This window comes from Neopsephotus bourkii, unplaced genomic scaffold (assembly GCF_033783945.1).
Source record: "Neopsephotus bourkii isolate Nb327-2 ecotype Australia unplaced genomic scaffold, CSIRO-AGI_Nbou_v1 NB_1624, whole genome shotgun sequence".
NCBI lineage: Eukaryota > Metazoa > Chordata > Aves > Psittaciformes > Psittacidae > Neopsephotus > Neopsephotus bourkii.
In genome coordinates this window covers 9,035,495-9,179,673 of record NW_026902099.1, presented here as the reverse complement: position 1 = coordinate 9,179,673, position 144,179 = coordinate 9,035,495, and the positions used below count along the sequence as shown (strand labels likewise).

The 144,179-nt window shown below is 40.8% G+C and overlaps 2 protein-coding genes across 2 annotated transcripts; one reads left to right on the top strand and one right to left on the bottom strand.

Annotated features, from left to right (window-relative positions):
- Positions 1–62,420: 62,420 nt before the first annotated feature.
- Positions 62,421–68,841, top strand: LSM8 (LSM8 homolog, U6 small nuclear RNA associated). Its single transcript, XM_061373026.1, has 4 exons — positions 62,421–62,490; positions 63,569–63,609; positions 65,099–65,226; positions 68,597–68,841. The coding sequence occupies exons 1-4, from the start codon at positions 62,460–62,462 to the stop codon at positions 68,685–68,687; spliced, it is 291 nt and encodes a 96-aa protein (XP_061229010.1). The 5' UTR covers positions 62,421–62,459; the 3' UTR covers positions 68,688–68,841.
- An 11,873-nt stretch (positions 68,842–80,714) lies between these two features.
- LOC133222874 (ankyrin repeat domain-containing protein 26-like) lies at positions 80,715–140,527 on the bottom strand. Its single transcript, XM_061373025.1, has 40 exons — positions 140,246–140,527; positions 137,574–137,688; positions 137,157–137,330; positions 136,938–137,044; positions 136,325–136,462; positions 135,412–135,533; positions 131,787–131,837; positions 128,764–128,797; positions 128,608–128,680; positions 127,993–128,050; positions 127,263–127,562; positions 126,583–127,091; positions 125,770–125,854; positions 124,555–124,610; positions 123,267–123,375; positions 121,507–121,535; positions 121,338–121,404; positions 121,202–121,246; positions 120,116–120,201; positions 118,727–119,704; positions 117,665–117,903; positions 116,843–116,992; positions 115,866–115,899; positions 115,497–115,635; positions 108,904–109,111; positions 106,815–106,998; positions 106,186–106,332; positions 103,678–104,631; positions 101,705–101,857; positions 100,631–100,806; positions 100,339–100,432; positions 97,317–97,391; positions 96,021–96,155; positions 94,886–94,998; positions 94,359–94,500; positions 93,201–93,482; positions 92,418–92,653; positions 91,484–91,730; positions 83,273–83,318; positions 80,715–80,998 (listed from the first exon to the last, which is right to left on the bottom strand). Exons 1-40 carry the CDS (start codon positions 140,440–140,442, stop codon positions 80,868–80,870), a joined length of 7,218 nt encoding a protein of 2,405 aa, XP_061229009.1. The 5' UTR covers positions 140,443–140,527; the 3' UTR covers positions 80,715–80,867.
- Positions 140,528–144,179: the final 3,652 nt, after the last annotated feature.

Here is a 144,179-nt window from a genome sequence, read left to right as displayed (position 1 = left end):
CTAATAATCCTGGACAGATTTGAGATGGCCTGTGCAAAACTTGTTTGGATATGTTAATAGTATGCTGCTTTAGTCTACTTGTTAATTAACATATAGGATATGTTTCTTGTGTGTGTTTTCTCTTTGTAATATTAATTTGTGATACTACAGGTGGGGAAACAGTAAACCCATTAATCACCAAAAATGTGCAGTAACCCCATTCGTCTTTTTCTAAATTTTAATTTAAGTATTCAGTTCTTGATTTGCTTCCAACAACAGGAAAATGAGAAATAACCTAGTTAAAAATAATTGTTTTGTTCTTCCCAAAAAGTCTTCAGAATACACAACACAAGAATTACTGGAAGACATTGAAAGTACCGTGTACTGTTGATCAGTCAGTAGTTTGACTAAGACTTTTAGTGCAAAAGTAGCTACATCCTGAGCTTTTGTTATACATGTGTCATCCAGGACACCATGCTGTCTGTTTGCCATTTGGGGCCTCCTATATGTAAAGCAACAATTATGAAGGCTGTATAAGTTTGAACACAATATGTTGTCTGACAAAAGTCTCAATATGTTTTCAGTTTTATCATCCAGGTGCTGATTGGGGTTTACTGAATATGCTCTGCCTGAAACCTACAGTTTATGGTGCACCTTTCATGACTTGTATGTAACATAGTCGTAAACTTACAAATATTTTTCACTAGTTCTCTATTCTTCAGACTGCACTATCACTTTTTAACCCTGTAACTACCATCATAATGGAGATTGATAATGGTGTTTTGACATGAATGAGATTTTAACAGTCCCTGCCATACAAAATTCAAATTAATCAGACTTCTTGTGAATCAGACTCTCTCCTGTTCCAGATTACTTAATCTATATCAGGAAAGGCACAGCTGTTGAGTGGCAACTAACTCTGTGGCAAGCTGCCTCTGCACCCTCTCAGGGAATATGTATGTGCAAACAGCCTCTGGGGTGTGAATAACTGCATTCACTGTCAGTGCTCCCATCTCTGGTTTTTTATATTGTCTCTATTTTTTTATATTTTTTTCATGATATATCCAAAGTACTGAATCCTTCTTACTAGCTTAGTTGCCAGCTTTTGACTTTTTCATCTTTGGACTTTCAGGAGTGCTTAAAAGTCAGTTTTCTGAGTTGTTTTGTCTTTGAGCATTTTTCTTATTTTCCAGAGACATCATTTACAGTGTGTGCTGGCCACTCCTGTTCCTAGTTTCAGGTCCTCAGATACAAGGTTACTGACACTTATGCAGCATTTGGTTTGTTTGCAGGAGTATAGCTTGTAGGCAAGTACTACTGTTTGGAGAGATTTTCACAAGAGACATTGAGCCAGAAAAGGCTTTCTTTACTCTTGTGTTTAGGCTTCTAAGAAGAATGATGCCACAGCTAGAGTTCCTATTCTCCACCCCAAGATCTTGGTGTTATATACATTGCAGAAGAAGAACTTGCCAACAAATTTGCATCTTATTTAGCTTGTTGTTACCCAGTGTTGTTGCTTTGAAGGAGAATGAATATGTGGCAAGGGAAAGTGCATGGACACAGTGATTTCTTCCAGCCTAGGAGCAGAGGAAGAAAATCCAGATGTCAGACATGCAGGTAGCGTGGCCGATGGTATCACGGCCTTAAAGGCAGTAAAAGTTGGGCAGAGGGACTTGCAGCTGTGTAAGAGCAAGTTTGGGGAGATCTTGAACAGCTATAAGGTCAGAGGTATGGCTGGCTTGCAGGAGATGAAAAAGCCTGACTGGAGAAGAAGTGTAGGTGCAGCAGACGTAGCACAAAAGCAGCTAAGGTGTTTACTGGAAATTGGTATTCACAGCAGCAAGATCACGAAGTGATGGCACAAGTACAAGCAAGAGTATCTGAGGAGCTGCGTTGGAAGAGAGCAGAAGGCAAAAGAAATGGAAGTGCAAGGAAGAATGTGAGACAGAAATAGCAAGCAATTCTCAGGCTTTACACAGAACAGAGCTACTCATTTGATGGATTCATATTTAAAGAGTCATGGAAAAACCACTTTTATTGCCATTCATTCTGTCTGCTTTTGTATCCCTTTAAATAACCACTGAAACTAGAAACATGGGTTAATTTTTGGAACTACCTTACTTTATTTCAAAATTTTCACTAAAAAGTAGCTTTAATAACTTGAAGTACCATAATCCAAGGCAGAACAAAGCTGAACATTGTTTTGTTTGGTTGCCTTTCTCTCCTACCACGCATCTGACATTCAGGATCACAATGTTCTCTGCAAGTCTGCATGCTTACTGTGCCAAGTTCTCCAAGTAAGCTGTGAGGGTTACTGTTCATGGTAGTCAGCCCTTCCTTCACATTCGGCAGTTTTAAGATATAATTTATAGCTGATCGTGGACAACAGATGTATATCAGAAAAAAAACGTCAGTGTTGAGAAGTGGGCAAACACTATACTGAGAATGTGAAATAAGCACATAAGCTGCAAAAAGGAAGGAGTAGTAACTCCTCCTCCTTGAAATGTCCTTAACTGGGCAGCTCAGCTGTGTTTGCAGCAGGTCCAACTCTTCAAGAAATTAGTCCCAATCAAGGCAAGCAATGAGAACAATCAGGTAGATAGAAAATTTGACTTGTGAGGGAACAAAAGGGAAGAAAATTAAGTTCAGTTGGTGAAGTACATAATAACAATTGCAAAGATGGAGATGTAAACTGCCCCTTATCTGTACTAGAAATGACAAAGGTGCAATCAATGACTTAAGTTACACTTTGGGGCAAAAAAGATCTGGGGCAAAAAAGATCTGAGGGACTGTACAGCCTGAAAAATACTATCTAGTAAATACTGTCTGCCAGTCTCTGTCATGTTGAAAGGTTGAAGAATAGTTCAGAAAAGAGATATGTCCTAAATAAATTTATTTAATCTTTTTATGCTGTACAGATATGCAAAAGAAATCTACTAATATATGTTCAGGGCCCAAGCTTCAGGAGTAATAAATAAAGCATGTCATGCTGTACAAATGATGCACTGGCACAACACCCTATGAAAAGAAAACCCTACATCTACTATTGAGTATATGAAGATGATTTGTTCTCTTCACACACACTATTAATGAAAAACAGAGAGAAAGAAGTAAAGGAGGTCAATCACAATCTCGGTAAGAGGCAACTCTTCCTCTTACAGTGATTGCAATCTGGGATTTTTCTGAGCTATACAAGCTGGAATGTCACTTGCCAGCACTGTTTGATGTGTGAGAAATCTGGATTATATTAGTAGATGATTTTGTAGATGATTAAGTCAAATAATTGTCTGCTTGTTCCTGGACAATTTCCATTCTTTGTATATTCATCTCTTTTCTTTTGCCCAGTAGATAATTTTCTTTACTTCTTCCACAAGATTTTTTAAAAATCTCTTCCTAAAGTAGCTATTCCTTCTGTAGGTCTGTGTCACAGCTTTCAAGTTTCCTGCAAATGTGTTGCTACTTTCCAATCTCTAGATCCAAAGCAAAACAAAAAAGCTGAAAAGCCCAAACCCCTTAAAGAAGTAATATATCATATAGGTTTTTCCTGGTCGCTTGGTAATAGAAATGTAGGCACGTGACTCCCTCCTCCATCTCACCACCACCACTTGCAGATATTTTGTTTTGGCCTTTCTTCTTTTGTTCTTACCTCTCTGTGGGAGTGTTAGCTATGAAAGGGTTTTCAGCTTGGTTCCCCCTCCCCCACCCCCCCAAATGTATAGATCAGTGTTTTCATTAAAAGACTGTTATATATAGAGAGATGTGACAAATGGCAGCTAGGAATCTGGTGATTAGAAGCAAAAGAGCAGTGGGAGATTAATGTCACATAAGTTTATGCCTCTAATTGTTCATCTGCAGTATCCACATGTCAGCCTGGAGATGAAGATGCCACAAGAAGACCACTCAGTACTCCTGAGACCTGAGTTACTACCTGGAGCTGTATACACATTGGTCACTAGCCTCAAAAGGAGAGCAGGGGAGAAAAGAATGACACTTCTTACCCAGGCACCTTGGCTAGGCGTCAGGAATCAGATGGGCTCTCCTGCTCAGAAAGGGCAACCACCAAAAGCACCTAGTGTAGGCCCTTCTGCACAGAGAAGTAGGGTTATCAAGCAGATAGTGCCTGTGTCTGTAGGGATCTTCACTGCAGGGTCAAGAGATCATTCAAGTTCTGAGCTCCTGAGTTAGACCAGTGTCAACAAGATTATTTCCACATCTCACTCATTGTGCCCTCTCCAAGAAGGACAATTCTTGGTAGTACTTGGACTGGTCTACTCTTCTTTCTACAGCCATAAAGTTTTTGCCCCATACCACTTTCCCAATGAACTTGCCTGTCCTGGGTACAAAAGGAGTTGTGGGAAGGCAGGAAGGGGATTATCAGCACCTGTGTAACTTAGCCCACAGTGTCACTGCAAGGTGGGTGAATCACAAGTCCAAAGAGCAACCCTTGGCCTCACATTTATACATACATTTGTGCCACCTTATGAAAACACCTCATAGATGGGTGAATGGAAGGGTAGGAGTAAGAGCTGAGAAAGCAAAGGGCCCCAGCAGCACTTGAGACAGGAGGGTCAGCTCAAAGTGCTTTGCCCTCACCTATCCCTCTCTCTCACAGCCATTAAGTTTTATCAATACAAAAGGTGATTCAAAAAGCAGATTAAACATGCCTGCCTTAAGGACAGGAAAAAATGGCCCCAATTTAATCTTACCATCACAAGCCTGTCAGGGCATAAGGTCAGCAGTGAAGACATACCTAAGGGTTCACAGACATACACATTACTGAGCAGGTTAGATCTTGACACTTTCCTTGTTTAATCCATCATGTATGAATGGTTGTCTTTCACTTTTTTCTTTGTTTCAGAAATGCGTGCAGGCTGATTGCAACATCCTCAGATATGCTCATTATTCAAAATTATTTTCAAATCAGTTTGCAGAATGTTTCCCAAGTGCAGAACCTGTGATTATTTTGTAATGAAGTGCTGGTTATCTGGGCTTTCTTGGTTGAGTAACTCATTCATTGCAAGGTTTTCCTCAGGATTAGAGAACACAGTGGAAGACAAATCGCAAGCTCTCACTGCCATCATCAAATATACCACTGGAAATGTATTGCCAGCTGAAACATCCCTTTAGACTGAGTATGCAACTTAGTATCCTGTCTTCGTTTAGGTGTGAATCTATCATGAACTCAGAACTTGGTTTGGAATTCAAATAATCGTTTGTAGGCATGTTTTACACTCTTAACTCAGCTCTGGTGGTGTACCCTCATTCAGTTAGGTGACAATGTGTGTGGCAAAGTGGCATCTCTGTAGCCTTAATTTACTCATCACGAGGTGCATTGGTTTCTTGATTTCTGGAGAAAGCTCCAGCTGGCATGATGTAAAGTAACATTCTAAAATAAAAAAGTGACATTTGCTGCCTTTCAGTACTTCACTGGGATACTGGAAAGAGCATTTAGGGATTGTATGAAACTTTCTGTGTCAAATTAAGTAGATTGCAGGAATGTATGAGGCTTATGGGATATTTAGGTGAAGGAATAAAAGGGACAAAAGGGAGGCACCAAGGTGGATTGGGGAGGGACAAGCAAGTGAAAACAGAGGTAAAAGGGGACAAAAGGGGTTGGTTATGTGTAAACAGGTTGCTAGTTAATGCACTTGTCTGACTGAGCCTAGTGCTTCATCACCACAGTCTAATCAATATTCTGGTAAATCCTATTTATAATGATCTTCTGTTCTCAGTAGGAATGTGTGAATGTTAGTGAACTTCAAGATGGACTTGTAGGCAAGTAGGATAAAGGTGGGTGTACCAGCAACAAGAGCAGAACTGTGAACCTTCATGCGTAGTATGTCTGGGTGCCAGCACCTGGGGAGACCAGGGAGACCTGCTACCAGGATGACCCATGCTGTGTTTTAATATATATATATCTATATCCATAAAATATATGCATATAAACACAAAATAATATTTTCCATCAGCTGGAGAAAAGGAACAGATTCAGGCAGCCTGTACTCTTTGAGAGTGCTGTGTTTTCATGTGAGGGCTGGTAAGGCACTGTTTCTATGTGTATGGCTGACCATGTGTGGGTGTGAGCATGCTCTCAGCCTCTCCAGTGGCCTGACTTCACTATGAGAATGCCTTGTGACTTCAGAGTTTAAAGAAGAGAAAGAGTATATTAAGTATATAGAGAGATCTGAATACATATAATGCATACATAAGCTTGAGAGATCACAGTAAAAGTAGGACCACAAAGCAGACACATCTGGTTGCATGCTGCTTTATATCAGCGTCTTTTCTCCTGGCCACCCCGCTTCCCGTGGCATTTCATAACAGTTTAGAAAGCTTCCTTGCTGGAAGGAAAGCCCTCTGAACCTCAGGCAGGGTTTAGCTGAGCTCCTGGGAACACACACAAGCAAATTCTGAGCAGAGGATAGCAAGAAGCAGCTCTTCAAAAATTCTCTTCATCCTGCTGCAGAGCTACGAAAGCCATCTCAATTGCCCACCCTGTCCTACCCTTATATCTGAGCAATATTCCTCTTTGTGTCAAGTGAGACTCTGGACCCTTCTGCCACAATTTTATTTTTATTTTTTTTTCCAAGGGAAGGTTTGCTTTTTAAAAGGGAGTTTATGCCTGATTTCATAGATGGAGATGTGGCTCTGACATGACTGTCCACTATTTGTATTCACAAAGTATTAGCTCACAAGAAAAGTATCACTATTTCATTGCAACCTTCCCATGCCTGGCAGCACTGTGCAGTGATTTTTTATTACAGTAAAGTCTTCTGCAGCAAGGATGAGGTTTTTCCGCACCCTGTTCACCCTCTCCACGCTATTTTTGCATAGGAAAGTTTCTAAAAAGATGTAATAGGCTGTAAAGGCTGTTACTGTTTCTCAGAGAAGCAGCTTTTAAGATGCATTTTTGAAACACTGTCCTTCATTTCATTAATAGTGGAAACTGTCCAGGAGTAAATAAAAATCTGAGCAAAAAGTATGACAAAAAAATTGCTTTTTTCCTCAGAAGCAAATTGCAAGCCTTCTGGCCCCACCCTTGCTTCTCCACCTGCCACCAGGTGCTGCTGCATACTACCTGGTCCTTTCATAACTCTCAAAGCCAACAAGAAAAACCACATTTCATTTCCAAAATGGATTTCAGCTCAAATACAGCTCTGAAGATTAGTCTCCATCATTTGTACATGAGCCTTCGCAGCACCAGCCTGTGTAACCCTTCCCAGTATTTGTTTCACACATATGAAAGCACACAGATGGCCAATTATGCCAGTGACTGCACTGAATTATTATGTATAATTAGAGATGAGAGCAAGTGTCTAAGCTGAGAAAAAGTCAGGTCTGATTCTATCAGACTTGTGGATTTCTGGGCCTGGGGTGGGCAACTGGTTCATCCCTTATCTTTATATTTAATGCTTCATCACAGGCATTTCATGAGCCATTCATATCATGAATGTAAGCAGGGGATAAGGAGGTGAGGTGAGGTGTGGTGCAGGGAAGAAGGTGACACTGCTGCCAGGAGCACAGGAGACAAGCTGGGGACAGCAGAGAGGGTGATGAGTGCCGTCCAAGAGGCAACAAGGGGGAGTTCAGCATCAGGACAGGGTTTTTCAGAGCATGAGGAGGGGGAAGTACAGGACACCAATTTTTCTGTTTGTAAATCTTGACAGCAAGGTATGGATTGCTCAGCTTCCTGCTAAATATTTCAGATTGAAAGAGAGAGAAAAGAAAACCAAAACAAAACCAAAACCAAAGCCAAAACCAAACCATGAGAAAAGAGAGGTAGTGTTATTATTCATACAAATAAGAAGGCTGAGGAGTAAGCCCACTTCTCCTCCTACCTCATCTTGAGAGAAATTAGTGGCATTCGTTGCTACCCTGCTATGCTCTACAAGAAACACAAGATTATGCTTTTCACCTCAGAGTCTAGTAGAAAGACTTGGCTGTGAGAAATCAAAGCTTTTAGACAACACAAAAGTCTGAATTAATACTTCAAGAATCCCATGTGGACTGGTATTTTGTTCTCTTCTTTCAAGTTTATTCAAGTACAAAAGTAATTAATTCTTCAATCACAGTTGAACCTTGACTATTTTATACTAAAATTTGTGTGACTCACTGGAAGTTGCTAACTTTTTCAGGTTCATGATCGTAAAAGCAATGAACAGCAGAATTTAATGATTCTCAAAACATGCTTATTTTCATTTGATAACTCCTGTTTAATGTCATTTCAGATACTATGGAGTTGCTAATCAGTCACTGAAATACAATTCTAGTATATTTTATAATCAATGACATCTCAATAGAAAAGCTTCCTAGCTCCTTAAAAGATATCCAGTGTGATCTTCTGTTGAAACATGGGAGATATTGCTGATTATATGAACAATCTAGAAAGTGGGTGGAAGGTGCTTTACAATTACTTTTTAGTATAATGGGCTACTGTTTACTTCTATACATGCTTTGCGGTAGTGGCACCTATATTTAAGGTGGCAAAATGTTAAATATTTGACAAAGCTCCTTGAAGATTTTTTGCTGGGTATATTTATTGGATTTGTATAGCAAACATTTAAATACATTGCTCTATGCATTATTTTTTACAATAATCAGTTTCCTCTCTACCTGATCAAATAAAGCATTTTTCAGCCAACAAATTCCTCAAAACACTTCCTGTTTTTGAGGTCTGATCTTTGAAGAGCTATTACAGATATTTTAATGCTATATTTATGAAAAACACTTACTAGGAAAAATAAATTATAAGGAATCACAATTTTAAGGTTGTCAAGTTCAAAAAAACCATAATGATAAGAAATGCAGACCTCAGAAAAAATCAGTACGGTGTAGTTTGCCATATTTTCTAGTCAATCTTGCTAATATGTAGCTACATATACGTAATTCTTCCTGCCACAACAAATCTAAAAAGAGCAATATCTCAAATATTTGCCACCTTAGCATCTCCTTATGTGATGCATCATGTAATAAGGCCCCCATGTTAAATAATATATCCAAACCCAACAAACCAACTAACCAAACAAACAAAGCCAAAACCACAAAAACCAGAAAACCGTTAACTTTGCAGTCTCAGCATTAGTTTTACATGGGTCTGAAGCAGTCCTCCTGAATTGCTACTCTTGCTGGATATTCCCAGTGAGCTCCACTAACACAGTTTCTTTTTGCATATTAACAATAATCAATTACAGCTCCATTACTTTAATGGCTCACTGTTTTCTCATTCTCTCCCTCCCTTTCTGAAGTTATGATCATGTATTGTGGTACCTGTAATCATAACAATAGCTGAAATAATTATCTGTTCCACACATCATTAGATCAGCTAAAGAGGAGTGTGACCAAAACAGCTTTACACCACCCCTCAAATACTGCCTGGCTTACCCTTCTCCTTCCTTGCAGAGCCATGGAGCCACTAGTCCAAGCTTTCACTGTGATCCAGAGATGTGATTTTAATACTCTGTGGCTTGGTTTTCCATCCAGCCTTATTTTCCAAGAGAGCTTAATGCTTCTGATTAACAGGTCATGGCACCCTAGTGTGCATCAAGGTATGACCCAAAAAGGGGAATAAAATAACCAGAGCTAGCCAGATGACTGTCTTTTATTTCAACTTGCTTTATTTTTGGAAGAAAAGCAAGGCTGTGCTTGCTGGGACACAAAGGCCAACAATCACAACATTTTTGTGGGAGGGAAAAAGCCTGAAAAATATTCCTCTTTGGAAGGATGGAGACATATTTCCAGCTTGTTTCCTGGGCTGCCCAGCTCCTCTGGCTGCCTGCTACGTAGGCGGGCTCCCACAGAGCTGAAAGCCTGCTCCACAGAAAGAGACAGCTGGAGAACATGAGGGAGATACCATGAAGTCTGCTGACTACCAGAGAGACTGGCTGGGGGACTGCTGCTCTCTCCTTCCCTGGGCTGATATGAAGACACTGGGCAGCAGATACCCAGCTAACTAGCAATTTAATCTATTGGTGTCCAAGAGGCTGCTGCCATAAGGAAAACCACCATTTGAGATGAAATTTTCAGAGGCAGCCAGAAGATACCAGCTACCCCTTGCAACCACCAGCTGGAGGACTTGGAACTTGGGGAACTTGGAACTGGGGAGTTTGGAAGCCTGCCTCCAGCTCACCAAAAAACAAACAGAGGGAGGCAGCTTTCAGGACAGTCAAAGGGAAGGTTGAACTGGCAGAAGAGCTGGGTTGAGAAGCCCTTTTCCAACAACCTGGCATTTCTCAGTGGAAATATATTTCATAAGAAAGCTCCTGATCACTCCTTATAACACAGACACAAAAGCTGAGTGATAGATTTAGCATGTGTATATTTAAAGAAAAAGTGAGCTTTGATTGGTTGGCATCACCATGACAGACCCTACCAGAGTTGGGAAGGACCTTAAGATTATCTAGTTCCAACCCCCCTGCAATGTATGTGCACTAGACCATGTCGCCCAAGGATCTGTCCAACCTGGTATTGAACATTGCCAGGGGTGGAGCATTTGCCACTTCTTTGGGTGACCTGTTGCAGTGCCTCACCACCCTCACAGTAAGGTCTTCTTCCTTATATCTAACCTGAACTTCCCCTGCTTCAGTTTGAACCCATTAACCCTTGTCCTATCGCTACAATTGCTGATAAAGAGTCCCTCTTCAGCATCCTTGTAGGTCCCCTTCAGATACTGGAAGGCTGCTATGAGGTCTCCACGCAGCCTTCTATTCTCCAGGCTGAACAGCACCAACTTTCTCAGCCTATCTTCATACCGGAGGTGCTCCAGTCCCCTGATCATCCTCGTGGCCCTTCTCTGGATTTGTTCCAACAGATCCATGTCCTTTTTATGTTGAGGACACCAGAACTGCACACAATACTCCAGATGAGGTCTCACGAGAGCAGAGTAGAGGGGCAGGATCACCTGCTTGGACCTGCTGGCCACACTCCTTTTGATGCAGCCCAGGATACAGTTGGCTTTCTGGGCTGCAAGCGCACACTGCTGCCTCATGTTAAGTTTCTCATTGACCAACACCCTCAAGTCCTTCTCTGCAGGGCTGCTCTGAATCACTTCTCTGCCCAACCTGCAGCTGTGTCTCAGATTGCTCCAACCCAGGTGTAGGATCTTCACTTGGAATGGTTAAACTTCATGCAATTGGCATCAGCCCACCTCACAAGCATGTCAAAGTCCCTCTGGATGGCATTCCTTCCCTCCAGTGTAGCAACCAAACCACACAGCTTGGTGTCATTGGCAAACTTGCTGAGGGTGCATCATTCCCACTGTTCACGTCACCAACAAAGATGTAGAACAAGATTGGTCCCAACACCAAACCCTGAGGGACACCACTCATTACTGGTCTCCAGCTGGACATTGAGTCATTGACTGCAACTCTTTCTGTGCAGTCATCCAGCCCGTTCTTTATTCACTGAGTGGTCCATCCATCAAATTGATGTCTCTCCAATTTAGAGACAAGGATGTTGTGTGGGACAGTGTCAAATGCTTTGCACAAGTCTAGGAAAACCATGTCAGCTACTTTGGCCCTATCCATCAGTTCTATAGCCCCATCCTAAAAAGCTACCACATTGTTCAAGCATGATTTCCCCTTGCTAAAGCCATGCTGGCTGTCACCAACCACCTTGTTGCTTTTCCTGTTCCTTAGCATGCTTTTCCATAATCCTGCATGGCACAGAGGTGATACTGACTGGTCTGTAGTTTCCTGGGTCTTCCCTTTTCCCCTTCATCAGGAGCATCACCTGACTGCCATGATTTTTCAGATATGGTGGACAGTGGCTTAGCAAATTGGTCTGTCAGCTCCTTCAGGACCTGCAGATGGATTTCATCAGGTTCCATGGACTTGTGCACTATCAGGTTCCTAAGATGATCTTGAACCTGATCCTCTCCTACAGTGGGCAATCTACCACTGAAAGCAAATGTAGGCAGTGGGGTGTGTACCAAGTCTGGAGCAGGGATCCATAACTGCCTGTGCTCTCTTGCGAGTGGAAGTGCCATGGTTTGTTGAGTCACAACGGTGAGTTGACCGTTTCTGTCCGTTAGGAACCTAATTTATTATCGAAGAGTTATCACACAGCTGCTATCAGCCTCTGAAAGTTTCAATTAAAAAGGTGTTTGCTGAATAAAAGGTAGATAACTCTGTAGCTAGTCATCTAGTTACTCCTTCAAGCTAGATTAATTGCTTCTGGACATTTCAAGATTTAAGGTGCATTTTTTTCCTGATACCATTAACTGCCCAACTGTGGCCCAAGACAAAAATTAAGACTGAAACTTCAGAATCATTAGATTTGCTGCCTGAAAAAAAATGGTCATTTATAAGCAAGCTAGCAATGAGGATACATTTAGCAGCACCTGACATACTTCTATCCTTTATACTAGGCAACAAGAGCTCTAATCTTCCTTATTTCTTGTTTTATCTCTTTTATGTCTATTTTTATACTTTTGTTTCTTTTTTCTTCCTCTCAAAGGGCTAAGATAAGCATACTCCACAGATTTATTTTTAGTTTAGGCCTCTGATTACATTCCTGCAGGACAAAGGAATTGTAGATCTGCTCACAAATATTATGGTACTTCTTTTAATTTTCTTTATGCAATTTTGGATTGGGCTTTTAGTATCTACCTGCAGGGAATTCATGCTGATCCATAAAAGCCTATTACAGCAGTGAGTGGTGAAGTACTAAAAATACCTTAGTCTGAAACAGCTTGTTTCAGGTCTTTATCAGGAGCTAAGAAAAGTGTGCTGCGTAACATGCTTGATGATCTTAAGGTCTTTTCCAACCCTAACTATTCTATGATTCTACGATTCTATGTTGCAGAAGAAGGATGACTTCCAGAGGACAAACAGAATACCTCTGGAAGTGATAGAAGATTAAAAAAAAAAAAAAAAGAGAGAGTGCAACAAGCAAAGCACTGGATGCTCCCTTCCATAAAAGAGGAAACTCTTCACAAAGTAACCCTATTTAGTTAAGAGAAGCCACCCTGAAAAAGGTAGCTTCAATTCAATGAACTTGCTCACAAACTTGAACTCTACCAGCCAATCTCTTACTCTTTTCCTTAACTCAACATTAGATCTCCTCTTCATCCCTCTGTGTCTTATCATTTCACCTCTCAGTAATTTCTCAGGCATTATTTCTAATGATATAGTGTCTATGATTCTACGATTTCTCATCTATTTTCCTCTCTCACCTTCTGATCCTCTCTCCTACTGATGTGCTGATACATCAGTAATTAACTAAGCTTTGGTCTTCAACCTTGATTCGTTTATCCTTCTCTCCCATGGTAAGACCTTCCCTTATAACTTTAACACCTGTTTCCCTTACTTCTGCTCCTGTTCTGCAGACTAGACTATTCCTCTACATGGACTTCACTTGACTTATTTTATTTTAGCCATCTTCTATCTATTCCTGTTTCTCTAATTTAGCTAACAGTTGAGCAATCAGCAATCCAACATATTTTTACTTTGTAGGCCTACTCACAAGGAGTCCTGTTGCCTAAACCACAGTTGAGGTTTTTTCACTCTTCCTTGTCACTTCATTTGCAAACCCAGGGAGCTCTTTCTCTCATAATACAGAATTGTTGTATGTTTACTTTTGTCCATCATTTACTAATTCTTCATATCTGTGTATGAGCATTGTTGTGACATACTGTCACAGCATCACCATTAGAAATAAATTATGCTTTTAGGCTTTTCAGGAATTATAATAAGTTATAGTCAGGTCAATTGCAGATACAACTCAAGATCACAGTTCTCAATTTGTGAGATGAAATTCAGAGAGCTATTGTTGTTAAAATGAACAAAAATATTTAGAAATTTTTGAAGAGAAAACAATCATGCCTGTCTATAATTTTCAACAGGTCTTGGGTTGGGAACAAGATTAAATGTGATTCTTTCTAGCTTTTCTTACAGCTTTTCCTTCCAGATGTCAAGTAGTGGACCACCAGCCATGAAGAGCCATAATTCTAATACAGCAACATTTTTACCTGTCATTGCATGGTGTGACGTGATTTATAACTGAGGTTTTGGCTAAGCAGAAATTATTCTCTTAATTTTTTCCTATAGTCTGATATTTCTACACTTCAGAGACAATGCATTATGCATCTATTTTTCACCAAATAATGCAGCTTGCAAGAAAACTTAGCAACAGCAAAAAGGATATCTCATGCACTGACAGTAATAATTTTCAGAAAGACTGAGTTTTAAACAGTCTAAATCAGTGAGTGCTGAGGGGCTGTTGCTCTAGCACATGCCAGGCCTTCCACTGAGAAAAGAGCAGGTTCTATAATCAACATTCTATAAATTATTATTGTTGGTGGTGGTGATGGTTTTGTTAGTAGTAGTAGTAGTGCTGTTGGCTTTGTTATTGTTGTTACTAATGTTCATAATCATCATCATTATCTTTATTTGTCTGATTATTTCTGGTCAGGAAAGTACCTGGGAGATTTGGCAGCCCCAAGTCTTCCTGCTCCTGATGCATTTCCTTGGGGCTCAAGGCATGAGCCACTGCAGGTAGTGACTTCTGGTAGCTCCCTATTGGTCCTGCATAACACCCAGGTGCACCTGAGTAAGCAGGAGTTCCAGGGAAGAGGAATCCTTGAGCATCCTTGAACATCCACGACAGCATGCTGTTAAAGATAGACCCATATGCTTAAGGCATTATGCAACTTGACATTTGAATATTACTGAAGGCCCCTGTAGAGGGTGACTGACCCCAGAGTGAAATAAAGATTAATAATATGAGCTGCAGAGTTTTTAAATGCTCCAGCTTGCATGAACTGAAAGCTATTAAAAATCCTAAGAAAGGAAATGCCAGAGCCCTGTACAAGGTTTACACAAAGTTCAGACTATACGAGTTAAACATTGTGCAACACCACCAGCATGTCTTTTCTGAATGAAAATAGAGTAAATAGAGTTAGTTAAGTTATTAAGTGGAGTCTTCCTTCTCCCTGTGGTTATGTGGAAACATCTTGTTTACTTTTTAAATAGAGAAATAAACAACAGACCCTCCCATCCCCTGATTGCAACTGTCCTTCCTGCTTCCAAGAAGCAGCCCCTGAATAAAGACATACTACATCCAGCAGGTCTATAGGAGGCATCTTTAATAGAATAAACCTGTTATGTGGTGTTAGCATAGGGCAATAGTGGAAGCTCTGATAACAGTAAGTAAATTTTACATTATCCACAAAAAAGCAATAACCCTGTTTATAAGGCAATAACCCTGGAACCATTTATTTTTAATGCTGTTTCGAACTGAAGTAAGTGGAAAATCAAATTTGAGGAGTTTGAGTGAGCACCAGAACTGAAAAAATAAGCCAGGAAAGGAACTGACTGGCTCTCTGACATTGGCTCAGAAACCCAAAATATTATGCAGTCCTTAAGAAAAATACCTGAAGAAGTAAGGAAATCACATAATACTTTGTTAGGGAGTTTGATAAATATTTTATCTTCTCCTTAAATACTTCTCCTAAATTCTATGTCTGATGCCTTTGAAGACAGTTACAGCAGAGTGCTGCTAAACCAAATGACAATGATTATGTTATTATCTGATGTCAACATTAAATAATAGCCATTGTCACAAGACCACAATGAACATTCTAAAAATTACCATTTTGTCCACAGCAATCTGCCCCTTGCATTTAACATGGAAATATCTACAGCTACCCATGTGATGAATTTCACATGTAAGAGTTTTCATTACAAATAGAACAAAATAAAAGGTTCTGGTGGACACATATGTTGTGTGGGGTTTAATCTGATCTCTGTGACACACCTCTTCCAGCACATGTCCTTACAACTGATGCTCAAATGAATCACTGGACACTTAGTTCTGTTTAACAGTGACATTAGGGTCGTTGTCATTTGCTCTCAGAAATTCCTACAAACCTGTCATGGCTCATCTCAAACTCTGCCCATTGATCAGCAATCATTTATCTGAGAAGGGGTTCACTCACAAGAGTGGTGAGTGAACAGCTACAGTACAAAATGAGACAGCATTATCTGTAAAGGTCAAAGACTATGACCTTGAGTGAAAGTTGCTGGGCTATTATGTAAATAAAAATGAGTCCCCAGTCAGAAAGGTCAAATCTCAAGACGCAGGGTTCAAACGAGTACAGGAATTTCCAAGATATTTATTGGGTTGTGAAAACTGAGCCTACATGCTCAGGATTCAATGAATTCCTTTTGCTCACTGAGCTCTGTTTACTTTAAGGATTACTATCAAAAATTACTTTGTTAGAACCTGCCAAGTTGTACTATTCCACAGTCACTATGGCAAAGCCTGTCTGCAGATACACATACAGAATGCCCTTCAGGACTCAGGAACTCTGAATTTGAGTGTGTCCCTGTCCTGGCTTCAGCAGTAGCAGTCATTTTGCTCCTTCTTAGTAGCTGGTGCAGTGCTGTGGTTTTGACTTTTGGCCTGGGAACAGTGCTGATAACACTGATGTTTTCAGTTGCTGCTCAGTAACGTTTACTGTGACCAAGGACTGTCTGAGTCTCTTCCAGGGAAGAGGGGAAGCCAGGAGGAAGCAGAGACAGGACACCTGACCCAAACTGACCAAAGAGGTATTCCATACCACAGCACGTCATGCTCAGTATATAAATGGGGGAGTTACCCCGAAGGCCCAGATGACTTTTTGGGTAGGGCTGGGTATCGGTCAGTGGGTGGGGAGTAGTTGTATTCTCTTGTTATTTCCCTTATCATTATTATTATTGGTGGCAGCAGCAGTGGTTTGTGTTATACCTTAGTTACCGGACTGTTCTTATCTCAACCTGTGGGGGTTACATTCTTTTGATTCTCCTCCTCATCCCTCTGGGAGTGGGGGAAGGAAAAAGGCAGGAGGGAGGGAGAGTGAGTGAGTAGCTGTGTGGTTCTGAGTTACCAGCTGGGCTTAAGCCACGACAGTCCCCTTTGCCTGATTCCCAAGGAGAAGAATTCGTCAGAACTCTGAGCCATACCTGGCCAAGAAACTGAAATCTTGAAGAAATATTACTGCCAGTTCAGGGTTTCAGTAAATCCACCTCATTCAGAAACCATCTAATCATATCCTTTGTACAAGTCAGTAAGCTACCTTGAGGATTACAGCTTACTTTTGTAAAAATTTCCAGAGGCTACCATTAGGTCTAAGCTGGCAAGTAACCAGACACTTTGTCCTAGATCTTTTGTTCACCATCTCATACTATATCCATTGCTCCATTCTTGCAAACCTTAAGTGCTTGCAATGAAGACCTTCGGTGAATGCCCTTGGCAGGAACTGATGTATTTTAACTGAACTGGTCAATGTTCAGTATCACTAGTGTTTGGGCACTTTTCAAGTATGGCTAGCTCAGAAGACCACAAATGAACTTTTGTGAACACTTATCAACCACATGAAATATTTTCAGGATAAGATAACCAACAAGAATGCATACTAACCTTTTTGAGATTCTTCTGATTATTTTGCTTGTTTTAAGCATGTTTTGTGGAGCTCCATCTAACCAGAGATCAATGACTTACTTATCTAAAAATGCAGTGGAAGATGAACAAGAGAACAAGGACTGTTGACCTGGCATTGTTGGCAAACTGCACTACATTTCCTGTAATGGTTTCAGCCTACCTAAAGTACTGATGCCTGTGAACAACAGCTCTAATATGACCATTACAGACTACACTTTCAATAGCTGCTCTTGGCAAGAAAAAGAAGGAAACTATTCAGACAAAACAGAAAAATGCAAGAACATCCTGAACTCCAAACTATTTTGTTTGCCTTACTGACATGTACTCATGGATTGGTCAATGAGATGCTCTTATCTCTGAGATCATCTTCTGCTGACTTAACATATTCTCAATAGAAATTTTGGATTACCATGTTATTCATCAGTCAGCTGATGGGACAATCCAAAATGCTGAGGACAAACCTAGTGATATATTGAGGCCAGCTCCCTCTCTGAGCTCTGAAGCCAGCTTTTCCTGCAGCACTTCAACGGAAAGCACTTGTTTATGCTTTTCCTCTTATAAGCTGAACTAAGTGATCATTTGGGAAACTGAATCTTGAAGGCTATAATCAATCACCTTCAAGTCATAGGCAATTAAAATTGTAGATCCTTAACTTTTGAGTAAGCTAAAGAGGAGATACAGTGTAAGGCACACTGCATCAAAGTAATGTAAACTACTAATCTGGGAGGAAAGGAGATGAGAAAACCCATGGTGGTACTTACCACCTTACCTCTATAGACTATCTCAGCAAAAAGGAGGGAAATACTGCAGAAGCTCTGGGCTAAAATGCAAGGAGCTTAAAAAGCAAGACTAGAATGAATATCGTGTCAAGGAATCAGTTTTGTCCTTGATTATATAAGGCAGCCTGGAAACACCTTGTTGGGCTGAAGGCACTTTGGATGATGTGGTCTAGACCTTGTGACTCTATCACAGAAAAAGAGGTTTCTTTCAACTTGAGGAATGATCTTGCACCAAATCATCTGCTTGCTTTCTCTGATCTCTTTATTAAGAGGTAGAATTTTCAGTTAGTAAAAAGAAGACTGAAAACTTTGGCTATATTTGTCTCACCTTATAGCAGAATTTTCACAAAGATTCCTGTACTGTCCACAAGGCATAGACACAATGTGTCTGGCAAAAGAGATGACAATCTGTCTCACACTGCATTAAGGACAAATTAAAAACAAGACAAAATAAATAGCCAAACATTTAGGAGTCTAAAGCACTCTTCAAGAAGAAGACATGAAGGTCCAAGACAATGATTCAAGAAGATAAAATCTTTCTGCTCACCCCAGTGCCTGAGAATCTGTCTGTGTCTAAGCCTTACCCAGAAAACTTAACTGCAGTGCTACATGCTATCCTGTCAAAATTGGCTGGAGATACTACTTTCTTGCTTGACCTGAACATCTGTTATAAACCCATCTTCCTCCTAAGCTTCCTTGGGACTCACAAAATAGACGTCTCTTTGGAGACCCATCTGGAAGCCTGATCTGCACATATTGCATACACACTGCATTTAGTAAAACGGCAGCAGTAACTGCCATTAATGGCAGTGGCAACAGTAGCTGATCACTGTTCACGCAATACCTTAGCTATTAGGGCAGTTGCCAAGTAAAAAAAGCCTGAAGATCACATTTTCCCAGACTGCTTTTAACCACTCAGGTACTACTGAAGAGATAGAAGACAGCCCAGTTTCTCTTTTTGAAGGACTGAGCCACTCAGTCTATCTGCAAGAGTGGGCATCTGAAAGGACAGCCTGATGTAGGCACAAGCAGGCATCCCCTAACCTTGTGCCTGGCTACTGTAATTCTTGTTCAGAGGTGTCTGGCAATGCTCAGCCAGGCTTCGGAGTGTCTGAGCTCCCCCAGGAGCAGAGAGCCTTCACTTTGGGTACTCCAGTGATGTATAACATAGCCTTCAGCTCCAGTCTGGGAGCTGCCTCCAGAACCTCCTTGTAGTGGGACTGCTCCATTGCATCTTGCCAGTCACTGGGGAAAGGCACTCTGGGGCAGAAGTGGCTCAGGGGAGAATGCTGCTGCAGAATTGTCCTTTGTAGTACCACAGCAGCCAGGCATGGCCATTCTCAGCACACCTTATCTGAAAAGCTGGGGAACCACAAATGCTTGTAGTAATCATAAGAAGGAAAAAACAGGAGATTCTGGGGAAAATATGCTGTAGTCTGACAGCTTTCACCAGGAGGTATGAAATGAGCCTTGGGGATTCTTGAGTTAGCTGAACTATGCGGCCAGAAACAACATGCCTGCAAAAGCCCAGGTGGAATTAGCGTGTCAGAAACCATGGCATTTTCAATATTTCTAATTAGAAAAAGCATACTTGGATACTTGGAGGAAATAATACAGAAATTGCCAAATATTTAAGGCCGAGTCATGTTTCCATAAAAGTCTGTGGGAGATTTGCCACAGGCTTTTAAAAGACAAGGATTAGACTCTAAATAGTTCATTTATGAGGAGCAAGTTATATTTTAATGCACCAGTATTTTTCCAAACTGTTTTAGGAAAATTATTAATAACTGAAGAAATCTGGAAGAAAAAAAAAAAACAACCCCAAACTGGAATCTTGGAAAATGCTTAACTACCATAGCAACGCTTGCCTTACTTTTGAATATCGTAACTCCAGAGAGGCACAGAGAGCTGACATGACCTGCTTCTTTTAAAATTTCCTGATTGCTAAAATCAAAGGATTGTACTGTATAATCCTCTTTAAACACAATAACAAAACCAGCTTCTCTTGGTATTAGTCACAGTGTGCCAAATGGTTTTCTACACCTTTCCATACACAAATGGAGATCACCTTTACTTAAGGTTTTTAAAGATCCTTTTGTTATGAAACAAAATGTGAAATTGAGTTAAATAATGGATGATGTTACAAGATCCGTAGGGAACCTTTCCTTCTATGACTCAGTCTCACTGAGGGAGGCAAATGGTCCTCTCAATATTAAAACCCTACAAACTTGCACTGAATGACATTGATGTTTATCCATAGTATATTAATACTAGGAGCTTTCCTAGTATTTTTACACTCCTAAAAGCATAACAGAAAATAAATTCATCATAGTGTTATTAACAGTGAACTTGTGTTGGTTACACATTCAAAAGTGGATGACCTACCTCTGAAAACTGTACCGTCTCAATTTAGCAAAATACCTGATAATTTTCAGTGCACAAAAATACTACCGATATGCTAAAAGACATTATTCAACATTTCAAAGCAAAAGGACTACCTCTGACCTTGGCAGGCTTTGGATCAGACTTTAAAATTGCTAAGCTACAGGATTTGTGGTCAGTGGGGACCAGATGGAGAGAGGAATAGAACTGGGCAGCCCATCATCGCTCCTGAGAAAGTGTCCTGTTCCCCCATCCCTCCCTCCAGCCATAGAAAATGGATGCAGCAGCAGCTACCTTTGTGTTATTAACAAAATCTGTTACAAATGTTCTTATCCCAACAAATTTAGAAGACAATTTAAAATGGTCAGTTCCTTTACAGAGGACAAGATCCTCATATTCACAGTCTCAACACTGATCTCTTACAACTTCCCACGGGCTCTGATTTGATCATTGAAATGTTGTCAACTTGGAGCAGTTTTGGCATCATGAATCTTTGAGAAGACAGGCCATAAGAAAACCTTACCTGTTTGCCAACATGAGTTCTGCCAAAGTTGAGGACATCTATGCTGCAGGTGACAACTGAAGGTGAAGGTGGGGGACAGCCAAAATATGCACTCAAATATAGGTGCAGCCAGGACATGTGAGGGACACATTTGCACAACATAGCCTTCAAACTCATTGTTCCCCATTATTTTTGACTGCTGAGGAGCAGAGACCCTATTATAAAATAATTTCTTGATATACATGAAGTACCATAGGGAACAATGATAAAACTTTGTGGAGGAAGCAAGATGTTTTACTTTATTTCTGGCTATTTATAGCTCACTTGAGCATTTTAACAATTGCAAACCATTCTGTAGACTAGCTATTTAAATACCCTGCTGAATGCAAACCCAGCAGGAACTTGAGGGGTTTATTAATTTTCTAGCTAGAGAGATTTAAACTTGTGATTCACTGGAGAATGTGCCAAAACAAGTCAGCCACTGAATTTTTAAACTTTTGCTTTTTAAAAATGATCTTTTAATTAGACTGTTACCCCAATTGCCCCTCTCCTCTTCACATGCAAGTCATTCATTTTGCATGCAAAAAAAATCCCCAAACTCCTTACTTAACATTTCAGCATAAGAAATTGCAATGCCTCATACTGGAACTTTGTTGCATTTAAAATCTAAGGTCTCCTGAGCACTGGGTTAAAAGGAATAGCTTTTTGAAGAGATGACTCCATAGCACCAGCTTCACCACATGACAGGAAAACTTTCATTCAACCATTACTGTCACCAAGGAAATCAAAGTTAATTCTAGTTACCACCTTCTCAGATACAGACTTCTGGTAAAAAATGTATAGCCTATTTTTGAAACCTCTGTAAATAGCTCTAATGACTTTTGCTGCTGCCTAGATCAATTTCCTGACTAGCACACTCCAGATAGCCTGAATTAAAATATGTTTGATATTATGTGTCATTAGTAAGTGAACACTCTTACCTTTTAGATACTAGACATCTTTACATCATTTGCATTTGAAAGGGATGAGTAATTTTCAGCTTTGAGATAATTTAACCCACATGATTTCTGCATAATTTTGCATTCCACTCTAAAATTCTCTCTGTCCTGCCATACCTTTTATATCCTTTTATGCTTAGGTTTCACACTATTTCTTGCCCTGCCAATTTGTCCATATGAGTACTGCTTGGAAACCAGCAGAAGGAAGATAAAAGTTCAGTCCTGCTCTGCTTTTCTTCAAATCACTTCACCAGTGTCTGCTGGTGATTATCCATGGAAAATAATCTAAGAAAACAATGCGTTTACTACATAAAAGACAAAGTAAAAATAAGATTTATTTTCTTCCTGGTAGTATTTCTGCTAACTTAGCATTAGACATATTTCCTTTAATAAAATACTCATCCCCCATCTTCTGTGGAGCTCCATGCTAGTCTGTTTCCATATGGAGCAAGCAATAAAAATAAAAACCTGTCCTAGACCTTGTTCTGCTTATTCTAGCTTTTGTAGCAGATTCATTATCTGCTTCTTCTTCACCAACAGAAATCAAGACTGAAAGCAAAAAAATGAAGCATGTCACCTCTTCTGTGTGGGTAAACAAAAGCTGCTCTTGAAGGAGGCTCACAGGTCATCTTGCGCAACTTGGACTAGTGTTGGTGCAAGGATGCTCTCTGTGTTACGTACAGGATCCAAAGGATACATTTTGCTACTGAAAGTGCTGACTCGTCTCTTTTTAGTCTGTACATAATGTCCTATGGAAAAATAATGCAATTAAAACGATCTGATGGTGAACACCACATCCTTTTTCATGTTTTATAGTCCTATCTTTGTAATTATTTCCCTCTTAGTGACCTTTTTGATGTTTGCATAAGTGACATATTTGACTGGGGGTATTGTTTTCTTTCTTTTTTTTTTCCCTAGATTTCCCAACTGTAATTCTTACTTCCAGATTTCTCTAACTTTCACTTTAATAGCACAAATTATCAAGCTTTGAGTAGGAATTCTCAAGGAACACTTCTCAACCAAGTATTGGTTATGGTGTAGCTTACTGACTATGTTTTAGCCAATCTGTAATAACATTAAGTATCGCGTGTCTCTGATGCTTGCTATTGCTTTATTATTATAGGTTGAACTATATTTCTTTGCTTTATTATTATAGGTTGAACTATATTTCTTGTTTTATTTGAATGAGGTGTGTTGATTCAGATATGAAGAACAAACTGCCTCTTCTGAAGAGATTTGACTCCCATTGTTTGCTGGGCTCCGTTGGTAGCTGATATTGCAGAAGCTGAAGCCTAACTTTCCTTCTTTAAAGTTGTATTGTGAAAGGTGCCAACAAAGTAGTCCTCAAATAAGGGGCATCCCATTTATCTATATGTCAAGAGAAGCAACACAAAATCACTTATGAATATTATACAAACATCCACAAAAAATACTACTCCTGATCATATTTGCTGTGAGCTTCTTTTCTATAAAAAGACAAGGAAGTGGCAAATGAGCTACTGTTTTTATGCATTGTATCATGACTTCTCTCTGCATAACCTAGCATAGTCATCAGAAGTCATCATTTTTGGAACAGTATCTGTGCATTTTCATTTAGCTGCTGTACCAGCAGCATCTTCTTATTCTGTATTGCTGGGTTACTTGCACTAGAAACAAGGGCATGAGGCTTCTCTTGACCTTTGTACTTCTTTTGACAGCAGTTATTGCTGCAAGCATCAGTGTTTTCAAGGAGTATCATTGAAGTAGAACAAAGCAGAACAAAGTAGAGACAGCAGAACCAAGTCTCAAAAGCTATCTTCAGCACCTCCACAGAAACTATTTCCTGTCACTTCTATTCTGGTAGACTGAAGACCAGCCTGTGATATGCAGAATCACCACAGGATACCCCTTTTATCAAATAGTTTCTGAAAGGGTGTTTTTCTCCTACATTAATTTTCCCTATTCAAAGTTTGACTTAGTCAAGTCGCCAGTTAAACTATATTGTCTCACAAAGAAAGATCTAAAATCAGGTCTAGGCATACTTAACAATCTCAACAGCTCCAATAGACTGATTCTCTTACAAATCTTTTACCAACTGCACTACTTTATTTAAATTTGCATACTTTATACCACCTCTTAAAAGTTGTGAAGATGAAGAAAAATGTAAAATAAAATCAAAACAAATTTGTGTATTTGATAACAAATTCAGATAAATATTGTTGTGCATGGCCTAAAAGAGGGGGGAAAAAAGAGCATAATAGAAACAAAAATGAACATAACCAGAATCACAGAAAAACACATGAGACCTTAATTGAAAGGCTTACCTCGTGTGACCTCTAGTAACAAGCAGACCTTCTGTCTTTCCAAGCAGTTTTTCTTCACTATACTGTCTCAGGCCTGAAGTCTGTTTTACCATTGCTGCTTCTTTGGTCAGAGTAATTACAGAGCATTCGAATCAATCTTCTTTAATAAATTTAAAAAAAAAAAAAAAGAATTAAAAAAAGGGCTATTTTGTTTTGCTAGACACAGAATAACAAATGCGGAGTTTTTCCTGACTCAGAAGGTCTCATGCTCTGGGTCATGTTTATGGTTTATGGGTACTTTCCAGACACGGACTTCAACTCACGTGCACATGTATGCATGTGTCTGCACACACAGAGCCTGCTCCCGGACAAGTTGCCCTGGTACCGTTAAGTTTAGGCCCAGGTTACCGTGAGGCCACTACAGCAGAAGCTAACAGTCACAGTTCTTATCTGTTCCTACTGTCTAACACCATTTACTTGCTCTTTTTGTTGAACTTGAAGTAAGCTTTGGAGCGAGTCTTGACATCATTTTTGTGTTAAAATCTCCTGTGAGTTAACCTGCAACACCTCACAGTAAGAAAAAACCAATAAAATAAAATAAAAAATCCAATTCCTTCATTATACAACTGCTTCACTTCCTAAGGTTTAGGCTACATAAATTAGCTTCAGGTCATGCTCACCTCTCACACCCCTGAACTGCTATAAAACAAACTGGATTAGCTGATCAGTTGATAAACTGACTTTTGGTTGTGTGACCACAGCTCCTTTCACACATTCTGACCAGAAACCCCAGCACACAGAAGGAACGAGATGGGTTGCTCCGGGACTACTGCTGTTTTTAAGGAGTATTTTGAGTTTATAAAAAAAGTGTTACAATGCAGTCTTTATTTTGATGATCAAATACTATTCATTCCACAGGAATTCTGACACATCCAGTACATGTGGTCAGTGCTGTCCTATGCCAAATGAAGGCTGTGCACCAGAGGAACATATTGGCCCTCAAAAACCTGCCTCTTTCATTTTAAATATGAGTGCTGCTGTGGACAGCTGGGATTGCGTTCCTACATCTCTCTTCAAGTCCTGCATGATGTGGAGAAGGCCACTCAAACCACAGTTTTCAAAACATGGCCACACGTTATGCATTCCTCATTTTCTGGGTATCTAATGTAAAACAGCTGTGGATGAATTCGTAGGCATGGTGAATACTCACATCTGCAGCTGGAGCTTGCTCCCACTGCAGAAAACTTTACAAAAAGGTTAAATGCTCTGAAACATGAATTCCAAGCTGGCTATCTAAAAGCAGCAGACATTTCTGACAAATCATTTCTACAGGAATGCAGTGAAGACAGGCCTACTATTTGCTGGGTAAAAGACTGTCTGGATAGCAAGTCCAAAGAGTGGCCTCAAGCTGCGCCAAGGGAGGTTTAAATTGGATATTAGGAAAAAATTCTTAACTGGAAGGGTTAATAAGCATTGTAACAGGCTTCCCAGGGAAGTGGTTGAGTCACCATCCCTGGAGGTTTTTAAAAGATGTGTAGATGTGGCACTTACGGATATGGCTTAGTGGTTGACTTGGCAGTGCTAGGTTAATGGTTGGTCTTTTCCAACCTAAATGATTCTATGACTCTGAAGACAAGTTCACTAGCATTTGTGAATCAGAGCAAATCTGCAGAGATTTTGATAGTAAAACAGATAACTTTTTGGTCACCTATCATAGCATATGATCCGCAACTCTGAATTGGAGTCTGAAGACATCAAAATGTTTTGTATAAAGCAAGTGCAAAAAATTAACCCCTTCTCCTGCCACTTACATATTTAGTTTTATATACACAAGCAAACAAACAAGGATTGTTGAGGAAAGCAAGAGGAATAAGCAAACATTCCAGGCTAAACTTACTTGTAGGTATTTGTAAATGAAAACAGTTGTGGCAACACTGCAAGGACCACTTTCCCATTTCTGGGTCTGGGTATTTACCTGTATCCTTCTCAGGCAAGGCTGGGAGCTCAGCTCTGAGTAACCTGGTTTCCACTGAAATGAAGCCCAGCTGAGCATCATAGAGGCAATCACACTGCTTTTTCATAAATGACCAATACTATTTAAGGGATCAACAGTTACCTGCAGACACCAAGGAACAAGCTTGTATCATAAAACCTACCTATCCCAGCAAGACTGTGGGAAGCTTGGATTAAAATCCTTTTGCTGCTTGAGGGAATCTGACTGACATCTCCCACCTTGAGGTGAACATACTGATCATAAAAGGTTAGCTAGTTTAAGGCACAAGGGTGAGGCATCCCATTACTTCCTTCAAACTGTTCCACTTTACATGGAATGAATATTCATTTGGCTCCTGAGAGAAAGTGCAAAAATGTGTCTATAACAGGGTTGTTTAGGTGCTCAGCAGGGAAAGTGGGTGAGAGGAACATATTCTTTTGGAATATGAGAGCACATCTGGCTAAGCGCCAGCACAGTGAGGGTGTTGATGATCTGTGTTTGGGACTGAGGTGCTGACACTGGTGATAAGACAGAATTTGAATGCTTAATCTGACTGTGGCAGCAGCCCTCAGATGCAGTACTGAAGAGGCTACCTGGAAATTAATAGTTTTCTATTTAATGCTCAATAATGTGAGGAAAACAGTGTGAAATCACTCACAGAATGATGAGAATGACTCTCCTACAGCTGCAAGAATAAAATTTCTCCCTCTAAACTACCCATATATATCAATCTAGGAACAAAAATGATCCTGGCAGAGAATTAAGTAAAATGACTGCAAAAATCTGATAAAAGATTGTCTTAAATCCAGCAAAAAGCCTTCTTCTAGATGTACTAAAATGCAGATTAAATAACTGTTCACATGAACTTTTCTATGAGAGAACTTTCCCTTTAGACTGTTGCTTTAATGACTGTGTAATTATTAGAATCAATTGGTTTTGAAGGAACACCAGCACTTTTAACACAGGTTTTATCAGACAGCAATAGCGTCTTTCATTTTATCGTAACTTTTTATTTTCACTCTCTGATGCACTACTATTGGATCAAACTCTTCAGTTGTGTAGTGGATGATCATTTCAGTCTGTTTATACTGACTTCTACTGGCTTTCCTCAGGAATTAATCTGTCCCACAAATTTTATTGTGAAATTATTTAGAGAGATGTTAACAAAGTTAGACTGTACAGGTAAACAAAAAAATTCTGTGTATTGCCCTCAAATGATCTTGCTATGGAGAAGTGTATTTGGGCACAGCTTCTTTAAAGGACAAAATCTATAGAATTTAACAGCAGGGAACAACACTGTTTAAAGGTGTAGCAACAAAAAAATTTATGGGATCTCTATGCATTATTTAGATTTGTTATCTAGATAATGAATAGACAATATGCATTACCTAAATAATGCATTTAGACAATATTTATTATCTAGACCATTTGAAATTACATTAAAAAAAATAAGGAAAACATTATATGATTATATGATTTTCATTCTAGTGGGGAACCACACAACATCCACAAGAATAAGTGGTCAGTTCACACTGACTGAGACCAGTGACAACTCCAGAAGGATCTGCCCGCTCTAAGTGTGGCCCACTCAATTGGAAAGAGAGCAAGGTTTTTAACTAGGGAACGTCAGGGATGCCTGTGCCTTTTCAGTTTAGTCAAAGCTCTTTCAGCTCTTCTGGCTGCCAAAACCCAGCAGGTTTGCTTCTGTTTGTATGTATGTAGCTGGTTTGGCACTTCAGCTTCATTTTATGTGGCACAGCAGCAGCAGACACTGCTTTCAAGTGAGTGTTGCTCTATATTTTTTACTAATAAAGACTGGACACACCATATTAATAACCTCTTCTTTACACTGCAGACTGGTAAATTAGAGTAGGGTTTCTGTCTCTCTAAGAAACATTGCTGGATTCACTGTTTTGATACCTTTAATGTACCTATGGAATTTTTATGCCATTCGTCATGAAGTGCACCTTCCAGCTGATGGTTACATGCTGATTTGTGCTGGCTGCTGATGACCTAAGTGCTGTGTAGGAAGAATTTAACTTTTATTTTTTCAGGACACTTGAGAAAAAATATCTGGGGCTCGGAATGCCTTCATATTCCAAAAGAAAAATTTTCAGTACCCAGCGAGAAAACATCTCTAGTAAGAAATATTTAAGAAAACACAGAGAGAAAAGATTACATCAGAGGACAGAGGTCATCCCAAGCTCTTGGTTTGCTGGCAGTAATCTAGTCTAACTCAGGAGCCCTCTAGGATTGCCTTCAGCACAGCATTAGTAGATTTTATAAACCGCAATTACACACTAGGAAATACCCCTTTTGTTCCTGCTTACAGATCTTTACCCCACCTGGAGACTATTAAACGTGAATCTTTCCCTCTCCCATGTGTTCTGTATGGGAACCAGAATTTTTCTACACGATGAAAAAGAATGTACTTAATTCACTTTGAGACTCATTGTCTTAAAACCACAGACACACAGATCTGGGAAGGACAACAGGAGGCTGCCCTGTCCTGCCCCTGCACTGTCCCAGTACTGGTTTTAAATGCATCCAATAAGACATTCAGATGTATTCTTGAGAGCTACTCCAGTACTTCAACAGCCAAAGTACTCCAAAAGATTGCACTAATAGTGCAATTTTGAGTAGGCAGCTTTTATTTGAAATAATATCTTTTCCTTCCTCATTCGTCTTAAAAAAACCCTGATCATTATTCTTTTAATAATGATCTCCTTTACATACTAGAAGAGTTATCTTATCCCCTTTTAATTTTCACTTTCCTAGCCTAAAGGAATGGAGCTCCTTTTTTTAATGGATTGTTTTCTAAACCCTTTAGCATTCATTTGCACCCTCCTCTGGATTTTCTCCATGTCATCTTTTTAAATGTGTTGTCTAAAAGTGGACACAGTAGTCTGAGATCCAGCTGACTCCCAAGTAAAAGAGAACAACTACTTCCCAAGGGGGGAGTACAACATACCTATGAATACATCTTTGACCAAGACTTTGTTTTTGTAACAATATCGTGTTATTACTCATAGCCAGTTTGTGATTCACTACAACCCCCAGATCCTTCTGTGCAGTTACTCCTGTTACATTTTTCTATCTATCTATCTGATCTGTCTGTTGAATTTCATTTGCTTTTAATTTCAGATGATGTCTGATTTTTCAAACTCATTTAATTTCCAGTTCTGATCCTGTCACCAAAGTAGAAGCAACTTCTCCTTTTACATTGTCTGTAGATTTCGTAAACGTATTAATTGAATGTCATTGTTCAATCATTAACAAAGATACTTAGAAGATATGGGACTCTGCGTGAGATGCCTCTCCAGCTTAATATGAATCACTGAAAGTTATTCTTGGCAGTCACTCAATAACAATGACATGCAGAGGAGGGGGTTCAGCACTTTGCTTGGATTTGGGTAAACCGCCACAGTGGCTATGGTAGTGTGTCCTGGATTCAGCAGTAGCAGTCTTTTTTTCTCCTCCTTAGTCACTGGTGCAGTTCTGTGTTTTTGACTTTCAGCGCTGATAACACCAATGGTTTTAGTTGCTGCTCGGTAATGTTTACTCTGACCAAGGACTTTGTGAGTCTCATGCTCTGCCAGGGATGAGGGGAAGCTGGGAGGAAGCAGAGACAGGACACCTGACCCAAACTGACCAAAGAGGTATTCCATACCACAGCACATCATGCCCACTATATAAACTAGGGGGCAGTTACCAGGAAGGGTTAGATCACTGCTTGGGTCAGGCTCGGTATCGGTTGGCAGGTGGTGAGCGGTTGTATTCTCTTCCGTTGTTATTTCCCTTATCATTATTATTGGTGGTGGTAGCAGTAGTGGTTCTGTGTTATACCTTAATTAGTGGACTGTTCTTATCTCAGCCCCTGGGAGTTACATTCTTTTGATTCTCTTCCCCATCCCTCCAGGATTGGGGGGAGGAAATGGGGGGAGTGAGAGAGCAGCTGTGTGGTTCTGAGTTATGGCTCATACCACAACATATTGCCTAGGTCTTATCCAGGGAAATGAAATTGCTCTTAGCATTATAATCTATGACCCCTTTTCCCAACAACCACCTTTCCAGAAAAGTAACGCAATGAAAAGGAGCAAAGAAGATGGAGCCAGGCTTTTCTCACTGGTATCCAGTGATGGGCTAAGCAGCACTGGATATATGAAATTACATTTAAACACAAGAGAAAACTGTTTTTTATTTTGTTTTTTTTTTTTCTTATGAGGGTGGCCAAACACAACAACAAGGCTCCCAGAAAGGTTGTGGAGTTTCCATCTTGGCAACTGAATGGACACAGTCCTGAGCAACCTGCTGCAGCTTACCCTGCTTGAGCAGGGGGCTTGGACTAGAGACCTCCTGAGGTCTCCTCCAGCCACAATTATTCTGTGGTCCTATGAATGTATGAAAGGATGATGTTTATTTTATACATCCTTTCTTGAACTCAGACAGTGTTTTGCAAGCAGTTTTAACCTTTTAGAACAATAATGTAAAATAGCCTGAAGTCTTCTACTTTCAAAACTGGAAGGTCAGTCTGAGGATTAGATTAAACATTTTGCCAGTCTCTGCGATACTGTGAATGACACATAACAAACAAACAGCACTTGAAACTCTGTAACTGACTCCTCTAGAGACTGAGTGCACATTTTCTTTAACCCTAGGTCAAAGTCTTTCTCCCAGAGTTTGAGCACCGGTATTAAACAGTTTCCCTGTTACAGATCCCTCTTCCCATGAAAAGCAGCATGTTATTTTTAAGGAAGCTGAAGCTCAATGCCATCACTATTAGTAAAAGTCTCCATTCAAATTCATGACTCATTTGACCCAGGGTAGGCCTCTGCAGTCAAATGGGAGTATTGGCAAGCACCACTTGTGACCTGGATTCTGTCCCCTGTGTTCCCAGAACCTCACAGTCACTTCATTAGTGCCCACGTGGATGAGTAACATGAACAGCATGAGTCACAGTCAGTGACTGGATATGCCTCAACAGTCTTTCCACTGTGCTTTAGGTTTTTTGATTAGTCAAGAAGCCCATGTCCCAGCAGGGAGGTCAGACTAGCAGATGGGTAACTCTGGCCCATTACAAGATATTCTCTAATCACTGGAGCAGCATGGTGGAGCAGCAAGCAACAGGATTCTACCTTGCTGAAGAGTTGGACCAAAATGTATTTGCGTTGAAGCTAGGAATTTTCAACATTTATCCCTCCTACAAGAGGTTTACCCTTCTTCCCTGCTGAAGTGAGGGGGGAATCTCTGGCTTCTAACTTCACTAGGCACAGGACCTGACTCTTAAATGAACTCACAGCTTTTACAGACTACTGGCTTGGAACCTGATGGACTGGCCAAAACACTTTCAGCTAGTATTGTAACCTGATTTTGATACTTGGCAGAAATTCTAAAAGTATTCATGCTCCCTTTTGCTCCCTTATTTAGCAGATTGGTTTTCACCATTTTTCTGCTTTCACATCAGAGTTTCTGGTTGTGAAATTATGTAAAACCCACTTAATTATAATGCAGAGTTTAAAATTATCTGTTCAGACAGGTACAAAGACATGTTCCTGAACAGCAGTGCAATACCATGGTGTGGAAAAAACAGCATTTAACACAACTACCTCTATACATTTCTGTTAGTTATACAGTTGAAGTACATACTACATCAGCTATAATTCTGTAATAGTGTCTCTTCTTTTTCTCTTGTGTTATGACCATGAATTGTTATGAAAGCATTGCTTTCTCAATTCTTGGCAAACCTGCCTAACAATTTCTTTAAAAGGGTAAATGGGGCTTTTCTGTTAAATCTGCTCTTAGAATTTAAGCATCCGTAAATGTGTCTCTTCTATTGACAGACCTTCACATTTCCTTGTCCCAAATGAGTGATTCTCCCCAGAATCATTTTATATAGAGACATCACCGCTCCTCTCCTACATGTGGCATACAGATGGGAAGGCTTCATGTCAAGTCTTGTCAGAGAGCAGGTACAAGGTGGCCAACTGTTAATCGAGTATCAATTGTTTCTGCAGAAATGTAAGAACTTGGCACATGTTACCATTGGAAACTGAGGTGCCAAAGGGCTTGTAGGCACCTAAAGGCAGGTTTTGCAAAACCCTTGATGGTAAGTGATTTAGGCACCCTGAATGGCAGGTAGGTAACAAGTGAACCTGAAATCCTGTCCTAGGTGTTTTATCTTAAGTCAATCTTAAGCTAAATGGGAATAGTGAAGCACTGGCCTGACCTCTGAGGGGTGTTAGTAACCACACAGTATTCAAACCTACCACTGTTTTTTGCTTACAAGAATTCATTTTGATCTTATGACCTTACGCCTTGATAACCCCTAAATTTCCTTATCAAAGGTTGTTGAAATGTTTGCTTTAGCAAAAATTGGCAGCCTAGAGCTATTTTACTAGCAGCATGACTCTCCAGTGAGGCTAATTCACATGACTTCTATCTGACTTGAGGGCATATAGACTCACATTTCTAATTAATATCATCCACATGGCTAGTTTACTAGGAGCTGGAAATTTCAAACCTACAAGACAAACACAAAAGCATATATGGTCTTCCTCTTTTTCCTGACAAAGCTCATAGTAACTGTGCAGAGAGAAGGGGGTGTATGAACTAGCGAGAGGAAAACAGAATAAAACAATAATTCCTGGAAATATTTTCCTGGTAAGATGCTTCTGTCTTAATGCAATAAGCTCTACAGATAGCTCCCTCCCACTTCCAAAAAGAGCAAGCAATGTCACACATTCACAATAGCGAGTCATGATTTCTGTGAGGTACGTCAGTTTGAATGCTCATACACTATTGGTTTCTTAGTTAGAAGTTATATTGGGCCAAAGCATTTGCACATTTCTAAGACAAATCTACTGCTATACCACCGAAGGCACATCCCTGTTACCACACAGTGTTCAGCTATTTCAGGAATGAAGAGCTTTAAGAGCTCCCCAAGGTTAAATACAGCACCCTGTATGCAAGCCCAGTTGCTATGGTGACATTTCTTTACAGTTGCATCACTCACTTGTTTAATATAGGCCTATGGCCTTCTGTTTTCTAATTGTTGATGAACTACCAAACTGCTTTATATTAACTGTACAAAGGTGATGTGAACCATATTTCAAAACAGCAAACTAAATGTGGTATGATTAAACCTGAGAAAAATACATCACTACAAACAAAACTCTGTTAAAACAGATTTTATGTTAAAGAAGTACACTTTAATTGGAAGCAAAAATGTTGCAACCTAGTAGCACAAAATATGTTCCAGGAGGTAAACCTGGAAGTTGGGATTACAGTTACAAAAGCAAGGCATTAAATGTCATGAAATTAAAAAAAACCAAAAAAAAAAACAAAAAAAAACCACCCCACCCCACCCCCCAAAAAAGAAAAAAAGAAAAACAGAAAAACAACCACACACAAAAATCCAAATGACCTAGCATGAAAAAATCTGGGCATTTCTAGGGTTCTGCTCTTAGTCCTTCGTCTTGTCTTGGTTTCCAGTCACTGGGAGTTGAATCTCATTACCTAGTACTTAGAAAAAAATATCATGCTCCATCAGATATGCAAATTAATTATCCTTTTTATTTATTTGCACATTGTTTGCTTATATCTTTATTTACAATTTGGAAAGTATGACGCCGTTCTGGAAAGCTGTCCTGTCTATGGCTGTGATTATGATCTTGTGAGACGGCAATTGACTTCAGACATTAAATAAATACACGGTTTTGTGACAGGAATCTTAACAGACATCACAACTCTTTCCACAGATGTGGCTTTGGGTTTTTTTTTCACGTATTGCTAGCAATAATAAAAATATATGTGAAAAGTTAATGTTTTCTAAAACGGTTAAACCTTTTGTTTCAGGGAGAGCACTGATATTTATGTTGTGCTGGGAAGGCAGAATGTTTTTAGGCAGCTGGTGTAAGGTGCATCATTAAGAGGCAAAGTATAACCAGAGTAGATATTTCTCTACAATCTTTAATCCACACAAAAAAAAAAAAAAGAATAAAAAAAAAAAAAGCTTGATTGCATTTTTTACAAGCTGCAGAATATGCTGGAAATGAGGCTTCTCTGCTTCCTCTTCTCAGCATTTGGGCTTTTGCCTTAAGGTTCTGTGTCACTCAGCAACTTTTGCTACCCAGAGACTTCTGGTCAAGCACAGACCACAGGAGAAAATCTGATATACTTCACTCCCTGTCATTTGATAAAAAATATTTGGGGGCTACACTATTTTTTCTTTTATCTGATGTTCAGCATGTGACAGCTCTCTCAGCGTCAGCATGCAAAACCTTTTCATGTGTAACCTCATGTTTCACCTGATGAGGTGCATCCAGGCATGTTTCATGTATAGCATTAAGAATAATGTACCAATGTTTTTGAACACATTATAATTACATTTCTTCTGAGGAAATCAGAATTTATGTCTAGAACAGTAAGTGCTAATTCACGAAAGGTACTTTATACAAACCACCCATGACTATTCTGCAAAGCTAACTGAGGTGAAAAGGGGCCTTAAATGTGGATAAGGTCAAGAAATTCTTATCCTCAGGATGCTGTTCATTAGCTTGGCTTGGAATATTAAGCTGAACTTTTTTCTTAATTTCAAAGTTTCTATAGCTAATGCTTATAAAAGAATAACTTAATACCGTTAACTCTGTTGTACTGCTGAAAAAGTCTCTAATACGTTTGGAAAGTATTCTGTATTTTTATTTTTTTATTAGTGAAGTGGGACTGAGATATCTGATTCACAGTACATCAAGAGATATATTTTTAGAAAAGAAAATCGTTAAAATACTGCAGATTTCAGCTTTCACAAGAACATTGAGTTTCATCCTTTAATGTATGTTGCTTTGGAGACCTGGGGAGTTTGCAGTTCAAAGACTAACAAAATATTTTCTGTGAAATATGTGGCTATATGGATTCTAAACAGAAATTAAGAAGTATTATTTGGGGAAGGAAAAGTAACTATGACTCTTGAAACTTTATGCTGTCTTCAGCTCTCATGCTTACCTGTCACATGCTGCAATCTAATAGCTCAGACTTCTAAAAGCTTGATTCATAATCTTGGTTATCTCGCAGTAGTAAATTGAAAGAAGTTCTTAAGAAAGTCAAAGCTAATTATCAAAGAGTTGTTGTAGGCAGTGAATAGGCTATTTGCTGGGGAGGGAACAGCATTTGTATGCAAATATAGTTGTATCACTGTATCATTCAAGGACAAGGTTTCGGAATTAGCCATCCCAAACTGATAATCAAACCCTCTAGTCCCAAGAGAGAGCTAGTAATGAGATGCAACTCTAACCACGTGTTTGTACACATTTCTAGTGAATATAAGGCACCCTGTATAGGAAGGCTTCAGGATGAATTCTTCAAATTGCCAGGGTGAAGAAAGCATTTTACCTCTCACTATAATAAAAATCTGCTAGCAGTTTAGACAAGCCATGATAAACAAGCCATGTTTACCACCAAGAGAGGAGATGTCTGTAAAAATTCATTAACATATCCATGCAAGGAAAAGCATTCTTGAATAAATCTGGGATTAGTAATCACAAAGAAGGTACAAATCACAAAAGAATCCCCAGTTCCAGTCCCTTCCTGCTTCCTTCCAGGGAATCTCAAGGATCAAACAGAAATGCATCCACTCTTCCTCAGTCCATCATTAAAATCCCATCTCCCACAAATACAACCTGTTTGCAGATTTGTGCGCAAACTCTGCATCCCTGATTATTTGGAGTAGGTACCTCTTAGTACCTATGGCTTGTCAGCTAAATGAGTTTCAGATGTAAGCTTAGAATCAGTTGATGTTGGGGAGTTTTTTAACTTTTGTCAGTAAGTTGTTATCAAATATTTACATTTGACATTTTTTTTAATGAATGCTTTTGTTTGCTTTAAATTTAATTTCTCTTGTATTACAAATTTAGAATACCTGGGTAGAACTAAAATGCACCAATCCTACAAGGGTGTACTACTCACTAATATCAGTGTCCTGGTCAATACTCAGAGGAATGCAAATACTTTGCTCCAGAATATTAAAAAGATATCAAGGCATTCCTCTGCTAAGGTGTTTTGGGAGCTGGAAATGGAAAAGTGTATTCTCAAGACCAGCATTATTCATATATCTTTTCTCTGGTACAGATGTTTCCTGGGGATGGAACTGGAGCCTTATGGGTTTAGAATCATAGAATCATTTAGGTTGGAAAAGACCTTTAAGATCATCAAGTCCAACTGTTAACCAAATAGTGCCAAGTCCACCGCTAAGCCATGTTCCTAAGTGCCACATCTACACATCTTTTAAATAGCTCCAGGGATGGTGACTCAATCACTTCCCTGGGCAGCCTGTTACAATGCTTGACAACCCTTCCAGTGAAGAAAGTTTTCCTAATATACAATCTAAACCTTTCCTTCAGCTTGAGGCAGTTTCTTCTCATCCTGTCACTTGTCACTTGGGAGAAGAGACTGACACCTACCTTGCTACAACCTCCTTTCAGGTGGTTCAGAAGAATGCCAAAAAGTACTGCACTTCAGGGCATTACTCCCACCAGGGAGACCGGTGGGATGAGCTGCAAGTCTGTTGCAGGGATACCCAAACTTTGGCAATTAGATGGGGAGCGGCATTAGAGATTTGCAGCACCTAACCCAAGGCTCCTATTTTGACCTAACCTCTGCCTATTGACTATACAAAAAGCAGGGAGAAAATTTCTCATTTTAGCAGACTTGGTTACCAGCTCAACTGGTACCAATCAAGACTTAGAGAAAAACAAATGTGGTGATTTGAGTGTCATTCTAATAGAGGATTTTAGCATTTAGAAGCCCTGCAGTATGAAGTCACAAAGTCTACCTCTCTCCTTTTTAAGGGTGGACCTTTTACATGTGCCTGGAGTAGATGGCAAAGGAACCATACTGGGCAACTTGAGCAGACACTGCCAGCATTGTACCCATCCAACAGATAATATAGGATGACATTCTCCAGAGTTGTCAGCTTGGTAACATTTCAACCCCTGGCAAAAATCCCAATAAAACAGCATTATTTAGGTTAATGCCAAAGAGCTTGTGCTTTGGTGAATAGGTAGTACTAAAATCAGACTCCCTGCTGCCTTCCAATGTAAAAACAACTCAGTACTTCTGAGTATCCTACAGGAGACAAAGCACCCTACCATTTTTTTACAGTTAATGAGGCAAATACTGGATGCTAGATAAAGGTGTGATTCTAACAGTGTATTTAAAGGATAAGCCATGGGATGGATGTGTATCTGTTCTACATTTTCTGTTTCACAACAACAATTTTTAAAAATTACATGGACTTAATTGATATCCATGTAAATTTATTCTTATTCTCACAAATTAGACAGATATATCTTAAAACAGACAAACAAAAATGCCATTTAAAATCTACAATTAAATAATCACAAATATATTGCATTCAGAATTTCTAGTGGGGACTGGATTACCATGGAATCTGAAAGATCTTTCCAAGTTTTCTACCCTCTTACTTGCAAGAGCTTAAGTAACAGTGGACCCTTCCAAGCTGGTTATGTTAGGAAAACTCACAGGAGCTGTTACTGACTCTGAGGTAAAAAGAAGCACTTCTGAAGAATTCTGTCAGGACAGCTGCATGTTGAAGTCATTCTTATGTACAGCAATAGTCCTTGCTCAAAATACTTCTTTCTCTAGCTAAACCAGACACAGAAGAAGAGTAAGAGTATTTACACAGGGATTTGCTAAGGTCACTGAGAAAGGCTGGTAAAGACCTTGGAACAAGACTTCATTAGTTGCTACACACTTCCTCTCCGATTATAAGTTTCTGCTGATACATGCTGACTCTATATTGAATTATGAGTTAATTAGCTTTCAGAAGGCTGACTCAGAAGGCTCAGAAGCTGTAACCCAGCAATTTGAAACAGGGTTTTTAGACATAGTATATTAATCATAATAGACAGAAAGAGAAAGAAAGAAAAAGAAAGAACACCCAGATTCTTTTAACTCCTTTTTTTTTTTTTTTTTGAAAGAACAGTCACTTACAAATCAAGACATGTAACTAGTTTCCAAAGCAACAGTAACTAAGAGAAACCAGTCATGGTTTTTATTCAGTTTGACAACAGAGTTAACAAATAGAAGCACGAAAGACTTTATCCAAACCCATAGCAGGATTGTCATGATTGATAATTAACTATTTTATATTATGAAGGGAATTGCAAGAACATAAGCATAAGAAACTGTAAAGAACATAATGCAAAACACTTCTCAATTGAAGCAAGCAAAAAGATAATGTACACTTTATACCAGATTTAAATGGTGAATTTGATGATCAACTCTTTTTTTAATATTGACAATAACATCTTGTTAATGAAGTGTAAATAGCTCCTTATTAACTAACAGAGAGATTAGCCAAAAGGAAGATTAAGAGCTGGAAGTAGATCTCCCAGGCACTGCCTGGGAGGAAAAGCTTTCAGTGTGGGATTCAAGGGACAGACATTTTGCATAAAGATTAAATTCTGATGGAACCTGACCTGTATCTTCAGTACATATGCAAATGTCTAAGAATCCATACTTGTCTTTACAGTTAAGAGAAGAGCACTATATTCAATCATCAAGCTTTTAAGACCTTGATGAAAATATTCCTAACGAATCAATCTTTTTGCAGAAAATGAGGGGTTTGGTTAATTTTCCCAGGTCTGCTTTCATGCTCCATTTGATTTCTCTACAAAATATGACAAACTGAAAGACAAACATTTCCTCTGAATCTCAAAATTTTAGGTTTGGAAATACAAGCACATGTCCTGTGAGTTTCATTATCTCCCTGTCTCCATCATCTTCTTGGGTAGCTCTCCTAAACACCTGTCCCCTGGCACACTGTTGTCAGGAACTCCAGTGTTACTCCTCTTTAGCAACAGGTAGATCATCAGAAACAGAATGAATGGAGTAACTGAAACAAAAGAAAAAATAATTAACTATTATTTGCAAAATAATAATTATTTAAAAAAGAAAAGTAAAAAACTTTCACAGAATATGTATGTGCATGGGTCTATATACAGCTACTGGTCTGCAACCTTTTTAAAAAAATGCAACTACCTATACTTTACCCAACGAGTTATAAAGATCATCGTTAGTTACTACTATCCTTTATAGACACCTAATGTACTGGGAACATAGCTATTAAATTATACATGACTAGCAGTAGTGATGGGAACTTTTATACATAACACTTCAAAATCACAGAAACTAAAGAAATACTTTTCCCCAAATCATTCAGAAAATTTAATCTGCTGCAGAGTCAAACCATGTAACTGTGTCATAACCTGCCCGTTACAGATCCAGTTCCTTTGAAAAATCTAACCTCTGCAACTATCCATCAAACGAATGACTCAGTCCTGCAGAAGTCTACCAAGACTGATGGGCTCATCTGTGGTTTGTGCTAGGTTATAAGAGCTGTCCGATCTTGAATGCCAGTATTACCCCATGGGCATTGCAATTGCCACATGTGGGATTTCATCGGTGACTGAGGGTCTCTCAGGATTTCACAAGCAGGAGTCTCTTGAGTGAGATTCAACCTTCCCCATCTTGGGTAACAAGCATGATGCTCACCCCCACTTCCCTGATGAGTGCCTCTGATGGCTCCACTGTTACCCACAGACAGATTAGCTCAGGGACCAACACCAAAAGACAAACAGGACAAGTAACATCTCCACAACCTACCTTGTCCTAAAAGGAAGTGTCTGACTTTTCATCTCCATTTAAATAGCCCATCATTATGTTTTCCCAAGTCCTGGGAATGTCACTTTGATAAGAATGGGGCATCATGCAACCTCCCTGGGAAATGATGTCTCTATGTTTGTGCAATGCAAGAGCCAGCCCGAAGGCTCAGTCCTGGAGCTCTTCTGAGATCCAAGTCATACAGAGGAGGGACAATTCTCTCAGGTGGGTTTGCAGCAACCAGGATCTGCTCACAAGGACCTATCAGGCACAAAAGTCTATGGCTTTTGAGCTTTACCCACCAGGCTGGGGATTTAAAGGGTGTTGGCATAGGGACAGGCCTATCCTGCCATGCAAGAAGAGCTCAAGGCTTTAGGATATTCCACCAGAATGAAGCCTCCAAAACTTTTGTTGGAAATTAAGATTTCCTCTCCACTAATATCTTCAATAATCTGTGTAAGATCGATCTGATCTGGGAGAGTACACCAGGACCTAGACTCAGAAAGTACATGCTTGAACTTGATCTGAGGTGCAAGCTGAGCTGAGATTTTCCTTCAAGCCCAAGAATTGGCTCCTCATTTTCCTGGTTCCCAGGATAACCCTAATGAACAATCATGTAAAGACATGGCAAATACAGACTCTCAATGCGCTGGACTGACTGTTCAGATTGATTTCAACAGCCTTTTCAACTGGGCCTTTCCTCTACACTCTGTTGACACAGTCTTATTTTTTCAGGGCTTAATGCCCTTGCAGAAGGAAATCTCTTCAATGTATCAACATGCTGCATGTGTGATGAAGTGTATTTAGGGACTTATAAAGCAAAGAATACTGTCTAAATGTAACAGAAAGTGTTATCATAGCTATATGCACTTGTGGGACAAAATTAAACAGTTCCAGGCTGAGGCCACAGTAACTTGGTGATTGGAATGTTATCCACAGTACCCTTTAAACAATGAGCCAAATGCTAAAGACTTTATTTCAAACACTGACTGTTATTTTCTTTGAAGCCTTAAGCAAGTAATGTTTAGAATAAAAAATCAGATGGTAATTTAGGATTTCCCCCACTGTTTGTATACAATTTTCTTTTTAAAATATAAGGAGAAAAGGAAACAAAGGTTTCAAGATGAGAACAAAATGAAATACAAGAACTTCTGTGGGAGACAGAAATAGCAGCAGGATTAAAAGCAGAAAATACATGCATCCCACAGTTCCTTTCTTGCCTCTGAGGCCTCTCATTCAAGTACGGACCAGGACCACTGTGGCTTTGTTAATGGCATCTGACAAGTGCAAAGCCTCTGGCTGTTGGACTGCATTAAGTATTTTTTAAAGTGGTTTTGAAGCTCTAGGGAACAATAAAACAGTATTAGGAATCAAATTCAGCTCTTCCACATTTGGTCAGCACTCCATCTACGCTATTAATGTAGAGGTAAATTTGTGTGCATATGTAGGTATGGACATATGTACATGCATACCTATGCACATATGTTGAAATATTTTTTTAAATATCACAGATTTTGGCAGATCTGTTGTTTACATGGGGAGCTCCAAACAGTTTCAGAAGGACATGTGATGTGATAATTGTATCTTCTTGTTTTATAAAACTGATTAACAAAATATATATTTTTTGTTAATTACATTGAACAGTTATTCATAGTTTGCTAGCTTACATTAACTAGCTTATTTTTCATATTTAAGGAATCTGGGAGAATTTTTAAGTGTTTGTGGAGGAGAATGGATTTTTAAGGCTCATTCCAGCACCACTGCAGCTGGTAATTTTTTATCAGCCTCAACATCTGCAGGTCCGCAGTCCCAAAATTCAAATGGCTTGCAGCTGTCATTTTGCCATCTAGTGGTATTTCTTTAAAGTTACCACTGAATAAAAATCCGATGAACTAGAGAATTTTAAGTTTATGAAAAATTTAAATTAACTTGTGTTGCAGCTACAGAAGCAAGTATGTATAAAAAATGCTTAACTATTCTAATTTTGCCCAGCACAGCAGGCAAAATATAAGAATATAATAATATTCTGACATTTTATTGCCTGTACAGGGACCACCATATCAGACTTGCTGGATCACTAAATATCACCCAGTTCTGCAAGGATTCTTAGCAAAGGTTAAAAAAACATCAGGACTGCAGGAATTGCTACCTGTGATTTTCTCCAGGTGTCTCCCTGACTTGTTTATAGGAAGCAGAGTGACAATGCTAAGATTCAAAACGTTCAGTACAGTAAAGAAGTCTGAGGTCTTCTTGTGCTCATAGGGGAAGGAAGGCCAAATACTCTCAAAACACTTCTAGTTATGCTGTGCAAAAGCTGATTCATAGCAGAGTAAAGGGATGCGGCATGGGTCTCATCTATTGCTTATGACACTTCTACAGTATGTTCCATGCTTCTTATCTTGCAAAATATTTTGGTACCTACTTGCATTTTCTGTGGGTAAATATAAGAGGCTGGGTCAAGTCAAGACAAAGACAAGGTGTTCTAGGGAAGTCTGAAATCTAAGGGTAAAAACCCTATAGTAACCTAGGACTTAAATCTCCTTCTTAAGACTCATCACCTGTTTCTACCTGATTTTACACTGGACTAGCACATTCAGGCAGAGGCCTGGGGAGCCGATCTAGCTGAAACCCAACCCAGTACAAGAGGAGGTGATTTCTTTTCAGCTAGATGAGCTCTCCTATCCAGTTGCCCATGTAAATCCTTAAGATGGAATCAGGAGATGGAAGAACTTCCCAGGAATCCTGGACTTTGATCAGCTTCATCTGCAAAGGTGCTGACTGAGGAATCTAGCAGAGATTTGGGGCAGAAACTGTATGACAGGGAACAGACACTGCTTCCCTGGCAAAATAAAAGATATCAGATCTGGGGCTACGTTTGTCCCAAAGCTTTCCACTTCTAAATTTCACAATCAGGTCTGCAATATCCGTACTCAGGAAAATTCATAGGGACAACTCATCAGTATTATGATCTGGGAGGAAGCTACATTGTCTCTCATCTTAAGGATCACAGCTCCTGGAAAAGCCTGTCTGCAAACATGTCTAAAGTAATAAAAAGATGTACTTTTTTAATAAGACTTTCATTTGTATTGTTGCAAAAAAGGTTCATTCTGGAAATGTTACCAGATAATGAAAAATATGTTTCTAAATATTCCTTTGGGCCTAATCCTGTCCTTAAAGGTGCTTAATCACTCTTGACTCTGGCAAGCACCCTTTGCTTTTAGGTACAAGTGTAAAGCTTGGCACCAGTAAAGACATATATCACTTCACTAGAAATTTTGCTGTGCCGTGCTTTCTTTGATCATTCAAAATAAACCAAAAATCTTTTCCTAGAGATGACTGTAAGCCACAAAATCTTGATCGCTGCAATCAGATGGAGCTCAAAGCTCCATGTGAATTCTACAGCTCTAAAGGTGAAAGCCTATACAAAAAGGGAAGTAAAGGTCTTACTTAAAGTGTCTGAATTCTAGGGCAGAAAGGGCAGCAGACTTTCTTGCTTACCACCTAGCCTTGGCTTTGTTTAAAGCTGAGAAGCCACCGCCAGTAAGTCTCTTAAGTCTCCTGGCCTGAAAGGAGGAGGAGACAGATTTAATCTTTAGCAAACTGAAGCCTTTAGGGACCTTTGTTTCAGTTTTATTGGCTGTTTCTATAGTGGGAGAAGAAGCCACTACATAGCACAGGAATACAGGACACGCGATTACAGTGTGCCAGATCAGTGGAGAACAGGTGGGAAGTGCTCATCTACATATAACAGTTCATTGAATGCAGTAAAATGCCCACAAAATTTGCATAGTGAAAACAGGGCATTTCATTTTTCCCTCTCTGAGAGAGAGACAAAGATCACTGAGTATCCTAACAGTTATCACCTTATGATGATTGTGTTCGCTACAGAAGTACCCAGTAACATTTCAGCAGGGCTAGGCTTCTGCCTTGTGCTCATCAGCTGCCCTCAGGCTTTTAGTTCAAGAGATTAAAAAAATACATTCCTAGATTAGAAAAAAAACTTCCTTCAAGATTTTATGCAGCAAATCCTCACTGCTACACTGCCTCTACGCAAGTTAAACATCTGTAGACGTGTAAGTGCAAGAGAAAATATCAGAACAGAGACCTTCAGCATGACTATGAATGAAATCTTTTAATTCAATTGTCAACATTCAGGATTTCATTGTCAGTACCATACAATAAAGCTTTGCCATGTAGTTTTGGTGATCCTAGTTTATCTGTCATTTAACACTTAAACTATGTCAGGAAACTGACAGCCATTCATATTTCCACCAAGTTACTTCTTCCAAGAGAGTCCTTAAGTGATTTGCCTTTTCTTGCACATACTTGGAGTGTATAATTATTTCAAAGCAGAAAGAACACCTTGCCTTTGCACATCTCCTTCTGACAGTAGTCATCTTGGATTTCAGTAGAAATTACTCAGATTGAAAGGGATGTGTTATTGTAATTGACTCCTATTTATATGCCCCCAAATATCATTCGCTGTGGGTGGCGGGGGAACCTCCACCAACATGCTAATTTGTTCCGTTACTACATGTTCTTTGAGATTATCAATAGCCTAAAAAAATGAATCTGCCATATGTCTATACTCAGCCATTCTCCATTTGGTTGAATTTACAATTCTTATCTTATAGAGCTCTGGATTTTACTCTCTTAAATCATGCTGAATGGAAAGACTTAGTACCCAGGCAAATCCAGTGATCTAAAGCCAAGCAGGACAATTATGATCATCCATCTGAAATTCTGCACCACATACAATTCTATCTAGTCAAACCAAATCAATTTATAGTTGAAACAGGCTATCTATTTTAAGATAAGATATCCACTGTTTTAGTCAGCTGTAGAGGGCCTGAAAGTATGGGGCAGAGCATCAAACATTTTTCTAAAGAAAACTGAATCAAGCAGCAGACATAGCTATGCAATCTCACCCATAGAAAATTACACTTTTGGGGATGCCAAGATAAATCAGAGATTTTGCAGCTGTGCACTGTGTTTGTAGTATATCCTCAGATACAGTGAAATGTTGCTGGAGAATTTCAGTAACATTTCACTATATCTGATAATACATATACATTTCAACTCTCTCCTACAGTCACACAGAGACATATTTTCTGTAAGGGAAATGATAAGTACAAGGAAAGTGTGGCATGTCAACTAGCGAGGCATGTCAACTGAGGGCAGTCAGATCAGCTGCTTGCAGGAACATTTCTGGTCCATTCACTAATTTGTTGGAGAACAGAATCCCTATAGTCAGGGTAAATACCTTTTCTGGTTTGACATATTACATCAAAGCACAAATATAAATGTGACTTTGTTATCAAGAACTACAGGATACATCACATAAACTCTATTTCCTACAAGATAAGAAAAGCTATAGCCAAGTAAGATTTGATCAGATCCTAAACACCACCATGGTGGGAAGCCCAGGTTCTGGTACTGTTTCTCAGTTTCTGGTGCTGTTCTTTGACACCTACTTTTCCACTGTTTTTTTCCTCTCTTTTCTTGTATCGCATCCATCACTCCATGTTACGTGGAATTAGTTTCTTCTATCAAATCAGGACTTCATCACAGTCTGCCAAAGACAACTGTTGTTGCTTTGCAATCCCTGTTGCTCACTATGGTGTTCAGAACTGCCTTACTCCAGACTATATATCACTAGACTATTTTCAATGCAAGTAATATTCTTTGTTACAGCATCAGCGTCTCTTTGGTTCCTCAAACCAAGCTGGCAAACTTCCTTCATCTTCACCATTATTTGAACAACAATGCCTGCCCTTTATCCTATAAAGTGCTTTTGTAACTCACAATGTGCTGTGAAATCTTTCATGAATCTCCACCTACAGTATCAGACACGTGGATCCCAGGCTACACCTTGGTATGGGCCATGGTCTGTGAGAACAGTGTCTGATATTTAATGGTGCAAAGCTTACCTTCAATATTCTCCTTGCTCACTGTACAAGAGTGAGGCAACTAGACCATATAAAGCAGCTTACACCAGCACCCTCAGAAGAGCTTCCTCCTGGCTGCTGGGGGGAGCTGGGACTAGGGAAAGAGAAGGGTGATTCACCTGGGGGATACCAATGTACATACCAAGCATGCAAGCAGGGCTCTGAAGGGGAGCAATGGCATGTGGAGGACAGAGAACTTGTGGGAGGAGGATTGCAGGTGCAAAGAGCTCATCAGGCAGTGACAGGCATATGCAAATGAAAGCCAGATACAGGCTTTTAGAAGGAAAAAGTTAGACCTTCCACATGTGGACTGAGTGAAGTGGAAGCAATTTCCGAGTGGGAGAGGGAGGGGAAACATTTTGGCAGAAAAGCTGAAGGTAGAGATTGAAGGCTTGGTGCAGGCCAAGGCATATGCCTATCTAAACTATCACAGCAGGATAGGAGGGAGCAAATCTAAGGAAACTTGGGAACTGCTAATTTAGTGAAATGACCACAGAGTATGACTGAGCTCTAATCTTGGCTTAAATATTGATTCAATGTTTTGTCTTGGGAACAGAAACAGTCAGACGGGATTAATTATGTCTATCTACCTATTTCAAAGGGTTGCTGCAAGGATTAATTAGTCATTGTTTGTAGATCTCTTTGAAGACGAAAATGTAGAACTCTATAATTAAATGAAATCATTAGACATAGGTTATGTGACTTTGATGTTTTCAAAAAATGCATAAATTAATACCATAACATCTAATTTAATTTTATTCTTAGGCATATTTGTAATCCTGGATAAGGAATTAACAGTGCCTGTAAAACATTCCTACACGGTGGTTTTGAATTAATGAATTAAATCCATTTTATAAATAAAGCTATATTAAAATTATACAAATTACAGCAATAAAACTTAGGTTTATACAATCTAGCACTGGAGCTGTGCCTGCTGGGGTGTTAGGCTAGCCAACATGGACATATTTCACTGTGTCCTCCAGTACAGGTTTGGGCCAGAATACCTGGGAAGGGTGATGGATCTTATATATCTCCTGCTTACATGAAATGAAAGATTGCAATATTCTGATTAGCACACAGCTTCAGAAAGCATGCAGAAAGCAAAGACATACTAAATCAAAAGACACTACACAATTTTATGTCATCATTTCATGCCAAATGGGCTAATACTTATGACAGAATCACGTCTCCAATGTTCAGCGGTTTTCTGGTTCTGTGCACCTACTCAAGTGAGTGTAACAGAGGTTCCTGTGTGCTTTTCCACCATGATATAGCACTTTATACCTATGGCAGGTACAGTTTCTGGTGATAATGAAGAATTTGGCATCATAAATGACTCTGAAACTACCCTTGAAAACTGTGGAAAGCTTATAGACTAAAGTTGTTATCAAAGGCTTTTTTCCTCTTTTTTAAATTGAACTCTATTAAATGTTTCTGAAAGGACACAACAGCTCCACCACCACACAGTTTGCTACTTTGTAGGTGTTGCTTAGCATTCATATAATTGCAACACCACAAATGAAGTTTTGTTTTGAATTGGTTGCTTTCCAAAGAGCTTTTGTGCACTGATTTATTGAACTTGGTGGGGAGGGAAGAGTGAGAGGGAGTGTTACATTCCTCCAGCGTCCAATCACCCCCTCTAATTTTTCACAGCTCCTAATATCCATACCACCCCATGGTAGGACTCATCTGCTGGTAGGAAATGGTGCCTAGGGCATTATATTTCTCACTTGAAGCTTCTGAATAGAAACAGAAGTTAGCAGAATGGCTGACAGAAATAAAATATGACTATGTTTGTATTTACCTATCTTTAGATCAGATTCAAAAAGCTTACCATGTTTTATTGTGTCAAACCAGTGCCTTGACCATGGAGCTCAGAATGCAGTCCTTATCAAATTCCATCATATCCTGTGGAAGCAAACCTAAAGAAGACTTCAGCCAAGGAATTCCATTAGAATCTGTTTGGATTAATTCTTAACCCCTACAGCCCTTTTGTTCTGTCCTTCCAACTTCCACCTCAACTCCTGCTCCCCATCAAGAGACTTACCAACCCTTAACTTATTCACGATACAATATCAATACTCATTCCCCCCAAATTTTCACTGCTTTCACCTCCTCAAACAGCCAGTATGCCTGGTCAAGCCAGATGCAAGTGTATCTCTCCTTCCTGCAAGCAGCACCCACTAATGAGAACCACTCCCCAGACTTCACTAAACGTTAAAAAAATCATTAGCCCACAATAAGGCAAAATATTCTCACTTGGTATGGGACTGTTCAAATCTTGTTATGAAGCCTTACCATATACTGAAACCTGTATTACATGCAAGCATATATATCTGCCCAGATGTTTGCCACACTTTACACAAATACATACATGCATTACTGCTTCTTGCTCAAGATTGGACTTGGCAGTAATTAATCATGTGGAAGTGGTGAGGTTTGGTGTGAAAGAACCCTCAAGCAATCTTTGAAGGACGCTGTCACATACTTACTGTTTGCATGACATATCAGCAGGTAGCACATATTTCATACAATCCTTTATGAAGTGGGTTTTCTTCAGGAGCATGAGGAAAAAAAAAAACAAGTCAGTACTTCCTTTCCTCATTCCGACTGCTTAACTAGGATTCACACATCGGTCTGCCTAACTCAATGCATTACGGACACTCTCAGTCCAGAAATTCCTGGGTAAAAAACTACAGCAAGTGTTCACAAGTCCATGGGACCTGATGAAATCAATTCACAGGTCCTGAAGGAGCTGTCAGACCAAGTTGCTAAGCTACTATCCGTTATATTTGAAAAATCATAGCAGTCAGGTGAAGTTCCCAACGACTGGGAAAAGGGAAATATAACCCCCATTTTCAAGAAGGGGAAAATGGATGACCCAGGGAATTACAGACCAGTCAGTCTAACCACTGTGCCTGGCAAAATCTTGGAGCAGATTCTCCTGGAAGGCATGCTAAGGCACATGGAAAACAACAAGGTGCTTGGTGACAGCCAGCATGGCTTCACTGAGGGGAAATCCTGCCTGACCAATTTGGTGGCCTTCTATGATGGGGCTACAGGGGTAGAGCAGTTGATGTCATCTACCTGAACTTGTGCAAAGTGTTCGACACTGTCCCACACAACATCCTTGTCTCTAAATTGGAGAGACATCAATTTGATAGGTGGACCACTCGGTGGATAAAGAATTGGCTGGATGGCCACACACAAAGAGTTGTGGTCAATGGCTCACATTTCTGGTGATCAGCAATGAATGGTGTCCCTCAGGGATCAGTGTTGGGACCAATCTTGTTCAACATCTTTTGTTGGTGACATGGACAGTGGGATTGAGTGAGCCCTCACCAAATTCGTCGATGACACCAAGCTGTGTGGTTCAGTTGACAAGCAGAAAGGAAGGAATGCCATCCAGAGGGACCTCAACACGGTTGTGAGGTGGGCTGATGCCAACCTTACGAAGTTTAACCAAGCCAAGTGCAAGGTCCTACACCTGCACTGGGGCAATCCCAGGCACAGCTACAGGTTGGGCAGAGAAGAGATTCAGAGCAGCCCTGCAGAGAAGGACTTGGGGGTGTCGGTCAATGAGAAACTTAACATGAGCCAGCAGTGTGCACTTGCAGCCCAGAAAGCCAACCATATCCTGGGCTGCATCAAAAGGAGCGTGACCAGCAGGTCCAAGCAGGTGATCCTGTCTCTCTGCTGTGCTCTCGTGAGGCCTCACCTGGAGTATTGTGTGCATTTCTGATGTCCTCAACATAAGAAGGACATGGAGCTATTGGAGCAAGTCAGAAGGGAGGCCACGAGGATGATCAGGGGACTGGAGCACCTCCTGTATGAAGATAGGCTGAGAAAGTTGGGGCTGTTCAGCCTGGAGAAGAGAAGGCTGCGTGGAGACCACATAGCAGCCTTCCAGTACCTGAAGGGTGCCTACAAGGATGCTGAGGAGGGACTTTTCATTAGGCAATGCAGTGACAGGACAAGGGCTAACGGGTTCAAACTTAAACAGGGGAGGTTTAGATTGGATATAAGGAAGAAGCTCTTTACTGTAATGGTGGTGAGGCACTGAAATGGATTGCCCAAGTAAGTTGTGAATAGTCCGTCCCTGGCACTGTTCAAGGTCAGGTTAGAAAAAGCCTTGGGTGACATGGTTTAGTGTGAGGTGTCCCTGCTCATAACAGGGGGGTTGGACCTTAAGGTCCTTTCCAACCGTAATTATTCTATGATTCTATGATTCTAACTGGGTGCAGAATAGAGATCTATTTTATAGAACAGATACAGAAAAGGGGTGCTAAGCATCCCAGGCACAAAGGGACTGGTTTTCTACTACTCTGTTCCTGCACAGTGAGAACAAAGAGCTGTAAAAAGCACGAAGATCAAAACTCTCTATCTACTTGCATCTCGCTCTCTATACCATCACTACAAATTCAGAGCACAGAAACATGTCTCTAAGTAGGTCTACTAAAAAGGAGAGATAAATTGAAACACTCAGTTTTTACAGGATCAGGATGAGGCCTACCCTGCTGAGATGTAAATTGACAAGAAGAATGTGAAGAATTGGCTTTAACTGCCTCCAGTACCTGAGCTTAGACATTCAGTTCCTGCAGTAGCTGCCCCTGCCTTCTCAGTTGCCTAATGCAGAAAGAGAGAGAAACACAGACACACAGATCTATCTCTCAGTCAACCCTAAACCCTACAGTCTCTCTGCCACACGGCTGGGACCCTCCCTCCCCCCCAACAGCTAGTTCCTACAGTTGTCTCACCCTCAAGGACACATGATGTGTCCTTGATGTCACTGTGATCCCTGGTCACTTCAACTACTTTGCTAGCCCAGGTTGATATTCAGGAGTCATCACACACTGACTTACTTGCATACCAGCACTCCAGTTGCTAACATCATAGCAGGGGTTCCTGTGATCCCATGGTCCCACTCCAGTTGCTGCCATCTCAGACCTCCCTGTACACAGAAGAGAATCTTGCACCCAGGAAAATAAAAATGGATTTAAATGAGAAGACAGGACAGACTGTGATGATCAGATGCAGGGCAAGGCCAGACAAGCCTACTGATCAGCAGACTGTTAAGATGTGACTGCCCCCCTCTAGGCCCCTATTCCTCTGTTTTCCCAAGATTTTTTATCCCCAAACCACCTCTATCTCTCCCTTTCCCTGCTTGTGGTGTCTCCCTTAAGCATCCTATGGTAAGTTTTGCACAACTCCAAAATGCTTTTCCCCTGCAATGCATAATGTGTCCTGTACTTTTAACGCAATGACTCAGCCTGTGAGGTGCTACAGAGGAACATTCCCACCTTGCAGACGACATAATCTCTCTGTATAACATTGCAGACCTCGATCCTGACAAAGCTCAGCAGGAAATGGAAGCCTCTGCCCCTTACTGATTCCTCTGCCAGTATAGCGTCATCCTGACACCCAAGATGTTTGTATGCATGTTCTCAGCTGCTCTAAAGCTGTTAGATCTTGCTTGCATCTGACACTGTGATAGCTTACTTTGCATTCCTTGGTAACCATGTGGAGAGAAAAAAGGTGAATATCTGCATGAGAAAAAAATACCCAATATGAAACAATATGCTAGGCTTGTAAATCACCCATCCTCTAAATCCATTGCACTATTATTCAAAATCTGTTTGCAAGCGCATTAGCTGGCATAATCCTGTTGCCAGCTTCCTCCATGCTCTTTTTATTTCTGTGTTCAAATATGGCCTTTGGAATCCTTGCACTGCATAGGGGCCCCTTGTTGGACAACGTCTAAACCTAGAGCAGCAACAGTACCCTTCTTAACTGAAGCTTTCTTCAGCTGGAACATTACTGATTAATCACCAATTTAGCACAACAATGCTTTAACCTAAAAACCAGACCTGCTTCAGAAAACTCAGCATTATACTTGGTGTTGTGTATTCCAGTATGTGCACATGCAGTGTCATGAGGTACAGTTTCTTAGGCTGAGCATTTTACTGGAAAGACTGTATTCCTGAGATGTGAGGAATGCATGTTTCAGGGGGTTTTCTCACCTTGCGACAATTTTCAGCTAGATATGTATATCCTGGACACAGTGCCTCCTGTAAAAATAACAATAAGTACAAGAGCAGTGCAGCAGAGAGAAAAAACAAAACAAAGCAGAACAAAACCCAAAATAACAAAATCTCCCTGAATTCCCTAAGTGTCTAAACAAATTTGTCAGCAGTGACTGGAGATAAGTTACCAGCTCTGTTTCACCTGGAAACTGAAGATAATTGTGTCCCCCTCACAAAACACATTTTTATAGTACAATCATCTCACGCTTGTATTTCAAGGTTTTCAGAGTCTTCAAATGCATTTTAAAAATCACTGCCAGGCAACTCCTTGAAAGGAATTTTCTTAACCCAGGGCAATGTGCTGCTATATCACACCAAATTCATTTTGGATTAGCAATATGATAAAGTTTTATAAAAAGATTTCCATTATTTACAGTAGTTGCTATTCAAGTGACACTGCTCATTTCACCTAAGTAATCACAGCTTTTAGGCTGTGATTTGGAAGCAGTATTACACAACATCTAAAAAAGAAATAGATGAAACTATATGTAAGAGCTTTCCAATTTAATACCATACTTGCATTTCTAATACCATAATGTTCCCTAGGTACAGACTAGAAATCAGATTCAAATCACCATGGGTTTGTACATGAACATAATGAACACTGGGTATATTCTTTGAAAAATAATCACAACACCCTCTTGCCAAAAAATAGCAACACTTTCAAAAATTATTTCCTCTATAACACAGCCCCTTTTCCATGTGCAGAACAGATCACCTCCTGTTTAAATACCACAATCGTGACTACAAAATACCAGAGTCAGTCAATACTAAAAACACTTATGTGCTGTGTATGTTCATAATAAAGAACAAAAATATGAAAGCTCTTGCAAAACCAGATTTTGCACATTAGCTTCAGGGCACCACAATGACAGTCTTATCTTGATACTATGCTTCAATTTGCAGCAACCTGTTCTGCCTAGGAGACATACCTGCCTCAGCACTAATCTGACACTACAGAAGGCAGACCATTTTTTGAAAGATATATAAACACCCTAATATGTCATGTCAGTGTCATCAGGAATGGCAACAAATATTATTTCCACCCTAATGATCTTCTTCCACATGCATTTAATTCTCTGTTCTTTTTTTTTTTTTTTTACTGAAAGGTAGATAAGTAGATGAGGCAGATGATAATAGTGCTTTACCTCATGTGTGCTGTACCGCAGTCCATATCCCACTCTGGAACTTCTCTGCCTGAGGCTGAAAGAGAATGAAGGTGATTAACAAAGTACTGGAGTCTCCAGAAAGGGGAAGAGAAGGGGCAAGATGGGGAATGCTCATACATGCTCTGTATCAAATTACATGCTGAGGGGGAAGCAGCCAAAAAGTTCTTGTAAAATAAACTATGATAATTTGCCTGTGATATAGTTCAGAAACACAAATTTGGTTTCTATTGGTGGCACACAACAGCCTTAGGCAAAATCACTTCTTTTTGAACAGAATTGATTATGTACAGAATACTTTTAGTTCCTACAATAAGTGAAGCATGCGAGTCTCCAGAACATAAGCAGCAACAGCGTATCTAGCACAAGTTGAGTAAAATATATTTAAAAAAAATATTTGGAAATTTGGATGCCTTTGGGATGGTTTCAGTGTTCAGGGACATGCACACTTTTGCCAATCACTATAAAAGGAGGGAGTGCTTATGAATGCTTTTTCACTCATTCCTCTTGCTGTTCAATTAGATGTGGCTAACATGTTAAGTGGTTTTCAGTAAGAACACAGGGGGGCAGCAGGAATGGCTTTCAACAGCCATTAATCAATAACGCAACAGCACAGTGGTTGATAATGAAAAGGCAGCACTTACTACTGGTTAGCACTGTGCTCTCTGAGACACTGCTCTTATGTGAGATATCAAGGACTGTTGGTGACCCTTCTACAACACAGCCAGGTAAGCGCGCACTCCAACAGAATGACATTTCTCAAGGCCTTCTATAATTTTCCTCCCAGCTACTAGAGCATGATAGAGATGCAAAACTAACTTGCACTTTCAGTCATTAAACGTACCCATCCGAATAGCCCACAAATTTCAGGGCATTAGGAATTTCAGGAATCTGTGCCACTAGGCACTCTAGAGTGGCTATTAGGCCTCAGACACGCGATCACATTGATGTGAGGAAAACAAAATTCTGTCCAAGCTTAACAAGGAAAAAAAAACCCAACCTGAGCACAGTGCAACTTCTTGCTGTGAAGCAGATTTGACTCAAACAAAAAGCTTTACCCAAGGGGATACGTCTCCAAACAAGAAACACATCTCGTCATGACCCAAAGCCCTGGGGTTTTTTTGTTTACAAAGGCGTTCCCCAACTTAGACCAACAGTGCAAACAGTAAGTCAACAGCAAGGCTTTCTTCTGCTGCCAGTCATTCTTACCTCTATTAATCTTTGTAATCATGATCTCTCCTTCCCCTCCAGATACCCATGTGCTGACTGCAGCTCAAATTCCAGGGTGCAGCATATACAGTTATCTTCTTCACACCAAAGGCCTCACCCTGAGCTCATCATTGGTGCCAGCTGTCTGCATGAGAGGATCATGAGCTACCACTGCTGGAACAAGCAAGCTCACTAAAGCTGTTTCTTCTTCCCATAAGTTAACCATCCTTGGTATCTGAACACTAACAGCTAAAGAGACTCATCGCTAAAAGGAAACTCAAGTGCCAGCATGAACATAATGCTAACTATCCATAAAACTAACATAAAACTAACCACAGTATATGAAACAAGTACCCGAAAGTACCAAGTTGAAGAGCTAGCACATACTCTGGTGGTGAACAAAGATGCCAGCTGCAATTACCAAGGAGATTCTGGGGGTTGTTAAGAGAAAATATCCAGTTGGAGCAGTAGCTTGCAAAATCCGAGGCTAGAAATAATGACAAAACAGGCAGCCCTCTTCAAAGCTGTGAAGAAAGGATAGCATCTGCCATCCTCAAATGCCACCTTTCTTCTTTGCTCTTGGTGCAATTCTGTTTGCTTGTACTTCAAGTTTTGCTTTTCACAGTATAGTTCACTGTTAAAAAAAACTTACCTTCTCCTTGCCCTTTGTCTTTAAGCTTTTTATTACACAAAACACAGTTCAGTGCCTGTTAAAGGAAAGGCAGGTTCCCCTATTTATCTTCCTCTCCTGCTAATAATTTTTCATTGACATGTTTCTAATAAGAAGGATTTTGGCACCTCTCTGGGAAGGACAAAACCCACAGTCTATTCTTTCTCCACTTCTGCAATTGGTTTAAAGGTCCTTGTGCCAAAGACTGCCCTGTGGAATAACCTACTTCACAAAATAGCGATGCCATATATGTTACAAAGCAGCATTTTATTATTTTTTTAGTGCAATCTATATCTGGCAGCAGGAAGTGCACAAGTCACCTCTGAAAAGAGCCCTTTGACCATATGCTATTCCTTTTACACGGTGATCACATGCCACAGAGCAAATGAAACAAGAAGTAGAATCATATCAAATGGGCATCCCTGCAGAGTATTAAGATAGAGTACCTTATATTTAAAACTGGAAGATCTAGTCATTTTAACACAGGCTAAAGATTAGGATCAGTGCTTTTACAGGAAGACAAATTATAGTAGGGAATCTATCAGAACGAAAAGCCTGCTTCATGAGAGCAATTTAACAAATGCAATTTCAGCTATGACTGTAAAAAATCATGAACCTGACATGCTAGTAAATGTCAGTAATTTGAAGCTTATTATTCATTTTATGTACAGCAGAATTGTCTTAATACTCTGCTTAGAGCAGCTGAAAAGAATCCATTTGCTTTGTAATTCTGTAGTTATAAAAGGATAATACTGAACTTCTACAGCTGTTTTCAGTTTCTTCTGTGTTTTTTTTTTTTTTTTGTTTTGGTTTGTGGTTTTTCTTTTTTTGTTTGTTTGTTTGTTTTTGGTTTGGTTTGTTTTTTGTTGTTTAAGAGGAAAATGGAAAACTATTTGTTTTCCTGCAAACAGAAATGTGCAAAGTTATTTTTTATACTAACACATTAAGTAGGGATGTAATCATTACTTCACTGCTATTGGTATTTTGCATATTTTAGCAAAAGATTGCTGGAAAAAATATACACTTTCTCATAAAGAAGCTGAGCAAAATTAGGGTTTCTGTAATGTCTCCCATGATAGCACAGAATGGTTGGGGTTTGAAGGGACCTCTGTAGATTGTCTAGTCCAGCCCCCTGCTAAAACAGGTTCACCTAGAGCAGGTTATATAGGATCACGCCCAGGTGGGTTTTGAGTATCTCCAAGGAAGACTCCACAGCCTCTCTGGGAAGCCTGTTCCAGTGCTCTGTCACCCTCACAGAAAATAACTTCTTCATACTAAATTGGAAATTCCTGTGTTTTGCCCTTTATCCTGTCACTGGGCACCACTAAAATAATTTGGCTCCATCTTCTTGACACCCACCCTTAAGATATTTGTATGTACTGGTAAGATCCCCTCTCAGTTGTCTCTTCTCCACACTAAACAGGCCCAGCTCTCAGCTTTTGCTTGTAAGAGAGATAGTCCAGTTCCCTCATTGTCACTGTAACCCTCCTTTGGACCATCTCCAGAAGTTCCTTGTCTTTCTTGAACTGGGGAGCCCAGTACTGGACACAGTGCTCCAGATGAGGCCCCACCCAGGTATAGGTGGAGGATAACCTCCATTGATCTGCTGGCCACACTCTTCGTAATGCAGCCTAGGATACCCCTGGCCTCCTTGGCCCCAAGGGCACATTGCTGGCTTATGATTCACTTGTCTACCAGGACTTCCAGGTCCTCCTCTGCAAAGCTGCTTTCCAGCATGTCAATCCTAACCTGTTGTTAACACTTGGTAACACCAAGTTTCTAAAGATAAGTAAAAGGCATTTTGTCCCTACTGATGCTACAGGTTTGTTTCTAATGCGCTGTAACTTATATTCAGAGCCTATAGCAATTTTCAGACTGTTAATCTTTTGTAATACTTTCCAGTTGTTTCATTGCAAACCCTTGTCATTTGATACAATATACACAAAACACATCTGTCTTAGACTGCAGATAGTCATACACAGGGTGAGCAAGATCTTTCTACTTTTCTCCAGCAACCAGATAAAATCTGTATCATTGCATTGGTGATAATGGACCCTAAAGTCTCCCCAGAGTCAGAGGAACAAAACAGACGTGAAAGGATGTTTCTGTTTTTTCTGAACACATAAAGAGAAGGCAATCGTGTTTAGCCGGCTTGGGTGTGTATAAACTAAAGATGAACTGAAAGGCTGGGCTCTTTTTATGGAGTGACATTCTGGGAATGTAGGTGAAAATAAGACAGCTTTAAATGTTTGAGTCCTAGAAAGTATAGAAAGGCTATTCGAAGGATTAAGTAAATATGTGGAACTTGAAGGTGCTTATTTCTCTCTTCTGGAATATGTACTGTCTGATTTTTCTTCTTCTGTACATGCCACTACCTGAAGCGTTATTTCTTCTTGAGCAGCAACCAGGGGATGCAGTTATTGTTGAGCTGGTTGACAGATGTTATTAATTTGGGGGGGTTGGGGAAGTGTAGGGTGTGGTGTTGTTACAAGAAATTCCTTAAAGCTCCTGTTCCAACACTTGGGTGATTATATCAGTTTTCAGCTTTCAAGGAAGTCTGAGCAGTAGGTCTTGCACCTTTCTCCACCTATCTGACAGGTACATGTTCTGACAGGCACAATGGTACTGGTCAAGCCTCTCATGATTGTATTAGTTTCAGCTTTTTCAAGGAAGTAGGTCTTGCACCTTTCTCCATCTGATCTGACAGGAACATCGTTTGACATGCACAATGGTACTGGTCAAGCCTCTCTTCTCATAGGAACTCCACAAAGCCACTTAACCCTTTAGCATAGCTGGGTTTATAAAACTGGGCTACTTCATAATAACCAAGGAAAGCACAACCACTAAAACCCAGTGGTTTTTGGGAGACATAAAACTGACAGGCAATATACAGTGAGACTAGCAAGAAAATACTTACTCATCCATTCCGTCAGCCCTTGGCCAGGTAACAAGTTTACACACAGTAACTGCTTGCATGTACATCCTACAACTACCATTGCAGGGCTTCCTTCCTGCCCCGGCAGACCATACGGAAGCAGGAAAGTGTGCAGAGACACTCCAGAACATGATTAGCTGGTTATATATTCTGTGGAAAGCATAACATACAGCAGTCATTTGTCATAGCAACCTTACTGTATGGAAAATCAGTTCCAGAAATTAGCTGATTTTAATTGCAGGAGTAAATGTAATTAGCAACTAAACTATACCTAGCCAATGTAAGAGAAAGGGGAAGCCTTTTCACAAAGGTGTTTTGGCTCTTGAGAGCTTAATGGGCATTATGCTCATATTGAGCTGTTTAGCATACGCTCATATTGAGTTATTGAGGGTATCCTAAATGGTCTGCAGCAACTGAAGGGAAGAACCAGACAAAAAGGCGCTAGCTGCAGGTTTCTGATTCTAAAACCAATGCTATATTGGCAACTATGATTACCAGAAATAAAATTTGTCTGGTCTAATGTAAGTGTGAACCTGTGAGATGTCTGAGTCTCACTTTGTAAGTATTGGAGAAACATGGACACCTTTAGTGGGAACACATCTCATCTGTAGTAGAAAATTCATTATTTTTCTCTGTAAAGAAGACCAGGGTGACATGCTCAGATGTAAGACAATAAATTTGTACATCTAAAGTTATGACTCAAGTGATCTTGAGCAGCTACAGAGAATCAGTACTCCAGGCTGTTTATTCATTTAATCTAAAATGCCATTAGGTTTCTGTAAAACAGTCCGTCTAATACCAACCAAAAGCTAAGACTTCCCTCTACTGGACAAGCAATTTAATCACAGCCCTAGACTCTGCCTAATGAACCCATGCTTTCTCTTCACGTAGCGAAGCTTCAACAAAAAGGCAAATTACAGCCCCAGGCTGTAACTCACTCTGCCAAACCTTGCTACTTAGAGGGAAAAGCAGGCAACTTTTTAATTTTTTTTACCCACAAGAAGATAAAGAATGAAATTAAGAGTTTTCATCTTCCTATGTGGAGAATTACAAGAGAAGAGTAATAGTAATGGTCGCTTCAAATGGAAGAGTGAACCTCAATTAGGACTGTGAGAAGGTGGCCGTATCTGCTTGCTTTCAGAAGGCGGCAGAGAGCACCTAAGTAGATGAAGCCAGGAATTCTCTTTTCAGAGCTCCACTATACTGAAAGTGCTAACTGCTGTTAATTACTTAGTTTGACAAAGCCCAGCCACCTGACATCAGGAGGCCAGACCTAAGCCGTAGTCTTTGGGGTTTAGTCCTCCTTTATAAAATAAGAAAAAAAGTCCTTCTCTGCTTTTCAGGGACACTGCTGAAATAAACTCAAATTAAAGGGCATCAGATACTGAGGTAATGTCACAGTGTGAGTATTTTAAGACTTTATCCTACATCCACGTATCCTAATGATCTCATATTCTTGACCTCTGAAAATGTCTGTCTTTACAGGGAGAAGCAAGAGTGTGAAAAGGAGAATGTTAAACCACACACACACACACACACACACACAAAATCTTCAGCCTCTTACATGGAATATATAGCAATTACTTCCAATCCTGGTATAAGGGTTGGTAACAGTTAAGCTTTTTATAAGAGCTTAAGAGGATGGGCATTACGTAATGCCCGATTCCAAAAGTATTTTACTTTCTCTGAGATCTCGTCATGCTTTTGTTAAAGGCTGAGCCATTAGACAAATTGCCAAGAGACTACCTTGGTCTAGTCTCCTCAGAGTTACCTTCAGAGGTGCCAGGAAATGTCTATCCACTTTTTCTGGTTAATTTGCCTTAAAGAACTTCTTTGTGCTTTCCCTGTATTTGTGGTGGCTATAGCATGAAACAATCAGCACACTAGAAGGGGGTGAAACAATAGCATTCTGTTGTCCAGGAATAGTATTCCCTGCAGGAATTATACCACTGTCAGGATACCAAGTTCCAATTTGCTCCTTGTGCCAATTTGCCCCTGGAGTTTTACTGAAATTAGAGGAAGATAGACTAGTACTCACAGAAGATCTCAACTCTTGAGTAGCATCTATATAGTTAAATAAAAACCACAAAATATTGTTCCAGTTGAAAGGCAGACACACAGGTCAGGGAATTCAGAACTGAGAAGGTTTAAGCAACATCAGTTTGGCCTCATTTGTGCCTGCAACTGTGCTGCATGACTTGATACTTTTTACAGGATCTCATCAGTTGAAGAGTTAAAGAGAGCTAGTATATCATCCGTGTTCAGCTATTCAGTTCTTCCACAAAACTGGAAGTAGACAGCTTTGAATTTTCAGTTTGCCTTAAAACACCTGATTGTACCTTCCAGTTATTAAAAAAATGCATTTTCACTATTTCAATGTATGAAGATTTATGAAATTTGCAGTTGAAAGCCCTGGAAATCAAAATAATTTAAAAAACCCTAAAAGTTCATTTCCTCCCACTTTTCTAAAGTATTATTTGTGAGAGCTTTCTCCTATGAATGTCTTTACTCAGTGCTTCAGCAAATCTAATCTCCTGACTACACGCAGATCAAATCATATTTTAGACCATTTTATGAAGCCCATCACAATCACTATCTTTACTGACTAGAAAACTTTACAGAGATTTGATCTTCTCATGTCATCAAAAAACTGACAACAAGATGAATTCCATATTCTAAGACCCAAGCTAATTTTCTGTGTACTAAATGTCATGAACTTACAATAATTTTATTATTTTTTTATCCTGGTTATGTAGCATTTCATTTCACAATGAACTGGACTGGAAACGAGCTACTGTTTGGCTTTATACCTTGAAATTTCACAATATTTCCCACACAGTGCTACACCTGAAAAGGTTGGCATTCAGTGCAATAAATGGCCAATACTGACAAAAAAACAGGTGTAAGAAAATATAATGTGACTGTGAAGGCTCTTTGAGCAGAAATGCTGAAACAACAGCACTGACCTCGTGCTTTGAAGAAGCTTGGTAGATCGACTACTGTGGGAAGTCATACTGTGGAAGCCTTTAGGTATCACCAACAGCCTGCTATATTATTAAATACCATTAGAGGGCTGCATGCATGACTGAGTATCTTGTAACGCAGAGAATGTGTGTATGTACAACATACTGCAGTCATGTTTCTGAAAGGTTGTTGTACACTAACAACTATGTTATCTCCCAGAGGCAAAGGTGGCTACAAGAATTAGCTTTGTAGCTTAACTTGGTTCCATTACTGAATGTCTCAAATTAATTTCTCCAGGATATTTTTGCTTGTGTCAAGTACCAGCTTGGCTCCTACATTCTGAAAACTGTCTGCTGGTGCCACCATTGAATCCAGCAGATTTTATGCACTCCTTTAGCTCACGGGACTGTTGACACTAAGGACACACTATACACATCACGTGGACTGACCAGGCATTACTGAAGGCAGCAATAATCAGGGATGCATCAGAATAATGGACCACCAGAAAGGTAGGGAAGAATGATGGTGACAGCTAAAGTTATAAAAACATTTAAAAGGCCACTGATTTCCCATTCGCACATTTACAGGTTATGGTGAAAGGAGATTCCTGTAACCATGAAATACAAAATTCTGCATAATAATCACCACCTACTCGGCACTGCACGTATTTCCATAAAGAGGCATAGTTTTGCTTGGATTGCATAGCTTGACTGCTTCATTTCTCTTTAAACAGCAACACAAGTCTTTGCTGGTAGACTGCTGCCCTGGTGCCATGCCCACTATACCATGCGACTCAAGCACCACAAATCCACCTTCCTCAAGTCCCATCTTCCCCACAAGCAGCTACCCACCATTTCCCACAGAGAGCACCCCTGCACGGGACAGCAATAAGCAGAGCTCTGCCGGAGGCCCCAGGCGCCCACCCCGCAGCCCTGTGGCTCTCAGCCAGGGTGTAGCAACAGCCGCCAGGCCTCCTTCCAGCCCACTTCACAGCAGCCGCCCGCAAGAAGGCAAGGCAGAGATATGCTGGTCCCGTGCTAGCATGAAGAACGCTACACCCCGGCAGCAAGGCGCTTCCCATCACCCCTAAGCCTCAGCAAACTAACTGCCCTTCCACCCCCCCACCCCCACTGCACCCCTCTACAACAACAGCAGCCAGCAGGGCGAGCTGAGCGCACACGACGGGTCACACTGCCCCTGTACCTCCCACTAAACAAACATCCCTATGAATGGTGCCGTACTCCACAAAGAAAACTTAGCACCACCACCTCCCATAGAACCCTCGAAGCCCGCGACTAGATACAGCCCCCTCGCACCCCCTATACGCATGCGCGGGAGCCGCCCGCTGTGAAATCGGCCCCTCCGCAGCGCTGTTTGTGTGTGATGTGTACGTCATTGGCGTGCGCCGGAGGTGGCAGCGGGCGTCTCGCGGGAGGTGGCCGCCAGCGCAAGGCGAAGCGCGGGAGCCGACGCCATGACATCTGCTCTGGAAAACTACATCAACCGTATCCTACCCCAGCGCAGCCCCGGGGCGGTGGGAACGGGCTTTCCTTCTCCTTCGCGGGCATGAGGGGAGACTGCGCGTGGGGGCCCCAGCGGCTCGGTGCTGCTGAGCGATGGCGGCGCCGGGGACCTGGTGGCTGCAGCACACCGCGGGCATCGGGTACCGCGGGCATCGGGTACCTGCGGGGCCGGCGAAGTGTGAGCTGCGAGGGGTACCCGGGCCTCGGCAGGCAGCTGAAGAACCTGAGGCCTCCCGCTCTCGCGGTCGGTTGCTTTCCTTGGGTCCTTCCCTGCGGGTTGTGTCGTTTTCTTTTTTACCTTAGGCTGGCTTGGCAGGTAAAATAGGGTCCCCTGTAGCACAAGTGCTGCGAACCTGAACCTTGCTTGATCTATGATGAGGAACGAGGTTCACAATTGGTCTGGTCCCCTAAAGGGCTCTTAACGTGTTTGTTTAGCAGCTTTAAGTCGATTGCTCAAAAGTTGCGAGTTAGTGTTCATAGAATCATTGAATCGTTTGGGTTGGAAACCTTCAAATTCAAGTGTTCGTTGAACCTTTTTGTACTCTTCGTAACCCGTGGACAGTTTCAATTTTATTCACAAATGGTAAGATACTAACCCAAAATCTTTCAGGATGATGGATATCTGATCATCACACTGAGATAGGCAGGCCTTAAGAGTGAGGGGATGTAGAATGCCAGACTCATGATCCCCACTGCTAAACTGTTGTTAAGGACTTGGGTTGAAATATTTATAAAACTGTTCATGTTGTTTCAATTTTGAGGTAGTGCAGTTAGTTTGGGGAAGAGAGGTGAACTAAAAATCTTCAGCCTGCTTTTAATCCTGTTCATGTTTATGTATGACTTGTGGTTGGGTAATGTGAAACTGTAAAAAATGGTGTGTTGTCAAATGTTTCTATCAACCATAGTGGTTGATTTGTTGGTGGTTGTTTTTTTTAAGAAGTGCTGATAGGCGTTTCTGGTTCTTAATGGGTCTTAAAACTTACATTACATGTGAATGCTTCAGAAAATGTTAATGATTCTACCTCAGATATCTCAAAACAATTCCTTAATGAATTATCAGGTACTGTTGCAGTAATTACTTCTGATGGAAGAATGATTGTGGTGAGACTTGTATCTTTAACATTTTGTTTCCCCCCATAAAAACTTTCATGGCAACAAAGGCACTATGCTAGGATATGAACTTTTATGTCCACATCTTTACACACTTTTGCTTTAAGGCTTTACGGCCATTATTTTATACTTTTTACCTTAAACATTTACTGGATCTTGCCTGTTGGCATTGTCCATTGATAAATTTGTGCATGCAAGTGCTTTGACTTATCAAATGGCCTTTCATATAGGAATGCACAAGAAAATGCCCTTTTTTATTCAGTGATTTGGCTTCTATCTAAAGAATCCTCTTTGTTTAGTAGGTTCTTCACCTTTCATGCTAAAACCATTTCTTCCATGTGGTTACAGAAAAACGTCAGCTGATAATTGCTGAAGAATTGTGGGATTCTGTTTAAGCCTGGAAAACTAAGGGTTGCCAAGCTGTTATTTATTAGCCTGTATCATGGTTTTGTTTTCTTGCTTCTGTGTTTGGGTTTCGTTGGGGTTTTGGTTTGGTTGGGTTTTTTTTCTCTTGTATTTCCCTCCCCTCATCTTTTATTCTTTTGTGTTTAACTTGATAATATAATCATTGAATGAGGAGTATATGTTTGTGCCTGTACTTAGCTTTGTACAGAGAAAACAGTACTTCTAGCAGAAAAATGCTAGCTTCACCAGACCTGCTGTCTGGTTGGAGTCAGTCTGGTTAACTTTATGTTGTGATACAAGATACTTTCTACCAAAAAATATTGGAATGGAGTTGGTATATATGCCTCACTGTTACATGGCTACGTAATATAAATGGATTTTACCACTGTTTGAACGACATGAGCTTTCAGTTTAAATTTCTTTGTCAATTGCTGCTAGTAAATTGCACAAATCAATTATGCTATAATTTTTCCAAGTGCTTATTGAAATGGTGCAGAAATTTTGTGTGGGTTTTCTATTTTTGGTTTGTTTTTTTGTTTGTTTGATTTTGGTTTGTTTTTTTTTTTTTGAGGGAGGGAGGTGTGGAATTTTGTGAAACCAAGCTAATCACTTTCAAAGAGATACCACTTAAGACTGCATTTTAAGAATTATTTCAGTATTGTTGACCAGAAGAATCCATTTTTTTTCTTCTTCAAGTTGCTGATTTGATTTCTGGGAACTTCCATACAAGGAAGACACAAGTTTTACTATAGAAACAATAAAATTAGTTGTCTAATTGGACTAAAATAAGTTATCTAATGTGGACTGTCATTAGTAAAGGGGAAACTTCTTTTGATGCTAAGTATTACTGTAGCTTTTCAAACACTTGGTAAATACAGATACTTCTAAATTGACAGTTGCTTTTAAAGGTTCATTCTCCAGCTGTTTATGTTTAAGCCTATAAAACCTAAACAGAGCTTCTGTTCTCTAGTACCTTTGTATTGCAGCCTTGTTTAAGATCTCCTTGAGAGCATAATGACAAATTTAAAAGGTAATTTGAGTGCCTTTTTTGTGTGTGGGTTGTTCTTTTTTTCAGGGAACCCTCAAAGGTTTTGATCAGACCATTAACTTGATTTTGGATGAAAGCCATGAACGAGTGTTCAGCTCTTCACAAGGAGTAGAGCAGGTAGTGCTGGGATTATACATTGTAAGAGGTGATAACGTGTAAGTATAGCGTACTCTTCTTTAAATCAGTTTAATAAAAATTTAGTGTGTGTGTGTGTATCTGTACATCTTGCTAGCCCCAGACATTGCATCTTTATTTTGGTGAGTAACACAATAGTACTGTCAAAGTTGAAGCAGCCAGGGAAGTGGTAGAGTCACCATCTCTGAGGGAATTTAGAAGACATATAGATGCATCACTTGGGACGTGGCATAGTGGTGGATTTGGCAGTCCTAGGTTAATGTTTGGACTCAGTTATCTTAAAGATCTTTTCCAACCTAAATGATTCTGTGTTTGTATACTAAATAGTGAGTATCTATGCTTCTGTTAACATTCTGTTGTAATGTTAAGATAGTGTTAGTACAGATTTACTGAGCTATAGGTTGACCAGCTCATGTACTGCCAGCCATCTAGGAAAGGTCAGTATAAAGCTCAGCATTTTCCTTTCTTTAGTCTAGGCATTGTGTAGATGTTCTTTATTCCAGCCTGTGAGAAGCAGGATCTGTTGACTGAGAGAGAAGATTGAACAAAAGATGACAACTTGTGTGCAAAAAGTCAGCAATCTGATTTACAAAGCTGGCTTCTAACAGGATTTTTTTTTTTTTATGAGGTGTTTGTACAGAACACTTTTTATAATCTGGGAAATGCATGAAGTTTCTGGCTTGAAAGAGTAACAACTGTTGAAGCTGATGTAGTGCCAGGTCAAATGTATGAGTTGATACTTGATGTAAAATACCCTAACAAAATGCTCATTAAATGCAGAGAAAAGTAGCTCATGTGCCAAACAGATAGGGAGGATACAGGAGAACTGGAATGAAAGCCTGGTAAGTTGGGCCTGCTAGGAAGGCTACTTTTGCAGCAGCATTCTGAAACTGATGGCAGAAAATGAGGTTATTTTTTATCATAGTGAGAAAAAGAGAATGTCATAGTGACCAACCTGTGAGCCTGGATAAGAATTTGAATCTTCTAAGGGATATTTCTGTACAAAGAAATGTTAAGACCTAGGCTTATATCTAGGTGTGTTTACTATAATTGAGAAGGAGGATCATTTTGGAAACTTTCATCTCTTTTAAGCTTTTAAGGAAAAAAAAAACCAAAAATGTAAATTGACAGATGTACAAAGGTAGGGCTTAGCATGCTACTTGCTAGTAACTTTTCAAATAGTACTGATGTGTATAAAAAGCCAGATAATTGTTTACTACTCTACTTTTTCACCATATCAGGCTGCCCCATTACTCAAATATACTCAAAGCACTTTTTATAGATTATTTTTTTTTGTAACCTTAACAAACTCAGAATCATATTCATCAGAAGGAGTAATTCTGTATCCATGTGACTTCTAACATACTTAAATTTGGCATCCTTGTAGGAAGAAGAAAAAAACCAAACAACAGCTAAGTAACACTAACTCCAAAATAGGGGACTCGGGGCAGGGGGGGGACAGGACCAGGGTGGAGAACAACACGGACAGGATGGATAGAGAAGCTATTGAAAAGAAAAGCAACAGTTATGGGATAAAATACTTCCAGGCATTCTTGTGTGCCTCACTAGAAGCTTGCAGTGAATAGGCAGCATCGGTCAGAAAACCTCAGTATGTAAAGGTTTTCAGAAGGAAAAAAGGAGCTTCTGGTTTAGAAGTGTGTGATGAATTAGGGAAAACAAAGAAGATATTATTACAGTTTTGAACAACTTCCTAGTATTAAAAATTGTGACAAAAAGCTGATTAAAACCAAGGCTCTCAAATACATGTGTGTGTTTTGCTGTATGAGAAGCAGAAAGCCTATGGAAAGAGGTGGCAGGAGTGGTGACGGATACTGTTTATGACTAGGGGAGTAAGGTCTTTGAAAAAACTTTATTTCTACTTGTGAACTAAAGAGAAACCTGTGCTTTGTCTTGGGTGGTTTTTAATCTAAGGAAATGTTTTAAATTGTCACTTTGCAAAAAGCTAATAAATAGTAACAGGTATTCAAGATCAGATTCTTATGCAAGAATTCTGAAGGGACTCAGATTTGAAATGAGGTTTCATGTTGATCAGTGCTTGAATATTCAATTGGCATAAATAGTTCACATTTTGTTGTCTGAGCTGACAGCACACTGAAGCTCTACGCAGTGATGGAACTAAGAAAGGTACTTAGCTGACCATATTTTTATTTAAAGACAAGTTAAATTCCTCTTTAGTTTCCAGTGACTGTCATGGGAACCTGGACACCTGTACTGGGATGTTTTTACTCATAAGCTCAGTCTCACTCTGGTCTCAGGCTGTATATTTGTAAATGCTGATTCACTGGGAAGAAAGAATATTAGGGATTACTAGGAAGAAGACTGAATCAGTAGTTGTTGTGTCAGTACATTAACAGCTAGTGTGTCACTGAGGGGTGCAGTATGAAAATGCAGGAAGAGTGCGAGTGAGAATAAGTAAAGGTATAAGATGTTTTCTGTCAAGGAAAGGCTGACAAGGCAAGGTCTCTCCAGTTTAAAAAAAAGCACAGCTACAGTGGTTACTGGTTGCTGTGAAATTGGGAGTAGTAGAAAGAAGATGGGAAGATAATTACTTCAGTTAATTCCTATAGGTTTTATTGTTACTGAAAATCAAAGATAATCTGACAACAAGTCACGTATGAAAGTGTTTCGTGGCACACTGTAAAACTTCATGCAGGAACTCACTGTTGCAAGATACAGCAGAGATCAAAAATGGAACTGTATTCAGAAAGCTATTGGATGGGTTAATATAACATAGTTTCCGGTGGCTGTTAATTTTGTGCATGCAGCCACTAGCTTATAAGTCTTTGAAGCAGTAAATGGAAGGGCACGCCAGAAGGATTAGACCCTTTGTTCTTACGTTCCCTTTGGGTTAATTCCCATCTTGAGCTAGTATGATGTCCATTACCTTAGCCTTCTTTTCTCTTTAAAGCAACTTTATTGAGTCCACTGGTGTGTTAGTCTAACTAAGTCTTAACATGGCATAGTGAAATATTATATATGCTTCATTGGATAAATTAATAACACTTTACTAGGGGGTGTTAATGGAAATTGTCACATTTATCTGATATCTTACGCACTTACAAATTGTTAGACATTGCTCTTGAAAATCTATTCTGTCTAGAAAGTTTCCAGCTCTTGTTTGAGAGGGTAACCTACTGCCTAGAAGAGACCAGCAGTACTTGGTTCTTATAGCCTAGGTCTTTAATAAATAATAATAATAATTTAAATAATAACAATAAACTTCAAAAGCCTAAAGCCTCCTTTAGATGGTATTTAGAGCCATAAATATTTGAAATTCAAATGACAGAGCTTTGCAATTCTAAAGAAACTCTTCACCAGGGGATTTCAGCCAGCTATAACCTGTTTGGTTTTGTTTTGTTTTTATTGCAGTGCTGTTATTGGTGAAATTGATGAAGAGACAGATTCAGCTCTTGACTTGGGGAATATTCGAGCAGAACCTTTAAATTCAGTTGTGCATTGAAAAGATGAACATGCACAAGGACTTTGTAAATCTTTGGTTGTACAGACCTATTTAACAAAGTGGATGATTTTTACAAACTCTGTGTAATTTGTTTGGTCATTAGTTTATTATGAATATGTTGTAGTTTTGCATGTAAATTAAAGTTTGTACTTTTGCGAAAGATGCCGTCATTGAATTTCCTTTGGGGTTTCATGCTGTGTAGTTTCAGTGTGAAATACGTAAGGAGTAAAAGTGATAGTCGTGATACTGTGTATATATACCTCATTCTTAAAATAAGATCTATTCCTAAATATAAACCAAGGCTTTTTGTGTTAACAGGTTTATTTAGATGTAAATTATCTAACAGTCAATTTTAAACATCTCTAAATGTAGTTCTGGCTGTGAGTGGAAGATCTTACTGTGGTTTATGGGTTTTTTGGTGTGTAGTGTAGAAAGCAAGAATGTTAAAAGCTCTCACAGTCAAATTAGTGACTTCTGCGTGTAATAGGGGTTTTTGTTTATTAAACACTGTTCTTTGGTTCCTAAGACTGCTGGAGATGCAGGAATTCTTTGTGCCTTAATGCTTACAGACAAGTTAAATTGGAGAAAGGCAAACTTCTGAGCAGGAACACAAGTACAAACTCAAATACGCACATTTATTTGAAGCCATTAAATTGCAGACCCACTCATTCTCTATGTTCTCCTCTCAGCACCTGTCATGTTGCTCAAAATTTGGGCAAGATCCATAGAGAATTGTGTGTTTGCTAATGGGTAGCCATTATCCTGCTAGAGTGTAGTTTAGAAGACACAAGTTTAGTTAGAGAAATTACTGCTTTTGCATGAAATATGCCTTAACAGTGAATACAAGGATCACATGTAACCATAATTACCTATTCTTATCCATCATCAACAGCCAAGTTCAGTGGGACAAGCTCTGTGCAGTCTAGTGTCTTTTAGGCCACATGGTATTCAGTACCCAGCAGAATTATCGTGTGGCAGTACAGGGTGTTGGTGCTGTTGCAGAACTCTTTTCCTTCTAGTGTGCCAACAGGTCTAATACTAGGCTACCCCCCCACCTGTCCCATGTGTAAATGTGCTGTTGAAGAAAAAAGCTATTTTAGTGTATGTATTAAGTGGGATTTGGTACTTTTCATTGCAGGTTCACTGGAAACCAAATACATTGAACTGAAGATACTTGTCCTCAATGAAATCTGGCTCTCAATTCTTAAATACATAGGTTGAATACTTGTAGAAGCACTGGAACAACTGAGGAAATATGTTGCTTTATAGCTGAGAAATTATGTTTGAAGCTGAGTTATGGCACTCTGATGCATACAGAGACCTTCTGCTTTGAACACATCCTCTGCAGTTCAACTCCTTGGTCCTGTGTTTCATTCAGTGCTTAAATATGCTGAGCTTGTGATCTTAGTTGAAACTTTTCTCTACCCTTGAAGCAATGATTTCAGATGCAGAGCTGTGAGACCAAGGTTAGTTTGTGGCTGGATCGCTGAACAAAGAGAGTTGAGTCAGTGGCTCAATATCCAGCTGGGGACCAGTTAACAAGTGGTGTCCCTCGGGGATGGGTGTTGGGACTGATCCTGTTCAACCTCTTTGTCAGAAGCATAGATGTGTTTGACAGTGTCCCGCACGAGATCCTTGTCTCTAAATTGAAGAGGCATCGGTTTGATAGGTTGACCACTCGGTGGATGAAGAACTGCCTGGATGGCCACACACAAAGAGTTGTGGTCAGTGGCTCAATGTCCAGCTGGAGACAAGTGACAAGTGGTGTCCCTCAGGGATCGGTGTCAGGATTGGTCTTGTTCAACATATTCATCACTGACATGGACAGTGGGATTGAGTGCACCCTCAGCAAGTTTGCTGATGACACCAAGCTGTGTGGTTCGGTTGATACGCTGGAGGGAAGGAATGCCATCCAGAGGGACCTTGACACGGTTGTGAGGTGGGCTGATGCCAACCTCATGAAGTTTAACCATGCCAAGTGCAAGGTCCTACACCTGGGTCGGAGCAATCCCAGGCACAGCTACAGGTTGGGCAGAAAAAATATTCAGAGCAGCCCTGCGGAGAAGGACTTGGGGGTGCTGGTCGATGAAAAACTGAACAGGAGCCTGCAGTGTGCGCTTGCAGCCCAGAAAGCCAACCGTATCCTGGGCTGCATTAAAAGGAACATGACCAGCAGGTCAAAGGAGGTGATCCTGCCCCTTTACTCTGCTCTCGTGAGACCTCACTTGGGAGTATTGTGTGCAGTTCTGGTGTCCTCAACATAAAAAGGACATGGAACTGTTGTAACAAGTCCAGAGGAGGGCCACGAGGATGATCAGGGGACTGGAGCACCTCCGGTATGAAGATCGGCTGAGAAAGTTGGGGCTGTTCAGCCTGGAGAAGGCTGCATGGAGACCTCATAGCAGCCTTCCAGTATCTGAAGGGGGCCTACAAGGATGCCAGAGAGGGTCTCTTCATCAGGGACTGTAGCAATAGGACAAGGGGTAATGGATTTAAAAGTAAACAGGGTAAGTTCAGGTTAGGTAAAAGGAAGTTCTTTCCTGTTAGGGTGGTGAGGCACTGGAATGTGTTGTCCAGGGCAGTTGTGAATGTTCCATCTCTGGGCAGTGTTCAGGGCCAGGTTGGACAGAGCCTTGGGTGAAATGGTTTAGTGTGAGGTGTCCCTGCCCATGGCAGAGGGTTGGAACTTGATGATCTTAAGGTCCTTTCCGGCCCCAACTATTCTATGATTCTGTGAAGCTCATTAGTAAAATCCAAAGGCTGGTTAAGTACAGGAACTGCTGAAGCAGGAAAAAGAAGATCTGGGAAATGATGCAGATGTTTAAAATGTGCTCCCTTCAGGTGAGTGACTTCAACTCTTGCATGCACTCTTCTGTACCAATGAAATAGTGTGGGCAAGGGGTAGGTATAACTTAAAGAAATTAAGATGTGTTTCCACTTGCAGGCTGACTTAAACATAGGGCATTCTCAAAGGGATCGAGAAAGGTAAGTTTAAACTCCTTTTTGGAAAAGGATCCTAACAAAAACTGGGTGCTGAAGGCCCAAATGTGTTGACATGCTCATGTTGTCAAACTGATTCTTCTGCAATGGGATAGGCAAAGGATTGGGATGGTGGGCAGTTACACAGCCCTGCCATGACAGAGCCTGCTCAGAAGAGCCTGTCTAAAACCTTAAAACTGGCAGCTGTAGAGTTTGGTTACCATCATGCTTAGACAGCAGCAGTGTAAAGTGCTTCAGAGTTGTGGGGCTTGGCTTACACTCAAATTTTGTTTTAGTTTCTGCACCAAAATTTATTTCAATTTGATACCATTGGCTTTGTTTTGGATTTGACCAAAGCCTCTTCTGGATGTACTGGTAAGGAGTCAAAGCCAGGAGACTCATTCAGGAAGGGTTTCCTGAAGTTGAATCTGGGGCCTGATATGCTTATAGGATCTCTGTAGTGTGTGTTGCGCAGGGGTATGTCAGTCGGTGCGTGCCAGCTGACTAGGGTGGAGGTCCTGTTTGCCATTTCCCACTGCTTGTAGAGATGTAGCACAGCAAATGTCTCCTAGGAGGTAAAAAATAGTAATGTCTGCAAAAAAAACCTTTGCTTTATTCTTGCTGAAGGGAAAAGTACTCTCAGAAAAAAACCCTCTTTTTTCAGACTTAAAGGAGCTCCCAGTGAGCACTGACCGCTGTGGCTCTCAGATCATTCCTTAGGGGTACATGAAGAGCTCTGCTGAGCTAAGAAAAAGGGCCCATAGTCCACAGTGTTCTTGGAAAACACCTTTTCCTGCAAGAAGCTTACATTACAGATAATGTTCAGGAAAATCCAGTGAGTCCTTACAGAGTAATAAACCGGTTTTACAAAAATGAGTAGGGCAGAGAAAGGTGATGCTAAGGACAGAAGGAAGTAATGTTGAATTGGAGGTAATTGTCATATTCCATTAAGTTTCCTGCATTGCCTGAGGCTGGTCACTTCCTCCTTTTGTTTGTTTAATGGAGATCTTTACTACTGGAAAAGGATGCTTCCAGTGTAATGACTGAGCTGGCTTATAAAGAGATCAGTTAAATTCATTTGGTGTGCCTGAAGGAACAGCAGAAGTTGTCTTCTGTGGTCCAAGGGCAACTTCCTTCATTGCAATCCATGTGAAGTGCCTCCATGTCCACTTCATGTATTTGCAGTCAGAGTTCTTCGTGGCCTACAGGCAGGCTATTGGACTGAAAGAACATGGATTCTGTTATGAGGACTTAATGCCAGCAGTGAAGAATTTCTGTATGACTCAACCTTTTCTATCAACTATAGCCTACTACCCTTAGTCACTGGAGTTAGTGTTTATTCTTCAATCCATTTTATTGATAGAACAGCTGAGAGACATAAAACACACTGTGCTAAAGCTGAGGATGAAGTACAGGTGGTTTGTATGATAGATTTATCTCATGCCATAGCAAGTGTACCAGATGCGCATGCTTCAGTAGATGCTTTATACCTGTGGTAATGTAATTCCCCCTCTTGGCCTCTGTTGCATGGAGCTGCAGTCTGCTAAGAATTTTATTCTGCAGATTGATATGTAAACGATCATAAATACCAGGGTTGTGTTCCTTGCGGATTGGTAAGAAAGGTTTTAATTTGTTCCACATTTAATATAATAAATACCAAGCCAAGAGCTGTGATTCCTTTAGGAATTAAATGATAACAACCACAAAGGAACTTCTCAAGAAGGTAGAAGCCTCAGATGAAGATACTTGCAAACTGCAAATGTGAGTCTTGCCAGTGAAACATGAAGGTGGTTTGTGCTTTCCAGCTATATTTGTTTATGGCATGTTTTGGCACCTGTGTATGCAGCTCTACCAATTTTTAGTAATTTTGTTCTTATTTCTGCTTTCCAGTTGAGGAAACTGCAGTTTATTGGTAAGAATTATGAAAATAAGTCTGTGGATTTTTAAGTGGAAGAGTGTTCTTCAGGAGCAGTAAAGATCCAGGAAATGTGTCGTATCAGTCAGTCTTAGCTTCCTTGTTGCTTAAATAATAAGGCATACTTCATCTATCAATTATTCAGACAAAACACCCCATGAAACCCAGATGTGCTAGAAGGTGATATCTGCACAGACCAAGCCTCAGGTGAGGGAGAGAAAACTTGTACCAGGATAAAAACATATGACAGGAGATAGTAAAGAGCCAGGCATTTGCCCTAGAACACCTGTTCCCGATAGACTCTTCCAGTGTGCTGTATTCTGTCTTAGGGTCTTTTTCAGGGGCCTTTTTTTAAACAGTATTTTTTTACAGTAATACCAGAAGTGCTCACTTTCTTTCAGTGGCAGCATTTTCACTGAAGAAATCAAAAGCTCCACTGAAGAAGGTGGAAGTCAAAGCTGAAAACACAATAGCGTTCAGACTTCTGCCAAGAACTACTTGCTAGTGCTAAAAGCCTGACCTTATCTAGGTGGTAATATCTTCCTTCCTGGAGCCTTGCAGCACATTCCTGGAACTCTGGAACTTGTGTCAGTAACAGTGCCACTGAATGCCAAGAGATTTCACACAAAGCTGAACTTCTTGTGTGTTACTTGCACTTTTATCTAAAAGGTGTTTGTTACTTTAGGGAGCACAAGAGCATGGGCATGTACTGGTTTTGTCCACTAGACCATCTTTAATCGTTCTGACATCATCTTTTGGTTTGTACTCTAGATTTATCTTAATTTAGTGTTGATTTTTCCAGCAGTGATGATTACAGTGCTCTGCATAACACCTGGAATGGAAATTATACAGGTGGGGAAATCAAAGCTGGATCTGAGGTAGTGAAATCCATAAACATTACAAGTAAGCAGGATGGAAACCTGTTCAACATGTAAGAAGTTAGCTTTTACAGCAGTGCTCATAGCAAAAGTCTCTTTTACACAGATAAAATTATGGTGCATGTGATACATATTATGAGAAATACTGAGAAATTGTGAGAAAGTGTTCTCTAAGTGGAACTATTTTAAAGCACTAGAATTTCATATGGACACTTCCTATCCTAAAATGCGAGTGTGGGGGAATTATTATCATTATGTTTCTTGCTTTGGATTTTTGTGTTTAAATCTTTGGTAATTCTCACAAGTACAATTTCAGACTTCACCTCTGCTTATGATACAGATGAATGCTGTGGTGCTTCTGCAAATTGGCCAGAATTGCTGGTGGTGGTGTATGGCAAGGTTCTACAGTATTTGCAGATGGAATGTGTGACGAACATGCAGGTTATATAATATTCTCCAGATACAGGAGATGAATTCTCAAAATAGTATTAAAAGCAACATGCATGCAGAAGAGCAGGAGGGAAAAAAAAAACCAACAAAAAACAGCAATAAACTCCATAACTATTTATAACGTTTTCAAATCCAGTTTATGGCATTTCTGATGAATAACCACTGTTTTTCACAACTGCCACCTAAATACCACTTCATCTGTATAATTTCATGTATACAGACTGGACTTAGAATCACAGAATGGTTTGGTTTGGAAGGAACTTTAAAGATCATCTACTTCCAACCCTCCAGCCATGGACAGGGGCCCTTCCACTAGACCAGATTGCTCAAAGCCCCATTGAACTTGGCCTTGAACATTGCTGGGGATGGGGCATCTACAGCTTCTCTGGGCAACTTGCACCAGAGCTTCCCCACCCTCACAGGGAAGAATTTCTTTCTGATGTTTAATCTAAATCTACTCTCTGTCAGTTTAAAGCTTGTCACTACATGCCCTTGTAAAAAGCCCTTCTGCAGCTTTCATGTAGCTGTCCTTTAGGTACTGAAAGCTGCTCTAATGTCTCCCCAGAGTTTTCTCCCGGCTGAACAAAGTCAACTCTCTCAGCCTGTTTTCTTAACAGAGGTGCTCCTCTCTTACGAACTCTCTCCAGGAATTCTGTTTTGCAGCAAGTTGCAGTGCTGAACAGAAGCCAAGGCAGGAAGTGATTATGGCTAAGGAGCTGCTGCTGATTGAAAATGTGTGATGCTGCAGAGGAAACATCACACAATAGAACCTCAGTTAGCTTGGGAATAGATTTCAAAAACAGGGAAGATGAAGACATAAACAGTCAATTCGGCTGAGGCCCACCTTCTAACAATGAGATCACTAGCAGTAGGAGTGTGCAGGTTACTTCCACGATTAAATTTCAAGTGCAAAGCACATATAAGTGTGCACTTATCAATACCGAACGGAAACAGCCTTCTTGCTTTTTTCGTTTCTTCTACTGCTTATCCCAACTCATCCTGGATACAAGAGTCAGGTGTAAGTGCAGCTTAAATCTGACAAGTACAAATGCTCAGGGTCTTTGAAAGGCAGGCTTAAGGTTCTTCTGTGTAACTATAATGTGGTAGGATTGCTGTCTGGAATGGTACTTACAAGTTTCAAGACTGCTTCCCTGAAAAGTTGTCAGCTCACATTACATTAAAATTGTCAGGATCCGAGCGGAAACAGTCTGTGATGAGAAATGGCACAGAATTCAAATATCTGTTGACTGACCTACTGTTATAATTAAATAATGACTGATAAAACAGCTCCCTATTTTATCTAGAGAGTAGTTTAACATCCTGCATAGTTTGTAACATCCATCAAGTAATTTTTAGTGTTATGCTCTAACTTCTGATGCCACCGTTTTTCAGAAGTCCAGTCAGTGCAGAAACCAGTCAGAAAAAACAACTTCAGTCTGGGAGTCATACGATTTTATTTATGGGTAAGACATGGATCACGCCTTACAACCACACTGTACCTGTTAGTAGTTTTGGGTTTGGTTCTAATTATGCTTCTTCTGAGTTTCAACAGCAAAATGCAGATAGCAGCAGAATTGCCCTTAGCTGAAAAGGAGGTGCCAGGCTACCCTACTGCTAATGCCACATTTCAACACACACATAAACCCAGCACAGTGCCCTTCAGCATCTTGGGCCCTGATCATTATTTATGTGAGCAGTGAAGTTTCCATTCACTCTGCCAGGGGCCACCTGAACCTTTGTAATTTAATGGAAGGAGAAACTTCTAAGATGACAAACATTCTACTACAGCACCAAGAAAGGTTTAATCAGTGTAGATAATCTAGACATAAGGAAGTATAGTTACGTTTGAAAAGCCAGTGATCCATCTTTTTTCCATGTACTTCTGGTACATCTCTTTGTTCCTGTCTGCACACCCCAAACATCTACGCATCTTGTCTTCCAGGTCCAAAATGAAAGCTTATTTTTCCTTACAGTGACTTGGGCCCCTCATGTAACAGATGGCAAAACGCAGTTGCAGGATTTTGTTTCAGGAATAAAATTGGAAAGTAATTCAGCCAGTCATTTATAGAGAGGAAATTAAATTCGGCCCATGTTCAAAGTAACTTCTTCTTTGCCCCAAAATACACAGCCCTGCAACTCTTGACTCAGAGGACAGCATAAAACAGTTTCAAATTAACAACAGTAAATACAAAGACACATTGCTGGTTAGGTTGCTATGAGGAACTGTTTGGAAAAGGGAACTGGAATAGGCCTGTATGATTCAGGATTCTTTAGTGAATACTTTCTGCTGTGGCTGCCTAGCTGCCGTGAAAAGAGTTTTAGTTTTGAAATGGGTTATTTTTGCCTTGGTGCTCTAGAAGTATATAAGCATGATCCTGTTTCATGAAAAGCCATTAAAGAGGAGCATTTGCGTTGTATAGTAACTGTCTATTCATTCTTGCAACAGGAAATGTAGTTGTGTACATGGGATTTTGGTAATAAAACTGGAGACAAAAATTACTTTTCTCCAAGGCCATGGCAACTGGCAGTTCATCAGCAAGAAGGTGACTAGCAGTAGTGCTCCTGTAGATGCCACGAGTGTTTATAAATGTCAAAGAGGCCTTTTGTTTGTTTACAAAGATGCTTAGAGCTCCACTCTATCTAGAGGCACTGCTATAGACATTTGGGGATGGTCCTACGAGGTGGGAGCAGAATTCATACTCCATTTCTAGAGTTAAAACAGAAAAGCCAAGAGAAGATAAAAAGTGAAAATTGTCCTTTGCAATACACAGCTGTGCTCACGAGGTCTAACTATGCTGTGGTCCAAATTATCCTGAATAAACATGAACGGTGCTGCTTGCCTGTGTAACAGTCACTGTCCTTGTGTTTACAGCGGTGATCGATAGTAATTTGATTAATAATTCATCATCGTTACAAGGTAGTAGAATGGTCAACGATCACAGAACTCTCAGCTGAAGTAGTGCTTAAGCTTAGGAAAAGGTGGTGCTATCAATGGAAAGAAATTTGCATGTTCAAGGTGACAGTGTGAAGAAATAAGGTTATCAGCTTGGATCTGCCAGCACAAACAGGGAACACCATCTGCTACTGGTAGTTCATAACCAATGGGTAAGAGGAGGCAGGAGTCAAACTGATGGTACAGTGAAGCTGAGTAACTGGTTGTCAACTGTGTCCTAGGAGTCTCCTAGGTATCCCGGTACAGCTTCTGGCTGTTATTTAGCAGTCTATTGTAATGATTGACTCTAGGTGCACAACTGCACGTTCAAAGGAACTGGCATCCATGCCAAGGAGACAGATCTGCAGACCTGCATTTCAGCTTTGCCTGCACAACGGTTTCTGTATGCACAGGCTCTTGCAGCAGAGGCTGCCTCATGGCCAGCCTTCTGCAATGAAGTACTCCAAGGATCTCCATGTGTGGCTTGTTTTTCCATAGACATTTTACACTATCGAGAGGAACCCAAGGTATTACCACTGAAAACTAGTGAGCAGTTCAGCATGCCCATTAAAATCACATCTCTCTGCTTTTCTCAAGCGTCCATGTAGTTCATTTCTCCCGTAACAAACCTGAAGACACCAAAGCTGTTGAGAGTGTACCTGCAGCTGGCTGGCTGCAAGACACACAGATATCATTCTGCCCCTGTATAAACGGAAGAGCATAGCATGAAAACCAGCTTGCAATACAAAAAATAAATTAAACTATATTATCTGTTACTTAAACAAGATCCCTGGTTTTAATAGCATTGGAGGGCACTGAAGGCTACACACAGACACATTTTGGGGAGTTCAGGGCTTAAAAATAAAAAATAAAAAAAAATGCACTTATCCTGTGGCCTTTTGAGTTTTTGTACCGTGATGCTCCAGAGAAGCTGGAGTGGTATTAACTACAGCACTAGGATTCACTCCTGTTAGGAAACCTCACTCTGCAGTTCCAGCATATATGCCATAACTGTTTAGCATTGAGGCTTTCTGTGGTGATCGCAGACTCCCTGAGAAAAAGAAACCTGTTTTATTGACACAAACATCATAATATCATAGAATGGTTTGGGTTGGAAGGCACCTTAAAGACCATCTAATTCTATGGCATGGGCATGGACACCTTCTACCAGACCAGCCCCGTCCAACCTGGCCTTGAACACTGCCAGGATGGGGCAGCCTCAACTTCTTTGGTCAACTTGTTCCAGTGACTCACCACCCTCATGGTACAAATTTTTTTCCTAGTGTCTGTTCTAAATCTACCCTCTTTCAATTTAAAGCCATTCCCCCTTGTCCTGTTATTAACTGCCCTTGTAAAAAGTCCCTCTCCAGATTTCTTGTAGGCCCCCTTTAGGTGTCCGAAAACTGCTGCAGTGTCTCTCCCCTGAGCCTTCTCTTCTCCAGGCTGAACAAGCCCAACTGTCTCAGCCTGTCTCCAAACAGGAGGTGCTCAAGCCCTCCGAGCATCTTTGTACTCCTCCTCTGATCCAGTGAGGCCAATAGCTCCATCTCTTTCTTATGTTGAGGACACCAGAAGTGCACACAGACCTCCAGTTGGGGTCTCAGAGCAAAGCAGGATCACCTGCTTCGACCTGCTGGTCATGCTCCTCTTGATGCAGCCCAGGACACGGCTGGTTTCTGGGCTGCAAGCACACACTGCTGGCTCATGTTCAGTTTCTTATTGACCAACACCCCCAAGTCCTTCTCTGCAGAGCTGCTCTGAATCTCTGAGCAACCTGTAGCTGTGACTGGGATTGCCTTGACCCAGGTGTAGGACCTTGCGGTTTGCACTGCTGAACTTCATGAGGTTTGCACTAGCTTACCTCTCCAGAATGTCAAGTTCTCTCTGAATGTCACTCCTTCCCCTCCAGCAGTCTCACAACACTGGCTAATACTTGGGATATAGCCACCATATCAGCTGCTAGCAGTGACAAAAAGATTAGCCATTGCAACACACAAGTTACTTCTGGAAAGTACTAAAGACACTGAAAATTGATTCCTTTTTTACCCCATATGAACTGCTTCAGGTGCACCACAGGTGCTGATGTAGGATCTGTGCATGTTTAAAGCTGCAGCCATTTTTCATACAAAAATCAACATCAATAACACAAGAAGCAACGGGCACAGAATGAAACACCAAGGTTCTGTCTGAAAATCAGGGAACACTTCTTTACTGTGATGGAGGGTGAGCACTGGCACACGTTGCCCATGGGGGCTGTGGAGTCTTCTATCTTGGAGATACTCTAAAGCCAGAATAGTCCCGGTCAACCAGTACTAGCTGATCCCCCTTTGGGGGGGGAGGGGGGGGGGTGGCAGACCAGGGAACCTCCAGAGGTCCCTTCCAACTTCAGCCATTCTGTGGTTCTGCGATACAAAACAAACAGACCAAACAGATCACATCATAACTTCCTCAGCACTACTATACAGTCCCAGTAATTTTAAACCTAAGGTGCATCAAGTGACGGGAATGTAAAGTGCCCTATTCTCCAGTCTTAAAACTGGTAAAACTTTATTAGCAGAAATATTCCCTGCATTAGGACTGAAGCTGTGCACTCAAAGCACACTGAATAATATCTTTAGCATTAAAATAACACTGGAAACATTAAAAACACATAGAATGAAAGGATTAAACAGAACAAAGGGAGTTCTTTTGTTAAAACACAGCACACAAGTGGAATAAAATAATACATCTATGTAAAAAAGAAACATTTTGGCAGCTCTGTCAAGCTCAAGAATCAAATTAGTCAACCTGTTAGAAAAAAAACAGATATGGTTCTTACTGTAGGTGCAAAACAAAACAACTATGCAGCAATAAACCAACAGGTAAGTGCGGTGTGCTTGACATCCATTTAGTAGACAAATAGTCACACGGCAATAACCATGTTTTCACATCTGTACCATGGGATGGGAAACCACAGATACACTATGTAAACAAATTTGTTTCCAGAGCTTTTCCAAAGCATTTTGTTCAAATTAGGCAATTTTGGGTTAAAACATCACGGTACTCATGTATTGTCCTGCAAAGAAGAGCCTGTCAACACCATGGTCGTTTTCTGAAGATCCATCAACAGGTATCATGGGAGAGGCTCCAGCAGATCCAGTTTCAAGTTCAGCAGTGGCTAGGGAGAAAAGAGAAAAGGTTCCTGGTGTTACTTTCACAGTAGGCAGGGCCAAAGATATTACTGTAAAAACATCATGGGTAACTGGAGAAACTGCAGTCCAGAAAGAGATTTAAAAAATTCCAAGAGAACATAACAATGAAAGGGCTAGGCACAAAGGAAGAAACATTTTTTTCTACCTTTGCTTATCAGCCAATGGTATTTCTAAAGCTAGTCAAAGAAATTCCAGAGGCTACACACTTAACATCTCAGGGGATTCACAAATGAGTCCTGCTCATGAGCCAGTGCCAAGTTTGGCCCCCTGCAGACCTCTTCGACCTCAAGGATCCTTTTTCCTTAAACATTCAAACCAGTGATTTACTGGAACACTACTAAAAAACACCTTCTGCATTCACTGTGGCAAACTTTTAAAGCATCTGCCTGTGAAAATACAAACACCTGTGCTGTGCAGTCAGGCCAGGACATGTTTCCCAGCCTGACACCTTCTCTGAGGAGTGTCTTTATAACTTGCCCTGGCATAACCCTCTTTCCTCCATGAAAACACATGCCCAATGAAAGCAAACTTGACTTTGCCATCTTTCTCCAGTCATCTTTTTCAGACAAGGTCCCCAAACCAAACACACTCCATGATTCCTAGCAGATGCAAAATTATGCTCAAAATAATACAAATGGATGCAATGCAATGGCTTTGGGAAGACACATGGGAAGAGCTAGGAAGGTACGGCTGTACCCTCTCTCTGATTAAAAACATACAGGAACAGAACAAAATTCTCTTAGGGGCTACCTGCCCTGGAATGGCACCACTCACTGCAAAGCCATGAGCCTGGAGGAACAGCTATTATGAAATAGGTGGAATTCCTCTTCGGACATCCAGCCTCATATTATGGAGCATGTTTTATGCTATGCATTACAAGCATTCAACTCATCTTATGTTTGCCTAAATATTACTAATTGATCTTTTCCTAAAGAAAGGGTATCTTTTGACATCGATTCACAGAATCACAGAATCCCAAGGGTTGGAAGGGACCTCAAAAGATCATTTAGTCCAACCCCCCTGCAAGAGCAGGGTAACCTAGAGTACACCACACAGAAACTTGTCCAGGCAGGCCTTGAATATCTCCAACATAGGAGACTCCACAACCCCCCTGGGCAACCCGTTCCAGTGCTCTGTCACTCTCACAGTAAAGAAGTTTTTCCTGATGTTCATATGGAACCTCCTATGCTCCAGTTTACACCCATTGCCCCTTGTCCTATCACTGGTACATCACTGAAAAAAACCTAGCTCCATCATCCTGACACTCACCCTTTACATATTTGTAAACATTGATGAGGTCACCCCTCAGTCTCCTCTCCTCCAAGCTAAAGAGACCCTCAGCCTTTCCTCATACGGGAGATGTTCCACTCCCTTAATCATCTTTGTGGCTCTGTGCTGGACTCTTTCAAGCAATTCCCTGTCCTTCTTGAACTGAGGGGCACAGAACTGGACACAGTATTCCAGATGCGGCCTCACCAAGGCAGAATAGAGGGGGAGGAGAACCTCTCTTGACCTACTAACCACACCCTTTCTAACGCACCTTAGGATGCCATTGGCCTTCTTGGCCACAAAGGCACATTGCTGGCTCATGCTCATCCTCCTATCCACCAGGACCCCCAGCCCCCTTTCCCCTTCACTACTTTCCAGCAGGTCAACCCCCAACCTGTACTGGTACATGGGGTTGTTCTTCCCCAGATGCAAGACTCCACACTTGCCCTTGTTGAATTTCATCAAATTTCTTCCCGCCCAACTCTCCAGCCTATCCAGGTCTCGCTGAATGGCAGCACATTCTTGCTTATTCAAAACACTGGCAACATACAAGCTACAGGCAAAAATCAAGAACTAACTGCAGAGAACGTGTCTGGTTTAGTGCTGAATGCAAACTATGTACATGGAAGGAGAAATGACGGCTGAAATGTACAGAATCTTATCACAGGGCTTCTTTTATGTTTGATGTGCTTGAGGATTAACTCCAGTGAAAGGTGACGTCTGCTTAAGCCAGTGTATCAGTGTGATAAACAGGTTAGTTTTCTTTGTTCTTGTTATTTTTCAGGCAACTGCATAACATTCTACATAATATTGTGGTAAGCAGGAGGTCTTCACATTGACATCTGAACTGGAAAGTTAGCAGAAAAACCCTGTGTTTAGCATGGGAACTTGACGGCTTTCAAGCCATTATCTGCAAGAGTTAGGAACAGTCATCTTTTTCCTTTAAAAGCACTCCTAACATGACACATTACCCTGTTCAAGTTCTTTAGTGATTTTTTCATCCAGTTCCTGCCGTACCTAGAATCATACAGAAAACATACACAATATATTAAGTTACATTTTTGTAATATTAAACTTTTATAACATTGTAAAAACACACACATAACTTCATCAAAACTAAAAAAAAAAAAAAACCAAAAAAACCCCAAAACTAAAAAACTGAAAAAAAATAAATAAAAATCATCCCAAATAGAAACATCTTGGTTAGGGGTTAGAGGTCTGATTTTCAATGAAGACAACCTCCTGATCAGCCAGGCTGTAGCATTCTCATCACTGAGCTACATTAACCATAGCACAACCTGTAACTCACCAGCTGGATTTTAACTAGGCATTTAAAACATATACAGGAAGAATACAAAGTGGAGTTATTACAATGAAGGTGCGGCTAAAGTCTAGCATCAAGTACATGAGCAGAATGTCAGCTAATTGCTGAGATGTGTACAAATGCCATCCACAGGGAAAATTCAGTTGTCTTCTGTGACTTCATAAGAATAGGGATGCAGTAGCAGGTGCCAAAGAACTGACATGTATTGCTGTACAGAAAAAAAATGCCAATATTCTTTTCTCCACCTTAAGATGGAGAATTGAAAGTGCTCCCACAAATCATGCCAGGATTTTTCTTTGTTACTGTAAATACCATGACACACTTATAAAAACATACAATTTTTTCTTGTGAACTTTGTAATAAGCAAAGATAACAACACCTACAGCTTCTACTCAGCAAGTGCTGCGGGATTTATTATGTAACCAAAAAATCTGCCTTGATCACTAGAAAGAAGCACTTCTCCTTTCTTCCCTAGAAGGTGGTTATTGCTACCAATTAAGTTATTCTCACAATTCTGACTTCAAAGTCTCCATAAGAAAAAATCAGGTATTTTTGAGAGTCACAGTCCAAGCACTACAAGCTGTTGTTTACATCTGATGACACTTGCGACTCCTGCATTTTTTCCCATGAAGTTCGTGACACGCAGAAGTGAATTTCAAAACAGACAGCATACAGCTGTCACGCCTTTGATAGCCATAAAGATGCTGAAGGGCTTGGACTACGTGAGCTACGTGGAGAGGCTGTGAGCTTCAACTGTTTCTTTACTGGAGTAGAGAAAGCTCAGGGAGACCTTAGTTACGTGTATAAATACCTGGTGGGGGGTAGTAAACAAGACAGAATCATAATCTCAGTGCTGCCAAGTAAAACAAGAAGAGGAATGGGCACAAATCTAAATAGGGGAAATTCCACAGAGGAGGGGTGAGGTTGGAGTACATGACCTTTGTAGGCCCCTTCCACCCTCACCCATTCTGTAATTCTCTGATTTTAGTACTGAATCCTTGGGGGTATTTATGTATTTCACGAAATGAGCAAGCTCATCTAGCAACATACCAACAACAAAAAGAAGAACCAGAACACTGTACAATGTACTCAACAGGCCATAGGGTGCAAGAGCTTCGGGAAAAAGGAAGCACTCTGCGTACTCCTACAAGAGGAGCAGTAACAGACTAACTCTAAGGGCCAAAGAAGTGCACCCATAAGCCAGCAAAGTGGAGAGAAGGGCCGTCTCCCCGGGACTGCAGGAATAGCTGTGATCAAATCCACTACTCCACCAGACTGGAATAGTGTGTCATCACAGCTAGAAGAGAGGAGCATGGAGCTGAAAGAACAACAGAAAAGGATCACTCAAATCTCTACTTGTCTTCAAACAGATACAAGCAGCATCTGATAAGAGCAGCACAAAAAGAAACACAGGTAACGGGAAAAAAACCCCCAGAAAACTAATGCCTAGATCAAAAGATGATCCACGACCAATCCTAAACAAAGCAATAGGAGTTGAAGTGTTAGAAGAAACCACCTTCTCTGGTTTCTGGAGCTTTCACAATGATCAGAAGGTCCACAGGACCCTTCGCAACATGCGTGGATGAATGAAGAGAAGAAAAAGATCTTGTTTTCCTCTTACTTACTACATTAACATCTTCGTGATTTTCATCCACACCTGAGGAAAGAGAAATAGGTGGAAACCAACACACACCGATTTCTGACAGGTGAGTAAGAGCCAGGCAAAATACACCTTTGACAGCTATAATTTCCCTCCACTGTTCCCCTCCCCTTTAGTCTCCTGGAAAAAGGATCACAGCTGACTATCCCAAAGCTCCTGAGCAGGTACTACTAATCATACTGAATCATACTGCATATCTGTGCAGGCTGCAACATACTGGTTTCCCTTGCAGCAGCCACCTTCCCAAGAACTCTTTTCCAGAAAGCAGTGTTGACTTACTTATACTCAGAGATTATACTCAGAGACTAGGAACCCAACGTCAGAACAGTATTGGTACTTCAGACACAACCACTGTAACTACCAAGAACTTTCTGAATATCACAACTGGCAAGAAGGATTAACTAGCATACTCCTACAGATTAAGAAGTTCCATCATAACAGATGAAATCCATACACTGTCATCTTACAGATGGTTAACTACCACAGAAGCCATATGTTGTGGCTTAAGCCCAGCCGGCAAACCAGAAACCACGCGCCCACTCGCTCACTCCCTCCACTTCTTCCCCCCACTCCCAGAGGGATGGGGAGGAGAATCAAAAGAATGTAACACCCACGGGTTGATATAAGAACAATCCAGTAACTAAGGTATAACACAAACCACTACTGTTACCACCAAGAATAATAATGATAAGGAAAATAACAAGGGAAGAGAATACAACTGCTCACCACCCGCTGACTGATACCCAGCCCAACCTGAGCAGTGATCTAGCCCTTCCAGGTAACTGCTCCCTGTTTATACACTGGGCATGACGTGCTGTGGTAGGGAATACCTCTTTGGCTAGTTTGGGTCAGGTGTCCTGTCTCTGCTTCCTCCTGGCTTCCCCTCCTCCCTGTCAGAGCATGAGACTTAGAAAGTCCCTGGTCAGAGTAAACATTACTGAGCAGCAACTAAAAACATCAGTGTTATCAGTGCTGTTCACAGGCTGAGAGTCAAAAACACAGCACTGCACCAGCTACTAAGAAGGAGAAAAAAATCACTGCTACTGCTGAACCCAGGACATCATAACATTACAAATACATAGAGCATCAAAGTACCCTACAGCAGTCTTTCTTTCACTTGGACAAACTAACATATTAAAAATATTAGGAAAATGTGAATGCATAAGTAAGTTTTAATTGAAACCTAACAGCTTAAATGACAAAACATTTCCAGTATAAAATAACACCCAACATTAAACAATACTGTCTACAAACCTTGTCACATAGGTGGCTGCAGAGAAGAAAGAACAGATTTTTGGTTAAGGAGCTGAAGAAGAAAGAAAAACAACCGTAAGTTCAAGACTCTTCAGTGAGAAGTAATAACACAGCCTCTATGTTAATGAAGCAAGTAAAAAAGCTAACAATACAAATATTGGTACAAGAGAGCAGATGAAAAACAAAATCAGAAAAACAACAGAAACTGAGAGAGTAGGAAGCAGACATTCCCTTTTTCATATTACTTAAGAAAGCTGGTTTCATAAATGCACTAATTCACACTGATTGCGGCTAGCAGAGTTCACTATTACTTTGTGTTTCAAGACACACACGTTCATTTTCACCTGTCTTTGGCACAGCTGTTAGGATTTAAGTTTGGCATTTATTAAACCTAACAATAGAATTCCAGTCTCAAAATCTCCTTGTAGCACTTGCAGCAGATATTCCTCGCCTTGGTCTATGGACTAAGGCAGCAGTTCCGAAATTATAGTACGCAGGACACGAGCAGTACTTTGTATCTGTGTTTCATCTGACTCGGTTTAGTTCTGGATGGTTAGATACCAATTAATGAGCAATTTGGGAGTCAGTAGACCAGGTCAGTAGAAGACAAAAAAGATCCCATCTAAGATCATTTTACTCCTGTAAAGGACAGGCAATACACACATACATCCTTCTTATGACACAAATACTATGAAACAGATTTCAGCCAGACCCCTTCCAGAACATAATGAGCTGCTAGTCGCTACAGTCACTGCTTGTAATTACATGCACAGAATTTTTAAAGTACTTGTCATCTGTTCCTCATTCCTAAAATAACAAAATTAAAAATACAATAAAATCTAATAAAAATTATAACAAAGCCGAAAGACATAAAAAACAAAGACATTCGCATATGATTGGTGTTTTACTGGCTAATGAGCTTGTGTCAATATGAACATTTTTGTATTTTTCAAGATACTTCTGCACTTCCATGTCAAGGTTATTAATTTCTGTAGCATACGTATCCAATAAGGGGGAAGAGGCTATACTGTAATGGAACGTATTTCTTTATTCTAAAATAAAAAATTAAAAAATCATATAATGCTCATTTTTTGCTAAGCTTGCCACACAACCATCTTCAAAATATAAGCCTATATGCATAATCACTGGCATTGTCTATTATGTTAACTAGCAGTTTAGGAAAACTGCTCTTTCAAGCCTTTAAACTCCATATTCCTTAGTTATGTCTAAAAGAAGCAGGTGTGTCCATCTGCTAGAGGAGCACTTCTTCCTCTTGTTTGCAGCCAGCATCATTTACCAATGTTTTTTCCAAGAGCTGTATGGACAAAGAATTAATAACCAGCATTTTGAATAATAGTGTGAAATGTTTTCACCTCCTTGCTCCAAAAGCTATTTCAAAGCTTTCGCACAACCCAAATTTACATAAACATCCTCCTCTTAAGAACGGCATGTCCTCTACCTCAGATAGTCTTTCTCACCTTGAGGAAGATACTGTGAGAAACACAGAATCTGCGTAGAGAGCTTTGACTAAAAAAAGAAGTGCACGATGACTACCTGAGACACACTTCAGTTTAAGCTCCTTAACTCCCTGTGATTACGAGCTTTGCTGGCATAAGCATTTGTAATCTCCAGCCAGAAGGCACTGCTCAGCCTGAATTCAAAGACAAGACAAATTTGGTAGAAGGGAACCAAGTTACTGGACAAAAACTGGAGGCATAACTGAAGCGAACAGTGAAGTATAGAAAAGCCTTAGAGAAACTCTTCCATCTTTAAACAGCCTGATAGGCAGAGTACTAAGCAGCAAAGCACTTACAAAAGCAAAGTACAACCAGCAAAGTGATTCAAAACAGACAAACTGTCATTTCTGAATTCTTTCCTCCTGTTACCTCCTGTCTCCAGAATAGTACAAGATTCCTTCAGAAATAACAGCATCTGGTAATTTCGCATTTGGAAACTGACTGACATTCAGCACCCATTACTGTATGCAGATGGATATATGCAGTTTTCCCCTTTAGTTACTTCCTGACTTAAAGCCTTATTTCCAATTGAATCCCTTTTTTTTTTTTACATAAATGGTAAGAATCCTTCCTTTCAGTTCCTCAAAGATACAGTATGGCTTTAAACACTGTTAATGACTTACTGCATCCAGCTGAGGAAAATAAACCCAGCAGTTCTAAGCGAATTACCCACTTAGATGCAAGTCCTTCAGCAACTACTGCACCTTTGAGAATCCTGTTACTTTTTTCTGAAGGACTCTGACAAAGAAGATCAGGTTTTAAGACTTGCCTGAATACACTGAACTGTACTCTCAGCCTGAAGACACCAAACTCTGACTTGTGGTTACACAGAGTTTGTGATTACAGTTAGTCTCAGTTGTTCCCTAAGTGGCAATTACAGGAAGAAGTCTCACAAAAGGATGCGCAGCTGGATTTAGTATCAGGGAGGATAAATTCATACCAGTCATTTTAAGTCCCAGAAACCAGCCAAAACCTGCAGCTTTGACTGAGGGAAAAGAGGCATGTTGAGATTTGCAGCTTTCTCTTAAGGGAATCTGGTAGGAACGGTAAGAAATTGGTGAGTTCTCTGAGCAAGTTCTACTCATACAATCAACTGGGTTGGAAAAGACCTTTAAGTCCAACCATTCATCTTCATTCAAGGAAGAAAACTTTAGAATTTAATACTATATTAAAATTAAAAGCTAATCCTTTTAAGACAAACTGTGTATAGTAAATTATTCTCAGATCAGTTGACAACAAACTAAAAGTCTCTCTACCATGTAAACAAGATCAAACACAACTTCTAGGGACCTAGTACTACTAACAAAACTGCACTAGGAAGGAGACATTCAGGTATGTAAGAAAGATCCCAAGCAAACAAACAAACCCTCAGCTCACGTCAGTAACTGCAGACTGGGAAAACGTCATACATAACTGTTCAACTTCCTTGAGATTCTGCTCAAGCCTGATGGGTATTTTTGGTTCTGTTTTTTTAAACCTCCAAAGCAACGCCTCAAAATACAGTATCAAATCCTAAAGGCATTATACAGCATAGTAATCTACCACAAAACATGAGAGACATGCTCGGAAAAGAAACATAGGTGCCACTGAAATCAGGACACACTGAGTAAGAACAGTATCACCATTCTCAGATCTAATGCATGCTTTTCTTGGAATCAACTCAAATGTTTTTCACAAGTAGATTTGGGAATCATTCTTCACAAGGAAGTTGAAGCAGCCTACATACCGATTTGAAATATGCCACTGCATATATTAGCAACTGGATAAAAAATAAGCTGTGAAATAGCTTTTTAAAATATTTCTGCAATACATTTAAGGAAAGCTAGTAAACTAGTAACGGTCTCTTGGTATTGACAAAGCTTTGAGACATCCAGACTGTTCCAATTTCTTCTGGAAAATTAAAACGAATAGGACCACCTGAAGAATGTTACTGTAATTCAGCTAAGAAGCACTTAGTACTCTTTCTTTCCCTTCACTGTCTTCTTTTTTCCTGTTTATTATTATTATTCAAAAAAAGGCATAGCTGTTAACACTTTCAAACTAGGGCAGCTTTTTTTCCCTAAAAGTAGGACGGTTTCCTCCTTGCCTTTCTCTTAACAAATTACTCCCATCTTTCCGGGCCTTCTTTTCCTCACTTGTTCCCTTCTCCCACCCCTCTTGTCCCTTTGTCCTGGCCTTCTCCTTTTTTCACTTGTGAGGTGCTCCCGTCAAAATCTTGCCTCCCTTCTACTGCTTGCACGGAGAATAGCCCCTGCAGATACTACAGTAGTAACTGCCTCCCAAGTTTCTTCTGTAATGCATCTCCACCTCTCTGACCAAAATACACATTCACAGTGATACATGAAAGTTCATCTTCCTAACTACAACTGCTACACATTATGTATACTGCTTTGTCTGGCTTTGTTACATTTGTTGTTGGGTGGTTGGGTTTTTTTTCTCCTTAAACCATGTGCAGTTTGGAGGCACATTGTTTAAAAGCCTTCTTTCCAATGAGGGTGGCACGACTGAACGAAGATTGACTTAAAAGTGAACAAATTCTTCTCACGTTCAACAACAGAATACACAAGGGACAGAACACTGAATAGAGAAGCTCCTCCACGCCTCAATCTTATGCTAAATGGGAAACTGATTACACCTTTTGACATCTGCTTTCCAGATCTCATAATGTCCACCATTCTGTGAGGAATGTGCTATCACACTGCCTGCTAATTACAGGGCATATACCTTGGCAAGAGGTATTGCAGAGGTTGCAGCAATGCTGCAAAATTAGAAGCCTGTGAAGACCTCCTGAGGAGCAGCTAATTTTACCCTTTCTTGTAGTAACACATAGCAGGCACTACAAAACCAAATGCCTTCTATGCACAGTATATGACCAGCACTGTGGTGTTAACTTATGCAATCCCGTTCATATCATCCTGTTTATGAAGCATCCTTTGTTGGTATTAATCTTCTAAAACAAGTTCCAGTGAAGAAACTGCTAGAATAAAGATCAGTAAAGAAGGAAAATACATCTCAAACAAAGATGTCTAATGGGATTTTTCACTCATCATAAAGTTAGCTGGTTTAAATAGGTCATACATGCTATGCATTAAAATTTAATGAAGAACTTAGCTGGGAACTTTCTATGCCACAGTATTCTTGATCAAAGTCCCTTTTTTTAAAGAATGTCGTTACACAACTCGTTATTCAGATTTCAGTATTTGTTGGCTCTTTAAGCATTCCTGGAAATCTGTATAACCTTGATGACCAGAAGTCTTCATGCTGACCACTTCTAGCTGTGTACTGTTTTGATCATTAGCGGTTGTTCTGAAATATTAGACCATATGGTCTGGATCTACAAATGGCTTCTAACTTCAGGCTAAAAACCGTAACTTTGCTTATGGATACTCTTTAGCAGTAGTTGAGAACACTATTTCAAAATGCTTACCTTAGCCATATAGGCTTCAACCCTGTTTCTTGATGACAATGCGTTCCAGGTCGGACTTGGGAAGCTTCCTCCTAGACTTAAACTTCTGTTCAGTGTCAAGTTGTTGCCAAGATGTCCCAGGTCAGTTGAATACTGAACTGGACTTTCAGCCAGACCTCCACTGACAATGCTGCTTGTGAATAAAGATTTGTTTCTGCGGCGCTCCTGAAGGAGCTTAGCATTGGCTTCTCCTAGTCTCTCATTAGCTCTGAAACATTCAGAAACACACAAACAGTTATCTTTGGTAGTAACACTTCCGCAAAGTTACCCTCCAGGTCTATGACTATTATTCGATGTTTGAAAGTGAAAGGGATTAAGAGCAGCCAAAACAAGAGCATTGTTTGATCTGAGGTTTTTTCGGGACTTATTTCTAAGAAGTCACACTACCTGCAAGGAGCAGCAAGAGTTACCAACACTTAGGACTGAAAGGTACATCATCTGTATAAGAAAACTCTGGGCTACCCTCCTTTACCCAAGGAGGGCTCAAACCTCAGACACTGTGCTAAAATAAAGTCAAAGATTTTTTTCTTATTTTTTTTTCTTCACAGAATCGAATTCTGTTCTCTGAAAGACCTACACTTATTCAAGCAATAAGGAACCTGAAATTTATCTTTTCTGCTGTACCCAGAATTAGAGGAGGAGATAACTAGAGACTGACAAAAAGGCTCAATGAACTTAAAAGATGCCCTACTGATGCCATGATCCTTGGTACTGCTGAAGCACTAAAGAGACAGCTCTAATGAAGGGGAAGAGTCTTAAGGTACTTTCCTAACAAATATGTTATCTTATGCTTACATGCATAATGCTGACCAGATGGAGAAGAGGGATTTTAGGAGGAAAATACATGAGGAAAAAGTAGTATCTTATTGCCACTCCAAAAAAAGGATGCACGCACCTTTCCAGTTTATCTCCTAGGCGCCTTCTAATTTTTAATTCCTCCAGATACAGCTCTTTGTACCTTTCCAATTCCGCGTGTGTGGATTCTTGTTGAAAAATACCGTCTTGCTGTGTATTTTTTATTTTGTTCAATTCACATTCAAGATCTCTTATTCTATGCTTTAGCTGGTTTCTCAGAGAAGCATGATGACTGGCTCTGATTTGTTCTAATCTGTCCTGGGAAACTGCCTGCGTCTGAAGCAGATAATGCAGCTTCAACCACCACAAAGCAAAAGAGAATCCTCCCCACCAGTCATTTGCATACACTCAATTTCAGGGACCCAGCTTTATCCAGTGAGGCAAGTGTGCCTCCTCACTAACATCATCCATCAAGGCAGAAGAACCCTGGAAATACCACATGAGATAATTTAGCACTATTTTTCATCAAAGCTATTCATGAAGGAACACTGTCTCTATAAGGGCATATAGAAAAGGATTCCTGTAAGTTGGAATACCCATTCAAGGATGAGCAGTGAGAACAAGACCAGTGTACAGCAATACTCCTCAAAACCTGTAAAATGGAAATCTACCTTGGGCAAGCTGTCGATTCAAGGAACTACTGCCACATTGCACACACATAAAAGAACTCTGTCGCAACCATATTCCCCTTCTCCCACCACACTCCAGGAAAGACAGCACAAACACACAGAATCAGGCACCAAAAATAAAATACTAGAAAATGATGACCATAACAGACCATTCTATAATAGAAACTACAGACACATGTGAGAAATTCACTTACCTGCAAAAACAGATTGACTTCTCCTAGTTTTTGTCTTATTTCTTGTGCCGCTCGTTCCTCTACCTCTCGTTTGTATTGCTCTATCTGGCTGAAATCTACCATGTTAGTCTCCATGTAATGTTTGAGCTTAGCCACCTCTTCTTTCAGCTGGCATTCGCTCTTCTCCAGTTTTGTATGGCTCTCACGCATGGTGGACAACTCTTCCCGCAAAATGCAATTTTGTGCTTTGAGCTGCATGCATATTTTAGACTCTTTCTCCAGCTGCTGGGAAAGGTCACCAACCTGTAGACAGTGGGGGAGCAAAAACTGATGAAGGGATTGGCCATCAAGACTACTGTTATCATCTGGTAACTCAGTATTAAAACTAAAGTGAAGCCAGGAACTTTTTTTTAAACAAGAACAGCTTTCACATAATTTCTGATAGCATTCCTCAGGTTCCACATTGTGTCCTGGGAAACAATGATACCGTTTAGAAAAGCAAAACCTGTACTGTATCCCGCCCAACTTGTGCCTAAGAGATGGCTCAGGGGCTGATCTTGGGCAAAGCCAATTTCATACACTTGTTTGATTTGCAGCACTGTTACTCCCCTCTTTTCCAGTGAAGAGATTCATCTGTGAGACCTTGAAGATGCTGCTGCAGCCTCAAGGTGAAGCCAGGCCTGTGCCAGGCCTCACTGCTCTCAGCCCTCACCCTCAGCCACGGACATGACAAACTGGTAGGACAAGCAGACCTGCCCATCCCTATGGACCAGACTGGCAATCTGCACTCCTAGGGAGCCTGCCTGCTATCACAGGGCCTGTTCTGCCTTGCTTGGCGAGGACCTACGGGACTGCTCTGTAGCCCTGCCAGCCCTAGTGCCAGTTTTGGCTTGCTGTTGATGTTCCCTTGCAGATACTGCTCTGCATATAACAGTTGCTTCTTTACTCATCACATCATCATTTATTCAACACTACCAGTATTATAGTCATCTATTACTGGAATAGTAGATAGAGCATCAAGAAAGGTCAATCAATTCCAAAATACATCAAAGAAAGGGGGGGGTGTGCGAGTGTGTGTGTGTTAATCAATGAGAACAGTAGTATAGGAAAGGAATAACACAGGTGTCAAGAGGGAAAACACCACCACCATCACAAAACCATGAACAAACCAAAACTCACCGTTGCTCTTAATCTACCAAGTTCATTGACCGTTTCAGAACACCTGTTCTTCACTTCTCCCTGGCAATTAAGCTGGGACTCCATCTCTCTCTCCTCATATACCCTTACTTTCTTTATAGCTCTGATCATAAGCCTCTTCAACCTGCACAGCAAATTGGTCAAAAAAAAAGAACAATGAGGCACAGGAAGAGCTATCCTCTTTCACATACTGTTATGTAAATAGCACAGGCACAGCTTCCTTCATCGGTAACTGGGAATTACTGAGAAAAAACAGCATTCCTGTGCCGCATATCACCTGGAGGGTCCAAATTTCATGAAAAGAAGATTGAAAGACTTCCCTTCCCTGCAGAGTAAGTACAAAGCAACTTGCCTTTGTTGTTCTTCTGGCAGCTATGGAAAACTATAGGCTCCTGCACAGAAGTGCCTGGCAAGAAGTAAGATGAGGCTTGAACTGGCTCACAAACTGTTGCATACACCTCTTTGTACATTAAAGTCCAATAACACTTCACCATGCTACAAAACCATACCTCTTAGTGTCTTTCTGCAGTTCAATGTTTCTTTTCATTTCCTGATCCAGACGCAGTTCGACTGGGCGTTTCAACTCTACCAGCTTTTTCACTTTCTTTCTTTCATTCTCACACTTTCAAAATAGAAAAGATACATGAAACACAGAGCATAGGAACAATGCAGTATGTGCACCTAGACTTCTCCAGAAAGAAGCTGCAGTATATCTCTGTTAGCCTAGTTCCACAGAATGTCAAGGGACAGAATTCCTGAGAACAGTTAATCCCTTAGTGTTTTACAACAAATAGGACAATAGCTAACAGAAACAGATGCCCTCCCTGACACTAATGCCACTCTCTTCTAATGCTTCAAGGCAAAAAGCTGGAAAAGTTGCTGGAGAACACTTCCTCCGCTCATAGCAGGGATTATGTAGGTATGCACATCACAGGAGCAGAGATCAATCTAAAGCTTTCATGGGACCTTCAATAACCAAAAGGCTTATGGAGGAATTTGATCTTTCAGAGCTCTTCAGTGCTTTATTCCCCTCTACCATTACTTACATCTCCTCTTTCTGGGTATTTACTTACTGACATCTCCCTCTTGGCGTTTTCTCAGCCAAACCAGAGGAGAGTTGGTAACTGTTTTGTACTTCCATTTTTCTTCCACAGAAAAGGAGGAAAGGGAAAGACTAACCCATGGAAACTGGCAGCAATTTCTTGCTTCCTAAGCACTAGTTCATTTGCCCAGTATTCCTTCAGTACAGATTTCTGCAAGGCTTTTAAGCTCCTGCTACCCTGAAAACCTGCACCAGCTCCTTGAAGCACTGCACTGGAAACACAAAGCATTTTAACACTGCTCAGAAACCAAGGAGTTAGAAAATGATCAGAAGGAATCCAAGAAAGATCTGGGGAACTGTGGCCTTATTTGATGTGCTCAACTGATAGCAAACCACACTGGGAACTCTTTCCAGTAGAACTGCTGCAGAATTTACACAAAGATACCCAACTAGCTTTTCCTGGATGATCCCCAGATAACAAGATACTCAGAGCTTGAATGACAGGGATAATGGAAAAAAGCAGAGTATGCAAGAACTCAACAAAAAGGTGGACACAGTTCTCTGGGTGTTGACTAGGTGTTTGGAGAATTTGCTGGGCTCACCTGTTCCAGGAGTTCAGCCTTTTCCCTGTCAAGCTGAGCAACACGCTCTTCAAGGTGGGATCTTGACTTCAACTGCTCTTCCCACATGCTGTGTAAGTCATTTGATGTCAGACCCAGCACATTCTGCTTTTGCATCTATGAAAGCAACAGCAGCAAAAGAAAATCTAAGGTTACCAGAAAGACAACAGTGCAATAGACAGCAGCAACATGAATGGAAACAGGCCTGAATGCTCTTTTCTCAGTCTGAGATCTATGGTTAAAGTTAATGCAGAGTTATAACATAACCAAGAACAGCAGCTGAACCTGGTGGAAAGAATGAATGCTGTAGAAGTGGCAAGATAAGGCTGCAGCTTTGTGGGATAAGATGACACAGGCACACACACACACACACACACACACAAAATCGACCTACAACTTTCTTCCAAAGGTTGTCTGTGGTTCCTAGCAATACATACTTTATAAGATAAGAATTTCGCTAATGCCCACCACAGAAAATACTCTACTCTCATGGCTTCTGTACCATCTCCCAGGAGTAAGAAAATGTTTTCAAATCAGCAATGCTATTTATGCTTCTACCCAACAGAACAAAGTTTTTGCCCAACAGATGCACCTGAGTGGAACAGAATTTGCTGATTCAGTTCATATGTAAAGAATGCAAGTTGACTAGATGCTTTTAGTGGCATTCTGTCAGGGGAAAAAAAGAAAAAAAAAAATGAAAAGATGTCGATCTACAGAAAGTCATAAAAACTTTAGCACAGAGGCTCAGATAAAAAAAATCCTTAGGGTGTGCAACTTTCTCAAGAGTGTCCTTACAGAGTAGAGAAATGCTGTGTCTTGTGACAGAAGCTAACATAATCTCAAGGGAAAGCTCTGACATAACTGCAAAGATAACATGGATCTCCCCAGTCCAGTCTCCTTTTGCAGCTTTCAACTACAGATCTATCTCCCTCTGCCCACATCATTCATCCTATTCACCATCTGCCATGGCTTAACTTCACTAGGCAGCTAAGCACAACACGGTCACTTGCTCACTCCCCCAGTGGGATGGGAGATAGAATTCACTGGACGAATCATGCTGAACACAAGTTCTTGCACACCACAACACAGACAGAAAACACAGCAGCAGGAGAATGAGGAAACTTACAGGCTCTTCCCTTGAGGGTACTTTGCCCTAAAACTAGAAGGGCATTTTTCAGCTTAACTGTGCCTACACAGCCCACCTGTTGTTTTCATTAATTACCTGCATACAAAATATTCCGAGACTAAACCAGCCATTCACAGAAGCCAGACATGTACCTGTTGGTGGTGATCCTCTGCAGCTGCCTGTGCTGTCCGTAAGCTAGTTACCAAGTCTTCCAAGAGATTATGAACCTACAGAAGCATTAAAAGAAGCACTATGACTTTCCAGACTGAAGTTTACACCTCATTACCAGAAATAAATATTACATACCTCTCTGCACCTCTTTATTTCTACAGCATTTACATGAAGCACCAATGACCAAAACAGCCACAGTTTCATGTCACCATAAAATTGTTTGCAGTCACCAGCTCTAGTTTTTTGCCTCAGGGAGAGAGAGCACCATGCGGGATACAAAGTCTCTTCAGTGAAAATAGGCTGAAGTAGCTTTTCCCATCCACAGTACATTTGAAAACCATGCCCTATTAACTAAAGGGAAGGAGCAGCATCAGGACTGCCTTCCCTTTTCTCTTGTTAGTACATCATAAAGCTCAACTTTTACATGCAGTTATTTGCAAAATCTATTCAGTCCTAGTAAGAAACTACAGTCATAACAAGAGCTCTAGTTCACTGGTTACAATACAAAAATAAGTTGCTTCATATAGGCCACAGATAAAAGCACCTTATCTAAGCTAAAATTAACGTTTTCTTAAAATTAGACTCAGTGGGGAATTCCATGACTCGCACCAAGTTCTGCAAATGATACAACAGGCATTCCTCTTCTCTCTTTCATGACAGCAAACACACACCAAGTGGCCAAAGGAAAAGCAATTCTGCACAGCAAAAGTGTTTTGTTCCAAAACATAATACAAAATTATATTATATAAATATAATTCTATATACTATATAGAATATAATTACATATAAAATTATATATAACATATATAAATATATATTATCTAGCATTATAAAATAAAAAAATAAAAATAAATAAAATAAAATATAAAAATAAGTGATTTGTTCCAAAAGATAAAAAATAAGTCTTGTTCCAGTCTGAAGATGCCAGTCAGGCCTCCAGCACAAACTGCTTGCCATCAATATCTGCTGTAGAATTTCCATGACTTGATTTGATGAATACCCTTAAAGATCCTCAGGGCAGTGAGAGGGCACGCTGCAAGTTCACTGTCCTGGACTTCAAGACAGCAGACTCTGGACTCTCCTGAAACCTGCTCAGTAAGGTTCCATGGGATAAAGCCCTAGAGGGCAGGTGGGCCCAAGAATCCTGGCTGATATTTAAAGATCACCTGTTCCAAGATCAGGAGCACTACATCCCAACTAGAAGGAAATGCAGCAGGAGGGCCAGGAGGCCTCCACTGATGGATAGGGACCTGCTAAGAAAACTTAGAGGGGGAAAAAAGCAGCTTATAAAAGGTGGAAGCGAAGACAGGCAGCCTGGGAAGAACACAGGGATATTGTCCAGGTAGCTAGGGATCATGATGGTCAGGAAAGCTAAGGCCCAGTTCGAACTGAGTCTGGCCAGGGATGTCAACAGTAACAAGAAAGGCTTCTGTAGGTATGTTTCTAACAAAAAGAGACCAGGAATAATGTGGGTCCTCTCTGTAAGGAAACAGGAGAACTGGCTACCCAAGATTTGGAGGAGGCAGAGGTTCTTCAATGACTTCTTTGCCTCAGTCTTCACTGGCAAGTGCCCTGACCACACCGCTCAAGTCTTGGAAGACAGATGCAGGGACTGTGAGAATAAAGACCTTAAGCCCACTGTAGGAGAGGATCACACTCAGGATGACCTTAAGAACCTGACTGTACACAAGCCCAAGAGACCTGATGAAATCTATCCACGCGTCCTGAAGGAGCTGGAAAATGGTGTCCCTCAGGAGTCAGTGTTGGGACCGCTCTTGCTCGACATCTTTGTCAGCGACATGGACACCGGGACTGATGCCGCCTCAGCGAGTCTGCCGACGACACTAAGGTGTGTGGTTCGGTTGATACGCTGGAGGGAAGGAATGCCATCCAGAGGGACCTTGACACGCTTGTGAGGTGGGTGGATGCCAAACTCCTGAAGTTTAACTGTGACAAGTGCAGAGTCTTAGGTCCGGGTCAGGGCAATCCCAGGCAAAGCTACAGGCTGGGTAGGGAAGTAATTCAGAGCAGCCCTGCAGAGAAGGACTTGGGGGTGTTGGTCATTAAGAAACTGAACATGAGCCAGCAGCGTGAGCTCACATCCCAGAAAGCCAATCGTATCCTGGGCTGCATCAAAAGGAGCGTGACCAGCAGGCTGAAGGAGGTGATCCTGCCCCTCTATACTCTGCTCTCATAAGCCCTCACTTGGAGTACTGTGTGCAGTTCTGGTGTCCTCAACATAAGAAGGACATGGAGCAGGTCCAGAGGAGGGCCATGAGGATGATAAGGGGGCTGGAGCACCTCCTGTGTGAAGAAAGGCTGAGAAAGTTGGGGCTGTTCAGCCTGGAGAAGAGAAGGCTGCATGGAGACCCCACAGAAGCTTTCCAAGGGGCCTACAAGGATACTGGAGAGGGACTTTTCGTCAGGGACTGTAGCGATAGGACAAGGTATGATGGGTTAAAACTTAGACAAGGGAAGTTCAGGTTAGATATAAGGAAGTCCTTTATACTGTGAGGTGAGGGTGGTGAGGCACTGGAAGAGGCTGCCCAAAGAAATGGTGAATGCCACATCCCTGACAGGGTTCAAGGACAAGCTGGACAGAGCCGTGGGCAACACAGTCTAGTGTAAGGCATCCCTACCCATGGCAGGATGATCTTCAGGACCTTTTCAACCCTAACCATTCTATGAATCTACAATACATATTGCAACAAGTGTTTGAAGCAGCATCTGATATCACAAAGGGTCTAAAGCAGACAACAGTTACACCAGCTTATTAATGTCAAATCTTTACCTTTTAGAGCATTAAGAAGGATTTGCTATAGTACCATGGGAAACTCAAAATCAGAAAGCTGGGGAATAGACCAGGCTGCTTTCTGAGCAGCCTGTATTCTGGAACTGAGTTTTCCCCAGGCTCTCCAGGAAAACCTCATCTTAAAATTTCCCCACAGAAACAGGTAACTAGGCTCAGGAGCTCACAAAAAGGGAAGTTTATGATCAGCTTACTGAGACGGAGGCTTGCAGGTCTCTCTGAAGGGCTTCAGTCCTACTGCTTTGTTGCTGGACCGTGGCTTCCAATCTGGCCTTTTCAATTTCAAGACTTAGAAAGAAATACAGGTTTTATTATAGGAATCCATCAGAGCACCAATTCAGAAAGAACAGCATGAAATAACACAATCAAATCCAAAAATGTCCTTCAAAACAGTGTATCAACTTGCTGTGATACAAGAAGACTGTCCTGCTGTTTTCACACAGTTCCAGAATGTGACAGACAGCTTGCTTCCCTCTGTTCTCTTACCGCTGCACGTGTTCTTCCAGTTGTTTGATAGTAGCATTAGTCCCAGAAGATGTCAACAGAAGGTCCTGCAGTTTTTGGCAAGAAGCTACTGCTTCTCTTTCCTTATTATCCAAGACAGTCTTCAAGTCATGGACACAACACTCAGACTGAAGTTTCTGTTCTTCCAACTCCTGGATCTGTCAAATCACAGCAAGAATACACAGTAGTCAGGCGAGCTTTTATACAGAGGAGTCAGCTGCTCTGCTGTACATGCTGTACAAATAAAAGTACTGCATGTATCTGCACACATCCTCTATGCAAAGAGTACATTCACACCTTCACGTCTACCAGCAGAAGAACAGTGTTGCTTCATCATCTTTTGTTGGCCTCTCCCATCCCTCCGTTGATTTCCTATAGCACAGTTCAAAGTACCAACACTGCCTCTCCTGCCCTTTTGGTGACTTGTGACACTCTTTCTATCCACTTGCTTGCTCCATTGAAAAGGTGAATTAAAAAGTTTATACTTCTTCTAAAGTGTCTTCAAGACTCCCTCTTAAGGGGATTTGATTACATTTTCAGAAATAACACTGCAAAATATGTTCTCTGACTCAGAAAGAAATTTACAATTCACTTTCAAGAAGGCCACTTAATGATGGGAAATCCTTAAGCAGGGTGAAAGTAGGCTATGGGAGGGAAATGGATAAATGCAGAGTAAGTTACAAAAGTATTCAGAATTGGTACATCACCTGGTGGTGGGAGTAGGGGGTAAACACAGAAATCATAAAAAAAACCAAATGTAGGAGGCCAGTATTTCTACTCTTCTCCAGATATCAGACATGCTTGGCCAAACCAAATGCAACACACCAGTTTATTCTGCAAAGCACATTAGCAAATACAAACACCTTTGTCTAAGTAAGGACATAGTGTCTTCATGTCAAAAGACATGGGCACCAAGCTCATAAAACAGTGCAATTCATTCAGACATCATTGAATTCATCCTGTTCATGTCTTTTTCCTAGGGTTTTAGGACAACATTCATTCCTACTTTCATCAGGCACTCTCAGATTTTTTCATATAGTTACAGACATTATGTACCTTAGTGTTAGCCTTTTCCAGTTCCTTTTGCAAGCGCAGCTTGTCCTCCTCCAGGTCACAGCGGTAGCGTGTAGTAACTTCAAGTGAAGCTTCTGACATAGACTGCTTTTTAAGAGCATCGGCAAGCTCCTGCTGCAGTTGTCTGACCACTCCCTAATGAAACAGTTTAATGAGCATGATGAAAGTTTTAAGAACATTAAATAAACCTTTAACTTATTATATAATTAAATCTGGTTTAGGATTGAATTCAAAAGGTATGAAATTTTGCCTGCAACCAGCAAGCATCTGTACAGATGACAACCTCTCTTCACTTCTCAGCTGAGCACCTACAAGCTATTAGCAGCTGTTCATGAGGGCTTGTTTCCCAAAACATAAAAAAGGCTCAGGTATTATTCTTCTCTGAAAAACATACAACTGCGATCATGTGTTTTTCTAACAATATCCAAAGAAATCTATTGTAAGAGACACAATTTGACTGCAAATATTAACCAAGTGACCAAAGGCAGGGCTGTGCATTAGATCCCTTTTGTCTATTCCTCTATTATAGAAATATAATTAAAAAGATATATGTGAAAGCTCTTTTCAGGTATGCTTTAAGTATGTGCTGAATCACATTCTTCTGCAGCCTTCTTACCACCTTCATTTCAGACTACCGAGTTTATATCGACATTAGATTGATGAAAATCTGGATAGTTCATACGTGTATATCAAGTATCTTCAAAATGAATCTGTTATTTTGGTAAGAATATAAAGCAATTCACAGATTAGTATGACCAACAGTACTTCTGGAGTTATTCCCTCCCCCTGTGGCAATTGACAAATAAACAACAAGGTGGTTATCTGAAATCCTGGATTTGCTATGAAGAAGGAAATGTAATTTTAAATCAGTATTCAAGCTATTAAGGGAGGCAAATCTTACACCAGGGAGTAGAAATATTAAATGTGATTAGTTCTTATCTTTCAGAAAGTAAAAGATTAAACAAAATGGGTAAGGCAGCTTTTAAATCGCTGCTCTACCTGGAATTGGTAGAATATTTTAACAATAGAGAAGAGAGTACCTTCTCGTAAGAACATACATAACAACGCATTCTCCCACTGCCTACAGCTTTTTCAGCTATCTGTAACTCACTCCTACTTCTGCCTTTATTCTCTTCCACTCTTTTTCCCTTACCAAAGCCACCTACATGCAGTAATAGGAGCAACACTTGGTTCATGTGTGTTTGAGCAACGTAAAATGATGCTAGTGCTCTGCACAGGAGCATGTTTCATACTCATGTACTGTGTGAATTTGTAGAATGACAGTTTAACTGATGTCCTAATGAGTATTCTGTCCAGTGAATTAGTCTTTCGTGGAGCCATAAAGAAGGAACGCATTTAAATATGGCTACACATCATAAAACAGAGAAAAGAAAGCTTAGGTTACTGTCTGAAATTACCTTCTTGATGACCAGGCAGGCCCCTCAGAACCCCAACACACATACACAAATAAGCACCTGGACAGTACTAACTAATACTCTTCAATTTTGGTAGCAACATCTGGAGAAGTCATTTTTTTTTTCCTCTGTAGAAGCTTAAAATAAATCCATCCCCATCACTTCACTTGTCTGCATCTTCATTTCTCAACCCTCGCAAATTGGATAGCTCTTTGTGTCATTAATGCAAGACATAAAAATCAAACACAAAATCATTCTATAGGGCATAAAAGAGACTAATGAAAGAGTTAAAAAAAATTGTAGAGAAGAATCACTTTTCTTGGTAAAGCTTAGACTTTTTTTCTATTCTCTGCTCAGATGTGAGCAGTAATATCCTATTTGCTAAAACCTTCCACAGTTCTAAGTGGAAGATGATAAACTGGAACAGATCACCATTATTTGGTCCCATGCATATAACTTACACCTGGTACATTTTAGGAAACTAAAACAGCTTCAAGAGCTAAGAGACTTTAAATTGTTCTTTCTAAGTATACACTTTACCTCTCTTTCTGCTTTCTCAGTCTCGTATTTAAAGACTTGTTCTCTTAAATCAGTACACTTGGCATTCAGTTCCTTATTTCTCTCTTCCACTAGGCGAACTTGCTTTTCAGTATCAGCTCTGAGTGTATTGAAAATATCATTAAACCGATCCTGTACATCATTCACTATTTTTTCTTTGATGATCCCCTTGTTCTGCATATCTTCCAGTTGCTGACGGAGTAAAAGGTTTTCACTCTGAAGCTGGACCAGTCGCTCCTGCATGGATTCCTGCTTTATTATACATTTGCTTACTTGATCTTTCTCAAGTTGTCGAGCATGATCACATTCCTTTACCTGACACTGGGCTTGACTTAATTCTTTTTGTGTCATTTCCAAAAGCAGTGTTTTTTCTCTGAATGTTTGTTTCAACTGGTGAAGCTCATTTTCTAGACTATTAGCTTTGCTTTCGGCTTTACTCAGCTGCTGAGACAAGCTCTTATTGGTTTCTCGTACATCAGAGAGGTCATGATGGAGCTTGTCTTGCAAGCGAAGCCATTCATCACGTTCTCTCTGAAATGTTCGTTCTACATCAGATTTTGATGACTGATGACGTTCAAGTTCTTGAGCAGCAGTGTTCAGACGGGAACGTAATGATTCAATTTCTGTCTCTAGTCTGTCTTTGCTTTCTTTTGTCTGCTCAAGTTTGGAAGATAGCACTGCAGATTCTGTCTTTAATAAGTTCAGCTGTCCATTGTACTGAAAAACTGTTTGTGTTAAGGCTTCTTCATTTAGTTTCAGTTCCTTTTTGAGATCCTCACATTTTTCTTTCAAGGCTTCATTTTCCTCTAAATATTTTCTTTCTTCCTCCTGCTGCCTAAGTCTTACTTGGTCAAGTTCCAGTCTTAGCATACCAATCTCATCTTGTAGCAACTGATTTTTGTACAACAGATCCTTTTCTCTCTCAGTGTCGGACTCCTGAATGCCGGGGAACATGAACAAATAACCAATTGGGAAATAAATCTACAAAACCACTTCAGCATTAAACTGTGTTTAACATTTCTAATACTGAAGCATGACTTCAAAGATGAGAGTGAAATCTCAGTTAATACATAAGCTATTCTATGAACCCATGCACGTGTACAATGTACGCACACAATGGAAGTGTAACATGCCCCTAAACGAACATCCTAAATATACAATACCTTTTTTTGCTTCTTAAGCCAGCAACCAAACAATAAAATTTATTAGAATATCTCATAGAATCACAGAATAGTTAGGGTTGGTAAGGACCTTAAGATCACATAGTTCCAACCCCCCTGCCAGGGACAGGGACACCTCACAAGTATACCCCAAGCATAAAGCTTTAAAAATTCCAATACTTTCTTATATGTGCATGTCTTTAAAATATTTGTTTTAAGGTTAATTTAGCTGTGTTACAAATCTGACAAAAACAAGGGTAAAAAAGGTATTTTCCTTCTCAACTGTCTTCTTAACACCTACAGGTTTGTATTACTGAAACTTAGCTATACGAATCAATCATCCCTGGAACACACTAATCTTGTATATTTCCTCTTTATTATATATATTTAACTTTCTTCCACATATTCACCCTACATCTATTGGCCAGCACAGCCAAGAAGAAATAATTCTTCCAAGCACTGCACATTTGTAGTAAGTTCAGTAAACTCTTTTCAAGATTTTTTTTTTGTTTTCTTTTTTTAAATGCAGCTTTCATGGATGCTTTTCCCTCCTCTAATTATTCTAACTTCTACAGAGAGTTTAATTCATCGCTGATATTCACAGAATCATTAGGGTTGGAAGGGACCTGTGGAGATCACCTAGTCCACCACTCCTGCCGAGGCAGGGCCACCTAGAGCAGGTTACACAGGAATGCATCCAGGTGGGTACCGAGTATTTGCAGAGAAGGAGACTCCACAACCTCCATGGGCAGCCTGTTCAGTGCTCTACCCACAGAAAGAAGTTTTTCCCCATGTTGAGGTGATATTTCTTGTGTTTCAGTTTATGGCCACTGCTCTCTGTCCTGTCACTGGGCAACACTGAAAAGCCTACATATTCCTTCACTGAATTTTAGAATGTGGAGATCAAAAAGAAAGTCATGCTTGAAGTCAGTCAGTTTGATAATGGAGTAAGTAAAAACAAGTAGTGACAACACAAAGAGTGTCAAAACAGCTTTCTTCCTGGTCAACCTTAATGCAGATAGCTAGGTGTTTTAACTGCTAGAATCCTTAAAAACTAATGAAAAAATGTCTATGAAATGTAAAATAACAAATAGCGTCTCCTATTGGTTTCCTACTTGAACACGCAACTGAGGTGCATACAGGACTGATGCTGGTTCCCAGAGCTTTTAAAGCTATAAGGGAAAACAAAAGAGGTATTTACACAGTTGGCTTACACTGGAAAACTGTAAATAATCCATTAAGAAGAAGAAAATGTTATATAAGATTTTTCATAACTTTAGAACAAACATGGTGAAATTTAATTAATCAGAAAAAAAAAAAAATTGTTTACCTCTGAATTTTTTTCTAGAGTTCTTCTTGCTTCTTCTTCTAGTTCCTTTTGCCTCCAAAGGTGATTGTTCAAAATTCCTTCTTGCAGGGCTCTGGCACTCTTTTCCCGAGAGAGCTGTTTCTGTGTTTCATCACGCTCTTCTTCAACCTACAGGAATACAATTAAACTGCCTGCATCCTGAGAAAAATCAGAGCTAGAAATATCTTCCCATTTTCCTTTGTATTCTTGCAAATATTTTTGTTTCCTCAGTTATGATAAGCTGTTTATAAAAAATAAATCTTAAATTTCTTCTGAAAAATTAAGAAATACAGAATATGTTTTAGCAATTTAGAAAAATAACTCAGTCAGGCTTTGCCTGAAATGCAAAGGAAACCTAAATTTTGAAAAAGGAGAAAATGAATCATTAAATGGAATTACGAACTTGCAAAGAAAAAAAAATTCAAGAACAGACAAAAAAAAAATTAACAGACTACTTGTGAGCCAACGTGTTCTCAGCTGTCCTCAAAATTTGGCAAGTTACCTAATGCCTCTTCTATGAACAACAAAGTACCACCTTCTTTAGGCATACTCAAATACAGTGACAATCAAAAAGGAGCAGAAAATAAGTGTTTACTCATCGTTTAACATACCTGTCTCAAGAGCTTTCTCAGTGTTACTACCTCCATTTCTAAATTCTTCGAGTGTAATTCAAGTTGCTGTTTTTCCTCCATCTCTTTACAATATTGATCATTTTTCCTTCGGAGTTCTTCTCTTGTTTTCTCATACGATGTCTCTAATTTGAGCATCTTTTCCTCTTCTTGTTTCAAAGTACATCTGGAATTAACAGAACATTTGAGAAACTAAAGCACTGATGTAAAAAGTAGATATTCCACATGATGAACTTGCAGAGACAACTCACGCCCCAAAATTATTAAATCTTTTCAGATTTCCTACATTCTTTTCCAATTTCCTATTTTCACTGTAATTTTTAACTTTTTAAGGAATTCCAACTTCATTCCATGACCCATGATATCATTGTACAAGACACCTAAATAAATCACTGAGAGGTATGTCAGTAATAAAACGAAGCCTAGGGACAAATGTGGGCCCTCTCTGGAAGGCAACAGGAGACCTCACTACCTGGGATCTGAAAAAAGCCAAGGTACTCAAGGATGTTTTTTGCCTTGGTCCTCCCCTGCAATTGCTCCAGCCACATCACACAAGTGGCAAAAGGCAGGGACTGGGAGAATGAAGAACTGCCTGCTACAGGAGAAAATCAGATTTGAGACCATCTAAGGAACCTCAAGTTGCATAAGTTCATGGGACCTGATGAGATTCATCTGCAGGTCCCAAGAGAACCAGCAGATGAAGTGACTAAGACATTATCCATCACATGTGAGTTGGGGTGGTAGTCCGGCAAAGCTCACACTGACTGGAACGGGGGAAACATCACTCCCATTTTTAAAAGGGGAAAAACAGAAGACCCAAGGAACTACAGACCAGTCAGTCTCACCTTGGCAAGATCATGGAGCAGATCTTCCTGGAAACTACGCTAACATGGACAATAAGGAGGTGACTGGTGACAGCCAACAAGGCTTCATGATGGGGAAACTGGGCCTGACAAATTTGGTGGCCTTCTAAGATGGGGTCATGGCATTGGTGGATAAGGAAAAAGTGACTGACTTCATCTACCTGGACTTGCGCAAAGCATTTGACACTGTCCCACATTACATTCTAGGCTCTAAACTGGAGAGATGGATTTGACAGATGACCACTCTGAGGAAAAGGAACTGGCTGGATGGTTGCACCCAAACTGTTGCAGTCAGCAGAGACCAGTGACGAGTGGTGCTCCTCAGGGGTGGGTATTGGGACTGGTGCTGTTTAACATCTTTGTTGATAGCATGGACAGTGGAATTGAATGCACCCTCAACAAGCCTGCTGATGACACCAAGCTGTGTGGTGCAGCTGAAACACTGGAGGTAAGGGATGCATCTAAAGGGATCTTGAAGGCTCAAGAGGTGGGCCTGTGCAAACCTCACTAAGTTTAACATGGCTAAGTGCAAGGTCCTGCACCTGGTTGGGAGAATCCAAAGCACAAACACAGGCTGGGCAGAGACTCCATTGAGACAGCCAGGGCATGCTCAGCAAGCTCCCCAGCAAGGCCATCCTACGATACATCATAAACAGAGGATATTTCTTCCCAAGTGCAGAGCTTTGCATATATCCTTGCTGAATTTCATATGGTGCCTGCTGGCCACTCCTGTCTGAAGTGATGTGAACAGTGAGTAAAAACTTCACACCATACATGTCTACCTCAGGAAAATGGGGCAAGGCAATCCCAAATTTGACCTAATAAATAAACAAGCAAGCACACAAATGCTCTCAAATGTGATCAGAGTTGCACTACGTAGAGTTACTAGAATTCCTAATATTATACACCAGCAGTAGCTACAAAGAAAGAATAAGAAAAAACACATCTGAAATCTGTCTGAGAAATTTCATTTTCCCCATGCATACTCTCTTGTTCTCTTCTCTTGCTATTAAAAAAAAATAAAAGTTAAAACAATATCTAGGCATTTCCTTCCCCCAACATTATGTCCCTTATAGTATAACTTGCCCATGGGATTCAAAAACCCCAATTACAAAAGACTAGATGTTTCTCATCCTATTGCCTGCACCACCGACATCTTCTGGAACATGTGCACTGACAACACTTTAACAGAATGCAAGGTTACATACTTAAGGCTATGGATATCACTTTTCCATTCCACTTCCTGGTGAGCCAATATGGATTTCAAATCTCGAGTCTCCTCCACTATTAATTTTGACTCTTTGTTTTCCAATTTCCGTACTTCTCTCCAGACAGCTTTGTACCGATTTTTTTCATGTTTTATTTTCTGCTCATACTGAAGTAGTATGTTTTGAATTTTCAACAAAATAGAAGAACCTGTTTTGCGATAGAAGAGACACAAAACTAAACAAATGCACAAGTACTTGCCAATGTATATATTATTTAATGATTTCTCTATTGAGTGTAGGGAACAAGGTTTTGGTAGTGGGAAGACTGCAAGCAGTGGAGAAGTCTCTATGAGAAGAGGCCAGGGGCTACCCCTTGCCAGACAGAGCTGGTTCCAACGCACCCACTACAGAGCACATCTGAGCCTCTCAGCCATGCTGGTGGCACCTAAGGGAAAACACATTTAGGAAAGGACAAAACCACCACACAGAGGAGAAGGAGAAAAGTATGTGAAAAGCAGCCCTGTGAACAGCCAGTACAGTGAAGGAGGGGAAGAAGGTGCTCCAGATACCAGAGCAGAGATTCCCCTGCAGCCCATGGCAACACAGTGGTGGAGTAGGTACTTCTCTGCAGCCCTTGGAGAAGATGATGCTGGAACAGATACCCACAATGCAGCACTGTGGAAGACACTATGCCAGAGCAGGTAAACACTCCCTCAAGGACCTGTGGCCCATGGAGAGCACAGGCTGGAGCAGATTTTCCCTGCTGGAAGGAGACACTACAGCAGGTATCCTGGGTTCAGCTGTAACGGTTATTTTTCTCCTTCCTAGTAGCTGGTGCACTGCTGCGTTTTTGCCTGTAGTCTGAGAACAGTGCTGATAACACTGATGGTTTTAGTTATTGCTAAGTAATGCTTACTCTGATCAAGGAATTTTCAGTCTCCCCAGTGAGGAGGGACACAAGAAGCTGTGAGGGAGCAGAGACAGGACACCTGACCCAAACTAGCCAAATGGGTATTCCATGCCACAGCACGTCATGCCCAGTATATAAACTGCAGGGAGTTACCCAGAAGGCCAAATCACTGCTTTGGTCAGGCTGGGTATTGACTGGTGGGTGGTGAGCAATTGTATTGTGCATCACTCATGCTTACTGTTTTTTCCTTTTCCCCTTTTAGTTTTATATCTCTCCCCTTGTTATTTCCCTTATCGTTATTAAGATTAGTGGTAGTAGTATTAATGGGTTGTATGGTAGTTAGTTACTGGGCTGCTCTCATCTCAGCATTTACATTCCTTTGATTCTCCTCCATCCTTCCGGGAGTGGGGGAGGAATGAAGGAGGGTGTGAGCAAATGGCTGCATGGTTTTGAGTTACTAGCTGGGCTTATTCCATGATAGCCCCACTCCAACTCCAGTGACAGATACTACAACCACTCCAACCACAGGGGTAGAAAATGCAGCTAAACCAAAGGACTAATCCATGCCAATATCAGTTGCCCCTATAAACGAGAGGAAAAGCAAAAGAGAGGCAGAAAGAGGAACTCATGCAGTGAAAAAAGACGAAGACCCAATGCGCGTACTAGAGTGGAGGACATCTGAACAAGAGTTATTAAGAGTTATTAATACTAATACAGGAATCTGAGGAAGAGGAAGAAGAGGTAACTTCTCGATCCTGCACCTTGACCGAGCTGTGGAATATGTGAAAAGGTTTCAGTCATCTGAAGTACATCATCACCTGGTTGCTCTCATGCTGGGACAATGGGGTCGACGGTCATGAACTAGAGGTAGGGAAGCCAAGCTGGGATCACTTGCTAGGAAGGGGGAACTGACAAAGCGATTGCAAAAGAGAAATGAGCCCTCAGCCTCTGGAGGCAGCTTTCGGCAGCTGTGACGGAAAGCTATCCCTACAAGGACAGTGTTATGTGTCACTCAGGCAAGTGGATCACGATCGAGAGAGGCATCCAGTACCTGAGGCAATCAGTCATTCCAGAGATGAACTGTCATAGACCAGATGGCAGAAATACACCCATAAATCCAGATGAAGTCAGATGTATACGACTCATCTGGCAGAAACTTATGTGAAGTGCACCATCACCATCTGCCCAGTCACTGGCATGAGTGATCTGGTATGAAGCAGCACCACCAACAGTGGATGAAATGAGTCACCAAGTCCGACAGTTCGAAGACAATCTCATCCCTTCCATCATTTCAGCTGTGGAAAAACTGTCTCAGGAAGGCAAACAATTGAAAGATGATCTATATATAGCTTCCCATAGGTATTGATCTCAAACTTTTTCAACCTATTTTGTCCTGTTGAGGAGGCGCAGTGACAGCAGGTTAACTCTCACCTAATAAAATTTTAGCATTGTTTTAGAGACATAGTGATGCTTACATTTATATAATGCTATGTATATATATGCAAGCATCTTATGACAGTTCTCAGCAACCCAGCCGCAGTCCAGGAGGTTCCTCCAGTGTATGGAGGATAACTTCCTCATGCAAATGGTGGACGAGCCAACCAGGAGAGGAGCGCTGCTGGATCTCATCCTCACTTACAAGGAGGGTCTGGTCAAAGCAGTGAAGGTTGAGGGCTGCCTTGGTTGCAGCGACCACGAGATGGTGGAATTCAGGATCTTGTGTGGTAGGACCAGTAGAATAGCAAGTAGAATTGCAACCCTGGACTTTAGCAGGGCAAACTTTGGCCTTTTCAAGCAATTGCTAGGGGAAATCCCATGGACTAGGCTGCTTGAAGGTAAAGGGGCCCAAGATAGTTGGTTGGCATTCAAGGACTGCTTTTTCCGAGCTCAAGATCAGAGCATCCCGACACGTAGGAAGTCAAGGAAGAGGGCCAGGAGACCTGCGTGGCTAAATAGAGAATTGCTGGGTATGCTAAAGTGGAAGAGGAGAGTTTACAGGTCATGGAAGGAGAGGCTGGCCACTTCGGAGGAATATAAGGCTACTGCTAGAGGATGTAGGAAGGCAGCTAGGATGACTAAGGCCTCCTTGGAATTAAAGCTGGCGAAAGGGGTCAAGGACAGCAGAAAGAGCTTTTTCAAATACATGGCAGATAAAACTAACACCAGAGGCAATGTAGGCCCACTGATGAACAGGATGGGTGCCCTGGTGACAGAAGATACAGAGATGGCAGTTACTGAATGCCTTCCTTGTCTCTGTCTACTCTGCCGGAGACAGTCCTGAAGAGTCCTGTACCTCTGAGACCTCAGATGAAGTCAGGTCAACGGAGAGGTTTGCCTTAGTCAATGAGGAATGGGTTAAGAGACCAGTTGAGCAATCTGGGCATCCATAAATCGATGGGTCCAGATGGGATGCACCTGCGGGTGCTGAGGGAACTGGCGGAGGTCATTGCTAGACCACTCTCCATCATCTTTACCAAGTCTTGGGAAACGGGAGAGGTGCCTGAGGACTGGAGGAAAGCAAATGTCACTCCTGTCTTCAAAAAGGGCAAGAAGGAGGACCCGGGTAACTATAGACCAGTCAGCCTCACCTCCATCCCTGGGAAAGTGATGGAACACCTTATCCTTGGTGCCATCTTAAGGCATATCAAGGATAAGAGGGTTATGAGGGGCAGTCAACATGGCTTCACCAAGGGGAAGTCATGCTTGACCAATCTCGTAGCCTTTTATGAGGAAATAACACAGTGGATGGATGATGGCAGAGCAGTGGATGTGGTCTACCTTGACTTCAGCAAAGCGTTTGACACGGTCTCCCACAGCATCCTCACAGCTAAATTGAGGAAGTGTGGTCTGGATGATCAGGTAGTGAGGTGGACTGTGAACTGGCTGAAGGAGAGAAGCCAGAGAGTTGTAGTCTATGGGGCGGAGTCTAGTTGGAGGCCTGTATCTAGTGGAGTGCCTCAAGGGTCAGTACTGGGACCAGTATTATTTAATATATTCATTAATGATTTAGATGAGGGAATTGAGTGTACTATCAGCAAGTTTGCTGATGACACTAAGCTGGGAGGAGTGGCCGACACGCCAGAAGGCTGTGCTGCCATCCAGAGGGACCTGGACAGGCTGGAGAGCTGGGCGGGGAATAACTTGATGAAATATAACAAGGGAAAGTGTAGAGTCCTGCATCTGGGCAGGAACAACCCCAGGTTCCAGTATAGGTTGGGGAACGACCTGTTAGAGAGCAGTGTAGGGGAGAGGGACCTGGGGGTCCTAGTGGACGACAGGGTGACCATGAGCCGACACTGTGCCCTTGTGGCCAAGAAGGCCAATGGCATCCTGGGGTGTATTAGAAGGGGGGTGGTTAGTAGGTCGAGAGAGGTCCTCCTTCCCCTCTACTCGGCCATGGTGAGACCTCATCTGGAATATTGTGTCCAGTTCTGGGCCTCTCAGTTCAAGAAGGACAAGGACCTGCTGGAGAGAGTCCAGCGCAGGGCAACTAAGATGATTAAGGGAGTGGAGCATCTCCCTTATGAGGAAAGACTGAGGGAGCTGGGTCTCTATAGTTTGGAGAAGAGGAGATTGAGGGGTGACCTTACTAGTGTATATAAATATATAAAGGGGGAGTGTCACGAGGATGGAGCCAGGCTCTTCTCAGTGGCAAACAATGACAGGACAAGGGGCAATGGGTACAAACTGGAACATAAGAGATTCCACTTAAACTTGAGAAGAAACTTCACAGTGAGGGTGACGGAACACTGGAACAGGCTGCCCAGGGAGGTTGTGGAGTCTCCTTCTCTGGAGACATTCAAAACCCGCCTGGACACGTTCCTGTGTAAACTTATGTAGGTATTCCTGTTCCGGCAGGGGGATTGGACTAGATGATCTTTTGAGGATCCTTCCAATCTCTAGCATACTGTGATACTGTGATTATAAATACATATTTAAGCAAAACCAGTATTTTGCTGCAATATTTGACATAAACTATTGAGGAGTGTGCTGGTTTGGGCTGGGATAGTATTAATTTTCTTCATAGTAGCTAGCACTGGGGCTAAGTTTTGGATTTGTGCTGAAAACACTACTGACAATATAAGGATGCTTTTGTTATTGCTGAGCAGTGCTTACAGAGTCAAGGCCTTTTCTGGTCCTCACACCACCCACACCAGCAAGCAGGCTGGGGGTGCACAAGGTGCTGGGGAGGAACACAGCCAGGACAACTGACCCCAACTGACCGAAGGGATATTCCACACCATATGATGTCATGCTCAGCATGTAAAGTTGGGGGAAGAAGGAAGGAAGGGGGATGTTCAACCTCAACACGTTTGTGAGGTGGGCTGATGCCAACCTCATGAAGTTTAACCATGCCAAGTGCAAGGTCCTACACCTGGGTCGAAGCAATCCCAGGCACAGCTACCAGTTGGGCAAAGAGATTCAGAGCAGCCCTGCGGGGGAGGACCTGGGGGTGCTGGTCGATGTGAAAATGAACATGAGCCAGTTTCAGTGTGTGCTCGCAGCCCACAAAGCCAACCGTATCCTGGGCTGCATCCAAAGCAGCGTGACCAGCAGGTCGAAGGAGATGATACTACCCCTCTACTCTGCTCTTGTGAGACCTCACCTGGAGTATTGTGTGCAGTTCTGGTGTCCTCAACATAAAAAGGACATGGAACTGTTGGAACAAGTCCAGAGGAGGGCCACGAGGATGATCAGGGGACTGGAGCACCTCTCGTATGAAGATAGGCTGAGAAAGTTGGTGCTGTTCAGCCTGGAGAAGAGAAGGCTTCGTGGAGACCTCATAGCAGCCTTCCAGTATCTGAAGGGGGCCTATAGGGATGTTGGGGAGTGACTCTTCATGAGGGACTGCAGTGACAGGACAAGGGGTAATGAGTTCAAACTTAAAGAGGGGAAGTTTAGATTGGATATAAGGAGGAAATTCTTTCCTGTTAGGGTGGTGAGGCACTGGAGTAGGTTGCCCAGGGAGGTTGTGAATACTCCATCCCTGGCAGTGTTCAAGACCAGGTTGGACAAAGCCTTGGGTGAGACGGTTTCATGTGAGGTGTCCCTGCCGATGGCAGGGGGTTTGGAACTAGATGATCTTAAGGTCCTTTCCAACCCTAGCTATTCTATGTTTGAAGTGATGGTGTTTGTGTTCTCAAGTAATCGTTGCATGTGATGGAGCCCTGCTGTCCTGGAAGTGGTTGAACACTTGCCTGCAATAGGTAGTGGTGAAATAACTCCTTGTTTTGCTTTGCTTGTTTGCTTATTAAACTGTCTTTATCTCAAACTCATGAGTCTTCTCATTTTCACTCTTCTGATTCTGCTCCTCATCCCACCTGAGAAAAGTGATCAAGTGGCTCCGTGGTGCTTAACTGCCAGCTGGCGTTAAACCACAAGAGGATATAAGGAGTAAAAAGGTGATCTTAGTAACTTTTGATGACTGCCTTAAAAAAAGCTGAACCGTACTTTGCAAGAATCTGCTCCTTAAGCTCTGACTAGACTGAGAATCAGTGATAAAGTCAAGATGTCTGTTGACATTATAGACAGACATTTAAGGCTAGGTGACATAATTTCACATTTTTTGAGGGGGAACTCTAAAGAATATTAAATAGAAATATAAAAACAAAATACCTAGGAATGCAAAGAAATCATGCTTTAAAAGAGGAACAGCTGAAGACAAAGTGACTCGAAAACATACCTGTAGGATCCACACTGAGCTGTTCTAACAGCAACATAGCCTCTTCGTAGGCTGAAGTTGGCAATTCAGCATCCTCTGAAGTTGTGTCGGATGAGCGAGTTAAATCAAGGTCATCAGTTACATCCATTTCTATGCTGACCTACAAACAATACAGCATTTTCTGTAAACAAATACATAGTATCACAGATCATTACATATGCATGATTGATTCATTCTCTCATTCACAGCCCATAGATTTGGTTCAAATATGACAAAACCTCATACTAGCAGCAATTTGTGCAACTGGTTGATCACTATGTAACCGTTCTTCCTATTTAAGTGATTAAAAGCTGATGCAAACTATTTATCAAGAAACTAATTTTACAGTACCTTGTTCTTTTCAAACCCTGTTCTGGCTGCAGGTCTGGAAAACAGAAACATACTTGAGTACTGAAAGGCTTATTACAAACAATTATCTGAAGTTGCTCTGAAAACTTTCATGTAAGAATTTTATTAGATTTAGTTGAAGACTGAAAAAAATTGTGTACTATTATGTCTATTGGAAGGCTATTTTCTTTACAAGATATTAAGCAAACAGTTGACATAACTGTTCTCTGCACTTCACTCAAACTGATAGGAATCTTACAGCTAGACGTGGGTTTAACACTGGGGGTTTAGCTCTCTTCAGTATTGAAAATCCTTCTCTTACAGGTCAAAGAACCTACAGGTCTTGGATTCTCTAGTGTACTAGGTCTGGCTGAGATGGAATCAATTTTCTTCACAGCAGCCCACACAGAGCTGTGTGTCAGATTCTGATCAAAACAGTGTTGATAACATACCAATATTTTAGCTACTGCTGAACAGTGGCTTGTACAGTGTCAACACCTTCTGTTTCTTGCTTTAATGCCCACACAAATAAGCTTGGGGTGGGCAAGAAGTCAGGAAGGGACACAGCAGGGGCTAAAAAACCCCCCCAAAAAATAAATAAAAAAAAAAAGGCCAGAAAACAGAAAAAAAAAACCCAAAACTGAGATGCCTGCAGTGAAGGAGTAATTCTGCTCATTTATAAATCTCTCTTCTCCCTTTTTAAAATAATAATTAAAAAATATATATGTATTTACACAGGGCACATGCTCAGGTAATTATTCAGAATTTGTGCATATCTGACTGTATTAACTTGGCTAGTATGTTCAAAGCACTCTAAGCCAAAAGAAAAAAAAAGTGCTTTAGAACACAAAGGGCATTCAGGTGGTATTGTCCCATGAAGAACAATCAATACAGGCATCAGGTTTACAAAAAGTTTTAGCTTTCAGGTCAATTTTTATCATTAAGTAAAGTTTCTTTATAACATTCCTTATATTCAGCACCTTCCTTCATCTTGAGATGCCTCACTGGAAGTGCTGTCATCCAGTACTTGAAAATTATTTCCACTGGAAGAGCTCAACTGCTGATTAGCCGCCTTCTTCAAAGTCCACCTTTTGTTTTTCTTTGCAACTTCTGCTTTTAGAGCAAGTTTTCTATATTAAATGGAAATGGAAAAACAATCACTAATTGAGTAACATAGTCAAATTATGTTCAGAAACAACTGACCTAACTCCAAAGGTGACAGAGGATACAAGTATTGAAAAAACCTCCTGCTAGATTCAGGTAAGCATATCTAACATCCTCTAGGGAGCATAATCCTTTGAAAGACAAACAGGAAAAAAAGCTCCTGCTCTGGTTTACATAAAAACATCTCCCTTCTTCAGACTTTTCAGATTGGTTTGGTAATATCTTTTCCCTTTTCCTGACAAAGAGCATTCGAAGTTAATGAAAACACTAACTGCATGAAGATAACTAAAATCACCTAGAAAAGGGAGAAAGCAAAGTAAACTACAAGTTCCTACTTTTCTTTTCTGGATAGACATTTCCTATAAAAATTAGTCTTTTTTTCCAGTCTTCAACTTTGGTTTTGAAGACACATTTTGCCTCAGTACTGACAAGGAAATCCACAGGATTTATTTTTTTTTTAAGTAGGCAATAAAGCTGAACCTGTGTTACAAGCTTCAGTTTTTTCTAATTTTTTTTCCTCTAGACGTTTTAGAAGCAGTGGCCTACTCAGTATGGCTTTCAGCACTGACAAACTACTTCAGCTACTACAGTATCAGAAAATCTTAAAGATCCTTAAGTAGTACTACAAATAAGTTTACCCTTTCATTGGCATTTTACTCAGTTTTGACCTCTTCTCAGGTGAAAAATTCTTTTTGTCCTTTTCTTCTATAGCACTTTCATTCTCCGTTTTCAAACACTCATTCTTCCTTACAGCAAGCTTCTGTTTCCTTTGCTGATCAGCAGTGTTGCATGGTGGTGTATTTAATTTATCAGGGTCATCTTGTTTTGCCATCACCTGCATTTTTAAACATCTTTCTTTGCTTTTGTCTTTCTCAACCTACAAAACCACATTTCTATATTTCTTAGTTTTTCTAGAAGAGAAACGCAATATCCAAGAGAGATTCAGGGTTTACCTCTAAAATAATGTAAAATGAAAAATGAAATTTTTAATTCATACAGAGAAGTATTCATAACAGAAGCATTGTCAAAAAATTACACTACAGAGTATATTAAGTCATTAAAAGAGCTTTGAATTCAGTCACGATTAAAGATATAACAAGAACACAGCCTAAAAGCAAACAGCAGTGTGCATCAAAACATAACAAAATAAAAACATTACAGATGGATAAAGAGTCTGAATGACTGCAGAATGTTAGTTGTAAAAGCACAGAGGAGAATCAATTGCAAGTGTGCTGGGCTACTGCTTCTTTAGTGGAGGCTGAGGGAGGATCCCAAACCCACAAGCAGAAATGGTTTCACAGCAAACAGGAATTTTAGTGAAGGACAATGATAACACACCATGCAGAAATCACAAAAAATGAATAGATTAGTCAAGACCCTGTTCAGAAGCTATTTTCATTCTCTGATTCAGAATCAGAACTGCTGTAACTCTGTGCATTTCTTTTCACACTAACGAATAACAACTCACACTGGAACTGAGTGCCACCTTCTGTTAAAATGGAACAATAATGTAGTCTGTGCTTTCCAAAAATGGGGAGGACAACTCTTCACTGCTCTATTAATTGTTAAGTAATGTATTTCCATTAAAACAAAAAACAATCAGCACAAAGCATCTTCCCTTAATGATTAATAGCTAAAGTGAACAGGACCATTGATATGGAGAAAGACTAAAGAATAAGGGGTAGCAGGTGAACTTCTACCTCTTTTTGCAGCTCTGCCTTCTCTTTCTCCAAAGCCAGGAATGCTATTTGCAGCATTCCTATCTTACTCTTAAATCTTTGCATATCTTGTTTTAGTTGCTCATCAAGATTCCTTTTCAGCCTGCCACATGACTGCTGAGCATTTGCGAAAGGACTTTCAATTCCTGTTTCTCCTATATTATTATTGTCAAGAAGGCAGTCACTGGAAAGATCTTCATTAAATCCAGAGACTTTTTCAAGCTTCCTTTCTGTTGCAAAAAGTGCATCTTCATCACTTATAGAAACAGGTCTTATTTTAGGAAGAGAATTAGAAACAACATCCAAAATATCTGTTTTTAAGCTGGGTCTCAGGGAGCATTCAGGATCTCCCTCTACTTTCCTACTAGTTCCATTTTCTTTCTCTTCCATTTTCATTGTAGGCACTTTCTTTTCCTCTTCTGTTGCCACGGGCACCTTTGTATTATCTCTACCGTTTCTGCCATCTTCTTCATCTGCACTCCAGGTATCTTCCATATTTGCATTTAAGTCATTTTGATCAGGAAGGACACCAAGACTTGGAATTACAATTTCCATTTTGGGTACTTTTCCACCTAACATAGGTTTAATATCTTCAAAATCACCTTTACTTTCTAGCTTACTACTTGATACTGTCGCAGGAGATGAAACAACAGAACTCTTCAGTTCTTCACTCAAGCCATCTTCTGACACTTCTTCCACAAGGGAAGTAGCTTTCCAGGTTTCATTAATTTCACCAAACAGTTGCTTCAGCTCTGCTGTAATGTTTTTAAAGCTTGTTTTCAATGCCCTTTTTTCATTTTCAACCCACAGTTTTTCATACCTTTCTTCCCAAGTTTTTTGACTTAACTGCTTGTTAGCACTATGTGACTTTTCATCATGGTGTGAAATTTCTGTTCTGTCAGTCTGATTTTCATGTGCTGCTTTTTGTATCAAGTTGGTAGTTTCTAAGATATATTTATCCTTAAGTAAACAGGTACAAACAGAAAAATTTCCAAGAAAAAGGAAGTTACAGTTAATCTAGGTAATTCTTGCTGCAAACTCATCCTTATTATGTAACAGAAATAGAACATTTTGAGAGCAATTTTTATAATAAAAAAAAAATGATAAAGATTCACAGTATCACCCAAAAGGAAAAACACTAGCCAAAATTTAAGCAAACTGGCTCTAAACAAATCACTAGAAAAGCGACTATCCAACATAATTACAAGAATTTTACCCTACTGTAAGAAGACTGCATCCAACTTTACTTACATAGAGCCTTCATCTATAGGACTCTCACCATTATGCACTGACTGGTATGTTTTCTTTACCTTAGTGTAGAATACGATTTAACAATTCAGACTCTAATTCAAAATATTTGGGTTTACATACCTGTACCCCATAGTTTTCAGTGGTATCCTTGATGTCTTCTTTTGTAGCTGATGATGACATGTGAGAGGTAGATCCTGAATACTCACCTACAGCAAAAAAAAATAAATTCTATAACCAGCATGACTTAATATTACTTATTTACACTCAGAGTGCATCTTGAATCATCATATTTGTAAGAAAAACTCTTTTAATACAAAATAACATATCCCTTCAAATTCATGAGCTCCTATGCATATAACCTCCATAATTCAACATCCTCCTTTCCTTCAATAGTTACACATAGTTTTTGTACAGAGGTCCTTGTCCTTCTTACTAGAATTGTAATGTGGCTGGATAATTTGAACCAGCAAGATTCCCCTCCACTGAGCATATAGCTCTGAGAGTGTCAACAGGAAGGCATGGCGAGAAGTATTGCAGCCTGATGAATTCCAAAAAAAGTACCTCCACAGACATCACACTGATTTTTAACATCCTTTCAGAAAACAAAAGGAAAAGAACTCAGGAGAGCAGAGCTAGGCACAGACAGGCACCCAGTATTTGGTAATGTGCACATCATAATAATTCCTGCTAAGTAGCTGCAGCATGATCCCAAGAATTACCCTTTGTCTCACCTGCAGCTCCTGGACATCCCTAGCCTGGAATCATCCACAGCACACACTCAGAGAACTAGGAATATCAAGAAAGTGTGTGTGTATGGTGTGTGGTTTGATATGTTAGTTGCTTTTTTGGGGCTTTTTTTTTCTTGGTTGCTTTGGTTTGGGTTTAGGTTTTTCTGGTTTTCGGGTTTCTTGGTTTGTTTTCTTTGGGGGGGGGGGGGGAGAGAGGGGTGTGTAAATGGAAAGAAAACTCAGGACTGCCTGAAAAGGGGAGATGACAGCAGTCACAGTGGAGGAAGCCTACATCATGGAAGAATATTAGTGTTGAACAGCAGGCTAGAGGAGAGAGCAAACACATGCATAGATGCATATTTGAGTAGACATGCTGCTAGCAGAACATCTTGCTAGAACCATTAATTTAATATTAGGAAAAAATACGCAAGTACAATGTGTCCATAAAAGAACACTACAAAGAGACTGTAATGAATACCTTTAATATTCTCTGCATCTCCTAAACCAAATTCCTCCATCAGATCTGCAAAACAAATGAATCAGATGCTTTATTACATACTCCTGTCCAGAAAAATTATGAAGTGAAACCCAGAACCACATGAAGCGAATGTTACCTGATTTCTCCTGCCTATTTTTAGGAGAGGGTTCATTTATTTCCAAAACAGCTTCGGGAGTCTTTAACTACAAAAGACACAATCCAATGGTAAAAAAAAACCAAATTCAAAGTACCTACATACTTAATAAGCAGAACAAGTAGTTGGTCTGACGTGAACAAATATTTACCTGGGAATTGCTGGGTTTCTCTGAAAAGCCTGGCAGTAAAAGAAATATTTTGTCAAGTGTTATTTAACTGAAGGTATATTTTACTCCATTCACCATTCACAACTAAATATTAGTTGCAAGCATTATTTCATCAAGACATTCAATTTAGCTCACCCTGCAGCATTTGTATTAGCATACAAGAAACTGACAATATATTTACCTTTGTGCAAGAAACTGACAACATACTTCCCTTTGTGCACCTTGGATTAAAAAAACAATCACAGGACTAAGACAATTCACATGAAGCCATAACATGCTTGTTAACAGAATAAGATGAAACTGTTTAGTCCTCTTGAGGATCTGAATCCTGCTTTCCTAAAGGATTATTCCAAAAGCCAAAGCTAGTCTGCTGCAACAAATGAATGTTTATGAATGAACAGCCCAACAGCACTACCACTATGATTATCCTACAAGTGTTTAATGTGGAGAAGTATTTTCCTTTCCATTGATACAACAGAATATATATGGGAGCAGACACAGAAATCTAATGCAAATGATTTCAGTGAGGTAAAACCAAGCTAGTTCTCATCAAATTATTCTGGTTTATCTTGAAAGAAAACAAAAAGAGACAAATATTTGGTTGGAATCTGCAAATTTTTTTTTTAAATTATTTTTGTCCAACATTAAATAACTTCTAAAACTTGTCCACCTGTATTTCTCACAACCCCTGTTTCAGTCATCTTTTAGTTTGAGTTCTCTCATGAAAAAAGTATAAGAAATGTTACTAAAAATGGCTCTAGAGAAAAAAAATTATATAAAAAAATCATTTAAAACCAAAATACATTTGATTTCAGTAGACTCGATGATCTAGCAGTACAGAAATACCTTAGAAAGATTACCATAATCACTTTAACACCCTTTATACACTGCTTTTTTTTCCTGTGGGTTTTTTGTTTGTTTGGTTGGATTTTTGTTGTTTTATTTTATTATTATTATTTTTTATTTTGGGGTTTTGTTTGTTTCTTTGGGGTTTTTTTTGGTGTTTTTTTTTTTAACACTGTTTTTTGACTTATCTACTAGAATCAGACAAAGCAGACTTCCATGACAATTACTCAACAAGTAGATTTAAAACCTCCTGGGAGCTTGTAACATTTTGATTCTAGCTTACTGAACTAAAACTGGATTAGCTTCTTCAGCTATTCTGCTGTACCTCTGCTACAAACAGGACTGACAAACTGCTTGTTAAAGGAGAAATCCTTTAAAAATGAGTTCTATCCCAACAGCAAAACTTCCCTGTCATCCTATGCTCAAGATGCTCAAGAGACAGTGTCACAAACTACAGGCAAAAACCTTTAGCCACAAAACCTGAACTTTTAGTCACAATTTTAGCTCCTAGGCAAAGCAGAACAGAAAGCTACAAAAATAATAACCTAAGGAAAAAAAATGCTTATCCAGGTCATAGCTTTCTTCTCTTGCATAATCATCAAAATTGTTCACGTTTTCAGAAAGGTCAGCCCTAAACCACATATACTTTCATCAGTATGAAACAAGAACCTGAATCCAGAAAAATCCAAACGCATCCAAAGTATGCACATAAGGCAAACAAGACAACTTGCTTCACAAACTGGCAAGGAAGAGCCAGTTTGTGGTGTTAATTAACAAATACAAAGCACTTAATTTGTACAGCATACATTATTAAAAGCATTTCTAAGACAGACACTCATAAAAGTTCACTTTAGCCTATAAATGCTTACAAACAAACATTTCCACCAGAAAGTTACCATTGTGTTCCCCTGAAGCAACCTGAGAGCATGCTCCATGTCTGTCTGCAGCTGGGAACACCACACCAGATGATGCTTTTCTCAGATCTTCAGAATCTGTCTCTATAACCTAAAAACAAATGCATTAGAATTGGTATAAATGCATTTTCAACTCATTTCTATGCAAAAAGCTCCTGCTAAGCCGTCTTGCACAGCATGGTATCAAGTATCTTACGGGATGCAAAAAACCTCTGATAAGACACTTGGAAGGGACACATTAAGACATAGGGTATTGGAAAATCACAGCAGTTGTGTTTTCAGATCTTAGGCAAAAACCTCAAAGCTCATCTAAGCTACTCTGTCATGTTGACAAGCCTTGGCAAACTGGACAGCCACAAAAGAGAATTAACATGGCAACTCAAGATGTGGGTTGTGAACCAGTAACTGCATGTCTGTGGCGATCCAATTTTTGTACTGAACTTGTACGTGACATTCAAGTTCATGCTTATGTTCCCTAGGGACATATCCTGCAGGGGTGAGTGAACACATCGCTACTCCCAATTGCAAGGGTGATTTGGGCTGAACAAAGCAAAGCAAGACAAGCTTACAGAAACTAAGGCTACCTAAGGAAAAAAAAAAAACAAACCCCAACAAAACCAATATTTCACTCCTGTATTTTTAAGAAGAGGGCAGGGAAGTTTTAAATTTTCCTCATAAGAAAAGCCACAAGTGGTTAACTACAGACCGCCTGTTTTCTTTCATCCCATTACCACAGACAGAAAGAACTAAAAGGGCAAATGCAGCCAGCATGTCTGGTACTTCTGTTGAACATGACTTTCAAAAAGGGACAAAGTACACCTGCAAAAGGTAGAGAGAATCTATTCAGAAACACCTAACCATCTAGGTTGTAGACTGTAAGGGACACCAGGTCAGCAGAATAGAACTATATGGTGAAAGGACAAAAATCCTGCCAACCCCTGTGGAAAGCTCAGACTATTTTAAGTACCAAGAAACTTCACTGTTTCAATACTATACTAGAAACCAAACTCAAAAGCCAGTTTCTATGAGGCCCATGTCATCAGGCTGACCTAGCTTTATCCCAGTCCTAACTAAACAGCTGTCCTACAGCAGAAGTGTTTCAAGGGGCCCCAGTTGCCAAGATACGGCAGAAGTGGAAAAAGAGGAAAGAAGCCTCATCAGTGGTAGGGCCCAAGTCAGAAGCAAGCTCTCAAGTGCTTCTGGATCTTATTCCTACTCTCCCACTCCCCACCCTGGTGGGAATCCCCATGCTCCTCCTCTCAGGAAGTACCTCAGAATCCCAGGGAGAGGAAGAATCTTCCTCTGCTTCCACTGCTGTCAGGGCACCTAAAAATGAGGTGAAAAGGAAGACATTTATTTTTTTTTTATTTCACTCTGCTTTTCCCTGTCATTCAAGCTCTGCACCCAAAAGATGCACAGCAGCTCTATTGTTGAGGACAAACTCAGAAGTGTTATTCCAGGGTTTCTTCTCATCCAGCCACATCACGGTATTTCCTTTACATAACCACTTCCTCTTGCCTCCTCTGCAGCAGAAGATGGCTATGCACAACAGCTGACAACTACAAGCAACACCCAAAACATGTTTAGGTAACATTCCCAAAGACACCCCAGCACGCTGCTGTCCTGTGGTACACAGAGTTCGAATCACCTGCTCTCCAGCCTACGGCTCTAAAATTTGACATTCGCTACCACCTTCCACTGTATAGGAAGTACTGTTGAAACATTATCCAAAACATCCTCAAGCTAACAACACTAAAATCACCAAGAAACAATGCTCCTTTTGTCCCGCTACCAGGAAACATCCTCCTTGACACAGGGTTGCTGCCACAAACCTTCCCAGAAGCTAGACACCTGAGCACTGCCATTTGAAAATGTGCCTTCTTCTCTGAGACCCGAGGTGAGTACCAAGTGCTCAGCTCTGATGGAGCTGGTAATGCTTTCAAGCACACACAAGCGTGGCACTGGAGAGATGCTCTGCGTTTTAAAACTGGACAAGGTGAGGCACTGGAACAGAACAGCTTTCTCTCAGCCTGACTAAATTTCACAGGCTTCAGCCAAGAGCAGTCACAGCTTTTCAATCTGACTGCATGGGCCAGAAAGAGGAACATTACTGTCACACTCAAGGCACTCGAGTTCTCTTTTTCATCTCCATATTTTGTTCAGATCACTTCAGGGAGAACACAACAAAAGCAAAAATGGCGCTTGCTTCATATAGCATCATTCGGAATACAATGCTAGAATTTCACTTCAAGAATAAATGAAACGGCACAAAACTACTTTCCTTCTCTGCCAGTGACCATGAGGACTCGCAGGCAAGAAGAAAATTTGCTTTCTCATTGTCAATCACCATTTCAGCTCATTTGCTGTGCATTAATACTTACAAAGGAATTGGGATCAGTATTCACAAACTCATTTCTCTCAGCAACATTGTCTTTGGAAGCATCACGGACTTGATGGCTATAATTACAAGCAGAATTTTTCATACCCTCAACAACTGCAGTTTGTAGCTCTTCACCAACATCTTGCTTCTCCTGCTTCTCCTCCTCGCCACCGCACTCAGACGATTCCTCCTAAAAAGATCAACCAAAACACTGCAAGGGGCCGAAAAAGCATCTTTTTCACCACCTATAGATTACTTGAAAAATGCTTTTCTTGTTTAACACAAATGGGAAACTTTGAGCTTTGCTCTACAAGGCCTTCAATTTTTCCATGGCAATCTGTATGAGTAGGCAGCAATGCCTAACACCATAAAGTCTCACGCCTGGTTCTGCAGAGCCCCCAAGAAGAATTCCTCGTGTCAGTCTAACACTAGTTTTAAGTTACATCATTCTAGAACATACGCCTTCTTTTCCCCTACTTATCTCCCAGGACAATCACTAGCTTTATGCTCTCAATCCTATTTAAACTTCTTTCTGTTTCCTCAATTTCAGGCACCACACAAGGAATTTTACTAAATGGCAGTAAATCTTTACTGATAAAATCTATACATACAACTGAGAAAACTTCAACTGAATCCCAAAAAGGACTACTGCCTGGTCTTTTTCCCACAAAACCACTATAACCAACAGGAAAATAAAATAAAGAAAAAAATAATATATATATATTGCCTGATAGTATTCTTATACCTAAGAAACCGTTTTGCCTGGGAGTAAGACATTCCCTATTATCAAAAAAAGGATGATCAAAAGACTGATATATGTGAAGAACAGTATTAATAGAACTCCAGTTTAACATTTGTTTCTTATGTATATTATCCTTAGAAAATAACCTTGTGATTGAATCATCCCTATATACTCACTTTGGTGCTCGAGTAAAATGCTGCTTTTAAATTTTCTTCACACTTGTTTAAGCACAAGTTTTCACTTTCTTGATTCAGTGCTTCACAGACTTCACCATCTACTTCTTCACATTGCTCTTCTTCAGTATCCTCATCATCCACACATTCAAGAAGAGAGTTTGGTCTTTGACTTCCAAGACTTGGGCTTTTTGCTGCTAAACAAGAATTATCACCATTTTCAAAGCCATCACCAAAGCTTGACTTTTTCTCCTTAAGACCACAGCTACCTGAGAGAGGCTGAGGTATCTCCTTTTTCCAGTTTGTCTTTTCAGAGTCTACAAAAGAAGAGTCAGCATTTCTGTGAAACTTCTGGATCATGCTTTTCTTGTTCCACCTTTCTTTTGTATCTTGCAAATTATTTAGATTTTGAAAGACAGCTTGTTTTGGTACTGTCTTGCAAGATACTTCATTATTCATTATCTTTGGAGACATAGCAGTTTTATTTTCTTGTGACCGTTCATAACATCCACCTATAAAAGACACAGGAGTATCAACAGATTCCTCCACCTTTTCATCAAGTGTTATACTTACAGCGTTATCACAGACATTTCCAGCTTCACACCAAGCTTTCCCTTCATGCTTGGCACTACTAATGTACTCTGGTTTCTGATTAATTTCCCCTTTAGGCTCTTTTTTCTCACCCTGCTCCTCCTCCACTATGCCATTAGACTGAGTTTCTTCATCTTCAAGATCTTCCTCCTCCTTTTCATCTTGAGTAAGATCTTCATCCTCTTCTTCCTCTTCCTCCTCATCATCTCCATTATCTTTTTCATCAAATTCCTCTTCCTCCTCTATTTCCTCCTCCTCCAGGCTTTTCGCATTTGACACATCTTGAAGCAACTGTTCACATTTTCCTTTACTTGCATTTGCATCCGACAGGGTTCTTTCTCTGAGGCATTTCTTTGGTGACTTAAGATTTTCAATTCTAGAACTATCACCATCTTTAAGCACAAAAAAATGAAAAATGTGTGTGAACAAAAGGAGTTATGTACACAGTAATAGGCATGTTACCAGACTAATGCACACAAGTCATCTTGGAACGTCTTTAAAAGGAGCCAGATAAAGGATGGGCAGGATGGAAAACAGACTTGACTAGGGACAAAGGCTTAGGAGGGGATTAATATCTTCATTTTAAGGATATTACTTTTTCCTGAAATGACTAAGTCCTGTGTTTCCAAAATGCTACTTTTTCAGCTACGATAGCAAAAAGAAAAAAAAAAAGAAAGAAGAAACCAATACAAAACAAAAACACACAAAACAAACAAACCAAAAAAGACCTACAGGAAAAAAAAACAACAATTAAAAACCACCTCCTTAGCAAGTCCACTTTTATGTATCAGTGTATCATGCAGTCTTTTCCAAATAGCTTACTTTTTTTCCTGTACTGCTGGGAAGCATTCATTAACAGTGTCAAGTTTGGCTTCTGCAGCTTCTGTAAATAATAAAGATATATTTAAGGGAAAAAAAAAAAGTCTTGAAATGCCATCTCACAGAAGAAAAAAAAAACAACCCATTTGAGTAACTCATCCATTGAGTGTTCTTAAGGAGCCTGATGAGGAGGAAAGGAGAACTAGGTAATGAAGGGTTTCAGATCTTGATAAATAAATGCCCTTTAACAGTTAGGATTTTATCACCAAATTCACAGGAAACAATAACAATGTTCAGAGAAGAACAGAACAAGTTATAATAGTAACGTATAGACTTTTAGGGTCTGCAAATCTGACTCAAATGAACAAGTAAAAGTGTGGTTGTTTATCTCGTCACCTCTTTGGCTCTTTTGCCCCAAACCACAAATCTACCGCACGGTGTGCCATAGCTATGGATCTTTTAGGAAAAGCTCACAGCAGAAGAAAGGCTAGCAGGCCAGAGACTGCATCTAAGCAGGAAACAATATTGGCTAGAACTGCAGTTTCTGTCAATCCCAGAGAAAACTTGCCTTGAACTCACTTATTTTTACTGGACATTTTTCTTGTAAACACACCATACCTTGGGCGTAAAATCAAGTTGTTCCTCCTCCTCAGAAGTATGCCAAGTGTCATCATTCCCCTCCTCAGAGGTTCTTAAAAAGCAAGACAAAATGAGTACCGTGTCTCACAAATCATTCCTCAGGTAAGTGTTAAAGTGGCATTTTTAAAGTCTCACCTTATTGAGACTCCTTGGGAAAACGCATCCATTGCTGTTCAAACATTAAAGGGATACGTTGAAATTAGATCTGGCATGCTAACAACTAACCAGAAGATATAAACATTTAACATGGGACAACTCGGCAGGTCATAGCAGTATGAAGTTTGGGGTAGTCAATTCAACAAAGGACAGCCTGAACAAATGCATTTCCAACACAAATACCATACACTAATTGTATTAAACTAATAACATATTAATGTTAAGGTAAAAAAAACCCACTACCAATCAACCAACAAACAAACAAAAAAAAACAACACACCCCAACCCAAAAAAACACAACCAAAAAACACCCCAAAAAGGCCAGAGTTGTATCTCCTTCGGACTCTAATATACCTAGAAGCTTAAGAAACATCTCCAAGGTAAAAACCAACCAACCAAAAACTACACACACAACAAAACTCCAAACAAACCAAACCCACCCAAAAGCCCCCATAGCATGAATATACTACGTCAGTAAGCAATTAACAAAATATTGGTGGCTTAGCAAGTCAGCTAGTAAATTAACTAATGCTGAATTACTGATATTACACCTATGTGTACACATCACATACAGAGATTTTACTATCTTATATAACATTATGTCTACATTATGTTATATAATACCAAGATTTGATGCTCTACCCAGTTATACATTATTCAGAAAAGGTAAATAAAATCAAAAACCATGATCAAAATCTAAAGCTTACTCTCAGGTGGAAGAATCACCAGCAGTTATCTACATTGCATCAAAAAGGGTATTCAACAGATAAAAGGCGTGTAACCAGGGCATTCTATATTACACTCCAAGTTTTCATCAGTGTTATGAAGCAGCTTGCATGTAGAATCATAGAATAAATCAGGTTAGAAGGGACCTCAGAAAGCCTTTAAGCCAACTACCTCCTCAAAGCAGGCTCAGCTATGAGGTCAGATAAGGCTGCTTAAAGCTTTAAACCAGTCTGGTCTTGAACATCTCCAGGGAGGGAAACTGTACTGTCCTTATCATGGTGAAGCAGTCCCTGTCCAATTAGAAACACTCATTTCCATTTATACCTCTTTTACATTTGCCTCCTATCATGCACCACTGGGAAGCACCTGGCTTTGCCTTTTCCTGGAAGTTGCTGTTAGGTCCCCTTCAAAGTCACCTCTTCTCTAGGCTGAATAACCCCAGTTTCCTGACTCGCTCCTTGAAAGGCAAGCATTCCTGCTCCTGGCGAGTTTGAAAGCCCTCCCCTGAACTTGCTCACTGTTCAGACAGAGCAAGAGTCCAGCCCCTCTCGCATGCAGGGCTCAAAACTATACTAGGGAGCTGAATACAACCCAGTGAGTGCTGAGTAAAGGTGCACAATTACCTTCCCCAAACTCTTGGCTATGATGCTCTTAATACAGCCCAGGACACTGCTGAGCACCTCAGTTGCCAGGACACGCTGCTGGCTCATTCTCAGCTCACTCTCTGCTAAGACCCTCCAGGCCTTTTCAGCACAGCAGCTCTCCAGCTAGGCAGTCTTAGCATGTTTTGTGACAAGCAGCTTTTGTTCCTTTCCACATGCAGGACTTGGCATTTTCCCTTGCTGAATTTCATAAGACAGGCCTGACAGTCTGTTTACCCAGCTTTCCAAGGTCCCTGTGAATGACAGTGCTAACCTGAAGCATATCTACCGATTCCCATAGCTTGGGGCCATTTGCAAATTCAATGAGAGTGCACTCTAGCATAGCACACACGTATAACAGAAATCTGAACTATGGGAATCCAGCCTGAAGACTGCTGAAACCTCTCAAGTACCAACAACTAAGGTGAAATAAAAGGGGTCTTCAATTCCCAAGACAGAAGAACAAAACCAAAATTAAACCCACAAAACCCCCTCCACATAGTAGCTATTTCAGCACTCCTCAAGTTCTCAGTACCCAGTTCCTGTTAACTGTCATAACAAAATGAAGTTGCTTATAAATAGGAGACTGCTGACCTTCCATAAAGTCAGCAGGATGACAACCAAACTGAAGTCTTGGACAAAATCATTAAAGGAAAAAGAAAACAATGAGATATCATGCCTGAAGACATCTCCTCTACTAACAGTAAACCACAAATGACCATGGAAATTTTGGCTGACTTAAAGACAGGGTTTATGTGAGAATTTCAACCAGTACGTTTCCTGACCTGAACAGGCCTTTCAGACAATGAAATACAGTATATGTGGTTCAGTGTGGACAAGTCATGTAGACATGTCTTGTGAAACTTCCAATGCAAGAACAAGCTAAACCAGAAAAATTACTAACACTGACTTCGATTTTTAATGTTGCCTATTGCAAAAAAAAATAATATTTTAAAATTTCAATTATTTGGACATACCACCGTTTTGTGTCAACTCACTCATTACTAGCAGTCTAATGTACCTGTGAACCTCCCAGGCTGAATAAAAATCTGTCTCTGCGTAGACAGTATGTAGCAGTCAGTTATGAACTCTTCACAGGTGACTTCAGTTATATTTTCAATTAGTATAGTTATAATGAATCAAACCAGCTGAGTAAGTTATCCAAACTTTTGATTTCGATGCATAGCAACTTTAAGCAATGATCAAAACCAGGTCACATTGTCCTTAAGAAGATCATGAGCTAGCTTTCACACAGACCTTAATGTCCTACCATAGAAACAGAATCTAGAAAAGCAGCCTCTGGGGGCTGCTTGTTTCAAACTTTAATTAAAGTCCACTGCCATTCTGGAGCATATTTAAGAAATAAATAAATAACTAGATAGATAAATAAATAAATAAATAAATAAATGTACTACCATTTACTACCATTAATGACACAAAGCAGACACTCAATAATAAAGGGGCCATGCAAAACATGCAAACAAATAAAAAGCACCCAAAGCTTGCTCTCACATCTAATTTATGTAACCAAAACCGTGAAAATAGGGACTTCCAGGATAATCAACATCATAGGTGAGTTCACATTTGTATTTGTTACAGCATGTTTCACATTTGAAGTGTTACTGCATAGAATACCTTTCCTTGATTTTCCCATTCTTGATAGCTGGTTAGGAGATTGTGGCATTCCTGTATCCATTTCGGAAAATGGCATGGAAAGGACAGATGAAACAATGATATCAAAACAAATCTGCATTCCCAGAATTTGGAAAACACAGGCAGTACATCAACAAAGCTATAGCAGTGGAGAATGTACTGTGAATATCAGCCTACTCTACAGTTGTAAGCACTAGAACAAAACCAGTTACAATCTACAGAAGTCTACTCTCAAGGGACAGCGTCAAACAGTGTAACTTAATTTACTTGCTCCATGTAAAATGCTCATCTTCCAGTATTCTGAAATACTGAAACAGTTTACCAGAAATTTACTGTCAACTTTGTATTTCCCTTGACCTGACTAGCCCCTGCCTAGCACAGATTGCAAATGTAATTCCTTCATATTTGTAGAGTGCTTTCCCCATACAGCACACTTAAAATCCCTCCCTCTAAGCATCCCCAAAATCCTTAGCTACCAACAACTAAACTTTGGAGATATACTGATGAGAAATTTTGAAGGAAATCTTGGTTTTGGTACTCACTTTACCACACAACTTTGAGCCATTATGTTATTTACACTCACTCATCACAAGTTACAGTTTTAGCATGTTTATTACCCCCACTAAAAAAGCAACCCAGAACTTCCTGCCTTTAACCAGCTCACCTTGAAACTTGTGTCAGTTGGTGTCTGATGCAAATACAGACCCCTCCTACCTCAGTTTAAAGATAAAAGTCCTGCTTGCATTGAGTTGACCATGCTGAACTGTTCACATACGGGAAGCTATGCCAGCAACCAGAATGCAGATACAAGTGCTCAGAACAAATATCCTCTTCCCCCAGAGCTATAGGGCAAGCCAGAACTGAACCAAATCTGATGCACTGACTGTGTGAGTATCATGCACGCATGCATGTCTATCTGCTGTGGAACACAAGTTTTGGAATATAAATCACCTATCCACCTGCTCTACCCAATCCTACTTAGTAAAATTTTATATTCCAAGTCAGAAAACGGTGTGGCTCTGGGTTCTGCTATTACAGATACCTTACAACAACTTCTTTGTGACAAGGCCATAACATTTGTCTTGAAGCAGAAGGGAGTCTTCCTTAAATTGATTTTACCACAGATACATGGAATGAATGTGGCAAAAGGACTCCTATGAAAAACACACTTAAAGAGGTAAGAAGGGGCCTCAAGACGGTTTCTCATCCCTCTACCATTTCCCAGTTCTCTTAAAAGGTCGTACAGGACAACTTTTCCTGACCTCAGGAGATGCAAAACATACTGAAGCACTCATTTCTTTTCCAGGAACTCTATGATGAAAACCCAACTGTTTCTGCAGGGACTTAGGGAAACACTGACGAAACAAATCACTAATATGCAGTGCAGTAGCTAAAAAAATACTGTCACTGTAGACTGTCCTGGGTTCAGCAGCAGCAGTCATACTAGAAATCTGAATCGCTCTTTAGAAAAATTGCATAATTATTATTTTCTGCCCAAGAAATTCTAACTTCAAATCTAAAGAGTCTGTAATTCAATATGCTAGGGCTGGAAGCCATTCATTTTGAGGTTTTTGCAAACCTGCTTGTGATTAATAAGAAGATTCATGTTCTGACAAAAAGGAAACATGCAAATAAGCACGAGCCAACTTCTTAATTATGACAATTCGCTCATTAGAGGAGAGCATTTTGAAGAGTGCAAAAGCAGCAGAAGGAATAAGAACAACATTGAAGACCCCAGAAAACAGTACAGAAGAGCAAAAGAAAATAACTCCAAAGTGGCTTTTTCTCTGGTTTCTCAAGATCACCCCAGCTTCTCTTAACAGAAGCATCAATGCCTGTTTCTGCAACACATCAAAGAGACTCTCAAGATGCAGGACTTGTGCTTTGTGTCTGCTAGTCAGAGATTACAGGATTAATGCCAGTGAGTGTTCCCTATATGCTACTAATCTCCCTTAACAAGCCAGGGTCATCTTTTAAGAGGTTGAGTACCAGGAGAAAAGGATTCATAGTACTCCTGAGAAAAACAAGCCCTACTAGAAACAGACAGCATACCTTCTCCTCTTAAGTCCTTAACTCACATAACATTCTCTTCACACTTATTATGCTTCTTAAAATTAAGAAGAGGCATTAGTAAAGATTTTTCATAATATTAGGGACTTCTATTAATAGTAGTATAATTTTCAAGGAATGGGGCAAATTATTTGGTTCAAGAACCCATATCCCTGAGAGCATGCCAGTTTTGAAATCACAAGACAATATTATTCTTCAAGCCACGTATTTCAAAATAACCCAGGCCTGTCAGCCGTTACCAGGCGGTACTACAGTAATTATCTACATGCACAAGAGGCAGTAACAGAGAACGCTGTTTGGGTGAAAGCAACATTTTGCCGATTAAACTACCTGTGCCAAGCCCTTTCCAAAAATCTTCCTCCAAACTACCAAGAAACTTTACAAGTCTCTTAATTAAATCAAATCAACGGTTTCCAAATTAAAGGAGCAAAGTTCGGCTCTATCAAATTCACATATCTGGGAAAAGTCAGTGAGGAAGAATATGACATATACATCCCACGTTTTACTCTTATTTTTTGGCGTATTTAAAAAAAAAATAATGAGCCGCGAACAATCTGCTGCCCATTTGCCACACAGCTCTGGCATAACACCTTTAAAAACCCGGAAAGAAAAAAAAAAATCCACTGTAGGGTCTGAGATTTAAATGATGAGACAAAATGTCATTTAAGTTACAATATTAATTTTCTAATATTCCACTACAGCTATGTGAGCTCATAAGCATAGAATGGATTTTAAAAACTCACTGAAGAACTTAAGTTTTTGATCACATGGCAATTTAATTGTTTTCCTTGGTCACTAATTACTAAGGATTTTTTAAAGCTCGTTTAATAAAATTACTGAAAGTGGACAAAAACCACTGTTTTTCTTGCAAATCAAACAATGTCCAAGAAGATACAACACAAATGCTACACTGTTGTTGCTAGCAAAGTTACCATTCCAAGATAATTTAAGAGTATGTCCCTAATCAACTACATGGAAAAAAAAAAAAAAAGTAATTGATGCTGAGAAAGAGGATGACTCACTAAAAATCTTATTGCAGATGAGTACTAATATTAAAACAAAGACATACACACTCACTGGAAATCAACATGACACATACCTTCCTGCTAACTCATCTGTTGCTTTCCAACTACAAAAGTATGAACAACTACTCAAGATAAACCTACCGCTTTTGCAATTGGATTTTCACAAGCTGAATGGCCATTTGTAGGTAAAATTACACACCTGAAGGACAGAAACACTCTTGCCTAGTTCCTTCCCTGGCCCCCTTCTCTCTAGAAAAAAACCTACAGAGATGGGCAGCCTGAGAAGCAGAAGGCAACAATCCTATAAACAAACATGTAGCACACAAATCAGCTTGACAAGAAGCACCTCCAACTAGCATCAGATAAGCACATTCACACAACCTTCTGTGCTATCAATCTCATGCCTCCACTAAATTTACTGGTGAACACAGTAAGTGGTAACAATACAAGCCACCTAAAGAAAATGACATGCTGATTTGCCTCAAGAGATACTCTGTGGTTAAGGATCCTACCTCCTCTGTCCATAGCAGGTGCACCCAGTGTAAAGTCACAAGCTCCTGCCTTGTGCTGAGTGCTTGCAGAAGCTTCTCCTGTGTTTTTCCAGTCTTTGTATTCTGACAGTTGTTTACTAAGACTACATAGAGAAAGAAAGGAAAGAGCTTTGGTAAAAGTAACCACGTATTTATACAGACTATTTAACAGAACAGTTAACAGCCCCTTATTGTCCATCCTCTACATATTCCTAGCCATATGGATTCATATACTCAGATGTATTCACTAAGGGTAACACGCAGAGAACTTATTGCGTGACTATTACAAACTTCAACATCCACTAGTCATGTTTACTCTATACATGCATATTCAGACCTACAAAATCATTAACTACTGCTTTCCTGCTTGGTACATTTTCTTCAGCCTTGCTTTTCAGCACACATAACCGCTTTAGAGAAGGAACACCCAGAGGTACAAAGCTATGCATAAGAGTAGTAAACTGCCAAAGATTTTGACAAAAGGGGTAACAGTTAGATCTCATCTGAAACAAAAGGCTCATAGTTCCTGGTCATTGTAGGGGAAGTCAGTCAGGACAAAGGTGCTGATCTGGGGAGAGGGTTTACATGCATTTCAGTTTGCCAAGTTCCACCTCTGGATAACTGTAGGATACAGCCACTTTTTTTTATTTTGGGCACATGTGAGCTTCACAACAAAATCTGAAAGCTATCAGAGAATTTTGGGTGGAAATCTTCCTCAAATCTGAGTTAACATTAAACACAGGAACAATATATATTGGAAGACATTACTGAGCACAGCTTCAAGACAGGTCTCAACATACCATTAAACCTTGATGCTGTTACCCCAAAACCAGCAACTTAGACAACTGACACTGGTAACAGACAACTTATTCCAATGATAAAGTTGAAAATTTACCTAGAATATCCACAGATAACAGCATAATCCTCAGCTGTCCACCCATTAGTGTCTTTATGGGAAACATCAGCACCATAATGAAGAAGAACTTTTATCAAATTAGGCTCCCCACCAGAAGCAGCAGTCATAAGTGGAGTTCTGAAACATTCAAAATACTATATAAAACAGATAATATTACATAGGCACTAGAATTATTTTTATTCATACTTGCTTTCAAAAAAAGTATTTCCCCATTACTTTAAAATGAACAGAAAAAAGGGCAGCTTTTGGTAAGTATTAAGAGCAACAATAAAATGGGAGCAGGAGTCAGAATAATTAACTTCTCAAGCTTCAGACAAAGCTTCCATGCGGACAATACTTACATACAAACTATGTTGCTATGCAGGGGACGGTTTTTCAAATTGAGGCAATGCTGCTCAGCTAATGGCACTTTTCCCGCCAGAAGGGCCACCACACACAATGGCTTCTTGCAATCCTCAGTGCAAAAATCATCCACTGAGGTAAGACAGCAACCAAGCGCATACTTGCTTTCAAAGCTCATTCCCATGACTCTCATCAATCCAACCTAACGAATACTAAAGGAACCCATGCAGAGTTTTGACATATCCCTCACCTTCCACACTGATCTCGAGCATGCACATCAGCTCCCTTTTTAAGAAGAAATTCCACTATCTCTTCCTGATGTTCTGAGACAGCAAGAATAAGCGGGGTACATCCCTCCTGATAGGACATACAAATTCATCAAGTTAGAAATCAAAGTGAAAAAGCCCCCTCAAGATGAACATTAACATGACTTTCTGAAAGAGCTTCTGTAACAAATCTAAAAATTTACCTTATTCTGGGCATCAATGTTGGCATTATGCTCAATTAATAGCCCTGCTACAGATGTATTAGGAGATAAAACAGCAAGATGAAGGGCAGTATTCCCATCTGCATCTGCCAGATCTGGGTCAGCACCATGCTCTAGCAGAATAGCCACACACTTTTCTTGCTGGCACTGTACTGCCTGGGAGCAACACACAAGAAGGAAAAAATTTCCAACATTTACATTCCACTTTGTTACAACTCCCCCAGCTTCCCTACAGTGGAACAAAAGAACACCCTCGAAGACTACCTAACATATGCCTATGCCACAGCAATTACAATATACATGGTTCTACAAAAGCCTATATAAAGAATCTGGCAAGATACATCATTTAGTGCATAATCGATAAGCTCCACTTACACGAACATAACATATTCCACATACCTTCATCAGTGGCGATCTGTTATCACTGTCAAAAAGATTTAGCTTACACTTGTTTTCTACAAGGTATGTGACAACATCCGCATGGCCATTTGCACAAGCAAGATGCAAAGGTGTCCTAAAAATTAAAGTACATTAAATTAGCACAGACAAACAACTAAGGAAATCATTTCAGGCTGTGACAAATGGGTATGATCACACTTTCACTATGCAAAGAAGCAAGCTTAAGAAGAGACTTCACATTTCATTAAAAACAGCCAGGACCCTTCTCCCCTGAAGGTGAAGTAATAGAAAAACCCCACAGAAACACAGCAATTCCTAATGCACGTATTTCTTGTTACAGGGCAGCTGACGGATCTCCTCCAGGGCTATAAGGTTAAGGGCAAGAAAAACATACAAAACTTCAAAAGAACTTGCAACCTCTTGCTACACAGAGAGAACAGACTGGAGCACTGCAAGAATGACTACCACAACCTTTGAGAAATTCCCATGTGAGTATGTAGAATCCTTCACCTCTGAAGAAACAACTGACTGATAGTATCTGAAAGCTAACCAGGACTGGTTTAGATGATGACGGGCTTCTTCATAAAGCTCCTACTGCCACTAAGCACTATGAAACATGAGAAACATGAAGAAGCTACTACTGGCTTTGCAAACAGAAAAGCCTTCAGAAAACCAGCAGACTCTTGCTGCAAGCCTCCTCAACCAAGCCCCTCAGACCACCAGCTGGGAAGGAGATGGCTCTGCTTGAAGCAAGCCCTGCTCAGCTCCACAACAGATACACTTCAGGACACAAGCTGGCAGAGAGCATCAGAGTGCTCGCAGTTGCCTGTTCCCACAAGAACACCAAAGCTGCTCTGCCACCCAGCCCTGGGGACCCTGGGCAGCCCTTGTTCCTCCTGTGGCTGCAATCCTACACTGATCACCCACGGGGTGGAAGAGAACTCCCTGAGCAGTTCTCTCCACAAAACCACGCCACTGGGAGAGCACAGGGAAACTGCAGGTTGGTGGCACACGCTTCTAACAGCACTTGAGCTGATAACCCAGGAGCTACAAGCTGCTCTAGAGTTCACTCTGACAGGTAGCTTGACAAGGTATAGCTTTCTTAGCAATTAGCTTTGATCCAGGACTCATGACTAGCCAGCATCACACCTACAGTACTTCCAACTCTGGGCTGAGGTTTGCACATCTCTGCAAGGCTGAAGACTTTGTTAGACCACCTCTGAAAAAACTCCTGCTCCTAACTGATGCTGTTCAAAGTGCATTTTCTGGGAGGTCCTATGGGCTACAGGACCTATAGGTGTGATTCTTGCCCCATCCCTGGTACAGGATTTTGCTTTTGGAAGTCCCAAGGACCAGAACTGAGATATTCATACGACCAAAGCACACATTTCAGCCATTACTTCCCACACTTCCTATTCTTCACTTCTATTTCCTGTGACATGAACTGTTCCGGTCATTGGAGGACTCAGTGAAAGCCTGAAACACGACCGCAGCTGGTGGTCACTCACAACTCACATCACATCCACAAGCACTGCCGGGCCTGCAACCCTCATGGAGGGTACCGTGTACAGGGGAAACACAGAAACATTCAGCAGCTATTTCCATGAATGCCATTGGGCACCTCGACTCAGACACCTGGAATATACACAGAACACAGTCCACCTTAAAACCGCATCCCCCACCTACAGCTGCATAAACAAATACTGACTGGCAACACTCGGGCACAGCATCAGCATTACTGAAGTGCCCCCTTACCATGCTCTTCCCTGCTTCTCCTACACATCTAGGTCTTTTTGAGGCAGTAAGCTAGCTGGCTGGCAGAAGTCCAGTCTTCAGGACAGCCAGCCTAGGGAGCTAAGCTACTCTGGTAAAACCCGGATCTCTTCAGAACATCACGAAGGTTTTGACTCTGACTTATTTCAGAAAAGTCATTAAAGAATTGACACATACAATACCCAGAAACTGAAGCCAAATCCCTTCTGCTTACGATGGATCGCTAGGAGCTATGCTGCAGTCCAAGACTTCTCCTTAAGATACAACTGCCAAGCACTTGCTATGCTTGACTCAAAAACCCACACCTGCCAGAAGCAGCAGCTTATCCTGCAAGTTGCCGCCTAGACCTTCCAACCCAAGATATCGACTACCTGTACCAAACCAACTAACTGCCATTCAAACTCAGGTTGTTGCTTTGGCTGCCACACCGCAGTCAGAAAAGGTACTAACTGCGCACACACCATCAACAAACCACACGTTTTTTCTGCTCTGTGGCTCTTTCCTGCCTGCACTGCTTAACCCTCCTTAAGTTACCGGCAGTTAAGGGACTGCAGCTTTCTCAGCTTAAGTGCAACTCACCTTTTGCAGGCTGCTCCCTTCCATTCCTGCGCCCCAGGCAAGGAAGTACTACTCCGGCAAAGAGGACACCGAGAAGGCAGGGGAAAAAGGCGACAGCTGGACACCAGGCCGAATTTAAGGGCTTCTGCCAGCGTAAGATGGACTCCCACACCCAGCCGAAGGCTGAGCTCAGCTGCAAACGGCTATCTCGCTCCCCACACTGCTGTGGCCATTCGACCCCAGCGCCGCTGAGCTGCTGCCGGGGGGCTGCAGCTGCTCCTGGCACTGCAAAGCCTCCCCGACCCTGCCTCAGCGCTCTCCCTCCACCGCTCCCCCCTTACCTCTCCGCTTTGTCCCGCTCGTCGACGCCGTGCTTCTTCAGCCCCTGCCGCACCTGGGCCAAGTCGCCGCAGGCGGCCGCGCGGTGCAGCTTGCCCTTCTGCCAGAGATCGTACGCACCGGCGGGACGGGGCGTTGAGGGGCTGCCGAGGGGCTGCTGCCCCTTCCGCTTCCTTCCGAACCCGAAGATCCTCTTCATGCCGCGGCAGGAACACGGGCACGGTCCCGCCTCAGAGGAGCAACAGCAGGAACCGCTATGCCAGCTGGGCCGAAGGCCGAGCGAAGATCCGGGAACTGCCTCAGCACCGTGCAGCTACTGAGGGCGGAGCTCGCTCTCCCGCCGACCACTACAGACTCAGGGGCGCGGCTTCCGTCATGAAGTTGCCAGCCTCGCGCAAGCGCTGTTGGCCGGCAACGGGGTGAGGGTGTGGCGGCTGTGAATAGAGGTGAAGTGAGCAGCCGGGAGTTGTTCCTCAGACTTAGGGGCTTGCTTCTCTCTGGTCTTCAAAGAAGTCTGCATGACTGACTGCAAGAGCAGGCGGAGAACTCTTAACAGTCTGCCCAGGAAGAGAGCCTGAAAGCTTCTTCCAAAATACAGCTCTGCTCTCCATAACAGCAAGGTCCAAAGAACTCAAACTGTGACAAAATGCAGCAGTTCTAAAACGTCGGTCACAACAGTTCTAGCAACTGTCGCCATTTGGCAGCAGTCAGACAGGTCTTGATACCGGGAAATAAAGTGTTAACATTGTGCCTGCTTGCTTAAGCAGTCGCTGTGCTTGGTGAAGCAGAACCGTAGGAGTTAAAGTTGCTAGAAAGGTGAAGCAGAATTGTAGGAGTTACAGCTGCTAGGCAGAATTGTAGTAGATAAGATTCATAGCTTAATATTTAAGACATTCTTGTTCAAATAGTACCTTTAGAAAGAAAAGGAACAAAAGATAGCCAGAGTAACAAAATTTACAAACTTGACAAGTTTCTACTTTAAGATACATAAAAGCGGCTTGTACTGAACCTGAGGTTTGGACAGGAGCCGAAACCCTATTGAGTCTGCATGAAAGCAATAGGTTACTTGCGGTGATGAAGAGGAACTTCAACCTCACGACCCCCTAAAGACCACCACCAGGAGGCACTGCGCAGGCGCACCAATGGGACAAATGCTATAAACCTAATTATAATACTAGACGGGAATAGGTTTTGCATATGTATTAGGCGTGAAGCAATCTCATGTTTAGGTAATTATTATATGCAATATAAACGAACTGAGTGGCAAGAAGGGGCGCACATGCTTTTGGAGGAGAAACCCCCATGTGCCTCAGCGCTGAATAAAGCATACCTACTTTACAACTCTAACGAGTTGTGGAGTCAATTCGTGTATCAGTCTTAGTCTGTACCAGAAGCAAGCAAAGGGAAAAACGGGGACACCTGCATGAGCAGGGGACAGGAGAGGCAGACCCAGAAGGGGGAGCAGAAGAAAACAAAGACACGTGCTAGACTGCACAGTTTATTAAATGCCAGGTTGGAACAAAAATACTTGGAATTAAATACCGGGTCTTAGCAACTCAAAAGTGTCATCTTCCTCCCACTGTGATAACCATAGCTGCTCTTCTTCTAAGACTGCAAACCTCCCATTGTGGTAACTATGGCTGCTTTTCTTCTAAGGCTGTAAACTCCAGCCTCTGAATTAGTCAGTGGAAGGCAAACATTCTGTCTCAGTGTAACCCGTCCTTCTTTTCTGGAATTGGGACATTTCTGCTCCAGCATGTTCTGAGAATCAAAGCGTCAAGGGGAGACACTTTCATATCGCACCCAAAAGCTTCGGGGGGAGGGGTGGGGTGGGGTGGGGTAGGGTGTGTGGGGGGAGGCTGGTCACACTATGCTGATGTTCTTGCTGTATCAGTGGGTTGTGTGTCATAACAGACTCCTTCGCCTTGAGGGAGGGCTGCTGAGGACCAGGAAGCTTGGTACAGAACTTCCTCCTGAGTCACCTGTCCGAAGCAAACTGATCATTAGCAGTTGTTTCAGTATATTAGACCATACGGTTTGGATCTATAAATGGATTCTAACTTTAGGCTAAAAACCATAACTTTACTTATGGATACTCCTTAGCACTAGTTGAGAACACTATTCCAAAATGCTTACCGTATTTTCCACATAGGCTTCAGCCCCGTTTATTGATAGCACTGAGGCCCTGGTCATGCTTTGGACAGTTCTTCCTACACACAAACTTATGTTCACTGTCAAAGTGTTGCCAAGATGTCCCAGTTCAGTTGAACACTGAACTGGACTTTCAGACAGATCTTCGCTGTCACTGCTGCTTGTGGATGGTAATCTCTTCCCACGGTGTTCCTGACCAATCTTAGCATAGGCTTCTCATAGTTGCCTTCCCACCCAACCGAACAATACCCACAGTCCTTTGTTCTCGTCCGGGTTTTTGTGCACAAGAATTACGGGTACCTTATACTGCAGTTTTTGCGGGAGCTCGAATTCCTTGGTTATTGCCTCTCTGTTCGTTGACCTCACGAGACTACCCGGGACTACAACTCCCGAGCCACAGATTGTGGGGCGCCTCCTCGTAAAAGCTATAGTCCCGAGCAGCCACACAGAGATCAGATCGGGCTCACCAATTTTGTTATAAAAATTCCATCTTGGCCATGATCTGATCTAATTATTTTTTTTGTTACAATTGATTAATATTGAGAGGCAATAAGCAAGCAGCACTGGGTGCGCCAGGGAGTCTCCGCTCCACCCAAGACGCACACCGAGATTCCTGGGGTACAGTCTCTTATACTCCTTGGTCGGGGGCTTCAGCCAATCCTGTCGTCTCCTTCACCCGAATATCGATGTGGTTCCTTTATAGTTCTCCTCCTGTTGCTGGGGTCTTATCTTTGGGTGAAACTTCTTAAAAAGTTATTGAATTCCTTGGTAATACATCAACAGGAGATGTCTATCATAAGCTTAACCACCATCTTAGCCCCCTAAATTCCATTTCTTATATAGTTACTTATTCAATACACAAGTTGCACCTCATCCTGTAACAGGAGGTATCTCTTGATTACCTAACCCCCTTAAGGCATTCAAGCAGTTAAACAAAGTACCCCTGTAATTAGCAAAGCGTTTGAGACATTCAAGTAGTTAAAGTACCCCTTAAAGTAACAAAGCATTTGATTAAGAAGGATTATTCCTTTGTTCCTTCTTTCATCATTGTATTGAGAGGAACGTCGACTTTTGATGCCCAGAGAAGGATACATTTCAATTATTGTCAACTTTTTTTCCCATACTGCTTAAGAATCATAGTAAAACCTTCTAGAACATTTCCCTGCTCCTTTGCTAAAGCCATAATTCTCAGCCGCTTACTCCTGTCCTGCAAGAGTCAATCTGCGCGGCTTGAATTCTCTTCCTTTCAACATATACCTTTGCTTATATTCAGCAAGCAGTTCAGCTGAGCCACGCCACTGGATCGACAATTAATTGATTTTCATGTTCCACGTGGTAGGCGCCATTTGTGGTGTTACATACCACGACACGGACTCAAGTTAATGCAGAGACTTGAATCCTTGGTTATTATCACCCAGCGCTTTTTATCCCCTTGTTCAGTACTTTCCCATCCTGCACATACATTCAATGTTCAATTTGATTGGCCCCTGTAAAACTCTCCAGATAAATAGGGCAATCGCAGTGCTGCAGACCCTCTCACAACCCCCATATCCTCTGGCCTCCAACTGAGATTCTTGCCACAGCTACATCCTGGCCCCCCCTCCCAAGGCTTGTTTTTTTTTATCTTCCCTGTCCTTCAGTGTTCCACTTCATTGCCCCAGGGCTTGTCAAGTACCAAGGCCTCAGAGCTCATTCCCAAACTCTTTTTCATGGAAATCTTATCACCTTCACTCCCCACAATATATATACATATATATACATCCACAGAGAGAGAGACAGAGAGAG

Coding starts and splice junctions, on each gene's coding strand:
- LSM8 (XM_061373026.1), top strand. CDS start 62,460: ATGACATCTGCTCTGGAAAACTACATCAACC. Junction 63,610..65,098: donor CTGATGGAAGAATGATTGTG/GTGAGACTTGTA, acceptor TCTTTTTTTCAG/GGAACCCTCAAAGGTTTTGA. Junction 65,227..68,596: donor ATTGTAAGAGGTGATAACGT/GTAAGTATAGCG, acceptor TTTTTATTGCAG/TGCTGTTATTGGTGAAATTG.
- LOC133222874 (XM_061373025.1), bottom strand. CDS start 140,442: ATGAAGAGGATCTTCGGGTTCGGAAGGAAGCGGAAGGGGCAGCAGCCC. Junction 137,689..140,245: donor GAGCGGGACAAAGCGGAGAG/GTAAGGGGGGAG, acceptor TTTAATTTTTAG/GACACCTTTGCATCTTGCTT. Junction 119,705..120,115: donor CTGAAAACTATGGGGTACAG/GTATGTAAACCC, acceptor TGTTTACTTAAG/GATAAATATATCTTAGAAAC.